The sequence below is a fragment of the Molossus molossus genome, unplaced genomic scaffold (assembly GCF_014108415.1).
Source record: "Molossus molossus isolate mMolMol1 unplaced genomic scaffold, mMolMol1.p scaffold_m16_p_10, whole genome shotgun sequence".
Classification (NCBI taxonomy): domain Eukaryota; kingdom Metazoa; phylum Chordata; class Mammalia; order Chiroptera; family Molossidae; genus Molossus; species Molossus molossus.
The window spans coordinates 50,098,769-50,229,967 of record NW_023425345.1 but is presented as its reverse complement, the minus strand read 5'-3'; the positions used below and the strand labels follow the sequence as shown (position 1 = coordinate 50,229,967).

The following is a 131,199-nucleotide window of genomic DNA, read 5'->3' as shown; positions in this document are numbered from 1 at the left end:
TTTTTTTTTTTTTTGCATTTATCTTCAGATAGAGCAGGAGGGAGAAAAGGAGGCAGAGAAAGAGAGAAAAACATCAATGTGAAAGAGACACATCAACTGGTTGTCACCCACACAACCCCAACTGAGGCGGGGGACAAACTGCAACGGAGGCATGCGCCCCCAGCGGGAACCGAACCCAGGTTCCTCTGGTCTGCGGGCCCACGCTCTAACCGCTGAGCCAAACTGGCCAGGGCTAAAAAATTTTTTTAATCCTCACCTGAGGACATTTTTGCATTCATCTTCCGATAGAGCAGGAGGGAGAGATGGGGAAGAGAGAGAGAAAAAAAAACATCAATGTGAGAGAGACATATTGACTGGCTGCCACCCCCACGACCCCAACCGGGGCCGAGGACAAACTGCAACCAAGGCACTTGCTCCTAGCAGGAACCAAACCTGGGACTCTCTGGTCCACGGGCCAATGCTCTAACCGCTGAGCCAACCTGGCCAGGGCTATTATAACTTTTTTAAAATGATTTTTTATTGATTTTTAGAGATAAAAACATTGATGTGAGAGTGAAACATTGATTGACTGCCTCCTGCACGCTCCCTACTGGGAATGGAGCCTGAAACCCAGGCATGTGCCCTGACCAGGAATCAAACCAGCAATCTTTCAGTTTACCACTCTTGTCAAGCCACCCTCACCTTTCACTTGGACTACAAGTAACAGTCTCTAGCTGATTTCCCTGCTTCTCCATTTGCTCCTGTCCCCCTCAAACCTCAGTGCATTCTCCACAGTGAGGGAGATTTTTAGAAACAAAATAAAGATTTTGTCTTGTCCTAACTTAAACATCAACAACTTTCTAGATACTAGAATTAGCCCAAATTCTGTTACATGGCCTGGTTCCTGCCATCCTCTAAGGTTAACTGCCCCTCTCCCCCCTTTTCCTGGAATTGAAAAAGTGTATTCCCATTTTAGTGCCAGAGCGCTGAGGGAATCAGAGCTCTTCTGTGGGAATCTTGTGGTAGCTGGCTCTTTGTTGTCATTCAGACCTGAGTTTAAACAGGGCTTTCTTTGAGAGGAAGTATCACTAGTCTTAAATGGCCTTTTCTTATTACATCGCCTTTTACAGTACTTAATACTACCTAATATTTCCTTGTTTATATGTTTGTCTCTTCCCAACTAGATTTTTTTAAAATAGTTTTTTCTTTATTGATTTTAGAGGGAGAGGGAGAGAGAGAGAGAAACATCAAAGAGAGAGAACATCCATTGGCCGCTTCCTACATGCCCCCACTGGGGGTTTGCCCCACAACCTGGGCATATGCCCTGACAGGGAGTCCAACCAGCAACCTCTTGGTGCATGGGTTCACGCTTAACCAGTGAGCCACACAACCCCGGTGGGGGGCATGCAGGAGGCGGCCAACTAGATTTGTTATTTTTATCCTCACTCCAGAATATTTTTCCATTACTTTTATTTTTTAATTTTTTTTTAGATAGAGTGGAAGGGAGAGAGGAAGACGGAAACACCGATGTGAGAAACATACGTGGATTGGTTGCCTCCTGAATGACTCCAACCTGGGCGGGGGATCGAACTGCAACCGAGGCTCCTGCCCTTGACCAGGAATTGAACCTGCGACACCCTTGGTCCGCAGGCGGATGCTCCAACCGCTGAACCCAACTACAAAGCAGAAACCTTGTTTGTCATGTTCATCACTCTATCCCCAAAGCAAGAGCAATGCCTGAAACATAGTATACACCTAATAACTATTTGTTGAAGAAATAATTGTTGATTATGATGATGATGACAACAAAACCTCAAACTGGCCACAAATTCAAACAATTTCCCAAGAATAATAATTGCAGATCCGAAGTTAGATCCTGGAAGGCTATGGAAAACTGACAATAAAAGATCTGGGGCTGAAGGCTGAGGGAAGCGAGGGGGAATATATTAAAACTTTGGCCTTTTTGTCCCTATCCAAGGACCCCAGAGACCTTGCAAAAGGGAGGCCTAGAATCTTTTGACCAGAAATTCCAGGCCAGCCACAATGGGTATTTTCTATCCATGATTCTTCGCAGCCACTCCTGCTAGGTTGCAAATGCAAAAACACCTCTAGGACCCCAGATTCCTTTCTGTTTCTTTATGAATGAACCGGCTCTAGTCTGCGCACGCGCAACTCCTGGTTCTCCCGCTACACGTGAGGCCCACCCTTTCCTCCTCGCTGGTGGCCCCGCCCCAATTCTTTCTAATAGACCAATGGCGAGCGGTTTGGGGGGCGGAGTGCGGAGCGGCGCGGCACTGTAGTTCCCCCCGCGCGCCGCTCCCTCGCTTTAGTCTTGCTGTGTTGTGATCACGTGGCGAGCTCCGGGCGCGGCGCTTGTTTTGGTTTCTCTCTGGCTTGTCCCTGGCACCTTCGGGTGAGCGCTTTTCGGTGTCAGTTGCTACACCTATCTACACTGTGACCTCCTCTTTTTAGGGCTTTCTCAGCCCGCAGTTCTGCAAGCCCTTCGGGGCCGGCTCCTGCCATGCCTCTAGTCCGCTATAGGAAGGTGGTCATCCTCGGGTACCGCTCTGTAGGTGAGTCTCCACCCTAGGGAGAGCCTGGACGCACCGCGTCTTTGTGGCCAGAGGGGGCGCGCTGCCGCGGGAACGCGACCCAGGGAGGAATGGTGGCATCGTTAGAATGGAGATATAGAGCGATGATTGAAAGGATGTTGGAGGAAAACCTGGGGTGGTGGTATATGGAGGGCTGCAAGAAGCGGAATATGCAAGGCTTACTGTGGACTTGGCAATAAGTACACCACGGTGGTCTCCAGCGTTAGTCTTGGGGGTAGGGGTGGGGTCAGCGTTTGATGATAGGGCGCGGTCTGTGTTGGGCAAGTCGCAGGTGTTCGGCTGCGGGGCAGACTTGATTCTAGGGAATCTCGGATCTTCCCGGGGTAGAGTAGGAAAGAGGGCAGTAAAGGCTTCCTGCGGGGCTACCAAATACATCCGGTGGCCAGGGTGTAGAGACCCAGGGTGAAAAGAGGGTGAGGGTAGGCTAAGGGAAAGTATTGCATGGGGCACTCACAGTCTAGGTGCTAATTTAGGATCCCCTTTACTCCTGGGCCACAGCCCAAAAGGACAGAAGGTGTGAATGTGGATAACTGATTTGGATACAACTATCACTGCTTTCCACAGGGAAGACATCTTTGGCACATCAGTTTGTGGAGGGCGAATTCTTGGAAGGCTATGATCCTACAGTGGAGAATAGTGAGTGGACTTCTCCCTAGGGATGGGTCAGGGAGGGCTTGGGTGCTCCACCCAGCTCCATAATGTAGGATTTTCCTGGTGCCAAGGAATGATTTAATCAGACGATTTAATTAGACATTAAATCTAATCTCCTCTCTATCAATCCTGTTCAATGAATGGAGCTAGAGTGTGGATTTTGCAAGATACTGAGTCCAGGATGGTGTAGATGTAGACAATAAGAACCTTAACATTGTCTCTCCAGTTTCCTGGAGAGCTCCCTGGACTTAGCCCATCTGTGTCTCCCCCAGAGTTAAGAATGTATCAGGGCACATGTCGCTAGCCCCACAAAGCACCTCACAGTCAAGTTTTCTTTTCTTTACAGCTTACAGCAAGATAGTGACTCTTGGCAAAGATGAGTTTCACCTACACCTGGTGGACACAGCAGGGCAGGTACTAGTTTGGGGTAGGGTATCTAAACATGGTATTTCAGTCCTGGGAGATGAAATCTGGTAACCTCTGTGGCTCATCTGTAAAGTACTATTAAAAGAAAAGCATTTTATCATCTAGTAGTGTGTAGCACTCATTGGAGCTACTCTATAAATACTTGTTGAATAAAATGACTGGAATAGGGAGTGTCCCAGGAGGGAACCCTGGATGCAGTCCACCAACCTTTGCCATCTGAGTATTATGGATCTAGGTACTGATGTTTCTATTTCTTGTCAGGATGAGTACAGCATTCTGCCCTATTCATTCATCATTGGGGTCCATGGTTATGTGCTTGTGTATTCTGTCACCTCTCTGCATAGGTAAGTGACCAAGGTTGTGAGTGGGGGACTTTCGAGTATCTGAGGGCTGTCCCATAATAAGGTTATAGCTCCATTTCTTGTGTTTAAAGCTTCCAAGTCATTGAAAGTCTGTACCAAAAGCTACATGAAGGCCATGGGAAAACCCGGTAAGTGGGCCCAGGGGATAGAGACATAGTCAGGACACTACAGTATGAGAAAGAGCAGAAGGGAATACTGGTTTAAGTTAGGGAGGAGGTTGGGGTCCATAGGCAGTTGGAGGGGATCCTGTAGTAACTGCTGTTTCTTCACAGGCTGCCAGTGGTGCTAGTGGGGAACAAGGCAGATCTTTCTCCAGACAGGTATGAAAATCTCCGTAGCTCAAGAGAAGAAAGTGAGCTGGGCTAGGATAGGAATCAGTCAGAACTGGCTCTGCCACTGACTCGAACAAGTCATTTCACCTCTTTTCATTTCTAACTTGAAGGTTAAAACAACATAACCATTCTGTTCCAAAAGTTATAATTTCATATTTCAAGCCTCAGTTCTAGGCTTTTTTCTTTTACTTGTATTTTCTCCTTCCCCAACCCTCCTTCTAAACCTTGGAAGTGGGATGGGTTAGAAGAAATGTAGTTCTATAAAGATTTTGCAGAGAACATGGACCATTGATATCCTCCATCTTCATGTCCCAAATTTGCTTCCAGGGAGGTCCAGGCAATTGAAGGGAAGAAGCTGGCAGAGTCCTGGGGTGCAACATTCATAGAGTCATCTGCTCGAGAGAATCAGGTGCTGGGCCTGAAAATTAGGAAGATGGTGGGGGTGGCAGTGTTTTTCTTATGGAAGTGCTTGGTGGTGGGGATGGTAGGGGAGTGGGGTATTCACCTCAGAGCTGAGTGGTATTATTGGTAGTGAACTGACTTTTTGCCCTGAATCTCTATCCTGTGCAGCTGACTCAAAGCATCTTCACCAAAGTCATCCAGGAGATTGCCCGTGTGGAGAATTCCTATGGGCAAGAGCGCCGCTGCAGTCTCATGTGAGCCCTCAAGCATGGGGTAGCTGCCTTGACTCTTCCGCTGGCACTTGTCAGGCTCCAGTGGGGGCAGGTCCTCAGTACTTCACGGGTATAGTTGCCAGCTGTGTCCCTGTCCCTCTGGTCACACAGTGTGGTACCCTCACATTTGCACACTTTCCCCAGGCTCCAGTGGCCTGGTTGTCAATGTTTACAAAGGGGCAAGGATGTCTCACGGGCATTGGCCTCTGTTTTTGCTAAATGAATTATTATAACCTGCAGGGTTGCGATATGAGTCCTGGAGATTGTTTATTCGGGATTCAGTCTCCTATGTAGGTTTTGGATGTTGGCTAGTTGAAGGGAGCTGGGGACTCCAGAAGTGGAGCTGGCTCCCTGGGGTAACAATGTATATATGCAAATAAACTGATAAATCTTTTTGTTGTTGACTTCTCTGTATACCAGGAGAGCTCAGGGCCAATATGTCCTTTTCCAAGGATTGATGACTATGGTCTTTGGTGAGGAATCAGGGCCAATGTCTTTTCTCCTACCTTGTTCTTATTCCTTACTCCTCACTCATTCAGGAGCATTACCCTAAGACTTTCTGGTTCTCCCCATACAGGTACCAGTTGGCTGCCACTCCCATCCAAATTTGTAAGCTCTTAGGAGCCCCTTAACTACAGAAATACTACCCTCTAGTGGCCAGCTGCCACAAGCTGACCTAGCTTCTCTCCTGGGCTTTGGCATTTGCTGGAACTCAGAGAGAAGGTAGGATTTGGGAAAGAGGAAGGAAGCCCCTCATTCCTAATGACGTAAGAATTGAGAATGAGTATAGAGGCAGGGACTAAACTGTTGTGAAGATTTTGTCTTAGAGAATTGAGTAAAGTAAGAAACAATGTCTTTAGCGTGTATCAATTCCCCTGTGCCCCGTCCACAGTGCCTTAATTTTTTTAAAAATATTTTTTCTTTATTGATTTAAGAGAGAGAGGAAGGGAGAGGGAGAAACAGAAACATCGATGAGAGAGAACATCAATTGGCCACCCCCTGCATGGCCCCCACTGGGGTTCAGGCCCACAACATAGGCATGTGCCTTGACTGGGAATCGAACTGGTGACCTTTTGGTGCATGGGTTGACGTTCAACCAGTGAGCCACACCAGCCAGGGTACAGTGCCTTTCTATTAAAGTAGATTTTCTTTGCTCTTTTCATACCTTTGATGACCTTTTGATACCTTTCACACCTTTGGAGTTATGCTCTCTTTTTTAGGTGTCAAACCTATTGCTTCTGCCCTTATTGGTCCACCACGTCAGTCAGAGGATGGATATATTTCAGCTAGAAAGGTTTGGTCCTCTGTACTTCTAGTTTTCGTGCTCACTCCCCCAGGATTCCCCACCAATCCTAGGGCCTAATTGGCTGAATAGCTCCTCCAAGGAGTTTACCTAAATGATATCCTTCACAGGAGGTCATAAACTTCTCCTGCCAACTGGGGAAGACTGAGTTTTCTTAGAAGGGGGGATAGACAAAATCCAGGTGTGATTTTTAGCTGTGATCTTGCTAGGGCATGGCTCCAGGCTAGTTGGGCTTGCAGTTGGGGACAATGGTTTGTGATGCTGGTTTTCTTTCTTCTTCTTTTTTTTTTTTTATCCTCACCCGAGGACATTTTTCCATTTTTTGTTCAGACAGTGGGAGGGAGAGAGGAAGAGAGAGAGAGAAACATCGACGTGAAAGGGACACATTGAGTGGCTGCCACCCGCACGACCAACCAGGGCCGGGGACAAACTGCAACTGAGGTATGTGCCCTTAGCGGGAACCGAACCCGGGTCTTTCTGGACTGCAGGCCAATGCTGTAACCGCTGAGCCAAACCGGCCAGGGCATGATGCTGGTTTTCAAAAGTCCTGCCAACTGCTTTTGCATCTCTGATCCAGAATCTAAAAAGAAATAAGGGCTGCTGGAAGACGCATACTGCAAAGAATAATCTTAGTGGCTACGGAGTCTCTTTAAGGTCATCATACTCTTCCTTACATTAAATTAGGTCCTTTTGCACATCTCACTTGGAATACTCATTATAAGTACCTACTTTTCTGCTACTATTTTCATGAGGTTTGGTATAGACTTACAAATGCCTGAGGTTTTCTAGATGTGTATCAAGCAATCTCAAGACCTGATAGCAGTAAAGAATAGTGGTGAATGGCTGGGTTGGAACAGTTACTCTTCACTTAGCTGTGTAATCTTGTGCTGTCACTTAACCTTCTGAGCCTCAGATTTTCATTTATGTAGTCAAATCTTCATAGGATTGAGGTGAGAATTTTTTTTTTTGGTGGTACGTGCCCCTAGTGGGAACTGAACCCGGGAATCTCTGGTCCGCAGGCTGACGCTCAGCCACTGAGCCAAACTGGCCAGGGCTGAGGTGAGAATTAAACTGAGGTGATATAGGAAATGCTTAGCAGTTTCCCATGAATAATAAACCTTCAAGAAAATGGTAGCTATTGTGTTACTGGAGGTCTTTCTGGTAGAATCTGCCCCCCTGCCTTTGGGTGCAGAGAGTAGGGAGGGGCTTTCCATTTTCCAACTTGTCTCTTGATTTATTTATTTCACTATAGCTGGGAAATTGTGGGATCACTACTGGAATGTTTTGCTGAAATAGACCTGAATGATCAGTGCAGGGCACATGATGTCAGTGTGTGGCTAACACAGAACACTCCTAGTCCTGATCCTTCCTATGACTCTGGCCAGTAGCGATTTAGGTCTCCTGCACTGTCCAATATGGAAGCCACAAGTCACACATGGCTATTTAAGTTTAACTTACTATTAAAATAAAATAAAAAGTTCCTTAGTTGCACCACCTACATTTCAATGTACTCAATAGCTACATGTGGCCAAGTGATATTAGATAGTGTAGCTATAGTGCATATTAGATAGTGTAGCTATAGTGCATTTCCATTACTGCAGAAAGATTGGATAGCACTGTAATCTTTCTCCCACAGAACTGGCCCTGCACCTGATTTGACTGAAAATTAAAACTCTCTTTCTCTCATACACACACACACACACACACATATAATCAATCCTAGGGGGAAAAAATATGGCCATTGGTTTAATCATGGCTCTATTTCTCACTAGATGTGGTTTGTTGGACAATTTTACCTCAATCTCAACGTCTGTAATACAGACATAATCCATGTAATGCATCACTAAGAATATATAAAGTATCTAGTACATAGTTAATTTGTCTCTTCTTGACCATCGCTTGGGTACAGCTAAGACGGAAAAGGTACTCCATTCCTCATCCAGACTTATGGGGGGAGGGGGTCTGCAAGTAGTGTTTGGGATCTTGTCTACAGTAACTACTCCAGCCAGGTAGCAGCCAAGATCCAAGGTACGGCACTTCTGTTTACTAAAGCCCTGAAGATCCGGAAAGACTGGGGGTGGGGGCACCCGGGAAAGGAAGGGAAACTACATTTATGTTTTGATGGGGGAGGTGTGTGTGGTGATGGGGGTAGGGTTACTGACAGTCTATTTTCCTCACGAGAGGGTTTGAGAGTTAGAAGCAACAACTCGTTTCGCTTTTCTTCGGGCCCCGAACGTGGCAAGAACCCACCCTATGCAGCGCCAGGCGCCGTGCCTCACTTTCTCCATTTGCGGACTCCAGTTCCCAGGATGCAGAGCAGCGGCCAATCTCCTGGCTCTTCTTCCATCCCCCTCCCAAGAAAGATTGTCTGTGGTCAAGTCAAGGGGTCAGTTAGAGTTTCAGGTACCTATAACTCCAAGGGAACGGAATTAGAAAGTGGCTGAAGTCCTAGTTTCACGAGCCAGGTGGTAAAGAAGGCAGTTCCAGGGCCGGGGCGAAAAGGAAGGGGGCTTCGTTCCCACGTGTCTGCCCAGCGGCCGGCCCGGCGCCGCCGGGGTTAACGCGTGGCGGAGGGATCCCGTAGCGTGTGCGTAGAACTGCAAAGTCACAGCCTTTCCTCCGAGAGGGCCGTAATCCTCCGCCGCTCCGCTCCAACACAAAATAGGGCCAATCTTCTCCTTTCTCCCCTTCTCGAGTGGGGTTCCCCAAGCAAAAGCCCCCCACTTGGGTCTCGCACGGGAGGCTTTCTGAATCTCCACAACCGCTGCCGAGATCTTGGGCCAGGAAATAGCCCCTTCGCAGGAACCACCCTACCGGCCGAACAGGAGGCGGAGGGGGGGAGGCGGAGCGGCGCCGCGCTGCACTACTTTCCTCTCCGGTTGCAAATGGCTGCCTCGTTCCCCACTTTCCGCTCAGTTTCCTGACCCCCCGGCGCCGGGAGCCGGGGTTGGGCCATGCACCTCTAGGCCCCCCGCGATCAGAGCCAGTCGGGGGTCGAGGGAGTGCCGCCGATCAGAGCCCGCCAGGCCGGGGGCGGGGCAGCTCCGGAGGCCAGAGGGGAAGGGAGGCGAGCGCAGGGCCTGGAGCGGCCGGAGGAGAGCGGGCAGAGGGCTCGCACCGCCCGCCCCTTCCTCTTCCTCGCCCACCTACCCTCCTCCCTTCCCCGGGGGGAGCCGAAGGTGGGGGGCTTGAAGCCGCCGAGGGCGAGCGCTCGGGGTCGAGGAGCCCAGCGCTGGGTGTGTGTCAGGTTCAGCCCGGCGGCCCCGCCGTCTCCGCGTCGCCGTAGCTCGCGCGGCCCCGGGGCGCCGGCCCGGGCGGGGAGAGGGGCTCGGCGCTCCTGCAAGGGTCTCACGTTCCATCCGGGCCCGGCGCGGGGCGGCGCGGCTTTCCTTCCGGGCTGCTGGGGAGGCGCCTAGACGTTCCATCTGGAGAGCCTCGACGTTCTGCCCGAGCCCGGCGCGGGCGGCCGGGGCGCTGGCCCGGCCCTAGGACTGAGAGGCCGCCCGACGACGCGGATGCGGAGCCTGCTCGCCCAAGATCAAAGCCACCGGTGCTCTCTTTGTGTCCGCTCGGGATTCGCCGCCCTCGGGCTGTCCATGGAAACCTAAACTGCTGGAACCTGAAGCATAGAACCCCTCTTTGGCTTCTTGCTTTTTTTTGGAGGGGAGGGTGGCCACTTCGACCTGGATTTACCGTTCTTGGCCACCCTAAGCCCCCCCGTGCGGGGGGCGGCTGTGATCGCTCTGGCGGTTGGAGGTCGGGGAGCGGCCCGGGCTCTGGCCATGTTCTCGGATGAGGATTTCTGGATCGCCCTGTGAAGAGGTGAGTGAAGTCCGCCCGGCCAAGGCCCAGAAAGGGTTGGACTGGGGGCATAGCCAGATGGACTATCTTGGCCGGAGCTGGCCTTTAGGTTGGAGAAAGGGGTGCGAGGGCAGAGGAGGGTTCTTTTGGCAGGGTCTGTCAGGGGAACCTGAGCCAGTGGCTGGGGCAGAACTGAGGCCTGGTGTCTTGGGGTGTGCCTCTTTAAAAACTGGGGGTTCAGGGAACCACGGGAGTTTGGGAACCTGGCCAAATCGCCTCTCTGCCTGTTTATTTTTGTGTTGGGGGGAGCTCTACCAAAGGAGGACCCAGGCCCTGATGCCAGCACCAATTCCCACCAGCTGCTTCTCCCTCAGGGTTCCTTGTGGGCCTTGGGAGCCGAACAACTTGGGAGGGTGAGTAGGGTGCCACTGCCAGGTCAGACTTACTGCCAGGCTGGACTTAAAGGTTGTTCTTGTTCATCGAGGCACTCAAAGCAGTCTCTGGGAGACTCAAGGAACCTTAGATCCTTCACCAGGCCTTATTTCACTGTGGACAGGGGAGAGTATGTGGAAACTGACTAGTGTGGTGAAGGGGGTGGCTGGTGCAAGAAGGAGGTGGGGCTGGGGGCAGTCTGGCCTTGCTGTTCAACTTTAAACTACCCCTGCCTGGCAAAGTGACCGCAGCAGGGCCTACTGCTGTCTTAGCCTGGTTTGCCTCCCCACCTTTCGGGATGGACATAATCTCTAGGGGATTACAGAGGAAGCAGTTGAGATTTGCTCCCTGCGAATGTGGATTGCAAAAAAATGGCTTTTGTCTCCCGCTTTCTCTGGGCCTGGTGTGGTGAGCTGGTTGCTCATAAGTCCTTGGCCAATCCTGCAGGCCCCTTCCGACCTCTCCAACCCATTTTGATCAGGGAATATTAACTGGCCCTCTGATTCTGTCCCAATCCTACAGAATAGGGTAGCTTGTACCTCTGTGGAGGAGAAATGACCTGATGAGAGCAGTTTCTGCAGAAGCTAGTGTTTCCAGCTCTGGCTGGAGGTGCTAGGGAGAAGGGGTGTGCATGTGAGTGTACGAAGGGTGAGCATGAGCCTCAGGCCTCTGGGCCCTGGGCTGGGACAGCCCCTCTCCCAGCTGTCATGCTGCCCAGCAGGGATTTGGCTGGTGTGTTCTACTCCCTCACTCCACCCCTCGCACATACAAATACATGGGCTAGATCTCTTTGAGCCTGATCTTGGGAAGGAGAAAATAGGGATTTTGCCCTTGAAAGATTTCTGGGTAGTAACCCCTAGGAGGGAGCTGGCACAGGGGTGGTAGAGTGAGGCTAGCTGTCACCCATGCTCTCTGCCCCTGCCTCCTATGGAAGGCCCCTCCTGTTTTCTGTCCTCAAAGAACTTTCTTAACAGGGACCTCTCCCTTTAAGCTGTGGCTTACCTCAGGTTGACCCCAGGACAATCTAGAGGGTCTACAGGACCAGTGTTACCATTTGGATTCTTCCTAGAGGGCCAACCCAAAATAGGGGTGGGTAGAGGTATGGTTTGATTCTCAGGTTGGGAACCAGGAAGTCCTGAGTCCTGCAAAAGAGCTGTTCACTCAAGAGCCTGCTTCAGTCTTTCAACTTTCCAAGCCTCCATTTCCCCTTTGGCTGGGAAAATGGAGTTAAAGCTGTTGGTCTGGGATAGAGGCAGGGAGCAAAGTGTGCCACCCTGCATTCTTTCTTGCTGTTTTGGGCTTCTTAGGCCTAGGACTAAGGCGAGCCAGCACAGTTTTACTCCCTAGATCTATACTTCTTTGGGATCTGTAGTTACCCAGAGGAAGGCTGGCCAGGCATTTAGCTCAGTTTAGAACTAGGGGGAAAAAACCTTTGTTGTATATACAGGGTGTCCCCCCAAAAAATGTATACAGGGTGTCTGTAGATTCTATTACCTTTTGAAAATGAAATGTATTTTGATAAACACTGACTATAATTATTCAAAGTTGTGTATATATTTTTTGGGACACCCTATATGTGTGTGTGGTTTCTGGCTATGAATGATAGGACAGGGAACCTGTGATATTTATTTGTTTAGCTCTGTTCAGGGGCCTGATAACTGGGACTCAGTATTAGGGTGCAGGTGCTAGACTGCAGGGATGGGGAAATGGGGCTCAGGATTCTTGGAAGTGCCCCTACATTCCTTTTAGTACAGCTTGGAGGACGTTCTCCTCTTCACTTCTTGATTTCATCTTCCATGGTTCCATGAGTGAGGTTTTAGCTTTGGAGGATGTTGGTACTGTCTCCCAAGGCTGGATGAAGGTGGTTTCTGTACCTCCTAGAGCTTACCAGCTTGAGAGGGCTGTGCTCGGGGGAGGCCAGAGGAATTTGTCCCTCTGGCCTTGTGTGAGGCAGTCCTCCTCCCACCCACTGTATAATCACTGTTGCTTTTTATTTCTTGCTGTTTGTGACTCCTTTGGCCTCAACTCAGAGCAGAACGGGTGGAAGATCTTTGGGGGCATATAGTAAAAATGTACACATTTAGGAAACTTTGAAGCCTTCTGGGTGTGGTCAAGCCTTGAATGATTGGGTAGGAGGAAGGGCCTGGTTGGTGCCCTGATCTCCAGCCCCTGCTTACCATAGGTGGCTTCTAAGCGCCCCTTGAAGTTCCAGAGCAGCTTTTCCGTGGGCCAGCCAGATGACCACCCTGCTTTCCTTTTGGGTGTGGTTGTATGGTAGGTTTTGGAAAGAGATGATCTGGGAATGCAGGTAACAGGTATCAAGTAATATTTCACTTACCTAATCTAGTGGACTCTGATAGTGTGTATGTATATGTAAAATAGAATTTCTTTTCCCGTGACATGTCACAAGAAGCTCATTACTAATCTCTGGAAATGGAGTGTGAGTTCAGGGAAGGAGGACTAATATTGTGGTTCTTAAGTAATTAACTTATTGATCCTGGGCACCTTTGAGGGTTCCCCCTTGTCTCATCTGCTCCAGTCACTCAACCCCAAGTGGCTGACAAGGTTGTATGGTAGTTGGTTTGGGAAGAGGGGCTTGTCCTTGCTAAGGTTTGTGTGTAGTTCCTCTGGTTAAACAAAAGGGGTGGGAAAGGTGAGAGATAAACTTCTCAAATTTTATTTAGAGTTCTGTTTTAGGGATTTCCCTACCCTCTCCCTTCTCTGGGAACACTATACTTTTCTCTGCTTAAGCCACTACCCTTCCTTCCCTCTAAGAGCTGCAGGCACCTATCCCTTTCTCCCTTCTGTAGGATCCCTTTTCTCTTCCTCACCTCTGTTAATTTTCTTATTTTTTACTTCTCTCTTTCTTTGGACTATGCTTAGTTCCCTCTGAGGTTTAAGAAAATATGCCCAAAGGTGTGGGTCTCAACCTTCTTGTGTATAACTTTAGTGTATTTCATTTGGCTCAGGTATAGGCAGGCATATTTTAGAAAAGGGGACCGTTACCCACCCCCCCACCCCCCCATTGTGCGTGTGGAAACCCTGCTTGACGGAAGAGGAAGGAAGCTTCTCTGCTAGGCTGTGTCCTGTCCTGTTTAGAACTCCTCCAAGTGGCAGTGTGCTTCCTGAGACTACAACTCCCAGCATGCCTAGCTTCAGGCCTGGCTACACATGCTCAGTAACTCTTAAGGCCCACTTCTATTAACTACTAGGGATATCTGAGGAGGAAGGGCAGTTGGCGTTGTTAAGGGCAACGACCTGAGGACTTAAGGCTGGGGGAGATCCTAAGTTCAGTCACTGCAGGGGCCAGGGGGGTGGGCCTGAGCTGAATTTGGATAGGCAGTGGATAGAAATTGGGGAGTTTCTTATGTTGTGATCGGGATGTCCTGGTTGGAACCAGTGGAGATTGGGGAGATCCATCCATACCTGGGCTTTAGTTTCAATAACGTGTTCTATATCCTGCAAGACCCCAGACTCTATATCTGGGAGAGGGATTTCAGCTGTACTCAGACTTCTTGGGTTATGATTACCCATGAGTTGGCACTGACAGACCTCTAGGATGATAGCTGACTTGAGACTTGAGGGAAAAGGACAGGCAAAGGGCCCACCAGAAGCCCAGAACTCAGACGTGAGGCAAAGGACAGTACTAGATGTAGAGTGGATTGCTTCTAGTTGGATGCTGTTGCCCTGGGAACTCTAAGACAGAAGTAAGGAAGTGGGAAATGGGAGGAGATTCTCTGAGAATCTAGAGTTGAAAAGGGTATGTGTTTATCTGGGGAGCAAGTAGGCAGTGGGGTAAAGGTTAGGCAGAAGGATTTTTTTTTGTCAGTACAGGAGTTTGTAGATTTGACTTTGCTCTGATTTTTGTAGGGTCTAGATACCATTAGCTGCATTTCTCCTAGGATTCTGGGGAAAGTATTTAGTGGAGAGACTTACTAGGCATATAGATATCTTTTTTGGCTCTGACAGGTCTCCCCGAGAGGGCCCTGCCCAGTCGGAGAGAGGGATGGACAGCCAGAAGCCGCCTGGTGAGGATAAAGATTCAGAACCAGCAGGTGAGTAAGTCAAATTCTGGGTTTGTTGGCAGCTTTCTGCTCATCCCAGGCAACCTTAGATTTCTAGTCCTGGCATAAGGACAGGAGCTAAGTCTGTCTAATAGACAGGTAATTGGAGGACTTTGTTCTTTGGGACAAAAGTCAAAATGCCATCAGTGTGATACACCAACAGGTTTAGATAATCTCATATGTCTGATGCATGGACTAATATTAAATAGTGGATGATGGCTGATGCATGCTTCTCTGTTTGTTCATTCAGCTGATGGACTTGCAACCTCTGAGGAGTCAGGTGCCACTGAGGCAGACCTTCCCAACCCACATGTGGTGGAGGTCTCTGTGCCCAGTTCTGGGGGTCCCAGGCTTCAGGAGCCTCCCCAGGACTGCAGGTAAATAATTTGGGGGAAATGAGGATATAAGGGCACATGAGGATTTGATTTGAGAGTGTAGGGCTTTTAAGGAGGAATATTTAGGGAAATAAGTGTTTGGGAAGCTCAGGCATGTTAAATTGTGGGGTTGTCGGGTGCCTGTGGGCAGGCGCCTGGTGTGGTGCTGATGCTTGTGTGTCCACAGTGGGGGTCCAGTGCGGCGTTGTGCTCTCTGTAACTGCGGGGAGCCCAGTCTGCATGGGCAGCGGGAGCTACGGCGCTTTGAGTTGCCATTTGACTGGCCCCGGTGTCCAGTGGTGTCTCCTGGGGGGAACCCAGGGCCCAATGAGGCAGCACTGCCCAGTGAGGACCTATCACAGATTGGTTTCCCTGAGGGCCTGACACCTGCCCACCTAGGAGAACCTGGAGGTAAGTGAGGGAACGTGGAGTAACTGGCCTGGGCAGGAAAGAGGGTAGGGGCTGGATGGTCCACAGCCAGCGATTACCTCTTTGTTAATTCGTTCCTTTCTGTTTGCCTTTTCCCTCCTATACAGGGTCCTGCTGGGCTCACCATTGGTGTGCCGTGTGGTCAGCTGGCGTTTGGGGGCAGGAGGGCCCAGAACTATGTGGTGTGGACAAGGCCATCTTCTCAGGGATCTCACAGGTGGGGCTGGGGCCAGGAAATCGCATAGGCAAAGGGCAAGGTGAATAGGGATGGTGGCCTTCTGAGAGTTGGGGTAGAATGAGAAGGGCATTGGGCATAATGGGGCAGAGCTAGTGCCTGACCTGTTGCTCTGGAGTAAGCTGGCTGACACTGAGGCTTAATCTGCACCTTGGCAGCGCTGCTCCCACTGCACCAGGCTCGGTGCCTCCATCCCTTGCCGCTCGCCCGGATGTCCACAGCTTTACCACTTCCCCTGTGCGACTGCCAGCGGTTCCTTCTTATCCATGAAAACACTGCAGCTGCTATGCCCGGAGCACAGTGAGGGTGCCGCACAACTAGGTGAGAAATCCTGCCCTTTGGACATGGGGCAAATGAGGGGCCAAGTGTGCCTGGGGTTTTGTATTCTGCAGAGCACTCATCGAAGTCGATAATTTTATACTATTAGTGTGCCTCACTAAAATAGGTGTGAACTTTGACATTTTTTTTTTTATCCTCACCCTGAGACATTTTTTTTTTATATATATTTTGTTCAGATAGAGTGGGAGGGAGAGAGAGAGAGAGAGATAGAGTAGGAGGGAGAGAGAGAGAGAGAGAGAAACATCGACGTGAAAGGGACACATCGAGTGGTTATGACCCAACCAGGGCCGGGGACAAACTGCAACCGAGGTACGTGCCCTTAGTGGGAACCGAACCCAGGTCTCTCCAGACAGCAGGCCAACACTCTTTTTTTTTTTTTTATCCTCACCCGAGGACATTTTTCCATTTTTTGTTCAGGTAGAGTGGGAGGGAGAGAGAGAGAGAGAAACATCGACGTGAAAGGAACACATCGAGTGGTTGCCACCCGCACAACCGACCAGGGCCGGGGACAAACTGCAACCAAGGTACGCGCCCTTAGCGCGAACCGAACCCGGGTCTCTCAGGACCGCAGGCCGACGCTCTAACCGCTGAGCCAAACCGGCCAGGGCTGCAGGCCAACACTCTAACTGCTGAGCCAAACCAGCCAGGGGGTAGGTGTGAACTTTGAGAGTGCAGGGATTTTGCCTATCTTGTTTTCCATGGTGTCTGGCATATAGTAGGCAGAAACTTAGTAACTGTTTATTTCTTCATTCTGGTCTATGGAATGCCTGTTGTATAGACAGCACTGTGCTGAGTCCTGCAAGAAATCGATAGCTGACCTGTGTTCTCTGTCCCTTTTGACTGTAGAGGAGGCTCGTTGTGCGGTATGTGAGGGGCCAGGGGAATTGTGCGACCTGTTCTTCTGTACCAGCTGTGGGCATCACTATCACGGGGCCTGCCTGGACACTGCTCTGACTGCCCGCAAGCGTGCTGGCTGGCAGTGCCCTGAATGCAAAGTGTGCCAAGCCTGCAGGTAAGAATGGGAGGGTAGGAGGGAAGCCTTAGGCAAAGCACAGTTTAGAGTTAAAAACACGAGCAGGGAGGACCCTGTTATGTGCCCTGTCTCTGCAGGAAACCTGGGAATGACTCTAAGATGTTGGTCTGTGAGACGTGTGACAAAGGATACCATACCTTCTGCCTGAAACCACCTATGGAGGAACTTCCTTCTCACTCTTGGAAGTGCAAGGTAAGGGTCCTTGATCCTGCCTTACTCTCACTTATTCTGCCTCCTACAACATCTGGAGTTTCTCTGTTGTGACAAGTTCCATGCTCCCCTCCAGTCTCTGCTGTCTGACCGATACCTGTTTTGCCTTCTCCCTTCTAGGCATGCCGGGTATGCCGGGCCTGTGGGTCAGGCTCAGCAGAGCTAAATCCCAACTCTGAGTGGTTTGAGAACTACTCACTCTGTTACCGCTGTCACAAAACCCAGGGAGGACAGCCTATCAGTTCTGTTGCTGAGCAGCATCCTGCTGTCTGTAGCAGGTAAGTTGTGTGGATTGGAAGAGACGGGGCTGCGGGATCAGAAGCTGAGACTGGCATGTTAAAGCAAGTTGACTTTGAGAGGGGAGCCCTAAGGTGGGCGGTACAATCCATAGAATTCATGCCTTGCCCCAGTGCATTCTCTAGGAGTTGATAGCTGATGAGAGCCACAATGCCTGCTCCCCTGTACCTTCTGCAGATTCTCACCCCCAGAGCCTGGCGATTCCCTTTCTGATGAGCCCGATGCTCTGTACGTTGCATGCCAAGGGCAGCCAAAGGGTGGGCACGTGACCTCTATGCAACCCAAGGAACCGGGGCCCCTGCAATGTGAAGCCAAACCACTAGGTGAGTAGGGTTTGAGGGTCCCTGAAAGTAATCCCCTTCTGTTCTGTGACAAGGGACAGTTTCTGCTCTGCCCCAGATTCTGAACTTTCTGTGGAGTGGAGTGGAATTGAGCTAGGTAGGAGCATAGTATGTTATGTCTGCAGGGAGAGCAGGGGCCCAACTTGAACCACAGTTGGAGGCCCCCCTAAATGAGGAGATGCCACTGCTGCCCCCATCTGAGGAGTCGCCCCTGTCCCCACCGCCTGAGGAATCACCCACATCCCCGCCACCTGAGGCATCGCGTCTGTCCCCACCACCTGAGGAATCACCCCTTTCTCCACCGCCTGAGGAGTCTCCTCTGTCTCCCCAACCTGAAACATCACCTTTTTCTCCACTGGAGGAGTCACCCTTTTCTCCACCAGAGGAGTCACCCCCATCTCCTCCACTTGAGACACCCCTGTCCCCACCGCCTGAAGCATCACCCCTGTCCCCACCATTTGGGGAGTCTCCCCTGTCCCCCCCACCTGAGGAATTGCCCACTTCCCCACCACCTGAAGCATCTCGCCTGTCTCCACCACCTGAAGAGTCACCCATGTCCCCTCCACCTGAAGAGTCACCCATGTCTCCACCACCTGAGGCATCACGTCTGTTTCCACCATTTGAAGAATCACCTTTGTCCCCTCCACCAGAGGAGTCTCCCCTCTCCCCCCCACCTGAAGCATCACGCCTTTCCCCACCACCTGAGGACTCACCCATGTCCCCACCACCTGAAGACTCACCTATGTCCCCCCCGCCTGAGGTATCACGCCTATCCCCCCTGCCTGAGCTGTCACGCCTGTCCCCACCGCCTGAGGAATCTCCCCTGTCCCCACCACCTGAGGAGTCTCCCACATCCCCTCCACCTGAGGCTTCACGAGTGTCCCCACCACCTGAGGATTCACCCACATCCCCGCCACCTGAAGACATAACTGCTTCCCCAGCACCGGAGGACTTGCTCGTGTCCCTACCACCGGAGGAGTCACCCCTGTCGCCACTGCCTGAGGAGCCACGACTCTGCCCCAGGCTTGAGGAGCCGCACCTGTCCCCTGCGCCTGAGGAGCCGCACCTGTCCCCTGCACCTGAGGAGTCCTGCCTACCCCCCGAATCTGAGGAGCCACGCCTTTCCCCCCACCCTAAAGAACCATGCCTGTCTCCTCGGCCTGAGGAGCCACACCTGTCCTCCCGGCCTGAGGAGCCGTGCCTGTCCCCCCGGCCTGAGGAGCCGCTGTCCTCAGCGCCTGAAGAGCCGCGCCTGTCCCCTGCGCCTGAGGAGCCACACCTGTCCCCCAGGCCTGAGGTGCTGCACCTGTCCCCCTGGCCTGAGGAGCCATGCCTGTCCCCTGCACCCAAGGAACTGCTATCCCCCCAGCCTGAGGAGCTGTGCCTATCCCCTGCACCCGAGGAGTTACGCCTACCTCCCCAGCCTGAGGAACCACGCCTGTCCCCTATGCCTGAGGAGCCACAGCCATCTCCTGTGCCTGAGGAGCTGCGCCTGTCCCCCCAGCCTAAGGAGCTATGCCTGTCCCCCCGACCTGAGGAGCTACGCCTATCTCCCCACCCTAAGAAACCACACCTGTCCCCTCGACCTGAAGAGCACCTTGGGGAGCCAGGCCTATGCTCTGCACCTGAGGAATTGCCCTTGTTCCTCCCACCTGGGGAGCCACCCTTATCCCCCTTGCTTGGAGAGCCGGCCCTGTCTGAGCCTGGGGAACCACCTTTGTCCCCTCTGCCTGAGGAGCTGCCGTTGTCCCCATCTGGGGAGCCATCTTCACCTCAGCTGATGCCACCAGGTAAGGGGATGTTAGTACTCTCAAACTCTGGGACAGTCTTAATTCTTTATGGAACATCTAATCAAAGAGCCTCCTTTTTTCTCTTTTCTTCCAGATCCTCTTCCTCCTCCACTCTCACCTATGATCACAGCTGTAGCCCCACCGGCCCTCTCTCCTTTGGGGGAGTTAGAGTACCCCTTTGGTGCCAAAGGGGACAGTGACCCTGAGTCACCATTGGCTGCCCCCATCCTAGAGACACCCATCAGCCCTCCACCAGAAGCCAACTGCACTGACCCTGAGCCTGTACCCCCTATGATCCTTCCCCCATCTCCAGGTTCCCCAATGGGGCTGGCCTCTCCCATCCTGATGGAGCCCCTTCCCCCTCAGTGTTCTCCACTCCTCCAGCATTCCCTGCCTCCCCAGAACTCCCCTCCTTCTCAGTGCTCTCCTCCCGCTCTGCCACTGTCCATTCCCTCCCCACTGAGTCCCATGGAGAAGGCAGTGGAGGTCTCAGATGAGGCTGAGCCACCTGAGATGGAGACTGAGAAAGTCCCTGAACCTGAGTGCCCAGCCTTGGAGCCCAGCCCTACTAGTCCTCTCCCCTCCCCAATGGAAAACCTTTCCTGCCCTGCACCCAGCCCTGCCCCAGCCCTGGATGACTTCTCTGGCCTGGGAGAAGACACAGCCCCTCTGGATGGGACTGACACTCCTGATTCCCAGCCAGAGGCTGGACAGACCCCTGGCAGTTTGGCTAGTGAACTTAAGGGTTCCCCTGTGCTCCTGGACCCCGAGGAGCTGGCCCCTGTGACCCCTATGGAGGTCTATGGCCCAGAATGCAAGCAGACAGGGCAGGGCTCACCCTGTGAAGAGCAAGAGGAGTCACATGCACCAGTGGCCCCTACCCCACCCACTCTCATCAAATCTGACATCGTTAATGAGATCTCCAATCTGAGCCAGGGCGATACCAGTGCCAGTTTTCCTGGCTCAGAACCCCTGCTGGGCTCTCCTGATCCCGAGGGGGGCGGCTCCTTATCTATGGAGTTGGGGGTATCTACAGATGTTAGTCCAGCTCGAGATGAAGGCTCCCTTCGGCTCTGTACTGATTCTCTGCCAGAGACTGATGACTCGCTGTTGTGCGATACTGGGACAGCTGTCAGTGGAGGCAAAGCCGAGGGAGACAAGGGGAGGCGACGCAGTTCCCCAGCTCGTTCCCGCATCAAACAGGTGAGGGCCTATCCAGTCACTGGATGTGGTCAACTTCATGCTAATGTCAGAGGTACAGTCCTGTGTCACTCTTATTTTATTAAGGAGAAGACTGATACGTAGAATGGGAAGTGACTTGCCCAGCTTCATGGTTACTCAATAATAGAATCGACTAGAAACTCAGGTCTTTAATGCCAGAATTTTTTGTCATTGTACCACTTGGCCACTTCTTGGGAAAAGAGCTACCTATCCATTGCTATCTGAGAGCTAACTTTTCCCCTGCCCTGCCTGGGACTCCTAGCCTTTATTACCTGTTATGCTCTATCCATTAGTCTCTTCTCTTCCCTCCAAACCTGTAGACCCACCACAGTAGTCCTCAACTTCTCCCTCTAATCATCCACTTCCTTCACTCAGGGTCGGAGCAGTAGTTTTCCAGGAAGACGCCGGCCACGCGGAGGAGCGCATGGAGGACGTGGGAGAGGACGGGCCCGGCTAAAATCAACCACTTCTTCCATTGAGACTCTGGTAGTAAGGAGAGGCCTCTCATCCCCCAAACATGCTTCAGCTGGCCCCTTCAAGATTAAACACCCTTTAGTCCTGTCAGTCCCCTGCACGCTCACTTGCTTGCCTGCTAGCCTAGGGCCTATCCGGCTCTTTCTGTTCCTTCTGTCCACTTGACCTCCAGGCTTCTCTGAAATCTCTGCTGTCGGGCTGAGGCCCAGTTTGGGAGCTGGGGTGTTCTTCTGCTTCTTAGTCTGGCTCCTGGCCTTTATTTAGCCAGGGGTTCACAACTCCTTCCCCCAACACCAAAGAGGAAAGCAACCTAGTTGGGGCAGATTTAGCTGCCTCACTTTCCACAACTCTCTGCCTATAAGGTTGCTGATATCGATAGCTCTCCCAGCAAGGAGGAAGAAGACGATGATGATGACACCATGCAGAATACTGTGGTTCTCTTCTCCAGTACAGACAAGTTTGTCCTAATGCAGGTACCATACATGACTGGTGTAGTCCCATCTTCAGTAGTGAGACCTAGCAGGTTGACATTGGGTATATGTGTTTAGGTGGGAGAGCAGATGCAGAAAGTGAAGGACCTACTTCTCTAACCAGCTAATTAGAAAATAGTGAATCAGAATCACATTGTTCATTTGTTTGTCTGTTCATCAAATTTCTCTTCAGTGTCTCCTCTGAGCTTGGCACTGAGCTTGGAGCTAGGGATATAGCGATAAAAAGGCAGAACTTGTTTCTGTCCTGTTTAAGGGAGCTTATATATGTTCTCACCTGAATAATCTCAAAGCTGATCGAATGCTAGCACATAGGTTACTCTCATAGCCCAATCAGTCTTGACCCATCTTCTCTTCCTTTTACTTCTTATGTTTACCCATATCAGGCTATTTCAATTCAAATTACCTGATCAGATGAACAAGAAATGCCAGGAAGGAACAGGGTCCCATGATGGCTCACAGTGTCCGGATGCCAGGGAATGGGCTTTGGTTCCTTGACTCCCTCCTCAATTAGAGATGTAGTCAGTTGCCAGAATTGAGTTGGGAGAGGAGACCTAGTTGGACATTGGGGTTTCTGTGTGTCTCCCTAGGACATGTGTGTAGTATGTGGCAGCTTTGGCCGGGGGACAGAGGGCCACCTCCTTGCCTGTTCCCAGTGTTCGCAGTGCTATCACCCATATTGTGTCAACAGCAAGGTGAGTTCAGAGCCCAAGAGGCCTGGGATGGGGAATAGGGTCACTTATCCTAGACCTCCCACACTACTTAAAGTGGCCATTGGTCATGAAAGTCATTCATCAGTCACCAGTGATTATCAGACTCATCTTGGAGAAAAATACTTTGGAATTGGTGGTGGCCTTTTACTTTCTTAGTGGTAGACCATTACTTGCTGGTATAATTCAGTCCATCATAGAAACTGTGAGAACTTTGCTAGTAGAAAACATAATATAGTCTGGAGGTAATGTGTAAAATGAAAATCATAAGCAAATGTCCGCAAAGAGAAAGCAGGTTTTTTGACCCAAGCATAATTAGTCAGTTTGGTGTTTTCATTAATGTTAGTTTAGAACTTGTCTACTGCTAACATTCCCTAACTTTCAGCAATAGCATGTTTTAAACGTTCAAGAAAAATTTGGGGAAATACAACCTAATTCTGTCCACAATCTTGTCGGGGACTTGGCTAGTGAAAGATTGCCATTCTGCTCTCATAATGAGGCAGTGGCCAGGTGAGGCTGTTCTCTGAACAGCAGAGATCCCTCAGAGCCTAAGTATAGAGTCACTACAGGGTGGGGCAAAAGTAGGTTTACAGTTGTTTGTATGGAAAATAATTATTAAATAATACAAGAATAAACTGTTTCCCGTACTCACAACTGTAAACCTGTTTTTGCCCCACCCTGTATTTTTGGAGTGAGGGTGCTCTGCATAGCCTCTCTGTGTTCAGATGGAGGTCTGGCCCGGGCCCTGAGGTCCTCTAGCCCCACCCATATAAGTCCTATCCTCCCCTGAGAAGTTTGCCCTCTCCTCTGCATCACACCCTGAGTAATTGCCATCTTCTGTACCAGATCACCAAGGTGATGCTGTTAAAGGGCTGGCGTTGTGTGGAGTGCATCGTGTGTGAGGTGTGCGGCCAGGCCTCAGACCCCTCACGCCTGCTGCTCTGTGATGACTGTGACATTAGCTACCATACCTACTGCCTGGACCCCCCACTGCTCACCGTGCCCAAGGGCGGCTGGAAGTGCAAGTGGTAAGGAGACCCAGGATCTTCACAGGGGCCTGGGCCTGAGATGTCAGAGTGGATGTGATGTTGAACACATAACAGAGGCTGGGTTTAGAAGGCCAGGATGGTCACATGTTTCTCAGTGAAGGCACCTCTGGGTACCATGGGTAGGTTAGGTGCTGAGGGTGTGTCTTTCTGCTCCCACCAGGTGTGTGTCTTGTATGCAGTGTGGGGCCGCTTCCCCTGGCTTCCACTGTGAATGGCAGAATAGTTACACACACTGTGGGCCCTGTGCCAGCCTGGTGACCTGCCCTATCTGTCATGCCCCATATGTGGAAGAGGACCTACTGATCCAGTGCCGCCATTGTGAACGGTGAGGGCACCCCTTTCCCCTTGTTTGACTCCCTTGCCCCTGTTCTCAGCTTTGCATTGTCTGGGTCTATCTCCTCCTGTCTTCCTTCCCAGGTGGATGCATGCCAGCTGCGAGAGCCTCTTCACCGAGGATGATGTGGAGCAGGCAGCTGATGAGGGCTTTGACTGTGTCTCTTGCCAGCCTTACGTGGTAAAGCCTGCTGGTGAGTACCAGGTGCTGGGGGAGGGGAGGAGTCAGGGCTGAGAGGCCTTGCTTTGGAACAGGGCCTCAAACTGCCTTGGTTTGTCTTTCTCTCCACAGCGCCTGTTGCACCTCCAGAGTTGGTGCCTATGAAGGTGAAAGAGCCTGGTGAGTCACAGATTCTGAATGCCACAGCCAGAGGAGGACTTGGACACTGTCTGGTCCAGGTTTATCTCATTTTAAGAGGAGGAAACTAAGACCCAGGGAGATCGAATAGCCTACCCAAGGTCACCCAGTAGGTTAGTGGCAAAGTTATGACTACAACCAAGGCCTCTAGTTTCCCAGGCAGAGTTCCTCCCAGCAGGAGACATGGCCTCTGGACTGCCAGAGTGCCATCTTTAGAGAGCACAGGACACTGCTCTGTTTCCTCAGTAAAGGGGCTGAGGCCATTTCCTTCTCCATCATGATGTAGGCATTGCTCCTGTCATCTGGGGCACTGTGTGTTGGCATTCAGCAAGTAGGGGCACTCCTAGCCCTAGACAGAGAATATGTTTGGTGAACCCAGGGTTAATCATGAGGAAAGTCGGGCTTCTCCAGTAGCAGTCTGAATCCTGGGTCACTGGTGGAGAATTAGGACCTCAGCTAGCATGCAGTGGTGGCCTGTCCTCTCCACCCTTCAGGTCCCAGGCTGGACTTTGGTCTGTTTCTTACTGCTTTTGTCCCAACTGGGGACTGAGGCCGAAACTTGGAATTCTGGTTTCCCTGGGGTCACATGCTCTTCCCCTTTGTGCAGAGCCCCAGTACTTTCGCTTCGAGGGTGTGTGGCTGACAGAAACTGGTATGGCTGTGCTGCGTAACCTTACCATGTCACCCCTACACAAGCGGCGCCAGCGGCGAGGACGGCTTGGCCTCCCAGGCGAGGCTGGGCTGGAAGGTTCCGAGCCCTCAGATGCCCTTGGCTCTGATGACAAGAAGGATGGGGACCTGGACACCGATGAGCTGCTCAAGGGTGAAGGTTAGGCTGGGGAATCTCAGGGAGTGCCAAAGTAGTGGGAACATGCCTGTGACAGTTGGATGTGGGTTGGGAGCAGGATTGCCACTCCCAGTTACCCTCAAGCCACTGTTGGTCTTGTCCAAAAGGCACACGGCTCTGTTCTAGGGTGGCAGGATGACAAAGTTAAAAGGGCTCACAACTCTACCCTGCCTCCATCTCCTCTGTCCAAATACACAGGTGGTGTGGAGCACATGGAGTGTGAAATTAAACTGGAGGGCCCCGTCAGCCCTGATGTAGAGCCTGGCAAGGAGGAGACTGAGGAGAGCAAAAAACGCAAACGCAAACCCTATCGGCCTGGTGAGTTCTTGGGGAGGGGAATGGGATAGTCAAGGGTGGTTCACTGGGTCCCCAGCAGCTTCTCAACCTCAGCTCTGCCTCCTCATAGGCATTGGTGGTTTCATGGTGCGGCAGCGGAAATCCCACACACGTGTGAAAAAGGGGCCTGCTGCACAGGCGGAGGTGTTGAGTGGGGATGGGCAGCCCGACGAGGGTGAGACGGGTGAGGGCTCCAGTGGGGCCTGGGAGAAGGTGGGGATCAGGACCTGCAGGGCACTGCCAGGGAGGCATGGGGAGGACGGCTCACTCAAGTGGCTGAGAGGGTGGTGGGACCACTTGGTGTTGGGGCATAGAGTAGGCAGAAAGCATCCTCAGGCTAAGTTGGGAGTAGCATGCTCAGTGTCCCCAGAGAAGATGACACGTCCCATTCGTCCCCAGCGATGCCTGCCGACCTGCCTGCAGAGGGCTCTGTGGACCAGAGTTTAGCTGATGCAGACGAGAAGAAGAAGCAACAGCGGCGAGGGCGCAAGAAGAGCAAACTAGAGGACATGTTTCCTGCTTACCTGCAGGTGGGCCTTAGGCTCTGAAGGGTTCTGGGGTGTCTGCCCTGCAGGACATGAAGAAACCTATTTCTCCTTTCCTCCTCCCACAGGAGGCCTTCTTTGGGAAGGAGCTGCTGGACCTGAGCCGGAAGGCCCTTTTTGCAGTTGGGGTGGGTCGGCCAACCTTTGCACTAGGAACCCCAAAAGCCAAGGGGGATGGAGGCTCAGATAGAAAGGAGCTCCCCACCTTACAGAAAGGTCAGTCATGTGGGAGTGAGGTGTTCTGAAGGGACCCAACTTTTCTCTGCTTAGGAGCTGGGAAGGGAGGATTGTGGGGAATGGGCTAATCTCCTCGAACTGAGGGCAGGCCAAGGGTCCTGGCCTATTGAGTCTGGGATCCATTCTGGATGTCAGATGTAGGGTATCTCTGATTGGAGTGGTGACTATTGCTTATAGGAGATGATGGTGCAGAGATTGCAGATGAAGAATCCCGTGGCCCTGAGGGCAAGGCTGATACACCAGGTGAGGGCTGCTGGGAGGACTTTGTCCTAGGTTGGTTTTGCCACTGGAAACTGTTCCATGCTTTCTGTGGTTCAGTTTGGTCAGTGTGGTACCTCCATACTGGCCTTGGCTGATGGGTTTCTCCTGGCCATTGTAGGACCTGAGGATGGGGGCATAAAGGCATCCCCAGTGCCCAGTGACCCTGAGAAGCCAGGAACCCCGGGAGAAGGAATGCTTAGCTCTGACTTAGACAGGATTCCCACAGAAGGTGAGGCTGTAACTCACTGTCTTCATGTATAAGGGTCCTCTGGGAGAAGGAGAAGGTCCTGCTTGTGAAATTTTCATCTGTGCAGTGGGGAGTCCTGGGCACCTTCCCCAGCCATAACTATGTGTAGACATGTGTACTCAGTCTGCCTCAGCAGTATTCTCCATCAATCCCTCACAGAACTGCCCAAGATGGAATCCAAGGACCTACAGCAACTCTTCAAGGATGTTCTGGGTTCTGAACGAGAGCAGCACCTGGGTTGCGGAACCCCTGGCTTAGATGGCAGCCGTACACCGCTGCAGAGGCCTTTTCTTCAAGGTGACATGGGTGGTTTGAAGACTGGTGGGCAGTTATGGCCAAAATTGCCCCCAGGATGGGCCACTTTCTCCCTTTCTCTGATCTTGTGCCTCTTGTAGGTGGACTTCCTTTGGGCAATCTCCCCTCCAGCAGCCCAATGGACTCCTACCCAGGCCTCTGCCAGTCCCCATTCTTGGATTCTAGGTTGGTATCTATGCTTAATCTTTGTGGGCCATCCCCGTTGTCTCTTCCCTCCAGTTGGGCCCATGCCAAGGGAGGGAACCTTGTACTCCTGGATGCTGCTGTAGCAATACTTTCCCTTTCTCCTCTCCACCTCCTTGTTAGTGGCCCTCCTCTATTGGGGCAGGGGGTTGACCTAGGGCCTCTGGGCAGTTTGTCTGGGGTGGGGTGTGGCATCCCTAACCCCTGTGACTTTCTGCCCCTGCGCCCCAGGGAGCGCGGGGGCTTCTTCAGCCCGGAACCCGGTGAACCAGACAGCCCCTGGACAGGCTCAGGGGGCACTACGCCCTCCACCCCCACTACCCCCACCACGGAGGGTGAGGGCGACGGGCTCTCCTATAACCAGCGGAGTCTTCAGCGATGGGAGAAGGATGAAGAGTTGGGCCAGCTCTCTACTATCTCACCTGTGCTCTATGCCAACATTAACTTTCCCAATCTCAAGCAAGATTACCCAGGTACCTGTGGGACGAGGGCAAGGGGGACAACAACCTGGTAACATGGCAGGTGCAGGAGTCACCTCCAATGTCTCCTAATGCAATCCCTCTGCCATCCAGATTGGTCTAGCCGTTGCAAACAAATCATGAAGCTCTGGAGAAAAGTTCCAGCAGCTGACAAAGCCCCTTACCTGGTGAGACAGAAGGAAGCCTGCTCAGCGTGGGAACTGAGGGTGGGAGATGTTTTGGGGAAATTCACATGTTCTTTCCCTTCCCCAACTCCTAAAGCAACTGGGCCAGAAGGGATCAGCTTTGGGATTGGGAGTGTGAGTGACATGAGGGATGGGGGCTGGGCATGAGACTGAGCCCTAGGCCTAAGGCTGTGTCCTCTATCCTCCAGCAAAAGGCCAAAGATAACCGGGCGGCTCACCGCATCAACAAGGTGCAAAAGGTGAGTGGGGACCCACCAAGCTGTGCCATTGAAGTCCTGTAGTGGGTGGCCTCTGTGAGGAGTAGGGGAATGAATGTAGGGCCTGCCCACAGCAGCCTGACTGCTCTGTGCCTGGTCTCCTCCGTAGCAGGCTGAGAGCCAGATCAACAAGCAGACCAAGGTGGGCGACATGGCCCGTAAGACTGATCGACCGGCCCTACATCTCCGCATTCCCCCCCAGCCAGGGGCACTGGGCAGTCCGCCCCCTGCTGCGGCCCCCACCATTTTCATTGGCAGCCCCACTACCCCCTCCGGCTTGTCTACCTCTGTGGACGGGTTCCTGAAGCCGCCGGCGGGCACGGTGCCCGGCCCCGACTCACCTGGTGAGCTCTTCCTCAAGCTCCCACCCCAGGTGCCCGCCCAAGTGCCTTCGCAGGACCCCTTTGGACTGGCCCCTGCCTACACTCTGGAGCCCCGCTTCCCCACGGCACCATCTGCCTATCCCTATCCTAGTCCGACTGGGGCCCCTGCGCAGCCCCCTACGCTGGGCACCTCATCTCGTCCTGGGACTGGCCAGCCAGGGGAATTCCACACTACCCCACCTGGCACCCCCCGACACCAGCCCTCCACACCTGACCCTTTCCTCAAGCCCCGCTGCCCCTCACTGGACAATCTGGCTGTACCTGAGAGCCCAGGGGTAGGGAGTGGCAAGGCCTCTGAGCCCCTGCTGTCACCCCCACCTTTTGGGGAGTCTCGGAAAGCCCTAGAGGTGAAGAAGGAAGAGCTTGGGGCATCTTCTCCTAGTTATGGGCCTGCAAACCTGGGCTTTGTTGACTCACCCTCCTCAGGCCCCCACCTGGGCAGCCTGGAGTTAAAGGCACCTGATGTCTTCAAAGCCCCCCTGACCCCTCGGGCATCTCAGGTAGAGCCCCAGAGCCCAGGCTTGGGTCTAAGGCCCCAGGAGCCATCCCCTGCCCAGGCGTTGGCCCCTTCTCCCCCCAGCCACTCGGATATCTTTCGCCCTGGCCCCTACCCAGACCCTTATGCTCAGCCCCCATTGACTCCTCGGCCCCAACCCCCACCCCCTGAGAGCTGCTGTGCCCTACCCCCTCGATCACTGCCCTCTGACCCTTTCTCCCGAGTGCCCGCCAGTCCCCAGTCCCAGTCTAGCTCCCAGTCCCCATTGACACCCCGTCCTCTGTCTGCTGAGGCTTTTTGCCCATCCCCTGTGACCCCTCGCTTTCAGTCTCCTGACCCTTATTCCCGCCCCCCTTCTCGCCCTCAGTCCCGTGACCCATTTGCCCCATTGCATAAGCCACCTCGACCCCAGCCCCCTGAAGTTGCCTTTAAGTCTGGGCCTCTAGCCCACACTCCACTAGGGGCTGGGGGCTTCCCAGCAGCCCTACCCTCAGGGCCAGCAGGTGAGCTTCATGCCAAGGTTCCAAGTGGGCAGCCCCCCAATTTTGCCCGATCCCCTGGAACAGGTGCATTTGTGGGCACCCCCTCTCCCATGCGTTTCACTTTCCCTCAGGCAGTAGGGGAGCCTTCTTCCCTAAAGCCCTCTGTCCCTCAGCCTGGTCTCCCTCCACCCCACGGGATCAACAGCCATTTTGGGCCCGGCCCTAATTTGGGCAAGCCTCAAAGCACAAACTACTCAGTAGCCACAGGAAACTTCCACCCATCGGGTAGCCCTCTGGGACCCAGCAGCGGGTCCACAGGAGAGAGCTATGGGCTGTCCCCACTACGCCCCCCATCAGTCCTACCACCACCTGCACCCGATGGATCCCTCCCCTACCCACCCCATGGAGCCTCACAGCGGGCTGGCATCACCTCTCCAGTCGATAAGCGAGAAGATCCAGGGTCTGGAATGGCTGGCTCTTTGGCGGGACCTGAACTTCCAGGTACCCAGGACCCAGGCATCTCCAGTCTCAGCCAGACAGAGCTGGAGAAGCAACGGCAGGTGAGTTGATATCCTGGAGCTGAGTTCCCCATGCCCCCCTGTCCCTGTGCCAGCCCTGTGATTGGAGTAGTATAGACTTACCCCTCTTTTCTGTTCTCTGCACAGCGCCAGCGACTGCGAGAGCTGCTGATTCGGCAACAGATCCAGCGCAACACCCTGCGGCAGGAGAAGGAAACAGCTGCAGCAGCTGCAGGAGCAGTGGGGCCTCCAGGCAGCTGGGGTGCTGAGCCCAACAGCCCTGCCTTTGAGCAGCTGAGTCGAGGCCAGACCCCCTTCACTGGGACCCAGGTAGGTTGGGTGGCAAGGTGTGGTGGGCCCAAGGTACTGAATGTGGCCTCATCTTCATCTGTCTCTCTCTCTCCTAGGATAAGAGCAGCCTTGTGGGGCTGCCCCCAAGCAAGTTGGGTGGCCCCATCCTAGGGCCAGCGGTTTTCCCCAGTGATGACCGACTCTCCCGGCCACCTCCACCAGCCACCCCTTCCTCTATGGATGTGAATAATCGGTAGGTCTCCAAGGGGTTACCACCTTTGTGTACGGCCTCTGATTTACCTCTCTGTAATACTTCTTTAATCCTGTATCACTTACTCTTCTTCCCTGTTCTATTCCCCTTGCCACATTAATTCTCCCCTTCCCTACTGCCCTAGGCCCATGTTCTAGTTCTTCTTCATCTTTATGTCATCTTACTGACTACTGCATATTCTTCTAGGCAACTGGTGGGAGGTTCTCAAGCCTTCTATCAGCGAGCACCCTATCCTGGGTCCCTGCCCTTACAGCAGCAGCAGCAACACCTGTGGCAGCAGCAGCAGCAAGCAACAGCAGCAAACTCCATGAGACTTGCCATGTCTACTCGCTTTCCATCAACTCCTGGGCCTGAACTTGGCCGCCAAGCCCTAGGTTCCCCCTTGACGGGACTTCCCACCCGCCTGCCTGGCCCTGGTGAGCCAGTGCCTGGTCCAGCTGGTCCTGCCCAGTTCATTGAGTTGCGGCACAATATACAGAAAGGATTAGGACCTGGGGGGGCTTCATTTCCTGGTCAGGGTCCCCCTCAGAGACCCCGTTTTTACCCTGTAAATGAGGACTCCCACCGACTGGCTCCTGAAGGGCTTCGTGGCCTAGCGATATCAGGCCTTCCCCCACAGAAACCCTCAGCTCCGCCAGCCCCTGAACTGAACAATAGCCTCCATCCAGCGCCCCACACCAAGGGTCCCACCCTGCCCACTGGCTTGGAACTGGTCAGCCGGCCCCCCTCAAGCACTGAGCTTGGCCGCCCCCCTTCTCTGGCCTTGGAAGCTGGAAAGTTGCCCTGTGAGGACCCTGAGCTGGATGATGACTTTGATGCCCACAAAGCCCTAGAGGATGATGAGGAACTTGCTCACCTGGGCTTGGGTGTGGATGTGGCTAAGGGAGATGATGAGCTGGGCACCCTGGAAAACCTGGAGACTAACGATCCCCACCTAGATGACCTGCTTAATGGGGACGAGTTTGACCTACTGGCCTATACTGACCCTGAATTGGATACTGGGGACAAGAAGGACATATTCAATGAACATCTGAGGCTGGTGGAATCAGCCAATGAAAAGGCTGAGCGGGAGGCACTGATGCGGGGGGTGGAGCCAGGACCCTTGGGCCCAGAGGAGCGCCCTCCCCCTGCTGCTGATGCTTCAGAGTCCCGTCTGGCACCGGTGCTCCCTGAGGTGAAGCCTAAGGTGGAGGAGGGTGGGCGCCACCCTTCCCCTTGCCAGTTCACCATCACCACCCCCAAGGTAGAGCCAGCCACCACATCCCTAGGTCTGGGGCTGAAACCAGGACAGAGTGTAATGGGTGGCCGGGACACACGGATGGGCACAGGACCCTTTTCCAGCAGTGGACACACAGCTGAAAAGGGCTCCTTTGGAGCTACAGGAGGACCACCAGCTCACCTGCTGACCCCTAGCCCACTGAGTGGCCCTGGGGGGTCCACCCTGCTGGAAAAGTTTGAGTTAGAGAGTGGGGCCCTCACCTTGCCTGGTGGACATGCAGCATCTGGCGATGAGCTGGACAAGATGGAGAGTTCACTGGTAGCCAGTGAGTTACCCCTGCTTATTGAAGACCTGTTGGAGCATGAGAAGAAGGAGCTTCAGAAGAAGCAGCAGCTTTCAGCACAGCTACAGCCTGCCCAGCAGCAGCAACAGCAGCATTCTCTACTGTCTACACCAGGCCCTACTCAGGCCATGTCTTTGTCACATGAGGGCTCCTCTAATTTGGCTGGGCCCCAACAACAGCTTGCCCTGGGACTTGGAGGTTCCCGACAGCCAGGCCTGGCCCAACCAATGGTGCCCACCCAGCCACCAGCTCATGCCCTTCAGCAGCGCCTGGCCCCATCCATGGCCATGGTATCCAACCAAGGGCATATGCTAAGTGGGCAGCATGGGGGGCAGACAGGTTTGGTGCCCCAGCAGAGCCCACAGCCAGTGCTGGCACAGAAGCCCATGGGTACCATGCCACCCTCCATGTGCATGAAACCCCAGCAGCTGGCGATGCAGCAGCAGCTGGCTAACAGCTTCTTTCCAGATACAGGTAACCTCAGCTGGGGGTACTTGTTTGGTTACTCGGGGGTGATCACTGTCACCAAAAAAATGGGCACTCAGGCTGTAGACCTAAGATAATTCATAGTTAAGGGAGATGGGACACAAAACTTTGACTAAATACCATACTAGTGGTATAGGCAGAAGCACTGTAGCTTTTTAAGAAGAGAACAGTGCTTGGCATATAGCAGGCATTCAGATGTTTGAGTGAATGGGATGAATACATGAAGCCTGATTAGCAAAGGCTTTGAGGCTGTAGTGAGACCAAAGGATTAGGACTTGGAGAGAGGGGCAAGAGAAAGCACTTCAGGTAAATGAAAAGACTTGAGCACAGTTGACCCTGGAACAACAGGAACCATGTTGGCAGGGAAGCCAATGGAGGGTATTTGGAGACTGGGTGAGTGGCTAGGCTAGAGTAGACTTTGCATAGAGGGTAGTGAATTGGTACTACCATAATTCAACAGAGTTAAGGAAGGGGGCCAGATTGAAGAAGACCTCAAGTTATAATAGCATTTATTGAGTAATTACTATTTGCAATGAATGCGCTGAGTGCTTTACATTCATTATCTAATCATCACAACAAACTCATTAAACAGGTACTATTACTCAATTACAGAAAGTGAAACTGAGGCATGGATGTTAAGTAACTTGCTCAAGATCACACATTTAACAGAGCTAGAGTTTGAACCCTGACACTCTGATCCTCTTAACTGTGTTACTCCCTGAAAAGACCCAAGATCTGAGGGAGTTTGGTTAGTTCTTTAAAAAGTGGGGAGTCAGTAACGTTTTCTGAGTGGTGGAGAAATATACAATGTGTGTAATTTTAGGAAGATTGAAGTTTTTGTGGTTGCTTATTTTTCCTTTTCTACCCAGCATCCTGGACAGACAGTTGAGTGGGCTGTAGGTGGTCCATGTCGGGCCCACAACAGCTCTGGCATCTAGGGTTTTGCCACAGGGCACATCTTGAGTTCTTGGGCTACACTAGTTGTTCTAAGAACACTACTTTTAAAAAATGCTTTCTAGGTCATAAAATGTACAGTTAACCCTTGAACAACGTGGACTTAGGGGTGCTGACCCCCACATAGTCAGATCTGCATGTAACTAGATTCCCCAAAGAAACTTAACCATTAGTAACAGCCTACTGTTGCCCTGGCCTGTTTTACTCAGCAGTTAGAGCATCAGCCCATGGACCAGAGAGTCCCGGGTTCAGTTCCCACTAATGGCACGTACCTCGGTTGCAGTTTGTCCCCGGCCCCATGGGGTCGTGTGGGTGGCAGCCAGTCAATGTGTCTCTCTCACATCGATGTTTCTCTCTCCCTCCCTCTCTCCTTCCTGCTCTATCTGAAGATAAATGCAAAAATGTCCTTGGGTGAGGATTAAAAAAAAATAGCCTTCTGTTGACCGGATGCCTTACCAATAACATAAATAGTTGATTAATACATAATTTGTATGTTTTATATATTATATGTTGTAATCTTACAATAAAGTAAGCTAGAGAAAAAAATGCTGAGAAAATCATAAGGAAGAGAAAATATATTTACAGTATTTAATGGAAAAAATCTGCATATAATCAGAGCCCTGCAGTTCAAACCCATATTGTTCAAGGGTTAACTGTACTCATATTCTTATCATATGTGATCCTCTCAGTAGCTCTACGAGGTGGGCAGAGTAGGGAGTCATAATCTCTACCAAATAGAGGAGTAAACTGAGGCTCAGAGAGGTGAAATAACATTGATATATTGGTTTAACAAGTATTGACTGAGTACCTTTTCCTAGCACTGTGCAAGTAAAACAGGGCCACATGTCCTGTGAGTAATAGAGTTGAGTTACCCAGGCTGCCTACCTTCTAGTCCACTGGTCTTTCTATCCTGCCGTGTCATTGTTTTGCTTGGCTTGGTAGAAGTCAAGGTGTTAGAAGGATTAGCAAACATAGAATAGAGCATTGGCCCAAATGTCCAGCTCTCTTGGTTCTTCCCTCTCCAGACCTGGACAAATTTGCTGCAGAAGATATCATTGATCCCATTGCAAAGGCCAAGATGGTAGCTTTGAAAGGCATCAAGAAGGTGATGGCTCAGGGCAGCATTGGAGTGGCACCTGGTATGAACAGGTAAGACTTGGGTGAGGGTTGGAGCTTTCCTTTCCTAGTCCTTCCCCTCATCTTCCTGATCTCCTTCCCTACTTGTTCCACCTCTTTGCCTTTCAACTTTCCCCATTACCAACACATCCTCTTTGCTTTGGCGAACTCTAGGCAGCAAGTGTCCTTGCTAGCCCAGAGGCTCTCAGGGGGGACTGGCAGTGATCTGCAGAACCACGTGGCAGCTGGGAGTGGCCAGGTAAGTGGTTAGGTGGGAGTAGGAACTTGTGTCACATGCCATCAGGCCACACTTTTTAGGGCTAGAATGGAACAATGACCCTTTAGCAGTGTCTCTCATTGCAGGAGAGGAATGCTGGTGACCCTTCCCAGGCTCGTCCCAATCCACCCACTTTTGCCCAGGGAGTGATTAGTGAGTATGGAGATGTGGAGGAGCCTACAAGAAAGTAGCTTGGGCATGTGGAGAAAGAGGACTTGGGATCACCATTTTGCAGGTCCTGACACCAGCTTTCTTTTCCAGATGATGCTGACCAGCGACAGTATGAGGAGTGGTTGTTCCATACCCAACAGCTCCTACAGATGCAGCTGAAGGTGCTAGAGGAGCAGATTGGTGTGCACCGCAAGTCCCGGAAGGCTCTGTGTGCCAAGCAGCGTACTGCCAAAAAAGCTGGCCGGGAGTTCCCAGAGGCTGATGCTGAGAAGCTCAAGCTGGTTACAGAGCAGCAGAGTAAGATCCAGAAACAACTGGATCAGGTGAGGAAAGCAGGCTTCCACCTAGCAACCAGAAGCTGGGAAAAGGGATGGCATGGATGTGCAGGCTTGAGACTGACACTCCCAATCCTCCCATTAGGTCCGGAAGCAACAGAAGGAGCACACAAATCTCATGGCAGAATATCGGAATAAGCAGCAGCAGCAGCAGCAACAGCAGCAGCAGCAGCAGCAGCAGCAGCAGCAACAACAACACTCAGCGGTGCTGGCCCTTAGCCCTTCCCAGAGTCCTCGGCTACTCACCAAGCTCCCTGGTCAGCTGCTTCCTGGCCATGCTCTGCAGCCACCACAGGGGCCCCCTGGTGGGCAAGCTGCTGGTCTTCGTCTGCCCCCAGGGGGCATGGCACTACCTCGACAGCCTGGTGGCCCCTTCCTCAACACAACCCTGGCCCAACAACAACAACAGCAACATTCTGCTGGGGCTGGGGCCCTGGCTGGCCCCTCAGGGGGCTTTTTTCCTGGCAACCTTGCTCTTAGAGGCCTGGGACCTGATTCGAGGCTTTTGCAGGAAAGGCAGATGCAACTACAGCAGCAACGTATGCAGCTTGCCCAGAAACTGCAACAGCAGCAGCAACAGCAGCACCTCCTAGGACAGGTGGCAGTCCAGCAGCAACAGCAGCAGGGTTCTGGGGTACAGGCGAACCAGGCTCTGGGTCCCAAACCCCAGGGGCTTCTGCCTTCCAGCAGCCATCAGGGCCTCTTGGTCCAGCAGTTGTCCCCTCAACCACCCCAGGGTCCCCAGGGCATGCTGGGCCCTGCCCAGGTGGCAGTGTTGCAGCAGCAACAGCACCCTGGAGCTTTGGGCCCCCAGGGCCCTCACAGACAGGTGCTTCTGACCCAGTCTCGGGTGCCAAGTTCACCTCAGCTGGCACAGCATAGTCAGGGCCTTATGGGACACCGACTGGTCACAGCCCAACAGCAGCAGCAGCAGCAGCAGCAGCAGCAGCAGCAGCGGCGGCGGCAGCAGCAGCAACACCAACACCAACAGCAAGGATCCATGGCAGGGCTTTCTCATCTTCAGCAGGGTCTAATGCCACATAATGGACAGCCCAAAGTTAGCACTCAGCCAATGGCCTCCTTACAGCAACAGCAGCTGCAGCAGCAGCAGCTTCAACAGCAGCAGCAGCTTCAGCAGCAGCAGTTACAACAGCAGCAGCTGCAGCTACAGCAGCAACAGCTACAGCAGCAGCAACAGCAGCTACAACAACAGCAACAACTACAACAACAGCAGCAGCTACAGCAGCAGCAACAGCTACAGCAGCAGCAACAGCTACAACAACAACAACAGCTACAACAGCAGCAGCAGATAGGCCTCTTAAACCAGAGTCGAACTCTATTGTCTCCGCAGCAGCAGCAGCAACAGCAGCAGCAGCAGCAGCAGCAGCAGGTGACTCTTGGTCCTGGAATGTCAGCCAAGCCTCTGCAACACTTTTCTAGCCCTGGAGCCTTAGGCCCAACCCTCCTTCTAACGGGCAAGGAACAAAGCATTATAGAGACCACTCTTCCTCCAGAGGCCACTGAGGGGCCCTCCACACATCAGGGAGGTGTAACAATAGGGACTGTACCCGAGACAGTGCCTACTGAACCAGGGGAAGTAAAGCCCTCACTTTCTGGGGACTCACAGCTCCTTCTTGTCCAACCCCAGACTCAGCCTCAACCCAACTCTCTTCCACTGCAGCCACCTCTGAGGCTCCCAACACAACAGCAGCAGCAAGTTAACTTGCTCCACACAGCAGGTGTGGGAAGCCATGGGCAGTCAAACAGTGGATCATCTTCAGAGGCCTCTTCTATGCCACATCTGCTGGCCCAATCCTCTCTTTCTTTAGGGGAGCAGCCTGGGCCCATAACTCAGAACCTTCTGGGCTCCCAACAGCCCCTTGGACTAGAGCGGCCCTTGCAAAATAATACAGGGCCACAGCCTGCCAAACCAGGATCTGTCCCCCAATCTGGGCAGGGCCTGCCCGGATCTGGAGTCATGCCTACAGTGGGTCAGCTTCGAGCACAGCTCCAAGGAGTTTTGGCCAAAAACCCCCAGTTGCGGCACTTGAGTCCTCAGCAGCAGCAGCAGCTACAGGCACTCCTTATGCAGCGGCAGCTACAACAGAGTCAGGCAGTACGCCAGACCCCACCCTATCAGGAGCCTGGGACCCAGCCCTCTCCCCTCCAGGGCCTCCTAGGCCGCCAGCCCCAACTTGGGGGCTTCCCTGGATCCCAGACAGCCCACCTCCAGGAGCTAGGGGCAGGGCTTAGACCTCAGGGCCCACCCCGGGTTCCTGCCCCACAAGGAGCCTTATCAACTGGACCAGTCCTTGGTCCTGTCCATCTCACACATCCACCATCTAGCCCACAAGAGCCAAAGAGACCTTCTTCACAATTACCATCCCCTAGCTCCCAGCTCCCCTCTGAGGCCCAGCTCCCTTCTACCCAGCCAGGGACCCCAAAACCCCAAGGGCCACCCTTGGAGCTGCCTCCTGGGAGGGTCTCACCTGCTGCTGCCCAGCTTGCAGATACCTTCTTTGGCAAGGGTCTGGGACCTTGGGATCCTCCAGAGAACCCAGCAGAAGCCCAGAAGCTGGAGCAGAACAGCCTAGTACCTGGGCATCTGGAGCAGGTGAATGGCCAGGCGGTGCCCGAGCCAGCCCATCTCAGCATCAAGCAGGAGCCTCGGGAAGAGCCATGTGCCCTGGTGGTGAAGAGGGAGGCCAATGGGGAGCCAATAGGGACACCAGGTACCAGCAACCACCTCCTGCTGGCAGGCCCCCGCTCAGAGGCCGGGCATCTGCTCTTGCAGAAGCTTCTACGGGCAAAGAATGTGCAACTCAGCACTGGGCGGGGGCCCGAGGGGCTGCGAGCAGAGATCAACGGGCACATTGACAGCAAGTTGGCTGGGCTGGAGCAGAAACTACAGGGTACCCCCAGCAATAAGGAGGTGAGTACTCCAGCCAGAGTGGAGCAGGTAGTGTGGGACCTGAAACCTGGGGCAGAGTGAGCAGGTTTTGGTCAAACAAAAGAGGTGAGGGCTCTCAGGAGGACAGCAGCCTTCACTGTGGGTTTATCCGGCTTAGGATACAGCAGCCAGGAAGCCTTTGACACCGAAGCCCAAGCGGGTACAGAAGGCAAGCGACAGGTTGGTGAGCTCCCGAAAGAAGCTGCGGAAGGAGGACGGGGTCAGGGCCAGCGAGGCCTTGCTGAAACAGCTAAAACAGGTGACCCCCAGGAGCCAGTCCCCTGGTCCCAACCCAGGATAAGGGGGCCCCCTGGCCCCCAGTTGTGCAGTGGCAGAGATGTATGCACTGCAGGTTTCCAACCTTGTCATCTTGCCCCTCCTAGGAGCTGTCCCTGCTGCCCCTAACGGAGCCTACCATCACTGCCAATTTTAGCCTCTTTGCTCCCTTTGGCAGTGGCTGCCCAATCAATGGGCAGTGCCAGCTGAGAGGGACCTTTGGAAGTGGGGCACTGCCCACTGGCCCTGACTACTATTCTCAGCTGCTTACCAAGGTTAGAAAATGACAATACCTTTTGGGGATGATGAGATTCTTGGGGAGGTGGGTGTGGGAGACTTGAGGAAATTGCTGATATATGTGGGGCCAGGAGATTATGTCAGTCTCCCTATGCCATCTTGCACACAACACCCCACCCACCCTCAGAATAACCTGAGTAACCCGCCGACACCACCCTCGTCGCTGCCCCCCACCCCACCCCCATCGGTGCAGCAGAAGATGGTGAATGGCGTCACTCCATCTGAAGAGCTGGGGGAGCACCCCAAGGATGCCGCCTCTGCCCGGGATACTGAAGGGACATTGAGGGGTAAGTCAAGAATAGAGCAGGCCTTTCCTCTAGAAGGATTTGGTGGCTATGGTTCAAGCCAGTCAGTGTGCCCTGTCATACAGTTTGAGATAGGATGGTTGCATGTTTCCCTGTGTATATATACAACTGGTAGCTGAGATAGGAAGGGCCTCTTCAGGATTGATTTGTTGAAGACAAGGATAGACATCTGGAGTCTAGAGCAAAGGCAGTGAGGGAGGTGGATGGCAGGGAGAGTGTTAATGAAATTTGTTTATAATGAACAGATAGCCTTAGTGGGTATGAAACTTATGTCAGATCTAGGTATGAATCCTGGTTCCTGTGTTTGTTTAGCCAGGTTACTGTAGCCCAGTAACTTGATTAACTTGTGTGAGCCTGAGTTTTCTCACTGTAAAATAGCTATTATAATACTCACCTAATGAAGTTGTTAAAATATTATGAGAGTACCTAAAACCCAGGGCCTGGCACATTGGAAATGATCAAATATAACTCGTCTGCTCCAAACTGGGAGGGTGGATGGGTAGACAGTGGTCATGATAGCTAAGCTAGATCTTGTATTAGTTAGGCCTGAAATGTGGTAGAGAAAGCACCATCAGCTCTGGCCACCCTAGGCTGACTTTTCTTCTCCCTACCTACCCCTTAGATGCTTCAGAGGTGAAGAGTCTAGACCTGCTGGCTGCGTTGCCTACACCCCCTCACAATCAGACTGAGGATGTCAGGTGGGGGTTGGGCCGGAAGTGGGGGTGAGGAATGAGGGTAGGGGACAGGTTGTTTCATTTTTCCTTTGGCCCATGGTATATATTAAGTAAGGCTGTGATATCTACTGATGTCTATATTTGGGGGCAGGGCTGTAGCAACAAAAGTCTACTTTTGGCCCACAGGATGGAGAGTGACGAAGATAGTGATTCTCCTGACAGTATTGTGCCAGCTTCATCCCCCGAGAGCATCCTGGGGGAGGAGGCACCTCGTTTCCCTCAGCTGGGTTCAGGCCAGTGGGAGCAAGAAGACCGGGCTCTCTCTCCTGTCATCCCCATCATTCCTCGGGCCAGCATTCCAGGTAGGGGCTGCCCTGAGCATGGGCCAGGCCAGGCTCGGGTATTAGCGGAGGGAGAGGAGCAACTGGGGCTTATACAGGTTCCTCTTTCTCATTTAGTCTTCCCAGATACCAAACCTTATGGGGCTCTGGACCTGGAGGCCCCTGGAAAGCTGCCTGCCACAACTTGGGAAAAGGGCAAAGGAAGTGAGGTGTCAGTCATGCTGACAGTCTCTGCTGCTGCAGCCAAGGTGTGTCCTGGAGGATACTTCAGGGGCTAAGGAGATGCTGATTAAAGGGCAGTCCCTGGAGCTTGTCTGGATAAATTCGTTCATACAAAACTATGTACTGAGGATCTACTGTGTGACAGCCTGGGCTAGTGGGTGTGGGGTTAGAGTAAATGAAGCATGAGGGGTCCCTGCCTTCACAGGGCTCACAGTCCTGTGGTAAAGACACAGCTCAACAAATAAGGAGAATGTATATAATGCAACATATGCTACAAGACAGCATGTCCCTCTTAATTTGGTGAAACTTTTTTTTTTTTAACGTTAGCAGGGTTTTGTTGTCAAAGAAAATGTGAAATCCCGGTTAAAACCACAAAACAGGTTCCTTACTACAAGACTCCTCAGCTTCTCTAATTTGCTAATGTGTTTTATGGATCTCTCAAGTTGTGGATATAATATGTATCATTTCCTAAACTTAGTTGACACAGGCCACTTTTTTGTGGGGCTCCTATTAATGCCCACAGCAGTTTGGGCAAGTCCACCATAAGGCCAAATACATGGGAAGAGCTAGGTGGCACAGGGGCTGGACTGACCGGCTGCTTGGGCAGTTGTGTTCTAGGTGTCCTTGTCCCCACCAAGCTGGTGGTAGTACTCACTGTACACAACCCACTGACACAGCTCTCCCCTCCCTTCCCTGCTCTGGCAGAACCTGAATGGTGTGATGGTGGCAGTGGCAGAGCTACTAAGCATGAAGATCCCCAACTCCTATGAGGTGCTGTTCCCAGAGAACCCCGCCCAGGCGGGCATTGAGCCTAAGAAGGGGGAAGTTGAGGGCCCTGGTGAGTATTACAGGAAAACACCTAGGGACCTAAGGGGAAGTATTCTGGTGGGAGGCACTGACCCCCTCTTTCCTGCAGGTGGAAAAGAAAAGGGTTTGGGAGGCAAGAGCCCAGAAGCTGGCCCTGACTGGCTGAAGCAGTTTGATGCAGTGTTGCCTGGCTACACTCTCAAGAGCCAGCTAGACATCTTGAGCCTCCTGAAACAGGTGGGTCTGGGGGAGAAAAAGGGGTGAGTCTCTGGCTAGGGCAGAGATAGCAGAGAAGGCTTTTGGGAGAGTGGGATCTGGGTGGGGGGAGGGAGGGGACTAGTTATGTGAGGAACTTGCGCTAACCATACAGGGCTCATGCCCCCTCCCATAGGAGAGCCCTGCTCCAGAGCCACCCACCCAACACAGCTACACCTACAATGTCTCCAATCTGGATGTTCGACAGCTCTCGGCCCCACCTCCTGAAGAACCGTCCCCACCCCCATCCCCCTTGGCACCCTCTCCTGCCAGTCCCCCTGCTGAACCCCTGGTTGAACTCCCAGCCGAACCCTCAATTGAGCCACCAGTCCCTTCGCCTCTGCCCCTGGCTTCATCCCCTGAATCTACCCGACCCAAGCCCCGAGCCCGGCCCCCAGAAGAAGGTGAAGATTCCCGGCCCCCTCGGCTCAAGAAGTGGAAAGGGGTACGCTGGAAGCGCCTGCGGCTGCTGCTGACCATCCAGAAGGGTAGTGGGCAGCAGGAGGATGAGCGGGAAGTGGCAGAGTTTATGGAACAGCTTGGCACAGCCCTGCGACCTGACAAGGTGCCTCGAGACATGCGGCGCTGCTGCTTCTGTCATGAAGAGGGTGATGGGGCCACTGATGGGCCTGCCCGCTTGCTGAACCTGGACTTGGACCTGTGGGTGCACCTCAACTGTGCCCTGTGGTCCACCGAGGTCTATGAGACCCAGGGTGGGGCACTGATGAATGTGGAAGTGGCCCTCCACCGAGGACTGCTAACTAAGTGTTCCTTGTGCCAGCGCACTGGTGCCACCAGCAGCTGTAATCGCATGCGTTGTCCCAATGTCTACCATTTTGCCTGTGCCATCCGCGCCAAGTGCATGTTCTTCAAGGACAAGACCATGCTGTGTCCAATGCATAAGATCAAAGGGCCTTGTGAGCAAGAGCTGAGCTCTTTTGCCGTCTTCCGGCGGGTCTACATTGAGCGGGATGAGGTGAAGCAAATCGCCAGCATCATCCAGCGGGGAGAACGGCTGCACATGTTCCGGGTGGGGGGTCTTGTGTTCCACGCCATCGGACAGCTGCTCCCTCACCAGATGGCTGACTTCCACAGTGCCACTGCCCTCTATCCCGTGGGCTACGAGGCCACGCGCATCTATTGGAGCCTCCGCACCAACAACCGCCGCTGCTGCTACCGCTGCTCTATTGGTGAGAACAACGGGCGGCCGGAGTTTGTAATCAAAGTCATCGAGCAGGGCCTGGAGGACATGGTCTTCATCGACGCTTCTCCCCAGGGTGAGCACTGGGCCCTAGAAATGGTAAAGTGGAATTGGGCAAGTTTCTCCTAGAGTCACCTTTACGATGTCAAAAAGGGATCTGCAGGGTCCTTGTGAGTGATCTTCTACCCTCTATGCCCTCTACCTCTGGTAGGCAGAGAGGTCTCTTGAAAATCCCAAGTGAAAATTGTTTAGCTTCTCTTACTCACCTTAAGTTTCCTTGCATTTGAAGATGTTTTGCTTGTCTAACTTCATTCTGGCTCCTTTTCTTATCCTCAGTGGAACAAAAGAATACAGTTCTGAGACCTTATCATCTGGCTCACCCAACCTGATCCTAACCATTAGTTTCCTTTGGTTGTTTTCCTCTGGAAAAAAATTTTTTTATCTTAGTTTTAGTGTTAACAATAAAAATAACAACAAGGGCAGTTACCTTTTAGTGAACATGTACAATGTGCCACAAACTAAGTTAAGTGATTTATATAGGTTATTTTGTTTACACAACCCTCTGAGGTAAGTACTATTTTTATTCCCAGGTTATACGTAAAGAAACTGAGTCTTCAATTTAGGTATTTGGCTTAAGGTCCTATGGCCAGTACTAGAACCTGAAACCCAAATCTTCCCAATGCCAGAGCATGCCTGTTGTTCTGGATCTCAGCAAGGCCTGTGACCTGTGCTGGATCTTCTGGACTTTGGGTTCATGTTTCTGTGTCACAAGACACCTTGATGCCCCTCTGGAGTGGGAAGTGTGGCTTATTGATAGAGAGTGGGACTGGGAGGCCATTGCGGGGGGCGCCTGAAGAAAGCCACACAACTTCATGACAGGGAGATATGCAGGTACAGGGAACAACTATAACTCTAGATCAGGGTTAGGGCTGGGCTCACTGAGCAGAAGTTTCCTCTGAGGGTTGCTCTCTTTCCTTGCCTCTTAGCTGTGTGGAATCGCATCATTGAGCCTGTGGCTGCCATGAGAAAAGAGGCTGACATGCTGCGGCTCTTCCCTGAGTACCTGAAAGGCGAGGAGCTCTTTGGGCTGACGGTGCATGCTGTGCTGCGCATAGCTGAATCAGTAAGAAGGGGCCAGGGGCTAGGGGCCAGGTGGGCACTGAGAACTCGGGTCCTGCCCCAGAAGTGCTCAGGCTAAGGTGAACATGACCTGTGCCTACAGCTGCCTGGAGTGGAGAGCTGTCAAAACTATTTATTCCGCTATGGACGCCACCCCCTAATGGAGCTACCACTCATGATCAACCCCACTGGTTGTGCCCGATCAGAGCCTAAAATCCTCACACACTACAAACGGTGAGCTTGTGGGGCTGGGGCCAAGGGATATGTGTGTGGGGGTTGGTAGGAATCGTCTGGCCAATTGAGGGTTTGGGGTTAGAGATTAGAGTTCCCTTGGAGAGATGGGGGTTCACTCTAGGCCTCCTGAGTAGAGGGTATGCAGGTATCACTGGGGTATCCCTTTCCTCCGCCCCTCAACCTGCTCAGGTGTGCTGGGTTAACCTGGGGTCTGGAACAGACTTATCTTGGGCATCTTGGGAATCTGTTGGGGAGTTTCTGGGTAGACAGTGGTAAAATTTTATGAACTATATAATGGACCCAGTCACTTCTTTTCCTGTTTTGCTCCCAGGGGGCCTGTGACTGTCCCAAATCTCAGATGCCCCTTGAGTGCTAGGGTCACCTTCCCTTCCCCAGGCTGAGTTGGTTTCAAAAGTAAATAATTAGAAATATAATAGAAAAATAATTAAACCTTAAATTTGTATAGCACTTTATACTTTTTTTTTCAAAGCGTTTTCACATCCATTATCTCATTTGATCCTCACAACAACCTTATGAGGTAGGTAGGGCAGGTGGTATTACCCCCATTTTACAGCTGAGAAAACTGAGACCCAGAAAGGTTGAGTGACTAGACAATGGTCACAGCTGGGACAACAACTTTACCTGTTGACTTTTGGCTTCCTGTTCCTTCTGTGTACCACAGTAACCGACCTTGATCCCTGGGTAGAGGGAGGCAGAATTCACGGTAGCAGGGCTTTTGTGAAGTCCTTCAGTTGCTCCTCAGGCTGTTGTAGAGTGTCTGACTCTACCCCAGTCAGCCCTAGTCCTTGATACTCTATAACAGTGGTTTTCAAACTGTGTGTGTTCCAAAAAGCCCTGAAACACACAAACTAAGCGGGCAGAACTTGGCCCTCTTCATGTGTAACTCCCCCTTCTCAAATTGAATTCAACCAGTAGAGTTTTGTTTTCACCTAGTGTATGTATTGTAGTTCCAATAACATTTATTAAGAAAAAAAAAGATTTCTGCTAAATAAAGAAGAATAAAAGAACGTTTGAAAACCACTGCTCTGGGATGGGGAAGAATTTGGCTGGTGCCCTAGGGTGGTGAAACGGCATCCTGCCAGCAGCAGTCATTCCCCTGCACTGAGCCATCTGCACAGAGCCCGATGTTACGTCAGAGAAGGGGACAGTTTGAAGAAAGGAAAGGATACCACCTTTCGGCCATGATTCATAGCCAGTTTTAATTCAAGTCCAGTCCAATGTGGTAGACATGGCCCCCATTTTCAGGGCTTCCAGTATGTGCAGGAGGTAGGACTCAGACATTTGAGCAAATGGAGAGCTTAAATTCCAGGCCTGGGCTGCTTGGGGAATTCCTCCCAGAAGAGCATGGCCTTGAGTATGGTTGGACAGGAGGGTGGCAGAAAACGGAGATGGGAGAGTGGGCTCAGTGTAGGGGAATTGGTGCCTCCCTTCCCTCCACTCCCCACCCCCTATCCTGGGCTCTCTGTACCACCCAGGGTGTCGGAAGGGTCCCCATAGCTAGTTATTGCCTCACTAAAGCCAAAACCTATATGTCTTCACTCCACTCCCAAGGCAACACATGCCCCTAACTGGCATGTTGCACATCCCAGGGAGGAGGTGGGTGGTGTGTGCTTGGTCTGAGGGAGAGCTGTCTTGTCATGCACTGTATTACCTCCCAGGCCCCACACCCTGAACAGCACCAGCATGTCCAAGGCATATCAGAGCACCTTCACAGGCGAGACTAACACCCCGTACAGCAAGCAGTTTGTGCACTCCAAGTCATCTCAGTATCGGAGGCTGCGCACTGAGTGGAAGAACAATGTGTATCTGGCTCGCTCCCGCATTCAGGGCCTGGGGCTCTATGCAGCCAAGGACTTAGAAAAGCACACAATGGTCATTGAGTACATCGGCACCATTATTCGCAACGAGGTGGCCAACCGTCGGGAGAAAATCTATGAGGAGCAGGTATGGGCTGACAAGGGCCATCATCGTGTATGCTCCACACTCAACCAAGGAGCAAGAAGCAGGGTGGGGGCCAGAGGAGCAGTGGAAAGCTGTGGGAGGAGGAGGTGAGAGGTGGGAGAAAGGAAAAATAAGAAATGAAGCCCACTGCCTGAGTTTTACTACCTGATCCCACCACCATACCATGGCTGTTCTCTGATACTCTTGCCCCTTCTTCTGCAACTTTTGCCTTTCTAGAATCGAGGCATCTACATGTTCCGGATAAACAATGAACATGTGATTGATGCTACGTTGACCGGAGGCCCTGCCAGGTGAGAGGAATTAGGAAGGAGGGATTTTTAGGGGTCCCTTAGGGTGATATGCTAGGGGTGGGCCGACAAGGAACCAAAATCATTCCAACTCAATCACCTGGGCATCTCTGACTCTCCCACTGCCTAGGTACATTAACCATTCCTGTGCCCCTAACTGTGTGGCGGAAGTTGTGACATTTGACAAAGAGGATAAAATCATCATCATCTCCAGCCGGCGAATCCCCAAAGGAGAGGAGGTGAGAGGAAGCATCCTGAATGAGGGACAAAGCATCTCTCTCTTCTCTGCCATTTCCCAGAGCCAAGTTCCAAGGCCACTGCCCCTCAGATGAGATCATCTCTGCCCTCCCCAGTTCTTCTGAGGGCTGGTACTGATTCTGCCCTCTTCTCTTAACAGCTGACCTATGACTATCAGTTTGACTTTGAGGACGATCAGCACAAGATCCCCTGCCACTGTGGAGCCTGGAATTGTCGGAAATGGATGAACTAAAAAGCTTTGAGGCTACCAGGCAGGGGACTCCCTCCACACCCAACCTCTTCCCTGAAAGGGATGAGAGGGAAGAGAGGTAGCGGCCAGAGCCAGGACCCAGGGCTGGGGCTGCCGGCTGACCGGAGCCCCTGGAGCAGGAGGCTGGGGCAGAGGGCCCTAGGCCAAGCCCACCCTGGGCACCAGGGACAACCCTCTTCCCCGCCACTGGCCCCCAGGCTGGAATCTCTGCCCCCAGCTCCAGGAGGAGCCAGACAGAAGCAGCCATTGGGCATCTCAGGTTTGAGGGGGATATGGGCCGGGAACTACCCAGAAGCATCTGGGAGGCAGCAGGGAGGGGGGAGGAGGATTTGTGGCCGGGCCTCACAGCCCTGCTGCTCCCACCGACCTCTCCGGCCCAACTCAAGGCTGCAAAGAGACTTGACTAAGCTTGACAATCCCAAAGGCCGGGTCCTACACCTGGCCCTGCCTGCCGGGTCCTGCCCCCACCCTTACCCCCATCCCCTTCCCTCTCAATCTGTCTCTGTCTCCCTCTTCTCCTCTGTGTTTCTCTCTATGGGTTTTGTTTCCTTGTTTTCCACTCTGACAAATGCAACATGAATGGGAAAGAGGCGCCCGGCTGCCCAGGAGGGCAAGCCAGGCAAGCCGGGCAAGGAGACCCCACACCCACACCTACCTCATTTAATTGTTGGATTTTTTGCTGTTTTGAAATGTGAGACCCTCTCCAAGCCCCCTACTGCCCCAAACCTCTCCCCCACTTCACTGCCCTCTTCTGAGTGGGTGGAAGGGGGGTAGGAGGAGGAAGAAAAAACAACAACAAAAAAATCCATCTTTGTTTTAAATTCTGGGCATGGGATGGCGGTTGAGGCTAATGATGATGAAGATTGGGGATGACTGGCCCCTAGTTGCTCTAGGACTTCCTTCTCCATCTGGACATGGGGGCAGGAGGGATGTGCTAAACCTAGGACCAGGATATCTCCCTCCTGTTTTCCCAACCCCATCATGAGCCCATTTGCCCTCCAGCCCCTGGATGGGGTGGGTGGGTGGTAGGGTGAGGGCTATCCCTGAGTGGCATGCCCATACCCAGTGAGGCAGGGTGTGGCCCAGAGCTCCCACTTTCCCTCAGTCACCAAACTGCTGCTGGTCTGGTGGGAAGGGGTGGGGATGTGGGGGTGGGGAGCTTAGTGTCAGCGCGGGGAGGGTGGGGGGTATTTATCTATTTATACATGGGATTGTACATAGTCTTGTGGGGCATGGGGGAGCCGGCTGGAGGTGAGAACCCTCCCCTCTCCCCCCACCCCCGGGGAGAGCAAATGTAAAACTACTAATTTTTGTGCTTTATATATTCTATATAAATATATCTATTTTCTTTTTACAAAACCAGTTTATAAATGGTAGGGGGGCGTGGGGCGGACACATGGAGCTCCCCTTGTGGGGGGGCCCCCTCCAATACCCAACCTACCGCCCTTTTCCTCACCTCCTCCTCCCTACCCCCTGGCTATGACTGCTGTAAGGTGGGGGTATAGAGGCTGGGCGATTCTCACCCCCTATTGTATAGTTGGACTATGTTATAACGCACAAAAGTGAGCTGGCCCCAGGGGGAGCCAGAGGGTGATGGGTTCCCTGCCTCCCTTTTCCTTCCCCTTTCTGCCCAAGCTTGTGCTGCAGTTGAACCTCTTCCTGGGGTAGGGGTAGATCAGGGGGTGGGTGAGCCCCAGACCCCTGTGTGGTAGGGAGCCATGGGGATAAAGATGAAGCTTATATGCAGTTCTCTCCTAGGGGCTGTGGGCAAAGGGCATTTTGTAATTAATATTTTCAAGAATCAAATGTATGGAGTGTAGGGATGGGCTTGGTGGTTGGTGGTGGATGGGCGGGCCTGCTGGAGGGGGAGCACGGTCGCTGTTGTGATTTTAGGTTTGTTTTTGTTTTGTTTTTAAATTGGGGGGTTGTGGATTGATGGGGGTAGGGAGATTTTTTTTTTTTTAAGCTGCTTCCTCAGCTGTTTCAAGCTGCAAATGTTTTAAGAGAATAACATCCCTCCACCCTCACAGAAACCACTGTAATTAAATCAGACAGTGGGGAGATTGGACTGCTACTCCCAAAGCCATTGGATCATTGGATGTTTCTTTTCCAAGAGCAAAAGCTCTGGGCTACAGGGAGAGAGAGATTGGCACCTATGAGTCAGGCTCTGGTTAGGGCCTGGGCCCTGGGACTAGGAAAAGGGGAGGGGGCAGACTTTGTAAGCATATGCTAGGTATCTGATAGTCCTGTAGAATTTAGTGAAGAAACCTTATACAGTTTTTAATTTTTATATAAACTAACTCAGACCCAAGCTACAAGGTTGGAATTTTGGTTGTTGTTTTTTTTTTGTTTGTTTTTTTTTTTTTTTTTGTTTTGGTTTTTTGTTTTGTTTTGTTTTTTAAGTACCCTGCCTGTATAATTGCATCAGAATTCCCTCCTCCCCCCTTGTTTGTATTTTGGGTTGGTTTACACTTGCACATATTCAATTTTCAGTTTTTCCCCTTTACAGTCTTCTCCCATCACCTCCAGGACCCTCCCCCTTTTTAAAAAATAAATCGCTGACAAGTGTGAATCCCGTGAAGACTTTATTTTGTGTTGTGTGTATCCTGTACAGCAAGGTTGGTCCTTTGTAACAGCGGATGAAATGATTCCCCTTTTTAAAGAGCCCTCTCTCCCTCCACCCTCAGCGCCCCTGTCCTTGGCATGTTTTGTATCAGCGATCATTCTGAACTGTACATAATTTATGTTGCAAGAGGCAAAGGGCAAATTTTGGATTTTGCTTCTTCCAAGTTTGTTTTTAAACGACAAATAAAAAGAGAACATTTTAAATACAAGCGGCTCCGTCCCGTCACCCTCGCCGTCTGCGGGTCTGCGGGATCCGTAAGGTCCAGGGGATGGGGAGGGCGGTTACCAGGCCAGGCCGCAGCGGAACAGTGAGCTGCGCGCCTTCCGCCCTTGGCTGGCAGTGGTCTTGACGCAAGCGGAAGTGAAGTGGCGTCCTGGTACCGGATGTGGGGCGGGACCTGCCCCTTCCCCAGCGAGCTTCCTAAAGCGAACGCAGCCTGCGGGTACCTCCTGCTATGGAGACGGTGAGGGGCGCGGAAGGGCGGGGGGCTCTGGAGCCTGAGCCCGTTTAGGGACCTGGGAGGTCTGGGCAGGGGCAGGTGCTGGTGCCCAGCAAACAAAAAGCCAGGTGCCTGTTCTGTTTGTGACCCTGCTCCTCTGGGCTATTCTCCTGGGATTGGGCCGCGCTGTGCCTGCCTTCCGCCCGCCGTACTCAGCCCTAACCGGCAAGTGACACCAGGCTTCCTCTTTAAATCCCTCGCACACCCTGGCGATCTCCGGACACCTTTCGTCTTAGCGTCTCAGGCCCCTCAGAGGTTGTGATTCGACTTTCATGAGAGAGGCGGGAGAGGGGGAGTCCGAGGGACCCCCATTTGCAGGTATTACCTGGCCCTGATTGTCTGAGTATGATAGTTCCTGCAATGCCTGGCTGGAGGGACATCTGAAAGACTTTTATACTGCCTCAAGATGTCCAATGGGGTCACATTCCTTTAATACGACTGAAAAGTGGGGGTTCCCTGAAGGAGGGATTGTTCCGTGGTAGAGGCTGCCGTGTCCCTGGACAGTGTTAGGTCATGCCCAGCTCTGCAATTCTAAGCAAGCGGTTTGGCATAACTCATTCTTGGCGAGCAGGCATTGACCAGTTGTGGCAGGTCCCTATCATCCTCCCTGAGATGCTGCAGACTGACTGCTACAGTGACCCACCCTGACACTCAGGAGCTTTTTCTAGCACTCTGGAACCCTTCCCATTAACTTAACTCTAAGCGTTTTTAACCATGTATCCACTGTCAGGCAGAGTAATTCTTCCTATCTTGGTTTTTATCCTCTGCTACTATAGTTGTGTACAGGCTGCAGGTTCACCTTTCTTTGGGTCAGTTACCTGCCTAGAGTAATTATTTTGCTGCATACTTTCTCTACCTGCAGAGAGGTCATGTCCCTCAGGTTATAAAGAAGAAAATAGACCAAAGTGGTAAAGTGATTTGCAATTGGTCACCTAAGCAAGAGAGTTGGTTCTTACAGACTGAAAGAATTTTGAGCATGAATAAGAGGTCTGCTTCCATAAATTCAAAATGACACACCAGTTTTTACTTATAAATGTATCACAGTTTATAAAGTATTTTTATATAGATTTTCTAATGTAACCCTCACACTATTACACACTGGATTAGATTCTTGGGATATAAATTGTTTTTTTGTTTTTAAAAAAAAAAAAGAGGAAACCCCTGCTTTGAAAATGCTCAGCCTAACTGGAGTGGGGGTGAAGGCAAGCCAGTGACAGCTGTTATTTAAGGTAGACTATAATAAATGCTATAATCAGGATTCAAACAAAGGACTGTGGAAGCACAGGGAAGGGAAAGATTACTGTGAACCTGAGAGAGGGCATTGCAGGCTGAGAGAACAGTGTAAGCAAGGACATAGAAATTGGGGTATGTAGAGAGTAATTGGGGATGAGCCAGTTGCTTAATGTTGCAGGAGTTTTGGATTTTGGGGGGTGGAAAGGCTGGAAAAGTAGACTGAGGTCAGGTTGAAGGTAGTGCGTACCTAAGTTTGATCTTTATTTTGTAATAAGAGAACCCATGAAGACTTATGAGGAAAGCAGTGGGTGTGCTCTAAGAATGTTCTTAACAGCTTTCTGTAAATGGATGGATCTTCAAAAAGTAGTGAGCCCTGGCTGTTTTGGCTCAGCGGTTGGAGCGTCAGCCTACAGACCAGAGAGTCCTGGGTTCAGTTCCCGCTAGGGGCGCGTACCAAAAAAAAATAGTGAGTTCCTGGTTGCTTGAAATGATAGTCCCTCCCAATCATGAGATGCTTGGCAAAAGAACTTGATGACAGCATGAAATAATTGAAGAAGAGATAGATTTAGGACAGGGAGACCAATGTAGAGAATATTGTAGAAGTGAAAGGTGAAAGCTTAAGTTAAAGCTGTGAAAGTTTAAAGGAGAGAAATGGATTTGAGGCATTTCTGACATATCAATTTAGCTGATAGATGTTAAGGACAAGTTTAGGTCATGTCTGCTCTGTGGTTCTAAGAGACATGTTGGCATAGCTCATTCTTGGAGGAATCAAGACTGCAGTTTTTAAGTATCAAACTTAAAAAGTATCAAAAACAAAGACGGGAAGAATTGCAGTAAGGATAATAGGATTGGAGGGACATTTACTGTTCTATATTTTATTTTTTATTTATTGTTTTTTCTTTAGAGAGAGAGAAAGGGAGAGGGAGAGAGAAATAGAAACATCGATGAGAGAGAACATCGATTGGCCGCCTCTTGCATGCCTCCCACTGGGGATTGGGCCCACAACCTGGGCATGTGCCCCGACTGGGAATCAAACCAGCAATCTCGGTGCATGGGTCAATGCTCAAACACTGAGCCACACCGGCCAGGCTGTTCTATTTTGTATTGAGGCATGTGAGGAGTCTCTGTGACATCTGTGGTTGTCCAGCACACAATTGGAAATGTGGATCGGGAGATGGAATGAATTGTGAGTCTATGTCTCAGATCTAGCCTGTGCCTCTGTACTAATAGTACAGTAGTACATAGTACAGTAGTACTTTCTCAGGCCCCCTCTGTTATTAAAAGTAGAGGAGAATGAACATACCCTACTCCTGTGCGGAGAAATAGGCAAAAAGATAAAGTCATATTCAGTTGTGTCTACTCTCTTCTGTAGGTATCTGTATCTCTATTTAGCTGGATGTCTCTTTTTTCTCTCTGTAACTTAGTCTTAGGTCTTTTTCTTTTTGTTAATCCTCACCCGAGGATATTTTTACATCGATTTTTAGAGAGAGTGGAAGGGAGGGAGAGAGAGAGAAACATTGACATGAGAGAGAGACATCAATCAGTTGCCTCCCACACAACTCCAGCCAGGGCTGGGGATCAAACCTGCAAGCCAAGTACATGCCCTTGACTGGGAATCGAACCCGAGACCCTTCGGTCCACAGGCCAACGCTCTAACCATTGAGTCACACTGGCCAGGGCTAGTCTTAGGTCTTTGTTCATGTTAGTGTGCATCATTATCAATTTGAAAGTTTAAAAAAAAAACAATATTTAGAACCCCATGTGAGATGGTATAGGGGATACAGATAAGTATAAGATAGTTCCAGGATTCCAGGAATTTATCATCTGTTTGGATAGATAATGAACAAAATAACTGTAGCACAGTGCAGTATGTAAATATTATATGATGGATACAATAATTTCTACAAGTAGCTGTTTCTATGTATAGAGATCTTTGTGAGACTGTTATATACCATGTGTGCATCTTTGTGTTTTTAATTGATTTGAGAGAGAGATTTGTTGTCCCATTTATTTATGCATTTATTGGTTAATTCTTGTATATGCCCTGACTGGGGATTGAACCCGTAACCTTGGTGTATCAGGACGATGCTCTAACCAACTAGCTACCCGGCCAGAGCCCCCATGTGTGTATCTTTAGCACTGAACAGCCAGCCCTCTCTCCCACTTATAAGTGATGAGGCTGCTATTCCAATAGCCTTGCCAAAATGCCAGGCCAAATTGATGGTCCTATGCAGCCCAGAGAAGGAGATTATCCTCCTCCCCCCCCTTCCCCCTACTCTGGCCCATTGGGACAGGGAAGTTTAGGGCTGTCCTGCCAACTTGACCCTGATGACCAGTCAGCTTCCCAGATTCAAGCCAAGGCCTTTAACTTCATATTACTATAGCAGCTTTGTAGATGAAGTATGACTTTAAGTTAGTTTGGGGATATTACCCAAAGCAAATAGAGTCAAATTGTTTATTCCAGTGGATGAAAATTATGACCCCTCCTGCGTTCTAAATGTTCCCACTTGAGGGAACATAGAAATGGTTCTTAAGTTTTCTCTGTATTCAAAGCACTCTCTAATCTCAGACTGTCATGGGCAAGGAAACTTGGAAAACCAGCATCCTCAGGGCTGTGGCTGCCTTCCACTCACAAGGGTGCTGAGAGAACTCAGGTCCCTCATTTCAGAATATTTGTGCTGCTCTTCTGCCCCTCAGTCATTCAAGTTTTGACTCTCTGACAGTCAGCTGCTGGAATCCTTCCCAGACTAGCCCTCTCAATGGGAAAGTGTATGTCTATGATTTCAGTGCCCACAGTTTTGCTTAGTGAGTGTTTGGGGGAAAAGCAGTATTGTCTCTGGCTTCTGTGTTTTTATAAGGTAGACCTGTGAGAATCTTGTGGGGCCAGCCCTAAACTCAGATTTTTTTAGTCTAAGCTTTTAAGACCTGATGTTTCATTGGGCAATGTAGTATGTAAGGACATGAGCTTTGGAACCACATAGGTCTGTGTTCAAATCACTGTACCACCCTTACCAGCCGTGTGACCTTGGACAGGTTGCTTAATATTTCTTGGATCTCAGTTTCCTAATCTGTGAAAATAAGGCTAACAGTAGTATTTACCTCAGGGTTGTTAAGAAGATTAAATGAGATAATATAGCATGTTAAGGGAAGTTGTCAGTTCACCAGCCCTTCTCCTAATGCTAGGATAAGATGAATGGAGCCTAGGATTGCCTGAATCTTTGTTTTTCTTGTCTCTCCAGGTCACTTCTTCAGATAGCTCCCCAGCTCTAGAAAATGAGTATCCTCAAGGTAAGTGTACTGAAGAAATAAACTGGGTATGAAAGCAATAGCCCAACCCTAACTTCAACAGTTTTTTTGAACCTCTCCCAGAGTCCCCCTGGGAAAACAAAGCTGGGCCAGATAATGTACGAAACCATACAAACCAGGAACAATAAGTTGGTAAGATCACCAAGGAATAAATTTTGGGGAGGGTATGAATAATTAATATCTGCAGTATTAAAACTAAAACCATCTGAGAAATTTTTGAGGTACAGGGAAACTTCCACAGGCAACTCTAGGCTGGCTAACCAGGTTTTAGAAGTCCTTGGTATTTTATGAGTAGCCCAGAAATTATGCCACTAGGATTTTATCATCTAGCAAGCTCAGTAAAGCCACTGAGCGGACACAGAAATTATAGAAAGGCCTTGAAAGCTCTTAGAACTAATCTAGAAATAGAGGTACTAAGTCCTAAAATCCAGGCAATTCCAGCACCTGCCCATATACTTGGTTAGAAAGGAATGGCCCAACTCTAGGTCATCTAGAAAGAGGTAGAATTTACAGGCACCTCTGGTAAAGGATTTTCTTTTTCTTTTTTTTTTTAATCCTCATCCATGGACATTTTTTTGTACTTATCGTCAGACAGAGTGGGAGGGAGAGAGGGAGGAAGAGAGAGAGAAAGAGAAACATCGACTGGTTGCCACCTGCACAACCCCAACTGGGGACGAACCGCAACCGAGGTATGTACCCTTAGCAGAAACCAAACCCGGGACTCTCTGGTCAGTGGGCCGACGCTCGAACCGCTGAACCAAACCAGCCAGGGCTGGTAAAGGATTTTGCCCAGAATACTCTTAAGTCTTCTAAGGACACGTTTGTGGCGTTAGTACACATTTTCCCAGAGGATTGAAATATGGCCTAAGATCCTAGGACATATTATTAAGAGTCTATTAGTTCTCCACAATGATTTTTTTTAACGTTCTGATTTCATTTTGTTGGTATACAAAAAAGTTAATACATTTAGTAATATTTTGAATTATCTGGATAGCTCTTAATAATTGATTACTGCCACATGGTATCAGTGCCTATTTTACGTTTCTGAGTATATTTGCATTAACACCAAGGCCGGGGTCAAAAACTCAGACTGTCTACATAGACCAAGCAGTAATGGGTATATATGACTACAACAACCTGTAGATCTTGCCACATCTAAAAGGAGGCAGCAACTATCCAGATCTGGCCAATTGTTACTATTCCAGAATTCAGGACCTAGTTTTGTCAAATCTTATGATTTTGAAAAGAAACTAAGAATTTGGATTTCTATGTAAATCTCTAGATTTTTAAAATCTGGCAACTGAGTTATTTTTCAAACACTTGGGAAAGTCCAATCAGATGTTTGTAGGCCTATAGCCTAAGATGATAGTATTTAACTGTCAGTGTAGTGTGTTTAAGTTGATGTCAAAGACCTGTTCTTGGAGTCTGTGGGTTTTAAAATTTGAGAGACAATGGTGAGCTTTTAGTTAAAGATAATGAGTTGGATATATGCATCTACTTTCATTCCTTCACAAAAAGCCACTAAAACAAAACCACCAAAATAGGAAGACAAGAGAGGAAAGCAGACGGGTGAGTGGTAAATGACTTAGCAGACCTGAGAAAACTGAATTATAATCTAGCAGTGGGAAAAGCCAAGAAGCACTGAAGTTCTGAGACCCCCTCCTTCATTGAGTGCAGCTGGGCAACTCCCCTTTCAAACTCGGGCAAAGATTGGAGGTCTAGAGAGAGGCTCAGGCCCAGTTGAGGACTGAGCTACTGTTCTAAACACAGGAGAAATGAACGATACTTAATGCCAAGATCCCAGTCCTTTCCCTCTTCCAGTTTTCAGAATGTTGACAGAAAAGACTTCATCCTTCAAGCGTGGCATTGAATGAATAATCCTTCTCTCCAGAAGCCCCTTGAGGGGAAAGCCCTACAAACATAAGTCTTGAGTGTTCCCTATCTGAATGGCTCCCAGTCAACAACCTCACTGCCACACTTAGGGCTTCCAGTCAGCTTTAAAGACCCCGCTCTTAAAATATGGTTTGAAGTGCCCTCGGTGGTCCCTTGAATCTGTCTCTTGCTTCAACAGTGTTTGGACGCAACAGACCCCGGGTTGCCCTTTCTTCCAGCCTCTGATCACCCTCCAGCCTCTTTTCCAGTTAAAATCTTCGGAACCACCTCAGCCATCCTCAGCCTCCAAGACAAGCCAATACCTTTTTTTTTAAACCTTAACTCCTATTCCCAAATAATCATGAGCTTCCAAATTCATCAGAATTATTCCACTGAGGTGGAGGCTGCCCTCCACTGCTTGACCAACGTGTCTTTAGGCCTCTTATACCTACCTGTCTCTGGGCTTCTATTTCGACCTCAGCGATGTGGCTCTGGAGAGAGTGGGCCACTTCTTCCAAGAGTTGGCAGAGAAGAAGTAAGTTGGTGGAGAAGAAGCATGAGGGCACTGAGCATCTCTTAAAGGGGCAAAACTAGTGCAGTGGCTGTGTTCTCTTCCAGGACATGCTGAAGCCTTCCCAGGATGAGTGAGTCAAAACTTAGGATGCCATGGAAGCCACCATGGCCTCGGAGAAAACTAGAACCAGGCCCTTTTGGGTCTGCATGTCCTGGGTTCTGTCAGAGCAGACCCTCATCTCTGTGTCTTTCTGGAGAACCACTTCCTCGATAAGGAGGTGAAACTCATCAAGAAGATGGGCAACACTTGACTCATCTCCACAGGCTGGCCAGCCCCATGCTATGCTGGGCAAGTATGCCTTTGAAAAGCTCTCTCTCAAGCACAACCAGGAGCATTTGGAGCCCAGAGGCCTTTGAGGGACCCTCTGCATTCCCTTGGTGTCTGACTTTTACCTGAGCCTCTCCCTGAAACCACTAGCCATTCTTTTAACCACCCTGGTGCTCTCTCTCCCATGCATTAGACCAAATGGAAACAGTGTTTTTGCAGGGGGGGGGGAAAGTGTGTGTGTGTGTGTGTGTGTGTGTGTGTGTGTATGGTTTGAATTCTCTTTTAAACCAAGAATTACCAGACATCTAAAGATTAAAAAACATTAATCTTTGCTCCAACATTAAAAAAAAAAAAAAAAAAAGGGTAATCCAAACTGCGCCCCCATGAGAAGAAATAAAGAAAAAGCAACAGATGGAAAAAGTCAATGCATAAAGAAGAAAACTTTTAAAATTAACAATATATGCTCAGATAAAGAATATAACACCATGGCCCTGAAGACCCTGGCTGGTTTGACTCAGTGGTTGAAGCGTTGGCCTGCAGACCAGAGTCACAAGTTCAATTCCGGTCAAGAGCATGTACGTTGGTTGCGGTTCGTCCCTGGCCCTGGTCGAGGTCGTGGGGAAGGCAGCCAGTCCATGTGTCTTTCTCCCATCAATCTTTCTCTCTCCCTCTCTCTTCCCTCCTCCCTCCTCCCTCCCACTCTGTCTGAAGACGAATGGAAAAATATTCTCAGGTGAGGATTAAAAACAAAAAACAAAAAGAATATAACACCATGAAACAAATACAGGATACATTTTTTATTTTTAACTTTCAGAAAACAAAAAGGAGCTCTTGGACATTAAAAATATAGCAGCCCTGGCAGTTTTGGCTCAGTGGTTAGAGCGTCAGCCTGCGGTCCAGAGAGACCCAGGTTCGGTTCCCGATAAGGGCACATACCTTCGGTTGCAGTTTGTCCCCGGCCCTGGTTGGGTCGAGCGGGTGGCAATCACTTGATGTGTCCCTTTCACATCAATGTTTCTCTCTCTCTCTCTCTTCCTCGCTCTCCCTCCCACTCTATCTGAACAACAACAACAAAAAATGTCCTCAGGTGAGGATAAAAAAATATATAATAGCAAAATTTTTTTGATTACCTAGGAGGTTTAGAAATCAAGTTGAGGAAATCTACCAGAAGTAGAATTAAAAATCAAAGAAATGGGGAAAAAAAATCAAAGGACAGAAAGGTATATTTTTCCATTTATCATCAGATAGAGTGGGAGGGAGGGAGAGAGAGAGAGAAAAACTTCAGTGTGAGAGAGACACATAGACTGGTTTTCTCCCACATGACCTGACCAGGGCCAGGGACCGAACTACAACTGATGTCCATTCCCTTGACTGGAATCGAACTGGTGACTCACTGGTCCTCAGGCTGATGCTCTAACCACTGAGCCAAGCTGGCCAGGGCGAAAAAGATATTTTTTTTTTGTAACTTATTTTTTTTATAGATGTTTCTCATCTTACCCTCATTGACACCCTCCTCCCCTCCCCCTCACCCCATCCCCAGCTTTGTTGTCTATGTTCATTGGTCATGCATACATGCATGTCAGTTCTGTGGTTTATCTCTTCCCCCACAAACCCACCTCCTCTGAGGCTTGTCAGTCTGTACCCCACCTCTATGTCTCTGGGTTAATTTTGTTCAGCAGTTTGTTTAGTTCATTATATTCCACAAATAAGTGAGATCATGTGATACTTGTCTTTCTCTGCTTGGCTTGTTTTACTTAGCATAATACTCTCCAGGTCCTTCCATGCCATCTCAAAGGATAAGAGATCTTTCTTTCTTACAACTGCATAGTATTCCATTATGTACATGTACCACAGCTCTTTAATCTGCTCATCTACTGATGGACACTTGGGTTGTTTCCAGATCTTAGCTATTGTAAATAGTGCTGCTACGAACATAGGGGTACATATATTCTTTCTGATTAGTATTTCAGGTTTCTTAGGGTGTATTCCTAGAAGTGGGATCACTAGGTCAAATGGCAGTTCAGTTTTTCAATTTTTAACTTTTTGAGGTAATACCATAGCGTTTTCCAGAGTGGCTGCACCAGTCTGCATTCCTACCAGCAGTGTACTAGACTCCCCTTTTCTCCACACCCTCACCAACACTTGTTTGATGATTTGTTGATGGCAGCCATTCTGACAGGTGTGAGGTGATACCTCATAATTGTTTTAATTTGCATCTCTCTGATGATTAGTGATGTTGAGCATTTCTTCATATGTCTCTTGGCCATTTGTATGTCCTTTTTGGTGAGGTGTCTATTTAGGTCCTCTGCCCATTTTTTTAATTGGGTTCTTTGTCTTCCTTTTGTTGAGTTGTATGAGCACTCTATATATTTTGGAAATTAACCCCTTATCTGATGCATCATTGGCAGTTATGGTCTCCCATATAGTGGGATCCCTTTCCATTGTTTTGGGTTTTTTTTTTGGTACGTGCCCCTAGTGGGAACCGAACCCAGGACTCTGGTCCACAGGTCGACGCTCAACCTGAGCCAAACTGGCCAGGGCATCCCTTTTTGTTTTGATGGTTGTTTCTTTTGCTGTACAGAAGCTTTTTAGTTTGATGTAATTTTATGTGTTCATTTTTTTCCTTTGTTTCTCTTGCCTTAAGTATTGAGAAAGATTTTTTTTCTTATCCTCACCTGAGGAATTTTTTTTTTTTTCATTTATCTTCAGATAGAGCGGGAGGGAGAGAGGGAGAAAGAGAGAGAAACATCGATGTGAGAGAGCCACATTGACTGGTTGCCACCCACACAACCCCAACCGGGGCCAGGGATAAACTGCAACCGAGGTACGTGCCTCTAGCGGGAACTGAACCCAACACTCTTTGGTCCACAGACCAATGCTCTAACCGCTGAGCCACACTGGCCAGGGCGAGAAAGATATTTTTAAGATAACAATAGCACGGCCAGTGTGGCTCAGTGGATTGAGAGTTGTCCCGTGCACCAAGAGGTTGCTGGTTCAATTCTGGATCAGGGCACATGCCCAGATTGCAGGCTCAGTCTCTGGTAGGGGGTGTGCAGAAGGCATCCAATCAATATTTCTCTCTCACAATGTTTCTATCTTTTTGTCTCTCTCCCTCTCTCTCTAAAAAAGTCAATAAAAACATTTTTTTTTAAAGGAAACCAAATTTAAAAAAACACAAAAACGCATGAAAGAAAACCCTAAAAAGCAAAACCTTAAAGGGTCAGTCTAGGAAGTCCAATATCTAAATAACAGGAGTTACAGAAAGAGAAAAATGGCAACACTGAGCAAAGGAAATTATGAAGGAAAATCTCAAGAGCATTCCCTGAAACTGAAGGATATAACCAGTTTTTTACTGGTGGGACTCATTGAATATTCTGCACAATGGATGAAATTGACCCACCCAAATCACAATCATGAGATTTCAAAGCGTTGGAAACAAAGAGAAGATCCTGAGTCTCCAGAGTGGAAAAAACAAGTCACATACAAAGAATCAGAGTTGCCTCAGACTCTCAGCACGCCGGAAGCTAGAAGGCAATGGAGAATACCTTCAACATCTTGCAGGAAAATAAATTCTAACCTAGAATTCTGTATCCATCCAAATTCTAAATCAGAGATGAGTGTAAAATAAAAATATCTGCAGGCTGCAAGGTCTCAAAATATTACCTCTCCTTCAACCTTTCTCAGGAAGCTACTGGAAGATATGCTCCACCAAAATAAAGGAGTAGTCAAAAAGATGAATGCATGGCATACAAGTCACAGGGAGCCCTGGCTGGTTTGGCTTAGCAGTTAGAGTATCAGTTGCCCACCGAAGGCTCATGGGTTTGACTCTCTGTCAAGGGCAGGTACCTGGAGCCCAGCTTTTGTGGCTCAGTGGTTGAGCATGGACCCATGCACCAAGAGGTCGCTGGTTCAATTCCTGGTCAGGGCACATGCCCAGGTTGTGGGCCAAATCCCTAGTAGTGGGCATGCAGAAGGCAGCCAATCGATGTTCTCTCTCATCGATGTCTCTCTCTCTCTCCCTCTCTCCCTTCCTCTATCTCTAAGAAAAAAAGGGCAGGTACCTGGGTTGCAGGTTCGATCCCTGGCCACAGTCGGGGTCATACGGGAAGCAACCAATTGATCTCTCTCTCCCTCCCTCCCTCCCTTCCACTCTATCTAAAAATCAATGGAAAAATATTTTTGGGTGAAGACTAATAACAACAAAAAGAGACACAGGGAGAGCCAATACAGGAGGTCGTGAAAGGGGTTTCCTTGATGACGGTGAAGGAAGATCTCAGGATGACAGCAGTGCACACCAGGCAAACCAAACCAGATTTGAGCAGATCAGAAGGCCCAAGAGAGACTTCTCTGTAGTGTTTTTGTTCATTTGTTTGTTTGTTTGATTTTTGTTAATCCTCACCCGCGGATATTTTTCCATTTATTTTTTTTTTAGAGAGAGTGGGAGGGAGGGAGGAGAGAAGGGGAGAGAGAGAAACGTAGATGTGAGAGAGATGCATCATTGGTTGCCTCCTGCACACACTCCTACCGGGGCCAGGCATCAAACCTGCAACCCAGGTATGTGTCCTTGACCGGGAATGGAACACAAGAACCTCTAGTCCATAGGCTGACACTCTGACCACTGAGCCAAACCAGCCAGGGCGCTTCTGAACTTCTTAAAAGGAGATTTAAAGAATTAGTAGAGAGTTTGGGGGTTGAATTCACTAAAAATGCTATACATAGAGAAGTAAGCAAATGAAGGAACAGTAGTTATTAACTGGAAGGAAAATAAAGTTGTGAAAGAAAGGAAAAACAGACTTTACTGTTTGGCTTAGCTCTGAATAACGAATATTCAGTCAAAATTATTTAAATATTGATGTAACCAACACTATATTTTAACTTCTAGAAGAATGAAGGGATGGGTGGTGCATGTTTGTAATGGGGTCCTGGTAGAAAAGGGAACTAAAAATTTTCATCTTCCTCCCTGGCTGGTTTTGCTCAGTGGTTAGAGCATCAGCCTGCGGTCCAGAGAGACCCGGGTTCGGTTCTAAGGGCACGTACGTTGGTTGCAGTTTGTCCCCAGCCCTGGTTGGTCGTGTGGGTGGCAACCACTCAATGTGTCCCTTTCACATCTATATTTCTCTCTCTCTCTTCCTCTTTCTCCCTTCCACTCTATCTGAACAAAAAATGGAAAAATGGCCCTGGCCGGTTTGGCTCAGCGGTTGGAGCGTCGGCCTGTGGTCCAGAGAGACCCGGGTTCAGTTCCTGCTAAGGGCACGTACCTCAGTTGCAGTTTGTCCCCGGCCCTGGTTGGGTTGTGCGGGTGGTGGCCACTCGACGTGTCCCTTTCACATCGATGTTTCTCTCTCTCTCTCTCTCCCTCCCACTCTATCTGAACAAAAAATGGAAAAATGTCCTCGGGTGAGGATTAAAAAAAAAAAAAGGGAAAATGTCCTTGGGTAAGGATAAAATAAATAAATAAAAATTCTCATCTTCCTTGGATGACAAAAGATAAATCCCAAATGTGAAAAAACGAAAAAGGAACAAAAAAGTACCAAAATAGTCAACTAAAAGAGGTCTCTTCTCTGGGTAGGGGTTATGATAGGGAAGTGGGTATCAGAGATGGCAGTTTTTCTTGACAAAATTTGTAGAACGATTTGACTCTTTAAACTGTGCACTTGTATAACTTTGATATTAAAGACAAACAAGTGGCATAGGATTAAGTGCATGAACTTTGGAATCAGGTACCTCTGTGTTTGAGTCTTGTCACTTCACTTACTAATGGTGTGAACTTGAGCATTTTATTTAACTGTTTCCACCTTTCTCATCTGAAAAATGAGGACAGTATTTGCCTTACAAATTTATTGTCAGGATTAAATGATGTAATATTTTTAAGTACACATAGCATAGTAGGGAGTGTATTTTGGGCTATTATTTTGAGGATTACTTCTCTAGTTTAGAGCAAGCAATTAAAATTAGAAGATTGGAAAGGTAAACACAGCCCTGGCCGGTTTGGCTCAGCGGTTAGAGCGTCAGCCTGCGGTCCACAGAGACCCGGGTTCGGTTCCCGCTAAGGGCATGTACCTTGGCTGCAGTTTGTCCCCGGCCCTGGTTGGGTCGTGTGGGTGGCGGCCACTCGATGTGTCCCTTTCACATCGATGTTTCTCTCTCTTCCTCTCTCTCCTTCCCACTCTATCTGAGTAAAAACTGGAAAAATGTCCTCGGATGAGGATAAAAAAAAAAAAAAAAAGAAAGGTAAACACAGCCAGAGTCTCCTAATTTTCTGGAATAGGTGGGATGATTTCTCATTCACAGGGTCATCCCAAGATGGATTCTCAGGGTGTTTTGGGCTGAGTTGCTTGAGCACTGGGCTCTAACTTCATGTTGATCTGAAATGGCCCAACTTGGACCATGATGTTCTCATCTGTGGGTCTTAGAAGAAGAATTTTAAAAAGCTTACTTTAAAAAAAATAAAAGAAGCTTACTTGCAATTTAATAAGCTTAATTACATCTTAATTGAGAAAAGATAATTTAGAATGTGCTAAATAGCCCTGGTCGGTTTGGCTCGGCGGTTAGAGCGCTGACCTGCGGTCAGAGAGACCCGGGTTCGGTTCCCGCTAAAGGCATGTACCTCGGTTGCAGTTTGTCCCCGGCCCTGGTTGGTCGTGCGGGTGGCAACCGCTCGATGTGTCCCTTTCACATCGATGTTTCTCTCTCTCTCTCTCTTTCTTTCTCTCCCTCCTACTCTACCTGAACAAAAAAATGGGAAAATGTCCTCAGGTGAGGATTAAAAAAAAATGTGCTAAATAGCCCTGGCTGGTTTGGCTCAGCGGTTAGAGCATTGGCCTATGGACCAGAGAGGCCCGGGTTCGGTTCCCGCTAAGGGCAGCACATACCTTGGTTACAGTTTGTCCCCGGCCCCTATTGAGGTTGTGTGAGTGGCAGCCACTCGATGTGTCTCTCTCACATTGATGTTTCTCTCTCTCCCTCCTTCCCTCCTGCTCTATCTGTAATAAATGCTAAAAAATAAAAATAAAATGTGCTAAATATATGAAAGGGAAAATGAGTTAAAGTGAGAAAAAAACTTCTAGACTAGAAGAGGTTAACAAAAAAGATTACAGACTTTGTGTTTTAGTCAGCCATCTTTTGCCTAAGGAACCAATAGATATAGTCTTACCTGGAAATGGAAGTCCGATGAAACTAAGGGGTTTATTCCTAATGGAACAGTAGGAACAAAACAGATAAAACAGGAAGCCTTATTTTTTTAAAAAATCATGCTCTAAATATTTGAGCAACTACAACACTTGTATTTTCTGCCTTTTTTGATTGTGTGTTTTGCTTGGAAGGAAGCTACTAATTATCCCACCCTATGCAGAGACCCCAGAATCCAACAATAGTGTGTATACTTCCTTCATGAAGTCGCATCGCTGCTATGACCTGATTCCCACAAGCTCCAAATTGGTTGTATTTGATACTTCCCTGCAGGTGAGTGAAATTCTTTTTCCTTCCCCCTTCCCTGGAGCCTCTGGTTCAATACCTCTGATCCTGTCTCATCCCAAGGGTAATATCCTTGTCCTTCTATAGGGTTGGTCTTGTGTTTTCCCCAACATACCCAACCCCTGTTCTTTTAAAGTCCTGCCCATGAATTTCCGTTTGTGAATGTATCTCTTTTGGCTACAGGTGAAAAAAGCTTTTTTCGCTTTGGTGACTAATGGTGTTCGAGCTGCCCCTTTGTGGGACAGTAAGAAGCAAAGTTTTGTGGGTAAGCAAAGTTTCTGGAACACAGTATTATTGGCATCCTGTGCTGGGCATGGAGAAAAGCTTTGAGCAATGCTGAGCACTCTTGTCTTGGCCTCTAGGCATGCTGACCATCACCGATTTTATCAATATCCTGCACCGCTACTATAAATCGGCCTTGGTAAGGAACCTTAGCCCGGTGACCAAAACCATTTTCCCTGCCCAAAGCCCATCATTCTCATTTCCTTTCTTCCAAGCAAACCACAAGGGGTTTATGAAGCAGGGAGGGCAGGTCTCAAGTTCTGTTGCTTCTGCTTCCAGGTACAGATCTATGAGCTGGAAGAACACAAGATAGAAACTTGGAGAGGTATGCAGAGAAGTGGGGGGTATGAAAGGGTAAAGGGATGGAAAGTTTCATAGGAAATGGTTTTCCATGGTGGTATTTTGTGACCTCCTTTTCCTTTCAGAGGTGTACCTACAGGACTCTTTTAAACCACTTGTCTGCATTTCTCCTAATGCCAGGTGAGTTCCAGCTACCCAGTTGTCCAGAAGAGGAACAGCCTTGCCATCAATCTAGCTAAAGCACTAGATACCCAAAGATTCAGGAGTAGAAAAGAGAAGACACTCCTCCCAAACACACACGTGTACGCACACACACAGCTCCCCTCCCCTCTCCCAATGACCAGTTTTCATTTATGAACACACTCTAAGGAGCTACTTAACCACCTTCAGGCCCAGCACTGTGGAACTTACCGTTATCCCTCACCTTCTCACAGCTTGTTTGATGCTGTCTCTTCATTAATTCGAAACAAGATTCACAGGCTGCCAGTTATTGACCCAGAATCGGGCAACACCTTGTACATCCTCACCCACAAGCGCATCCTCAAGTTCCTCAAATTGTTTGTAAGTGCTCCCCAGCCATTTTTACTTCTTATATACTCGGTTGGAAGGGTTTCCACGGGTGATATTGGGAGGAAGAGGGCTTGAAAATCAAGGTGATGGTTCCTTCCTCAGATCACTGAATTCCCCAAGCCAGAGTTCATGTCTAAGTCTCTGGAAAAGCTACAGATTGGCACCTATGCCAACATTGCTATGGTCCGCACTACCACCCCCGTCTACGTGGCTCTGGGCATCTTTGTACAGCACCGAGTCTCAGCCCTGCCTGTGGTGGATGAAAAAGGTGAGAGGTTGGGCAGAAGGAGAAGGAGGGCTCCAGGGAAGTCAGGGTGGCTCTGGGAAAATCTACCCCATAAACTCAGCCAGGAGGGTGATTCGGTGGGCAGGGGGAGTCTTAGATACCAGACCTTCCTTGCTGAGCTGCCTCTGTCCCCCTAGGGCGTGTGGTGGACATCTACTCCAAGTTTGATGTTATCGTGAGTGATTATGGAGGGACTGGGAGGTAGGGAAGGGGTGGAATGTTGAATGTGGAAAGGGAAAAGAAGAGAGTCTTTTGGGGACATAAGGGTTTTAAGAAGCTTCCAAGCTTTCAAATCTTATTTGAAAAGGAATCAACTGAGCTGGATGTGGCCTTTGGGCATGGCTGACAACAGCCTTAAATCCCTCTGGTGTTGGTGGGCTCAAGTTTGGGGGCTGGCTCCCTTGCTTCTCTGCAAGCACCTTCCCCTTTCCCTCAAGAATCTGGCAGCAGAAAAGACCTACAACAACCTAGATGTGTCTGTGACCAAAGCCCTGCAACATCGATCACATTACTTTGAGGGTGTCCTCAAATGCTACCTGCACGAAACTCTGGAGACCATCATCAACAGGCTAGTGGAAGCAGAGGTAGGGAGACCAGCGACCCAAAAGGAGCTGAGGTTTGGCAAGGAGGGGAGTGCTTGAAGGACTCCCTGTGAAGTTGGTACTAAACATCCCTTCCTCCCTTGTTGCTCTCTGCAGGTTCACCGACTTGTAGTGGTGGATGAGAATGATGTGGTCAAGGGAATTGTCTCCCTGTCAGACATCCTGCAGGCCCTGGTGCTCACAGGTGGAGAAAAGCCCTGAGCTAGGGGAAGGGGTCAGGCAGCAACAAGGGTTATCCCACTCACTGCCTGCACAAAGCTCTGGGAACCACAGATGAAACCTTGAGAGAATTGTGACCATTCCCTGCCCAGGAAACCCCTACCCTTCTACCTGGGAGCCAGGAAAGGTGAGGGAAGGAAGGAGAATGGATTTCTAGCTGTCCTTTCCTCACGTGCACTTGAGGAAAACTTTCAGCCTAGCCCATTGTAGCCCCTGTCCTCTTAGACATAACCCCCATTCTGGGTGAACTATGAGCTCTGTGCCCCTCGGACAAATTCTGATCTCTAAGAGATCCCATACCTCACCCAGCCTTTATCTCTGCCTCTGACTGCCTCCACCCTAGGATAATAGCACAACTCTTCATAAAAATATTTTTATTCATCTTGTTTCATGCTGTATGGAGGAGGCTGAGTCCATTTAGTAACATTTCTTCCTATCATGGGAGTGGGGAGGAGCATAGGGAGGAAGGCCTTTGGGTTCCTGTGCTATATTCATGTGAAGAGAGGTGGGCTAGGTGGGGGAGGGTGGCAAAGTGGTTGGCTGAGGTTATTGCTTTTCGTGGCAAGCCTAATTAAAATTACAGGAACCTCTTTGTGGTATTGCAGTGTTTGTTTTTGTAGTTGATAAACAGTTACTGCTCCAACCTTCCTACTTCATATGGCTTCTTCAATTCAATAACAACAATAATAACATACACTTGATAGAAAACTGTCAGTCACCATTCTCAGTGCTTGACATATATTAATTCATTTGCTCCTCAGAACAATAATAGATATTATTCCAGTTTTATAGATTTAAAAGATATGAAGGCACTGAAAAGCTAAGAAACTAGCCCAAGGCCACATAGCTAGTAAAAAGTAGAGCTAGGATTTGAACCCAGTCTGGCTCCAGAGCTCATGTTCTCTATTACTGTATTAGACTTAACTACCTTTCTAAATCTCTGTTTATAACCATTCCCACCCTATTCCCTGTAGTCCTCCTATTACCCCCATTTTCTCCTCTGCCTGGACCATAACTGATACCACAGGTAAATCACATAACTGTGTTAGTTCTCCAGAAAGTAGACTATCTCCTTTAGGCAGAGAAACATGCCACCATCAGAAGGTTCGACTCTGTATTTGGATTTTGCTGAACTAACACTATCTTTGAACCTGCAAATCCTGTGTGATTCTTCAAGATGAGAATGAGCAGGAGGGTATGCAGTGGGGGAGCCGCAGGACTATGGTTATCCCATCAGACCCTTTCCCTGTGCTGAAACCATAGGGTCCAAGACAGTAGTCAACACCAAATAGTATAAGGACATCTAGACTGTTGGGTACGAGCAAATTCTGGATACCATCTCACCACTGTGGCTAGCACGATACCATTTCCGCCTTGGGTACTAAGACCACGAGCAGTTTCAGAGGAACACTTTGCCCCTACCTGCACTGTGCCTAAGAATCCTAATGAACCCAGCCATACCATACAGGTCCCTCCAAACTAGGCTTCCTGATGGAACATAGGGAAAGCATCAAGGCAGCTTTCAGTGCTACATCATGGCTTTGAAGAAGCCCCTGCTTCTGCATTCTCCTCTTCCCAGCTCTCACAGCACATTCCGAGACTTGAAGGAGGGAGGCATTCCAAGTTATTAGAATTAGGGTATGTTTATATGTGTGGGGGCGAGTGCATGGAGGAAAGGACAGATGCCTCCTTGTGTCACATTCCATCACGAAGTGGGGTTTGTCTAGGGAGGAGGCAAGGGCTTTAAAAAGCCTTGGGACTCTGGTGGGACCTGGGTGGAAGGAAGCACCTTCAAGCAAAGAGCCATCAATTAGGGCAGCTGGTAGGTGTAAAGCGGGGACGGGTCAATGGATGGGATAGGGGATGTATGGGTTCTCTTTATTTTCTTTATTGATTTTAGAGAGAGGACGGGAGAGGAAGATGGAAACATTGATGAGAGAGAACACCGATTGGCCACTGCCTGCATGCCCCCGCCCCCCACTGGGGATCAGGCCCACAACCTGGGCATGTGCCCTGACCTGGAATCGAACCCGCGACCTCTTAGTGTATGGGTTGATGCTCAACCACTGAGCCGTAACGGCCCGGCTATGGGTTCTCTTTAAAAGTCCATGTTAGGGAATAGGAGGCCTGTGTTCTGTTGCTGTGGTTCTCAATTATGTCAGTCTGCCCCACAACAACCCTCCTGGGCAAGGATCTGTACCCAAACGGCTGCAGGTATGTTAGTGGAAAACAAATTGGGATCTCTTGCTTCTCCCATTCCCTACTAAAACTCAACCAGTCTCAGAGTCTGAGGATGGAGCAGAAGGAAAGACAACAAAATTTGGGAGCCTCATAGCCTTCTATTCTTACCGATGCCTCTCAAGGGAGGCAAATTATCCCTTCTTCCTCAGGAACCATTGCCATACACACTCTTTTCCTCACCTCCCCACACCCCGCCCCTTCACTGGCGCTGCTGCCATGGTTGCCAGGCATGGTTGCTAAGTCTGCATAGAAGGGTTGGCGTGGGCTGTGCTGCCACTAACATTACCATGGTGAATCAGGGGACACCTGGTACAGGCTTGTGGGGGGGGGGGGGTCATGTGGATGTAAGCAACAACTCCCCAGGGCAGAATGGGCCTAAAAGGTGAGCATCTTGAGCACCACTTCAGGTGGGGGGCTGAGTGAGCTAGGCATTGTGGTGGTTGGTGGTGGTGGTGGGGAACTCTATACTAGAAAATAGGCCACTTTTATTATCTCAGTTGCTAGGGAATTGGTTTTGCCAAGGGAGCACACCGTTCCTCCTCCATCCCCTCTGAAAGGGTGCAAATGCATAAGCATCCTAGTCTGTCCTCCATAAGGCTAAGCAGAGCTGTGTGGGCACAGAACAATATGACCCCAAATTTCTGGCTTCTGGATTGTGGGAGAGAGCATGCTGCAGGGAGAGGGCTCCATGGGTGCTCAAGGACAGACATCTAGAATGGGAGTGTGGGGCATTTTCTATGGCCAAGACAGATTCCTTTGTCCTGTTGTACCTGGGCTGCAGTTAAGGGGATGGGGGTCATGCTTTTTGAGCTTAGGGAAGGTAGCCTCCCCCCCCCCAGTCACACAAAAGCTGCATGAAAGCCACCGCCTCCTCCCTCCACACGGAAGCTGGTTACTCATCTCCTCTCTGCACCCGAATGCCACTGCTGCTAAAAATAGCCCCCCAGCCTGGGCCAGCCCCTCCTGCACCCCAACCCCATGGAAACCAGCAAGAGTGGCAGACAGAGACCTTGAGTTCCATTTCCATCACCTCCCTGTCGGAGAAACTGAAGTCGGAGGCAGGAAGTCAAGGGCAGAACTCTGGTGGTCAAGCACCCTGACAAGCAGGGGAGTGAAGGGTTAAAATGGCAGGAAGGTTGAAGAAATGGAAACAGGGAGGGGTCACTGTCAGCTTGGCAAGAATAAGAAGTCCCCTGCCCACTCCTGCAGGTTCCATCAGGCTTGGGGGACATGAGCCGTGGGAAGGGGCTCCCAATCCCGGGCCCAAGGGGGCGGTCTTGCACATGGGGGAGGTAGCAGCGCAGAGCCGTCCCCGCCATGTCACATGCGCTCACACACACACAGACAGGCACACACGTGTACCAGGGTATATATAGTCCCCAGTTGCTGGGCCCGCCGCTCTGCAGTGGGCGCCGGCTTCCTGGGCTGGGAGGGGGCTTTCGGGGTGGGTGGGAGGGTGGGGGGCCAGGGTGGGGTGGGGCAGGATGCTGGATGGCCATCTATTCTCCGAGGGGCCGGACAGCCCCCAGGAGCTCCAGGATGAGGAGTCTGGAAGCTGCCTCTGGGTGCAAAAATCCAAGCTGCTGGTGATCCAAGTGAAGACTATTTCCTGTCATTATAGTCGCCGCGCCCCTCCTCGACAGTCCATGGACTTCCAAGCCAGCCACTGGGTCGGCGGGCCCCAGAGCCGCACGTGAGTGAAGGAGGGGTGAGGGGAAGAGAGTGGTAGGGCGGTTATGCGGTTACGGACTGCCCCCAGGCACCAGCCAGCGCTGCTGGACCCCCTTCTCTTTCCACGCATCCCCCACCCAACCCAAGAGCTAGGACCTGGCCCACCCCAAGGGTTGTTTGGGGAAACAGGAAAGGATGTGAGTAGGGCTGGAGGTAGATGGGGCAGTCTCTGTTAAAGTGTGGATGGAGAGATGGTGAAGAATCCCGCTTCGACTTCAGCCCCAACATGTGTGCACGTGCACACACACTCATACACACACCTCCACACCGCTGTCCAAAGTGGTCTGCAGTGCTCCTAGCTCCCCAGACCTCGGCTCCCTTCCCCCACAAACTGCTCACCTGGGTTCCTGCTCATTGTCCCAGGTGTGGGCTGCGCCCGGGATCCCCTGAGCCGCCTCCCCGCCGGCCCTGGACCTCCAGGGTGTTACAGGAGGCGACCAACTGGCGATTGGGGCCCCCAGCCGAGGCCCGAGCCCGGGAGCAAGAGAAAAGGAAAGCGGCATCGCAAGAGCGGGAGGCCAAGGAGACCGAGAGAAAAAGGCGCAAAGCTGGTGGGGCCCGAAGGAGCCCCCCTGGTCGTCCCCGCCCGGAGCCTCGAAACGCCCCTCGGGTGGCACAGCCTGCAGGGCTCCCAGCTCCATCACGGCCTGACCGCCTGGGGCCGGTGGGGCGACCACCCCGTCCATCTGGTCAGCCGCAGAACGACCCAAGGGTGGCATGGGCAGGGCCCTGGGGAGGTCGCAGGCCAGGCCCCCCCAGCTATGAGGCTCACCTGCTGCTGAGAGCTGGGACGGCCCCACGACGCCGTTGGGACCGCCCGCCACCCTATGTGGCTCCACCTTCTTATGAAGGCCCCCACAGGACTTTGGGGACTAAAAGAGGTCCTGAACCTTCCCAGGCGCCCATCTCATCAGCCCCTGCTCAGACTCCAGCCAGGACAGAGGGAGGGTGTACAAAGAAAAGGCTGGATCCTCGGATCTACCGGGACGTCCTAGGGGCTTGGGGTCTCCGGCAGGAGCGGGGTCTCTTGGGGGGATCCCCGGGCTGTGGAACAGCCAGGCCTAAGCTGGAGCCCCGCAAGGGAGCTGCGGAGAAGAGTCTGGGGCTGGCTGCTGCTGGCCGGAACAGTGGTCACTCCCAAACCGAAGTGGCTGGGAGGCCAGGCACAGCGACAGCTCCTGTGGGGTCTGCAACTGCGGCTCCCAGCCCCCCGCGTCCGGTTCCCAGATCCAGGTCCTATCTCAAGGGCTCTGGGGAAGGGAAGGAAGGTAGAGAACAGAGCTGGCTCCCCAAATCCTGGATTCCCTCCCTTAAAAAGCAGCCACCACGGCATAGCCAGACCCTCCCCAGACCCTGGGCTCCAGGAGGCACGGGATGGAGAGAGTCCCTGGGTCATAGAGAGGGGGCCGGACCCGAAATCTTGGAGGGTTGGAAGACGACCCGCCACGCCCACACCCTGCCCCGCAGTTCCCGCGGCCCAGCTCGCGGAGAAGGTGTCTTTGTCATTGACGCCACGTGCGTGGTGATAAGGTCCCAGTATGTCACGACCCCTCGAACCCAGCATGTGCAGCTTTTGCCGGCTGGGGTACCACGCATTGTGGGGGGTGCCCCCAGCCAACCGAAGTCCAACAGGGAGGAAGGCGAGGGGGTCGCTGGTTTTCCTTCCCCTTGCCAAAAGCTGCTGTTGAGCAGTCGCCTTTCACACCAGCCATATGGGGGGCGCGGGTTCGAAGCTAAGGGCAGGAACCCCTCGGATTCCTCATTGGAGGAGCGAGCCTCCCGCATCTTGGGGCTCCCGGTGGGCGAAGTAAACCTGCAGGACGCCCCCACGCTGCCAGGTAGCCCAGAGCACTCAGCCTTAGGCACAGAGACTTCGGGAGGCGCCAGTAGTGCTGAGGGTTCGAGGGAAGTGTCGGGGGTCCCACGGCACGCGGGCCGGAGCTGGGCGCGGATCCCGGGGCCCTACGCGGGGGCCCTGCGGGAAGCCGTGTCCCGCATCCGCCGCCACACCGCTCCAGACTCGGACTCAGACGAAGCTGCGGAGCTCAGCGTCCACAGCAGCTCTTCTGATGGAAGCGACACAGAAGCCTCGGGCGCCTCCTGGCGGAATGAGCGGACCGGGTCCCGGGAAGGCGGGAAGACAGCACAGCCAAGCGATGGTATCCGAGAGATTCTAGATGCCATCAGCCGAACCGAGGAGGTCCTCTTTAGGGAGAGGGATCCTAAGAGGACCCCACAGGAAAATAGGGAGAGACAGTAAGAGGCCCATTGTATTTGTGTGCCCCAACCCACTCGTCCTTGGGCCCACTGGTTCCCTTTTTCCTCGTAGACTTCCTTGTACCCCTTACTTATATTGGTTCCAATACCCCAAATACAAGCCGCCCAAATGAAAGGAAAGGGAACACATGCTGATTGGTGATTTAAACACACACACACACACACACACACACACACACACACACACACACACACAACAGGAGAGGTGAGAGTGAGCAGTAGACTTTAATGTCTGCTCCTTTCAGGTCACACCGCTTTCAGGGGTGGCTGCACTGGGTGTAGAGTTAAGCATAGAAACCTGGCCTAGAGGCCAGGAAGGTAGGGATAATATAGTCATGGGAGGGCAACTTCAGGGTAGGGTCCCTGAGCAGGAGGGAGAAAGTGATGGAGAGGCTTTGGACTGAGGTGAACGGGTGACAGTGAAGTCCTTAGCAGAAGAGGAAGGGGTCCAGAAGCAACCAGCAAAGCAAGATGGCTCACTTTGATGTCACAAGTCTTGGGTTCCAATCCCATCTCTGACACTATGTACTGGGGCACCTTAGGCAAGTCACTCTCCCTTTCCAGTCCTCCTATTAGGTAAAATGAGGGAATTCTAAGGTCCATTCCTGCCTTTGGGAAAGCTTTTGTCTCATCTTCCCTTTCTTAAGTCAAGAAAGAGTTAGGAATAGCTGAACAGAGTCTGAAGGTCCCTGGGTGGCTTCATTGTCACCTGCACTCATCCTTAATTCAAGAGACTTTCCAGGGTTTACAGAAGAGCTCAGTTAATAGGCAAGGGCTCCTATCCCAGTCTCTCAGATTTAGGTGAGGGCTACCTACCTTGTCACTGTCCCTGGCCCGTGGTGGTCCAAGCAGGAGAGTAAAGACAGACAATGAATCCACTTGGGACCTTCACAGACCTTCCCCTTTCCTCTTCCCCAATGTGTCTTAGTGATGCTCTGAATCATTGCCACGATTTCCCACCCAGGTGGTATCACCCATCTGAAAGAATCCTGAGAATTTCTTGCATCTCTGCCTCTTCCAGAAACCGGTCTCGTAAGGGAGAGGCTGGTCCCAAAAAGCCTGTAGGTTTAGAGTGTGATACTCGCTGTAGCCACTACGGGGCGCGCGCAGGTCGCGGATTTCCCCTGTAGGTTGTCCGCGAGTCCCTCCTACCCTGGTACTGTCACTTAATCGATTGATCCCTAGTGACCGCGCGGGGCTCCCCAGCCTTGCCGCCTGCAGGCGTGCAAGGTCGGGAGCAGGCCTCTGGCCATCCAGACCTTTGGAGCGCGCCGAGCCCCTCTTTGTACTTATCCACGCCAAATGGCTTGGGACCCAGACGCGGACATCTTTTTTCTCTATGGTCTTGGACACCTCCTTTCTCTCTATTTACTAGCCATGTAAACTTGGCCAAATCACTTCACCTCCCTGAGCCTCAGTTTCCTCATCTGTCAAATGGGGGTATATAAACACCTACCTCGCAGGGTTGTTGTGAGGATTTAATGCGATAATGTATGTAAAGCGCCTGCACCGTGCCCGGCACACAGTAGGCGCTCAATAAATCTAAGCTTCCCTTTGTCCAACTTTGGCATCTTCTTCCTTTCACCGACCCTTTCTCCACAGTGTTCCTCCCCCAAGGCTCCACTCTTTCCTGCTCGGTAGGCGGGGGAAGGCACTCCTTTCTTTGATGGAAACTCCCGGCCCACTCCTGTCTCCCCCAGTCCGGACTCTTCCCTTCTTGCCCCCCACCTCCCGCTGGCCCTTCCCACTGCCCCGGCGCACTCCCCCCACCCTCCATTCCGGGCAAGGGCTGAGTCAGCCTGGGTAAATTTAGTCGCCGACTCGGCGGGCGCGGGGGCTTCGCCCAGACTCAGTCTCGAAGTCCTGGCCCTGCCTTCCGCTCCGCCTCTACCCCCACCCTCACCGAGTCCCGCCAACTCCAACTTCGGCTCAGCGTTCAGATCCCCAACCAGTCCCGCTCTCAAACCACTTATGGTTTTGGTCTCCAATTATATCCATGTTACTCTCCACCCGCACCTGGAGAGACTGGGCAGGGTAGGGAGAGGGCTGGGTGGCCTGGGAGGCCGTGGGACTGGACCCTAAGCTGGCTGCCTGGCCTTGGTTCTTTGGAGCGGGAGGGAGGTCCTCTTTGTACTTCTGAACCTGAAGGGAGAATGTTGCTCAGTTACCCAGGGAAGGTCTATCCCAGAACCTGCCTGAAACCCACACTGCCAGGTTTCCACTTAGCTCCTGGATGAGGAAGTAAGGAAGTGGGGGTCACCTTGAGAGGAGATCAAAGGTTCCTGAGGTGTGCCTCCCTTCCACCTAAAATTCTATCTACTACAGGTTCTAACTATTGAGCATTTACTGAGCACCTGAGAGGGACCAGGAATTGGGCTGGGCTCCAGGAAAGAGATGAGTAAGGCCTGCCTGACAGTGGGGTGAAGGTGAAAACACACAAATAATGATAGTATTGAGCAGTGAGTGTTAAGTACTTTAAGGAGTCAAACAAAAAAAGACTGAATTTGGGGAAAGGGGTTTCAAGTAGAGGGAACAGCAAAAATAAGAGGCATAGATGTGGGGGAAATGGTCTGGTTTGAGTGAAGTCGAGGGTATACACAGGGGAGTTGTGGAAGATAGAGGAAGGAATGAAAACTGAGGCCATGTTGAGGTGAGCCTGGTCCAGCTGAGGAGCTTGTGCCTTTGACCTCTAGGCTTGAGGAGAGGATGGACTTCAGGCTAGGAGCAAAATAGAGGAAGGCCAAGGCAGGGGCGACAGCATCTGCCTGGATTGTGCTATAGCCCAGGGGCTCCAGAGCTCTGAGGCTGGTAGAAGAGGTGAGCCGGTGCAGGGGCTGGCCCTGTGGAAGTGGGCTCCATGATGCTGCCCAAGCCTCTTTGAAGCTGAACACCCAGGAAGCCCGTTACTAAGAGCTTACCCACACTGGATCTGACCTCTGCTGCCTCTTCCTCCTCTTCCCCTATATAATTCTCTCTACCATTGTTAGAGAACTAGGGTAGTCTTGTGTTTAGGACATGAACTCAGGGGCCTGGCTTTAAATCTTGTCTCTACCTCAAACTAGCTATGTGACTTTGGCAAATTACTCAACCTCTCTGTGTATTGTTGTCAGTTATAAAACTGGGTTATTAATAATGTTGTTTTCATAGGCTTGTTGGGAGGATTAAATGATTCAATATATAAAACATTGAGAACAATGCCTGGTACCTAAAAGGTGATATATAAATATTAAGTTCTGATTATTAGTTCTCTCTAGGGCTATTTCATTAGTATTGGGGGTATAGGAACATGAGGATGGGAAAGAGAGAGGTAGAGGTAGGGGAAGAAGAGAAAAAGGCAGCAGAGACCAGATTCAGAGGAGAGGGGATCCCTGGGGTGCAGAAAAGCCTCTTGAATGGGTAAATGGTATACTGGGAGCACCTGGATGGTTAGGGTGTCAATGTAACATGCTCCCACCCCCCAGGACTTTCTTCATCTTCGACTAAGAATGGAGTCAGCACCAGCTGCTGGAGATCTGGGGGGAGGAGCAACTGCAGGTCTGGGGGCAGCCCTTGATGAGCCATATCTCAGACTGGCTCTGCTGGGCCCTGTGGGTGGCAGGCTGGAGGCTCCCTGCTGCGAAAATGACTTCTAAATCTGGCTGTCTCTGCCAGCCAGCCAGCCTCAAGGCCACAACCACCCCCCACCTTGGGACAGCGTCACAAGTCAGGAGTAGGGACAGCAGCCAAAGGAGGGCACGGTCAGGTTGGGGCAGCAGCCCTCAGGTTACCACAGGACCCTACTACCCTCCCCACAGCCAGGTTCTTCCCAGGGAAGCCCTTTTCTGTTCCAAATAGGTCCCAGTTAATATGGCTTTCGAGGAGAGGAGCTAAGAGCCTCCTCCTCTTTCAGACTCTCAGGAGAACCCTGGTACTTCCCTAGATCAGCCACAAATTAGTAAAGTAAACAATCAGGCCAAAACTCTGGGGCTTTAGGAGATTCAGGGTCAGGAGTATGTGCATGTGTATAAGGAGGAGAGGACCAGGAGAGATGACTGAACATGAATACATGGGAAGTGTGCAAAGTATGCTTATAGGAAAAGAGTCAGCATTCACTCAGTTACTCATTTGTTCACTTACCCATGAAACACATATACCAGGCCCTAAGGACACACAATAGATTCAGACATGGTTCCTATATTCTGGGAGCTCAAAATCTAGGGTGTGTGTGAGATAGGGGAAGGGACGTGAAAGAGGAAACCCACAGAATCATTATAGTGCAGGCAGTGCAAAATAACATGTTAACAAAGGCATCCCAGAGGGTCCAGGAGAGCAAGAAGGAAGGAGCAGCTCAGACTGTGACTTCAGGGAATAGGGAATATACCCAGGCCTCCGGGAGACAAGTCACTGAGGATGTATATATTAGTAAAGGAAGGCTCAGTCTGGATACTGTGCCCTCCTCTGCATGTCCTGGCATGGGGTGGGCTCCCTCCCTGGAAGCCCCTGATACTACATAGCCTTTTGTGAGTCCTTTTAGAGAATGGTTGCTCCATCCAACCACCCATCCATCCAACCATCTATGCATACATCCATCCATCTTTACCTCCCACCCATTCATTTATTCATCCATCCACCAACCCATCTGTCATCCATCCTTTGATTTATTCATTTATCCACCCATCCATCTATTCCTTTATTCTGTTAGCAAGTGCATATGATGTGCCTAGCTCAGTTCTGCAAGGAATGCTAAGATGAATACAACACAGAGCTCATGTCCTTAAGAAGTTAGAAGCCTAGCCCTGGCCGGTTTGGCTCAGCGGTCAGAGCATTGGGCTGTGGTCCGGAGAGACCCAGGTTCGGTTTCCGCTAAGGGCACGTACCTCGGTTGCAGTTTGTCCCTAGCCCTGGTTGAGTTGTGTGGGTGGCAGCCACTCGATGTGTCCCTTTCACATTGATGTTTCTCTCTCTCTCTCCCCCCCCCTCTCTATCTGAACAAAACATGGAAAAATGTCCTTGGGTGAGGATTAAAAAGAGAGAGAGAGAAGCTAGAAGCCTAGTAGGAGGATGAGTAACAGATAACCACCCATAGGACAGCCAGTTTGTGCTGTTAATGAAAACACCACCAGGAAGGTGCTTCAGGAGGCAAGGCAACTTGGCAAAAAAAAAATTAGAAGAGCTTCATGGAGGAAGGAAAAGTCAAGATGAGTTTTAACAAGGGGAGATTGAAAAGAGGTGCATTCCAGGGTGTGGGCAAAGGTAGAGAGGTGGGAGAGCACATAGCTTTTGCGGGGAAGAGAGGCACTGGGGAATGCAGAGGTGCAGAAGGATGAGACCCTTGAATAATGCGTGGGAGCCAAATCATGAAGTGCCCCAAATCATGAAATCAAGGATACAACATTTGAGCTTTAGTGAGAGGAGCTAAGGGAGTGGTGAAGGGCAGAGAACATTTGAGCTGCAAATGTCCTTCTGAATGCCTATAACATTGTTTGCTCTGCTGCATGATTATGACCTTTGTTGGTCTTGTTACCTTGTGAAATTCCCCACTGGACCATGAGCTACTTAAGGGTAGTGCTTTGATTTATCTGGATCTGTACCCCTTACAAGCTTGGCCTGGAGCAGGCTCTCAGCAAATGCTTGCAGAGGAAGGAACAGATGATAAAACTGCCACAGGAACATTGGAATATCAATTTAGCAATAGATATATAGGAAGAAGGGTGGCTGCTGCCTGGTATGACCCCCATTCCCCACCCCTTCAGAAGAGATTACCCTGCTTTCTTTGCTGGGGGGTCTCTCCAGGAGCTCTCCCAAGAGACACCACAAGGTGGCGCTGTTCCAACTATAGCTCTGAATTCTGCAAAAGTCTTTAAGGTTTGCAACTGATGAAGTGCCCCTCCAAGTCCCGGTATGATCTAGACATTTCCTTCCATCAAGTCCTGAGACAGAATGAAGAGCCTGCGTGCATTTATGGAAGAGAAGAGCGACAGACCCTCAACCCCAATGCAAGTATTATAGACCTCATCTACTCATCCATTCATTTGACTGTATCTAATATGTGCCAGGTACAATGTTAGCTTTTGGGAAAATAACAGTGACCAAAAAGAGTCCCTGCCTTCAAGGAGCTCACCATCCAGGCCTGACCAAAATCTTCCTTTGCTATCTCCCCCCCACACACACACACACACACACACAAACTCACACCTGTTCCCTTGACCTGGGAAACTATCTCCATGTGAAATTTACTCTTTGGCACTGCTCACCCCTCCAAATCCACATCAGTCCCTAAGATTGCTATATTAGTGTGGCCATATTAGTGTGACCCCTGGGTGCTCCTTCCTCAAGTAGCTTTTCTTGCCCTCCCCCTAAGTTTCCTGATGAACCCTTTCCTCTTCTTTTTTCCAATCTCCCCTGTCATACTCACAGCCATTATGCCAGCTCTGGTAGCTTTAGGGACCTCGCCAGAGTACACCTGGTCTGGGTTGGGATCTCCCCAAACCCTAGAGCTCTGGAGGCTAGAGGACATGAGGGTGAATCCAGAGAAGGGCTTTGTGAGACCTTGGCACCACCAGCCCAGAGATGAAGGGTTGGAGAGTCCAGAAAACCAAAGACCTCAGAAACATGCCCTTCTGGGGCCTGAGGGCTCTTCCAGCCAAACCTGCTCCCTGACAGGCTGCCTTCTTTTCTCACCTACTTTGGGCGAGTGGTGGGAGGAATGTAGGCCTCACCCTAGCTGCAGCTCCATAGTGGTGGCTGTGGGAGAACTGGTTGGGAGGTGAAGCATTGTGGGACATTGTCCACTTTCCCAACATGCTCCAGGGCCCAACTTAGCCCTTGGTGGGTTTGATAGAGGAGGGAGGGTTGGTGCTGAGAGTGGGAGCCAGGCCCATCGAGGTCCCGGGAGTGAATGCTGCATTGTTGGCCAGGCCAGAGTCACAGATAATTACCTCAATTAGTGACAATGGGAGAGTAATAAATACAGGCTTAGTGTCTCCTACCCCACCAGGGCTCCGAAGATTAATCCAGGCTGACGGGCGGGCCCTGAAAGGCGTGATGGACAATTCATTAAACTCCCCAAATGCCGCACAACCTGGGCGTGAAGGCTGAGTTAGCCCCCTGGGGGCTGCGCCTTTGTGCTGATTGTGTGTCTCCGCCACAGCAGAGCCGTGCAGCCTCCAGAGAGCGGGGAGGTGAGTGGGGCTCCCCCAGCCCGGCCAGGCGGCGGGGGGGATTAGGTCTTGGTCCAGCCCTGGTTGCCCTGGCACAGCAGCCCAGCCGGGCTGGAATGTCCGTGGGGGGGAGCAGGCGGAGCGGAGGGGCGGGGCCGACAAGGTGGGGTAAGGGGGGCACACAAAACCGGGGGCAGAAGGAGTTAATTAGACGCCAGCCAAGGAGGGCGAGGGGCCACAATAGGGGCCTCACTTCCGAGGATTAATAGGGAAGAGGGAGAGGGAGGGGTTCAGCCCTGAGGAAGGAGAGCTGGAAGCTTCCCAGGGTGGCACTGCCCCTCTTGCCCAGCTTGGCACCTACTTGGCAAGTGGATGGGAGGCAAGAGGCTCTAGTTAACCTGGGCAGGTGCCCTCCAGCATCCCACAGAGTGGTTCTTTCTTCCTAGAATGGTACTTACATTGATTGGGAAGATGATTGGGCAGGGTGGAGAGAAAGGACCCTCTCATTTATCAGGGAAATAGTGGAAGCAGGAATGTTTAGGGGTCCTCTTCTCAACCCCCTAACCCTACCCCTTCCTTTGAGGTAGAACCAGGAGCCTGAAGCCTTACCCTTCCGGATGAGGCGACCAAGTTAGAGCCAAGAAGACCATAACGGGGGTTGGAACAGGTGTGAACACATGGGAATGAGGCTGCTGTGTGTGCGTGCACGCCTGTGCATGCAGATGTGCTTCTGCACAGGGCCTGGCCTCAGGAAAGGCCTGTTGAATGATTGAATGGACTTCAGTTTTGCTGAGAGTAAGTGGGTGTGTGGAAGAGAAATGGCACTGAGCTGTACCATGATACAAAGTGTATGGCCTTGGGCCCTTTCATTCTGAGCTCCCAGCCATGGCCCAGGAAGAATGGGGACCCCACCTCTGAGCCGATGAGCAAATGTCCAGGAAAAACAAAATGGCAGAATTTCCTTCCTTTCAAAAGGAGGGAGAAAAAAAAGCAGTAGCCTCTTGGAAGCCCCACTTCCTCCTGGGCCCCAGGGAGCAGGGCAGCCCTGGCTCCTCCTTAGGAACCACCCCACCCTATCCCCTCCCAGGGGATGACACGGGAGCGAGTTGGCCACAGTTCCCTGGGCATATTTATAACTTGCTGCTCGCTCACCAGCGTCTGCTTTTAGCCCAGACGGGGGAGGGGCAGAGGGGTGGTCTGTCTCATGCTGGGCGCCCCGCTGGGTGTGGAAAGAGTGAGTAAGGGTGAGTGGTGGGCAGCTCTGCATGGATATTCCTGCTCACGCCACAGCCAAACAGCTTATTTTCTCCTCGTTTTGTTATTTTTCTCCCTCTGGCCTGGAGAGGAGGACTGAACCAGCCTGAGGTGTGTGGGGGGGTACTAGACCCTGGGGTATTTGCAGCCCCACTGACAGGGTTTTTCCAGGGTGCATGTGGCAGGGTGTGTGTGGTGCCGGCCTGCTGACCCCCTGGGGACTGTGCAGGCCTGCCATCTCTGTCCTCTCAGGTTTTCCTCCCCATCTCCTGGATATTTCAAGACCAGCACCTCCCTCACTTGCTAAAGCCAACCATGTGTCTGGGGTCCCTGGCAGCCTTAGATTCCCCTGGGTGGTGACATCTGGTACCTGAAGATCAGAGCTGAGCAGGAGGATAGCCTGGGTGGAGAGAGCAGAGCTGAGGCTTCAGGCCCATTCCTGATAGCACTATCCTATGGCAACCCTCTGAGCTGCCCTGAGCCCTGAGACCTTAGTGAGGCCTCTCTCCAGACACAGCTGCTTTTTCCCCTGGGATTTACCTGCTCAAGTTGTGCATGAGGATGGCACCGAGAATCATAATCACAAAATAATTAGCTCCTACTTAGTGCTTTGCACATCCTACAACCCCTTCACTGCTTTTTCCCTTTGATTTGTGCATGTCCCCTTGAGGACCAGTCCTCATTCTGTACTCCCTACCTCGCCTTCAAAGTCCCAGCCCCTGGAAGTGAAGGACCTCCATGCTGAGGGCTTGAGTGTGGGAGTCTGTCCTTAAACCTCATGCATGGGCAGAGGGTGTTGTACTTCCCTGAGCCTTCATTGTACTCTCCCCATTACACTGACAATATATATTGATGTGCTTGGCTCCCCGGCCAGACTGTAAACTCCTCCAAGGAAGCACTAAGGCTATATCCCCAGCATTGGGCATATGCCTGGCACACAACAGGTATCATCAGGTGCTCAAATGACCCAAGTTTTCACCTACATGATCTCCTCTAAACCTCATCACCTTCCTGAAGAAGACTAAGTACACATAACCGTCTTTGTTTAATAGTTCAGGCCAGAACAGGATGCATTGCTTTCTCTTGCTCTTCTTCCAGTTCCTATGTGTCAGCTTAGTGCAGAGCCTCCCAGCATCTGGGCCTAAAGCAGATACTGATCTAGCTCTTGGAGTCAGGAGTTAGGTGAGAGTGGTCATGGTCGGGGGCCAGCTGCCAACACTTCTACCCCCCCACCGCACCCTGCTGCTTCTCCCCAACTCTGGGCATTGTCCAGCAGGGGCCCAATCCCCCTCTCCTGCCTCTGGCAGCCCATTAACTTCTTGCTTTAGGAGCTGGGGGACCCAACATCTAATTGGATTATAGGCTGGGCGTTCTCTGCAGGGGGTTCATTACTGGAAACCCAAGTCATGTCAGGTGCCTCCTACCCCAGATCAATAAGGTTTCGATTCTTTACCCTGGCTGCCCATCGGAGCTGAGCTGGTGCTGGTTTGGCAGACGGAAAGAAAGGGAAAGGATGACATTGCTGCGTTGAGCAGCTCCTGGCTCCACTCCTCTACCCCCACACATCCCAAAGGCCAACGGGGTCAAAGTTCACACATCCAGGGAGGAGTGGGAGGCAGCAACAACAGCAAAAGAATCCTGGGGAGAGGGGGAAATTCTCCATTTGGCTGGGATCAGTTGTTGCTCTTGGGGGTGGAGTGCTTCATAGCTCCCCCTGTCTTTGGGGTCCTCCCCTGGGGGGAAGTATTCGGATTAGGTACAGGCATTACAGTTTAGGAAGGGGTTAGTGTTTGAAGTTAGGGTTAAGGCTAAGGTTACATTTAGACCTAGGGACAGGGAAAGGATTAGAGCTAGAGATAGGTTTAGGGCTGTGGGCAAGATTAGTACTTCTGCCAAATGGTGAATGGACACACAGAGGTATCAGTGTTGTTAGTGACAGATTCCTCAGTGGGCTTTTTATGGGAATAGCTAGCTTCATGGTTTTGTTATGGGCCACACTTGGGTTTCTTTTTTATTATGTTGCTTTAAGTCCACACTGCCCACTGCCCTGACCACAGCTGAAGCAGACAGACTTCAGGGACCAGGAGCTTCACACCAAGGGCAGCAGCACCCTTTCTTGGGTGTCTCTTTCTTTGGTTTCTTTTCAGAATGCAGTCATGGCTATCACTAAATTGTAGCTATCTTCACACCAACTCTTCCAGATAGGAAAGACAGGCTCAGCATTTGTTTAATCTCCATTCAGCAAGGGAAGAAACTGAGGCAGCCATCACTTGCCCAATATCACACAGCCAGTTGGTGTTTGAATAAGAAAAAGAAACTTGCAGAGAGTTTGGACTTCTGACCAGGTTCTTCTGGAAACCTGGATCCCCAGGGGCTTCATTAGGGTCAACGAGGGTCAGAATCTCAGGGTCCTCTTGCATGGCCAGGGAACCAGTCCCCCAACAATGTACCCTATTTGTTTAAGAGAGGTAAACAATGGTGTGTTCTGGATTCAAGGATAAGCCACCAAGACATTGATAAAAATAGAGATTTTTATTCTGCAGAGGAAGATACTACATTGGTGGGGGCGAGGAGCCACTAATAGCTACAGTGGAAGGAAATACTGATTCCGGTAGTCAAAGGCATCTTTGAAAAATTTGGGGAGAGGAGAAGGATCAGAAAAGGTTGGAGGGCAAAAAAAAAAAAAAAGAGAAAAATGGAAAGGGACTGGGTTAGGATGGAAGTAGTCTCTGCAAACCAGGCTGGAACCCAGCACAATAAATAGTTTTATTTACAACAACCAAACTCGTGGCTTTGTATCCACGTTTCAGTGCAAATTATTTACACACTGATGAGGAGGCAGGACAGGAAAGGGTAGGAGGTGGCCAAGGGAGGCATGGCTCACAGTTGTTCAATGGCTCCACGACACAGGCTGGGAGAATGGAGGGTATTTCTGCTGGGTCCCCCAACCTCATTTTCCACATCACCACAGCTGCAGCTGCCCTTTCACCTTGGCACTTCCCGCTTCAGCTGTAGGTGGGGAGAAAGGCCCTGATGCCCAGATGTGTGTTCAGGGTCTGCACCCTCGGTAGGGGTCTGTGGGGACCTGGAGAAAACTGAGTTAAAAGGGGAGGGAGAGAGTCAGGGAGGTCGATGGCGGGGTGTCAGAGGCAAAGCAACACCGTCTGGAGCTGACCCGCCAAGGGGAGGGGACGAATCCTTCTCTCACCTCCTGGCCAAGCAGGGGGCAGTGCAACGGGGTCTCCCGCGGAGAGGGAGGGAGGTAGGTCGGGGCAGGTCCATCAGGATGGCAAGAGGGTTCCTGCCGCCCCAGGCAAGTGGTTTCAGGAGTCCCCAGGTAGGAGGAGGTGGGAGAAGCGATCAGATACGTATGAATCCCGGGGAGCGTGGCTGGACAGACTGGGTAGGCGCATATCAGGGTCTTAGGGGCCAGCGAATCTGCCTGGGGGTGGGGTGGGCTTGAGGAGAATGCTCCTGGGGCGAGTCCGCGCAGCGCCTCACAGACACTCGTGCAGGACGCGCGTGTGCGTGCAGTTGCGGCAGCTGACGTGGCAGCACCAGTGGAAGGTGCAGTTGCAGCGCTCAGTGACGCGCTGCGTCCGTGTGCGGTGGCCCCGGCCACAGCAGAGCAGCTCACAGCCGTCCAGCGCCGGCGACGAGCTGTTGCAGGCGCGCCCCGCCGTGCCCGCTGTACCCAGGCGTCCGCTGTATGTGCAGAAGTTGGGCGATTTCTCGAAGTAGACGAGGTCGTGGGGTGAAGGCGGCTTGTGAGCGGGGTCTTCCGGCTCTAGGCGGAGCAGTTCCGCCCGAGAGGCGCGGTTGCTGCCGCGGTTTCCGTAGAGCACGCGCGAGGCGCCGTCGAAGCGGTCGCGCAGCACGTCACCCACGGCGCGCAGCGTGGGCAGCCGCATCCAGCACGTGCGCACCGTGCACGAGCCCGACATCCCGTGGCACTTGCACTCCTGGCGCATTTCGGAGAACACAGTCTGGGGAAAGGAAGGAAAAAAGGCTGTCTAGAATCAGAGCCACCACCCCAGATACCGCCCCCTCCCGGGCGCCGCCGGAAGCTCAGCACAGGACCAGGCCTAGCCATGCCCAGGGGAAGGGAGGCAGGAAAAGTCCCGCGGAAATTTGGACATCACTCCAGAGGCTCTGTCTCGGCCTCTCAGCCTTATTTTTTTTTGAATCTGTACAATGAAGAGGCTGTAGGCAATAAGTTCTATGGGTTACATGATTTCTAACCTCTTCGGTACTCTCTGTCCTCAGCCCCAAGCATCCCTTTGGCCCCGGCCATTTAACCCTTCCATTCTCTGGCTTCCTTTCAAGCCTCCTGCTCCTTCAGGATGCTCTATTCTGGTTCCCTACCCTAAGCCCTGGCCTTATCACCAACCGTTACTTCCCAAGCACTAGATTAGCCCCTGCTCAGATCCCTGTCATTCCACTTCGGGTGCAGAACTCCTTAAACCAGCTTACCGTTCGGCCCGCCTCGTTGTTGTGAAGGTTCATGAGGAAGCGCAGGTCCCGCCCCTTCTCCCCGGAATCCACAAACTCCCGGCCGAAGAGGCGGCCGAAGTCAATGTTGTCGCTGCAGCCTCCCCAGTGCCAATCGGGACCCCCAGGGCCTCGCCGGCGATAGTCGCACGTGCAGGACTCGATGGAGCCCTCGGAGCAGGAGCGAGCCACGGAATGGGTAACACCGGCGGAGGTGATGGCGAAGATAAAAGCTGTTTCCCGACAGCCTGTGGGGGAAGGGATCAGGGATCAGCGAGGGGGCACGCGGTGTGCGTCCAGCACCCTCAGTGGAGGGGTTGGGACCCTTGAGTCCTACGTTTCGCTTCCGCCCTTGGAGTCTTGAGAGCCAGGCGGTGGGCTGTGTTGGGAAGCTGGTGTCACAAGGAAAGCACGTGTGTGGGTACGCAACCACGTCCCCACTTGTAATCGCGCTGAGACTCAGCACAGTGGAAGTGGGGCAACCCCAGAAAGAAAAACTGAAGAGAGGGGAGCGGAATAACTCTGCACCGCCAAGACCTCTCCTCAGCCCAAACTCGGCCCCTGTGAGCAAAGCAAGCCTTACTGGGCTGGAGGCAAGACGCGCCACTGCAGACAGCAGCTTCCCAGACAGGAGCCTCTGAGAGGAGCGGGGGTAGGGGCTGGGGGGAGCGGTGGCCGGCCAGCGTCCACAATTCAGAACTCCCTTTCTCTGAGACAGCGGCTCAGAAAAGTTAAGCTTCCTGCCGGAGATGCACGGCTTGAAAGCGTCTGGTAGACCGAAAGTTTGGTCCAGAGCTAGCGCTGGGCATAAAGCTCATGGAGAGTTGATCTTGTGACTGCAGGAGCCCGGGACATCTTCCCTGCATTCGCCCACCCATGCCCTGGGGGTGACCCCGAGTTCCCCTAGTCCCGGAGGCGTCGCCTTCCTGGGTACCCACCTCGGTTGACGATCTTGCCGAAGAGGTGGGGCCCCGAAGCCGTGGGGCAGTTCCAGCGGCGGTTCCGGAACTGCCACTTGCACTCTCGCACAGCGCTCTGCAGTCCCCCACTCACACTGTGCAGGATCCCCGGGTTCTGGCGGATCAGCCGACGTTGTTTGCGGCTCAGCAGCTGCAGACTGGGCTCCAGCACCAGTTGCAGACTCTTGGAGTCTGTTAGTAGGTTCGTGGAGGAGGCTACATTCACGATGCCCCTGGTGAGACGCATGATAGTTCAGGCTCTGGAAGGAGGACCTTTTACCCTAACAAAAAAGGTTGTGCCCACTCTGATCTCTTTCTGGAGCTATTTGCCTGGAAAGAGCGGGGGAGATCAATATCAAGGTAATGACTCCGCTCTCTTGGGCTCACTAGATTGAAAGAATTGGGGTTCCAGACTTTTGTGTGGCCAGGAATCCTAGGGTTGCTAGGGGCCCTGGGTCTGGGGAATGGACAAGGGAAGCATGGGGAATCCCCGGAGAATAGACGTCCACCTTCGCTTTCAAAGCGTGTTTCTGGGAAGCCTGGGGAAGAAATCCGGGCCTGCAGTCCATGCCCACCCAAGGCGTGAAATGCTTAGGAGTCCCATCCTCTTCTTGTCTCCTTTCTAAGCACACTCCTGGCCCTTCGCTTCCCGAAGCAGGGAAACCTGTGATGTGGCTACCACAGTGAGGCTGGGTTTGGGGCTCAAGGAAAGGGCGGTGCTAGATGGGAGTGGGCTCCTGCCTGGAGTATAGTGGGCCGCTGCGGCGGGACCATTCACCCCACTAAAGCAGAGCTGGATTCTCTGGAGCAACTCCGCTCCAGAGCGCCCCTCGGTGTCTCAGAGGGAAGTCCGAGCGCTGGATGGAGCCTGTCTGCGGACGGATCCCGGAGCGTGGGAGCTGGATAGGGCTGGCCCCTGGCTCTGCGCCCCGGGACAAGTGGCGACCCCGCACCAGCTCACTTACCACCATCGGCCACTGCTGTTGGCGGCCAGAGCTGCAGGCAGAGCGGCCAGCGCCAGCAACAACGTAGCAGAAACCCAGCCGGGCAGCAGCGCCCAGTGCCCCATGGCCTGCCTGGCCTTGCCCACTCTGTGTTGCAGTTGGGGCGGCTTTGGCTGCTGCCCGCGACGGTGGGACGGGATGCGGCGGTGGCGGCAGTGGTGAGAGTTCGCAGTCTGGCTCTAACAGCCCTGGGGGCGGGCGGCGGGCAGCATGGCTCGCGGTCCCAGCTGGTGGGCTGAGGCAGCCACCGGCGGGCGGCACCGCCTCTTATAGTTGCGGCGGTGGCTGAAGTGACGATAGGAGGCTGCCCCGCCGGGCCGCACTGTGGCACCGGTCAGGGGCACAGACAATGGGCAGCGAGCGGGGCCGTGGCTCCCGCCCGTCTGAGCCTAACGCTGACGGGCTGGCCGTCGGGGTTCACCCCCGCCCCCTGCCCGGTGGCTCCCGCCTCCGGGCCTGCACTGGCCGCCGACCCCTCCCCTTAGGGCGCCCTCCCACGCGCGCCCGCCCGCCTCACTCCTGTTGGCGTCGGGAGCCCGTCGGGGGCGAGCGTCCGCCAGGGGGCGCAGCGACAATGTGTTCTCTGAATTTTCCGTGAAAATCCACCGGAGCCCAGCCGCTTTGCCGCCTGCCCTAGGGCTGTCCCCTCGACGCCACCCCGGGCCTCGCCGGTGTCCCCTCTCTCTCCCATCCTGAGTGAAGGAAGGAAAGCTGTGGTTCTGGACAGTGACTCTGGGAACACTCGATGGCTGGGTAGGGAAGGAAAAGGGGGAGACTGGGAGTGGAGGTGGGGATGTGGTCAGTAAAATCCCGGGGGTGGGTTGGGGGGTGAGGTGACTAAACAGAGCCTGGCCATGAAAAGAAACCGGAGGAAGCGCCATTTTGTGCTTATGGGCCAGAAGGTGCACACCAGTGGCTGTGTCTGTGTGGTGTGTGTAAGTGGGACAATGCAAATGTGGGTGCATGTCAGAATGCTCCAAAATGTGTTCTGAGTGTACACACTCATGTGTGTTCTCATGTGCAGAAACTCCATAGTTTAAGGAAAGATGTTAGAAGCCTTTCTAAAGAATCTTGGTATCTGACTCAGGTCAGAGGGGATCATAAAGTCATCATGTTACAGCCACCACCTGGGGCAGTGCACATCTCCTATGTGTCAGAAAGGAGGTAGCAGTTACTGTCAGGAGAGACCCAGTTGACTGAAAAATACAGAATGTCTGGGACTGTGTGTGGATGAGTGGATGAATGTGTGCATAGGGAGATTAAATATGCATATATGTGTCACTCTTGCCCTGTGTACTTTGTGTCATTCTGTGTGGTGTGTCACCCTGTGGTATGTGTCAACCTGAGCATGTCACTGGGGGAAGAAAGCTAAGCCAGCAACCAAGGTGGTGTCAAGATGAACAAGGCCTGGAGTGTCTGAGTCTCTGAGGACTTGGCTCAGAAAGGAAGGGCAATGAAGTAGATGTCAGGTGTGTGTATGGTGGGGGAGGACTGGGAAGAGAAGGGCCACTGGCTAAACTGCACCCAGAATAGGGAACTTGTGCTTCCATGTGTTTGATTCTTTTTGGATTTTTTTTTTTACCAAGTTTCTGTCTTACCCCCAAACTCTGGTTCTCTTCCACTGTCACTGTGCTGGGAGACGCAGCGCACCTGCAACCATCCCCTCTGTTGTACACTTTTCTCTACCCTCCCAGGGACTCCAACTCAGATTCAAGACCATCTTGGTCTCCTATTGAAGAAGTGTTGTTGCCCCTACAGGGCTTGGGGGCACTGCCAGCCTGGTTATCATGCCCCACCAGCACACACAGATGGCCCCTGGAAGGAGGGAGGATCTCCTCCTTTACACCTCTTTTCCCATTTTGCAGAGGAAAAATTAGATTAGGTAATTGTCCATGGTTCACACGGGTGATAAACGAATAAATAATAGAGCCAGGCTAAAACTCAGACCATTTTGACTCAAAGCACATGCCCTTTTCACCTGACCAGATGCTTGTGATTGTGCAGCAGCAGCAGGCTGTGGGTCCTTCTCACAATTGACAGGTAAATAAAAATGATCTTAAGGAGCTTCCTGCCTCCCTTTTGGATTCTCTCTTTTTCATGTATTTTGCCCTTAGGATGCTTTCTCACACAGGAATATACCCAGGCCTTATTCTAAAAGTTCCAAGTCCTAGAAATGACCAGGACACCCCTTCAAAGCAGGGGAATCACTCTAAGGAATAAATGCCTGATAAGTTTAATTGATCTTCCTGGGACACTTGCATTTTTTTCACAGTAGCCATTCTAATTTCTCTGAATTTCTGCTTACTCGTGTTACATGTTTCCTGCCATTTTGAAAGCATAAGCTTTAATTTTAATAATATTAATTTCTGCTAAGAGGCAGTCCTTAGCAGTGGAAAGGTGGGCATGGCACAAGTCCTGGGTTCTGACACAATTATGTCTCTAGGAAACCCTACGCAGGCCAGGACATTCTCCAAGCATCAGATTCCTTATCCTCTGGAGGGGAAGTCAGCATGACAATCCGCCATGTTCCAAACCCTTAGCTGAAACAGGCCTGGATACTTTTTGTTGTTGTTAATGGAAGGGAGGAAGAGAGAGAGAGAGAGATTGATTGGTTGCCTCCTGCACCTGCCCCAACTGGGGCCAGGGATCAAACCTGCAACCCAGGTACAAGCCCTTGACCATGAATCAAACCTGAGACCCTTTGATCCTGGGCCTGTGCACTAACCACTGAATCACACTGGCCAGGGCAGGCACTTGCATTTTATTCATTTATTTATTTACTTATTTATTTTTGTTAATCCTCACTCCAGGATATTTTTTCATTGGTGTTTAGATAGAATGGAAGGGAGGGCGGGAGGGAGAGAGAGAGAGAGAAACATTGATGTGAGAGACACATCAATTGGTTGCTCCTCACCCACACACAACCCTGACTGGGACCAGGGATTGAACCTGCAACCCAGGTAAGTGCCTTCGACTAGGGATCAAACCCACAACCCTTTGGTCTGAGGGCCGAAGCTCTAACTTCCAACCATTGAGCCAAACCTGCCAGGCAGCACTTGCATTTTAAATGAGATGTGTGTTAACCCAAATGAAGCCTAATGGAGGTTATTATTATTTTTTATCCTCAACCTGAGGACATTTTTCCATTTTTTTGTTCAGATAGAGTAGGAGAGAGAGAGGGGAAGAGAGAGAGAAACATCGACGTGAAAGGAACACATCGAGTGGCCACCACCTGCACCACCAACCAGGGCCAGGGACAAACTGCAACCGAGGCATGCACCCTTAGCGGGAACTGAACCCGGGTCTGGGTCTCTCTGGACCACAGGCTGACGCTCTAACCACTGAGCCAAACTGGCCAGGGCAATGGAGGTTATTTTTTAGGGCACTGTCCTTCCCAGGCCCTTTGCCCAGGCCAGTATACCTGGCTCCTCTAAGAATTCAACCCTGAGGGACAGTGTACTGATCTAGCATCCTCTGAAGTTCTAGAAGCCAGTAGTCTCTGCAGAGGGTACCCAGCACAGATGGCTCAAGTAAATAGACAATGTACCATGGGCAGCTTGTCCTATATCCCTCAGGAGTTTCTCCTCACCTGGGCCTGGGTCAAGTCTTTTGGCATGGTGAATTGATACCCCATGGAGGTGGGAAGTTGGCCAAAAGAAAGAGAAGCCTCCTCTGTGACCACTGGTGACAAACAAGTAGAGGTAGGAAGACAGGAAAGAAGGAGCCAGTATTCTACCCACCAGGAGTTGTAGGGAAGGGCTCTAGGTCTGGGTCACATTATTTATGACCTGGCCCAAATTTTTATTTGGATCAAATCATTACTGTGTCCAGTGTTCTCTGTTTCTTTCCTGCATCATCAGCTTATCTCTGTACTGGATCATACCCATCAGTACATAAATATGCTGTAATCTCATATCTAAGAACCCCAAAACTTCATTTGACTCCCCACTACCATCCAAGATTGCCCCATTTGTCTGTTTTCTTTCTTTTTAAAAATGTATTTATTGATTTGAGAGAGAGAGAAAGGGAGAGGGAGAAAGAGATAGAAACATCAATGAGAGAGAACATGGATTGGCTGCCTCCTGCATGCCCCCTACTGGAGATTTGGCCCAAAACCTGGACATGTGCCCTGACCAGGAATCAATTGGCAACCTTTGGTGCGTGGGTTGATGCTCAACCACTGAACCACACTGGCCCGGGCTGTCTGTTTTCTTTTACTGCAACTCAAAGGGTTTGCTTTAATCACTAACACCAATTTCTTTTCTTTATTCTCTCTTTCCATGCTAATCATACCTTTGAACCCACTCCTCCTCCTATCAAAATCATGACTTCTGAGTTGCTCTACAGTCAACTCTCAGGGCTCAACCTGATCTACCTTCTAGGAACAGCACACAGAATCGAACACTTCCTCCTTCCTGAAATTGTCTCACGTGTTTTCTGGAACACTGTTCCTACCTCCCAGGTTGCTCATCTTCTCAGTCTCCTTATCTGGTTCCATCTTGTGTACCCACTTTCTAAACTGAATTGGGACTGCACCCCAATTCAATCTGGAGTTTCTTTTCAGTCTACACTCACTTCTTTGGTGAACTATCCAGTCTCATGCTCCCTAATTTATATCTCTGACCCCCTGAACTCTGAACTTGCACATCTAACACTTGAATAAGCATCTCAAAATACACATGCCCAAAACTTGAACTTGTGATTCCTCCCTCACCCTAACCTGCTCTGTCATCAGTCATCCGCATCTCAGTAAATGGCAACTCCGTCCTTCCTGTAGTTTAATTGCTCAGGAAAATAATTTTAAAGTCATCCTTGACTCATCTGTTTTCTTAGACAGCACCTCAAATCAATCAACAGATGCTGTCCTTCTGTCTTCAAAATCTGATGCATTCTTACCATCCTATTGCTACAACACTGGTCAGAGCCACCATCAACTCTCTTCTATATTTATTGCAATAGCCTCCGGCCTCTACCCTTGCCCCCTCTCCACATACACGTTTATTATCCATACAGCAACCAGAGCCATTCTTTCTAAAACAAAAGTCACATTATTTTATTCCCCTGCTCAGAATTTTCCAGTGATTTTCCACCTTACTCAAAGGAAAGGGCAAAATCTTTACAGTGGCCTACAAGGCCCTTTATGATCTGACTCTGCTCCTTCCTGGTCCTCTAACTTCATTGCCTACCACTCTCTGCCAGGTGGATTTCTCTCTCTCTCTCTCTCTCTCTCTCTCTTTTTATTTTATTTTATTTTTTATCCTCACTCGAGGACATTTTTCCATTTTTTGTTCAGGTAGAGTGGGAGGGAGAGAGAGGAAGAGAGAGAGAGAGAGAGAGAGAGAGAAACATCGATGTGAAAGGAACACATCGAGTGGCTGCCATCCGCACGACCCACCAGGGCCGGGGACAAACTGCAACCTAGGTTCGGTTCCTTAGCGGGAACCGAACCCGGGTCTCTCTGGACCGCAGGCCAATGCTCTAACCACTGAGCCAAAGCAGCCAGGGCAGGTTTCTCTCTCTCTTGACACACTGGCTTCCTTGCTAATTCCTTGAACATACCAAACAAGCTCCTATCTCAGGATCTTTGCATTTGCTTTTCTGTCTTCTGAAATGCCCTTCCTCAGATCTCTCCATAGGTTTGTTGTCTCACTCCCTTTTCCCTCCCCCTATATAAAATCCTATAACCTATTTCCTTTACCCTGCTTTATTTTTTTCCTGTATCACTTGATCACGGAGACCTTTAAAGGCTTGAAGTGTAAAATCAGTAGCAAATCACCCCCTCTGGAATTAGAACAGGGAAGAGAGATGCTGGAGGGGAGAGGGGCTTTACCTTGATCTTGGGATCTGGGGAGAAAGTGGAGACCAGGGCTGAGTTTGTGGGCAGAAGATCCTACCTTCCTTTGAAGCACCAGCGGGCAGCACTACCTCCTTGATCTGAGAAGCTATCAGCCTCTGGTAGAGAAGGGGCCAAATTCTGTCTAGGGCAGTGGTTCTTAACCTGTGGGTCGTGACCCCTTTGGGGATAGAACGACCCTTTCACAGGGGTCACCTAAGACATAACAGTAGCAAAATTACAGTTATGAAGTAGCAATAAAAATAATTTTATGGTTGGGGGTCACCACAACATGAGGAACTGTATTAAAGGGTCGTGGCATAAGGAAGGTTGAGAACCACCGGTCTAGGGGAATCCCACAGACTCTTAAGGCTAACTGCTGAATGTGAGGGGCTTCCTGAGAGTCCAGCGCACTTGGGCTTCGGACCCTTTGGTGCCTCCAGGTGGTGGCCTACGGTGCTGCAGCAGAAGGCGTGAGAGGAAGAGGGTGGGCAACGCAGCTGAGCTCACCACTGCGGGCGCATCCATCCCTCCTGGGCCTATAATTTGGGTTCCCCCAGCCTGGCCGCCCCTATCAGCGGCTCAGCAATAGATGACTCACTCGGGACCCTGGGCCAAGGCAAACACAGCGGGAGGAGGAGAAGGAGGTTTCCGAGGCTGCTCTTGGCTTTAGCCACCGCCTCAGTTGCTTGATCCCCCAATCTCCAGAGGCCCCTACTCTTTTTTGACCCCCGCCCTCCAGGGCCCCAGTGTTCTTCCCAGATAGCTCCTGCTACACCCTCTATCCCTATGATAGGAAAGCAGCCCCATCAAGGGGAATGGGGACCAGCTTTTTCCCACTCCCTCCCTGAAGTAATGCCAGCCCCTCACTTTCCCCTCTTGTCATGGCCCCAATCCTTGTCAAGGTCTCTCTGGTTCCCGCCCCTCCCCTTTCCTGGAGCTGGCCGCGTGCTTGGGATATTAGGCAATGGGTGTGTACCCACAGCCCTCTCCAGGCCCCGCCTGCCCCACCACCCTCCAGCGGCCTGCCTGCGGGTCAGTGTTCAGGCCAGCCGGTCGTGCTGAGGGCACTGGGGGCCAGTTCAGGCCACCCAGTCTGCCTGCCTGTGGCCTCCGCTATCAGAGCTGGGCTTCTGCAGGAAGAGGGACCAGCAGTATGAGTTTTTTGGATTTGGGACAGGCTAACTTGGGGAGCCCTGGGGTCACTGAGAAGTTGGAATCTGTGGTTCTGACCCTGGCTCTTCCTTAGCACCTGACTATACTGCAACCTGACAAGGATAGAATCAGAAGAAACAATCCAAAACCTGAGAGAGACTCAGAGACACATGGAGACATACAAATGCCCAAGTGATCCCTATGAGAAAAGAGGGAAATAGGAAACCTCATTCCCCTCTTCCAGGGACCTGGGTGGATTTACAGGCTCACATGCAGGAAGAAGGACAAGGAAACTGACAAGAATCACCAAATCCAGGTGTAAGGATGAAAGCTGCTGAGATAGGTCTTGTGGATTCTGGTGGCTTCAAAAGCCACACATAGTTTGGTTCTTGGCCCCTAATCAGGAAGAAGAGGCAAGAGCTCTAGGGCACCTTCTCTCCCACCTTCTCCCAGGCGAGAAAGCAGGAAAGAGCAGCCCTCTGTGGTCACAACTGTCCATTGTCAGGAACCATAGCACTTATACCTCCCCAGCCTGCTCAAGGCCTGGCACATAAAGATAATCAATAAATATCACAACAGACAGAAATCACTGATCTCTCCAGACCACTCTGCCCCCTAGACAGCAGTATCCTCTGCAGCACAGGGCAGGACTCCAGCAGCGAATGCTAGAGGCTGCCCAGCAGAGCTGCATGGCCACCACCAAGGAAGAGATGACTGTGGCTGTGGGTTTCAGCCCCGTGGCTCTGCTTCCCTGGGGGGCCTGTCTCTGAGTCAACTTGCCAGCCTTGGGATCGCAGGGCCAGCCGTACCTTGGGCTGCGGTCTGGCAGGGGCAGAGGGGTGGCTGGGAAGCCTGGGGCCCCTCTCTGGCAAAAATAGCCCACAGTGGTTAGAGCTGGGAGGGTGAGTCAGGCAAGAGTGCAGTGGCATCTAACCCCTTCACTGCCACTGGAACTCCTTAAGGTGGTTTGCCTTAGCTGTGCACCCCAAGATCAGGCTCTTTCCCTTACTGTCCTAGGTCTGGGCTCAGTTTGGGATCCCGAGGTCCTCCTCATTTCATGTGAAGCAAGTCTGGGAGTCTGAAGCAGAAATATGGGCCACCCAAAGTGCAGACCCAGGATTCTGGGAAGGGCTGAAGACCTCTTCGGGCAATGGTGCCTGCAAACCAAGGGAAGCATGAGGCAGGCTGAAGGTTTTGGGGACTAACAGAGTCTCTGCTAGGGTCAAACTCTGAGGCCAAAGCTGACCCCTCCCAAGAGGCAGGCACAGGTCTGGGAGGTAAGTGGAAGCCAAGCCACCCAGAAGGAAGCTTCTCCCGCAGGTGCGCTCTTGCTGACAGCTTTACCCGAAACTGTCTAAGAAGGGGAGTCAGTTCTCAGCTCTGTCTTCGTTTTGTCAAAAGCATTCTCCAGCCATCCGGTGCTCCGTGGGGAAACTGAGGCAAAGAGAAATGACCACTTGGGACCAAAGTCTTGGCTCTCTAGTCTGGGTCAGAGCACCCTTCGTGCAGCCTTGGGGAATCCAGAGCAGGTGAGAGGAACTCTGGCCACCTCCCCCTTCAGTGGGGCCAAGCCTGCCGGGCGCGTCGGGGGAGAGGGTGTGTGTACGTTGGGAGGAGGGGGAGCGACTGCGCTCCCCGGGTCAAGGCGGGGGGTGCGAGGAGCGGGGTGGGGATGCCCGGGGCTCAGGGAGGGGCCGCAGCTCTGTCAGCCGTGGCAGAGCCGCCTGTGAGCTCCGCGCGAGTAGAGCCAGAGTCCCTGTTCTTTGCTCGCCCTCTCGCTAGTTTTCTCGATCACTCCCTCCCTTCCTCCCTCCCTTCTTCCCGGCGGCCGCGGCGGCGCTGGGAAAGCGGCGAAGAGGAGTGGCCCTGCCCTGGAAGAATGCGGCTCTGCTGAGGGGGCAGAACCCGACGCATTCTCCCCACGGTTTGAGCAGCCCGAGTCAAGGCGACCCGACCTCGCTGGTGGCGGACCCTGCACCAGAGCAGCTGGAGGTAATCGGAACCGGGAAAGCGGGCAGGGCAGGGACGCGCACACTGGGATGAGACAGGCACACGGGTAGTCAGACAGACACGCATCCGCCCACAGGAGCACAGAGATGCATAGGGAGCCAGAGATATTGCCAGAGATAAAGACCCAGCAAATAAAGGAGTGCCCCCCCAGATTTGAACACGAGAGAAAGGGGTGGGGACTGAGGTTGGGACCTGTGAGGACCAGATGGGCGACTCGCGGAGGCGGGGAACGTGTAGTTAGGAACGGTGGCAGACGAGGAAGAGGACTCAGCCTGAGTCGCAAGATCGCTTTCAGGTGGGAACCAGGTCCCCTCCCCGCCCGCCTTTGCCGCACCTGGAGCCTCCCCTCTTTCCTTACTGCGGAGGAAGGGAGTAGAGCCGGTGGGGAGCCCATTCCTCCACCATTCTCATGGAGGCTGCCTGCCCTCGACGGCACCTGGAGGTGACACTCTCCCCACCCCCACCCCACCGGCTGTAGGTGGTGGGGAACCCCCTCCCAATCCCGCCCCGTAGCCTTGTGAGGGCGTGAAGCTGTGCTGGGCGGGGGAAGCGAGTCGTGGGGCCCTTGAAGAGGGAACGGTGGGCGAGGTGGTGGAGCGGGGTTTGTGAGTCTGTATGTCTGAATTTGAATGTGTCTGTGTGCCTGGCATTGTGTATTGGGTGGGTCCGCTCCAGGGGCGCTCGATAAGTCCCAGCTGAGAGGCAGAGCCCAGAGACTCTGAGAATCAAGGGGGTGATTCTTACAGTTTCTTTTGGGGAGAGGTGAGCAGGGTCAGTGTACTGACGCTGGTGAATTAGGAGCCCGAAGTTGGGCATCCTTCGGTTGGCCAGGCGAGCCACTCTATTCTTCGAACCCTCCTTAAGTCTCCCTGTCCCGCAGGCCCTGATCGATCTGCCCACCGGGGCCTTCGGGCCCGGGCTTCGACATGCCTGAGGAGCCCCGGCCTCGGCCTCGGCCTCCGCCCTGGGGCCTCGCGGGTCTTCTGTTCCTGGCGTTGTGCAGTCGGTGAGCAGTTCCCCCTGTCACTCAGCCGCACCCCACCCCCAAAGCCTGAGCTAGAAGCACCGCCCCAGGGCGGGAGGATTCCGAGGGGGCGCGAGGCCTGGACCACAGACCCAGAAACGCCTTCTCGGTTCCCAGGGCCCTAAGCAATGAGATTTTGGGCCTTAAGCTGCCCGGTGAGCCGCCGCTGACCGCCAACACCGTGTGCTTGACGCTGTCGGGCCTGAGCAAGCGGCAGCTAGGCCTGTGCCTGCGCAGCCCCGACGTGACCGCGTCCGCGCTTCAGGGCCTGCACATCGCGGTCCACGAGTGTCAGCACCAGCTGCGCGATCAGCGCTGGAACTGCTCCGCGCTCGAGGGCGGCGGCCGCTTGCCGCACCACAGCGCCATCCTCAAGCGCGGTGAGCCTGGAGGGGCGGATTTGCGCCGCCGCCCGGGGCTGGGGGTGGGGGACAGGCCAAGGCGAGCGGAGGAGGGAAGGGACAGGTTCAGGACGACTTGGGGAGGGGCTTCTCTGGGAATTCCCCCTGGGAGCCTCGAGGAGCTGGGTCTGGCCACCCGTCTGGGCCTCTGCACTTCTGACTTCCACCTGCTCGCTGCCGGCAAGGCAGCTGGGTCCTTGCTCCCCTACCCTAAGCCCCCGCCTTTCCTGCTTCTACACAGCTGGATCTGGGTTGCACCTGTGAGCAAGAGATGCCCCCAGCCCTGAAAGCTTCAAACGCCCCCCCATTCACTCCCCCAATTTTCACCCCCCCTCCCTCTCGGAGGGACAAGCCCAGGCTGGTGTCACCAGAACCTCAGTGGAGGTGGGGTGCCGCCCCCAACCGTTTAAGGGTTAAACCTACTCTCCTAATTGCTGGGGTTCCCAGGACTGAGACAGGCAACAAAGACCTTGATGGCTTTGAAGCAGGGGAGCAGCCCCCTCTTCCGTGCTGTGGGGGCCCCAGGTGGCTCTCACCTGAGCAGGTGAGGAATGGGCTGGAGGTGTGGAGAACAGGTCACTGCTGGCCTGGTCTGGGAGGCACTGATGCCTCTTGCCAGGCCATGCTGGAGTTTACTCCTAGGAGGAGGTAAGATCCATCCTGGGCTCAGCTCAAGGGTGGGGGCAGTACTTTGGGGACTACAGGGTTAACAGGCAGCTGCCATCTGCGGGGGAATTCCCAAGACGTGTGCAAACAGCTTCACCCCTGGAGGGTTGAGGTTGGGGGGGATCAGGAGGTTGGGCTAGGAGCCCTGCATCCTGGGGTGGAAAAGGCCAGGCCCCTACCCCTAAGGAGCTTCTATCTCTCATCCTCTCAGGGCTCCTGGGAGCCCCTGCCTAAAAGGAAGTGAGGGATCCCCTCTTTCTCTACAGGACATGCCATAGAGGAAGGCTTTGATGCCCAAATGAGAAGCACATCTACTTGAGGCTGGGAAAGCTTGTCATCCTGAGCCTCTGTGACCCCAAAAACAAAACAAAGGAGCCAATATTTTAAGCAGGCCTTAGGGAAGATCACCTCCACCTCTATCCCCGTCCCAGCATTTTATTTATTTATTTATTTATTTATTTATTTATTTATTTATTTATTTAATTGGTACATGCCCCTAGCGGGAACCGAACCCGGGACTCTCTGGTCCGCAGGCTGATGCTCCAACTGCTGAGCCAAACTGGCCAGGGCTCCTTCCCAGCATTTTATAGAGTAACAGCAGGTTAGGATAAACATAAAGAACAGTCTTAAGAAAAAAATATAAAACTAGAAACTGGAAAGGTGAAGGACAGCTCCACAGCTTTGAGGGTTTGGAGGTGGTGGAGGGTAGGTTGGTTAAAAGACTGATTAAAATAACCCTGAAGAAGAAGAAGAAAAAAATGAATCCCAATTGCCTCAGCTTCCACCCCACCCAAGCTCCCTGAAGGGCTGGGGAATTTCTAAGGCTTTCAGATGTGGAACTCAGTGAACACATCTTCAAAGACCACAGGGACTCCCTTTTAGTCATCTCCCAACCCCTGGGGTCTTTCCCTCTAGGCTAGCTCTTTCATCCACACCTGAAAATCCCAGATTTACAGAGCAAGAATGGGCCTCAGAGATCATCTCAACCCATCCTCTTGCTTTATAGATGAGGAAACTGAGGCTCTGCACTTTTAGTTCCCTTTATACTTCCACAACTTTCTCCCAAATTACTAGTAATAGTAATGATAATGTCAGGATTCAGTTAGGAATTTCTAGAATTAAAGGTGGCTGTTTATTTCCCTCAGTTGCCTGTCAACCTTACCCCCACTGTCACACCCTTTCATCCCCAGGTTTTCGTGAGAGTGCCTTTTCCTTCTCCATGCTGGCTGCTGGGGTCATGCATGCGGTAGCCACAGCCTGCAGCCTGGGCAAGCTGGTGAGCTGCGGCTGTGGCTGGAAGGGCAGTGGTGAGCAGGATCGGCTGAGGGCCAAACTGCTGCAGCTGCAGGCACTATCCCGCGGCAAGACTTTCCCCCACTCCCTGCCCAGCCCGGGCCCTGGCTCAGGCCCCAGCCCTAGCCCCCAGGACACATGGGAATGGGGTGGCTGTAACCATGACATGGACTTTGGAGAGAAGTTCTCCCGGGATTTCTTGGATTCCAGGGAAGCTCCCCGGGACATCCAGGCACGAATGCGAATCCACAACAACAGAGTGGGGCGACAGGTATGTGTGTGCAAATTGTCCTGGGTCTCCCTAGCTTTCCAGGCCTGGCTAGAGTTTGAGAGGTACAGCAGAGTAAGAGGATGAGATATGATGGGTGATTGTCACCATCTGGGTGGCCTCGAGCAAGTCACTTAACCTCAGTTTTGCATACATAAAGAAAGTCTAAGGATACCTACCTTACAATGTCATTAAGAGTGAGCTAGTAAATAGAGCACCCAGTAAAGTCCCTCATCCTTGACAGGTGCTTATTACTTGGTAGCTATTATTACAGCTTCTTCCCTATGGAATTCAGGAGTACTCTGGGCCCAGACTCCCCATTTTAGCAGTGCTCACTCTGGAAAGAGCACTGGGCTAGAAGTCAGGACAACTGGAGTTGAGTACTGTTACCAGCTAGTTATCACCTGAGTCTGTTACCAGCTAGTGATTAAAGATGGGCAAATCCCTCTGCTCTGGCTTCAGAGAAGTAAAATGGAGGAGTTGGGCTATCAGCCAGCCTCTTTTTATTCTAATATTCCACAATCATTTGGTCATTCTTGCCTCTGTTTGTCCCTCTGTGTCTCCCTTTTCCCTCCCCTCTTCTGTGCCTCTGTGCTCTATCCATTTCCTGCCCTTTCCTTCACCTCTTACCCCTCTGGTGTTCTAGGTGGTAACTGAAAACCTAAAGCGGAAATGCAAGTGCCATGGCACATCAGGCAGCTGCCAGTTCAAGACCTGCTGGAGGGCGGCCCCAGAGTTCCGGGCAGTGGGGGCGGCGTTAAGGGAACGACTGGGCAGGGCCATCTTCATTGATACCCACAACCGAAACTCCGGAGCCTTCCAGCCCCGCCTCCGTCCCCGACGCCTCTCAGGAGAGCTGGTTTACTTTGAGAAGTCTCCTGATTTCTGTGAGCGAGACCCCACCGTGGGCTCCCCAGGCACCCGGGGCCGGGCCTGCAACAAGACCAGCCGCCTGCTGGACGGCTGTGGCAGCCTGTGTTGTGGCCGTGGCCACAACATGCTCCGGCAGACAAGAGTTGAGCGCTGTCATTGCCGCTTTCACTGGTGCTGCTACGTGCTGTGTGATGAGTGCAAGGTCACAGAGTGGGTCAATGTGTGTAAGTGAAGGTCAGCTTCACAGTAGGCTGGGGAAAGGAGGTACACCTTTTCAGTCTTTTGTTCTAATTTCAGTTCAAGGTCAATCTTGGCCCCTGAAAACTCAAAGTATGTACCTAGAAACAGCTTTGGGGATGGTGGGGGTCAGGTGATATGTGGCCTTCTCCCTCACAGTTGAAGGGCCATGAGGGGAAGATGTCACCCCTCTTCTGCTCCTTAAACACCTAGATGGACTAAGATGAAATGCACTGTATTGTCCCCCTCTCCCCAACCCTGGGGTCCCTTTAACTCTGATTCACACTCCTTTTGGCTGGGGAGTCCCTATAGTTTGACCACTCTTCTCCTTTGAGGGCTAGCCCGAGGCATTGTGTGGAGCCATGAGACCTATATCCAGAAAGAAACTACTCATTCCCTTTGCTGTTCCTGAACTGCTCTACTGCAGCCTGAGTGCCTCTTGTGGGGTAATGGGAGACAGTGGCAGAGAGGTTTTTCTTAGGGGTGGGACATAGTGCCAGGGCACTCTCTCCTGAGTCCTCAGAGTCATTTGTCCAGGCCCTAAGGGAAGTTGTCTGCCCTTCCATTCAGATGTTAAAGGGGACCCTCCAAAGGAAGAGTTTTGCCTAAACTTTCTGAGCCTCTCTTTCTTTAGCAGAAGGGATGAGAATGGATAATTTATTGTACTGAGACTTGTTCTTGGTTCCTGTTTGTAACTAAAATAAATTAAGTTACTGGACCGGTGGATGCAGATGGTGATATTTCTGCTCACACTTGGGATCCCAGTCCATGGCTTCTTTTCCAGGTGAATTCTCCTACCCTCCTATACTCAATGACTTTATTTATGTGTATCCTGCTGGTTCCACAAAGGATTTTAAATGGGCCTCAGTGACTTAGTTGGCAACTCTTCACGTGAAAAACCAGGGGGTATTTCTAGGTGTGAGAGGCTAGAGATCCAAATATAGGCTATATTTACTCTCCGTGTGCCTCAACTCCAGATTTTGCCTCAGTCACTGCCCTAGAACAAGGCTTGGCTTTACCTCACCATGTAAAGGTCTTGATAGTAAATATATTAAGTTTGTGGGTTTTGTCACAAGTATTCAACCCTTCAATAATTACTCAATTCTATCTTTATAGATCAAAAACAGCCATAGACCATACATAAATAAAAGGATGTCCAATAAAATTTAATTCACACAGACTGCCAGACCAGATTTGGACCTCTGGCTATGGCTTGTTGACCCCTACCCCAACTTTGAGGTCACCTCTGTTCTAGAGTTTTCAAGTCCTGAAAATATCTCAATGTTGAAGGTGGACCTAAAAGAGCAGGTGCTTCTCTCTCTAGCTTCAAATCAGAGAACTTCGGGGGTAGATATCAAGACTAATAGGAAACATTTAAAAGGGATTCTTGTGCTCAAAAAGGAAGGTTTTTTTGCTCTGGAAACTAGCAAAACCAACATGCTCTCCCAATGAATTATTTGCATATGTATTTTGTCCTTCTTTATTTAGAGCTCTTCTGTATTTAATCTTAGTGAAATTATTTATCTTTTACAAGAAACCATAACTAGAGAAAAGACAATGTCTTTTATTCCAATCTTTCTATTCCTAGTCTGGTATCTTTGAAAACAAACCTTACCTTTCACTTGGAAAAAGGATATGCACCATACATTTAGAACTTTACAAGTGACTGTTTATGGCGTTGCAAGATGCTGACTCTAACAGGTCATCTCCTTGACTAAGGAATGTACTACCAGAATGTAGAATGTAGAGGAGTAGTTCTTTCTACTCCTCTAGACCAGTGATTTCAACTGGTGTGCTGCAAAAATTTTTTGAAATTGATTTTTATTTTAAAGAGGGGAAGGAAGAGAGAAGAGAAACATCAATGTGGGAAACATCGATCAGTTGCCTCCCATACACACCTCAACTGGGTATCAAACCCACAACCTAGGTATGTGTCCTGACTGAGAACTGAATCCACAACCTTTTGGTGTATAGGGTGGTGCTCCAACCAACTGAGCCACCCGGCCAGAGCCACAATAATTTTTTTCTTTTTTCTTTTATTGAGTTTTAGAGAGAGAGGAAGAGAGAGGGAGAGAGAGCTAGAAACATTGATGAGAAAGAAAGAACATCGGTTGGCCGTTTCCTGCATGCTCCCCACTGGGAATCAGGCCCACAACCTGGACATGTGCCCTATCCAGAAATTGAATTGGCGTCCTCTTGGTGCATGGGTCAACTGCTCAACCACTGAGCCACACTGGCCGGGTGAGCTGCAAAAAATTTTAAAACATGCAATACTTGCCCTGGCTAGTTTGGCACAGTGGTTAGAGTCAGCCCAGCCCCTGGTCCAAAGAGTCTCGAGTTCAATTCCAGTCAAGGGCATATACCTCAGTTGTGGTTTGGTCCCCGGCCCTGGTTGGGGTTATGCAGGAGGCAACCAATCGATATGTTTCTCTCACATCGATGTTTCTCTTTAAAAAGAAGAAAAAAAAAACATGCAATACTTGACTATTTAGTCAGGGGCACTGACCTCTTTTCCCTTAGACTGTCAAATAAAAAACAACAATAGCCAATACAACAATAACCGTACAGTGTGAATGAATTAAAATTATACCTATTTTTGTCATATTGGCAAAAAATATATTTTTTAGTGTGCCACAGAATTTTAGTAATTAGTTTATGTGTGCCATGAGATGAAAAAAATTGAAAATCTATGGCTCTGATCTAGACAATAGATATGTCTGCTGCCCAAATTACTCTCCAAGTCAGGTAAAATGATGGTAGCACCAGGGTAGTAAGAAAATTTTGAGGAGTGTTGGGTTAGGGCAGTACTTTATGGCAAAATTTTATGTCCTAAATTTCCACTTGAGCACTGATAATTCTAGGTTTGGAAATTTGATGGAGGCAGGAAGCTATCTCATCCTTACTTCAGGCACTGACTGAGTCTGGTGAGTATATGGGGGGAGTTAGGGAGAAAGGGATGCAACTAGAATGGACATAGAATATGAGAGAGAATAATGATAAGGAATACTCAGAATGGGAATCTTGCACACTCGGGAAGAACAAGGAGTATCTCCAATGGAGTCACAGCAAGAATATTTTAGCTTTTTCTGGTTTCCTTCCTCTGTAATCCTTTTGACTCCTTCTTTCTTTCTAGCTCTCTTTAGTCAGACATACTCTGTGGCAAATTTAAGCCCCAAACCACAACCTTGAGAAATTCCAAATGGATTTTGTCAACAAGGCCAACACCCCTCCCCCCACCCTTGCTCCCAGCACACGAGCTGGACTCAGGCCCAGGCCTGGGGTCAGTGGCAAGAGTGGGAGTGTGCAACCCACAGAACGGGTGGCTACAATTTTAGCTTTTACTTAGCTCCATTGGAAGCCAGAAGGAGGGAGAAAGACCAGTGAACTGTAAGTCAGGTCTCTTTGCCTCCCTCAGCTCTAGATGAGCTCTTTTCCCTTAGCCTTTCAAGTGGTTAGGAAACTGGGGAGTGGCAGTGTTTGGCTAGTTGCCAACTGGGTAGCACCCATCCTATCTTTGCTTTTGTTTGCTCCATGGGGAGCATCCAGTAATGCTGCAACAGACACTTTCCTCTGAAGACTCCAAAGGGGTGAAGGTTGGAAGGGCTAGGAGGTTCTCCAGTCCCATTCATCAGTTCTGACTCAAATACCACGATTCTTGCTCTGGACCGCAAGCCGATGCTCTAACCACTGAGATAAACCAGCCAGGGTGGTACTTGCTGCTTACCATGTTAGGCTGACACCATTTCCATCTTTCTGTTACACCTGGGACCCAACCTTGAAAGAATCTGAAGTCTTGGGCAGTAACATTCACAGGTTCCACCTCCTGTAAGAATGCCACAAGTCATGTTGGTGTGGTTGGGTACTAGGGAAGGGGGGTTGTAAGGTATAATGTGCATGATCAGTGTGGGGGCATAACCTGCCACAGTGTTCCTAGACATTTTTAAGAAAATAAATGAAAGAGTAAAGTAATCATGTGGAGGTATCACAGGGCCCACTCTACGTGTCTGTAATAACATTGGAGGAGTGTTCTACCACTTAAAATTCAAAGCTTAGCAGGGTAAAGGACATTAATGGCAACAGCCCAGGACAGATACAACTCTCTTTGCTATAAACATGCTCCTTGTTAGCCATCTCATCCCTCACCATCTTAAATTAGGGTTCTCTTGGCTTCACATTATTCTAGGGTCATGTTATTCTCCAGGTTAAAATATGAAAGAAAGCAGATTGGGAAAAGAGGAAGAGACTGGTGAATGCATACACCAGGGATTGGGGGGGAATAAGAGGTAGACATAGTGGCTATATACCAGCCTTCTTCTTCTTGGAAGGAGACAAGAAACAGGGCAAAAAAATCCAGAAAAGCATCAGTTTTGGCTCAGGGCTTAGGGAAGAGCCATGTGTTCCCCTAGACTGCAATAAATGTAGACAGAGGGCACCCAGAGAACCGTCTTTTGTTCTTAGCATTGCTAGTGCCTGTCTTCTATGACAGCCTTGAGTGTTCCAACACAGCTTTGCAGGTCTTGACCAGAAATGAGTGTGAGGAAAGTGAGGGTGAGCAGGAATAGAGGAACGTGGATGCACAGTCTTTCACTTTCCTTGGGGTACTGAAATTCATAATCATTTAGGTACACTTCTTCAAACCACATCTCTCAATTAGGCTTCAACCTTCAACGTTCCAACTTCCCAAATGGCCCAGAGTTCAGTCGTTTCCTTCAGTTTCTTAAATTTATCCCTCTCCCTTCTCTTCCCTATAGGAAAGGATATCTTGATTCACACTCCTGAGTAACCTAGTGGCGAGTAGTAACACCGGTGTTAAGGGAGCTCTCAGAGGGATGCTGCCAGCCCTGGTTAAGAAATAGGATGAGTTCTGGAGGAGTTAGGCGGGCCACATCAAGGCCTATTCACTCACACCGTGCTTCTGGCTTTGCCCAAGGTGCCTGGGCCTCTCAGCTCAACCCGTCTCCAGCGTGGCCTGCACGCAGCCCCAGTCCTTAAATTTCAGGCATGGCTCTGGAGCTTTGTACTGTCACTTCAGTCCCCAGTGCTTCATCCTCATTCCCCGGCTCCCGCCTCCACTGCCCACCAGCCTTCAGCCCCCACATCGGCCCCCGCCCGGGCTTCAGCTCTAGCACCTGGATACCTCTGCTGCAGCCGCTGCTATGGTGATGGCTCTCGCGAGAACTGCCACTCGCTGCCGCGCAGCTCTCGCGCGATCGAGGAGGTGGGAAGTATCCCAGTCTGGGGGTGGGGGTGCGCCGCACAGCTCTTGTCGCTGTCGCGGCTTCCGGTGCTAGGTAGAGGGAAGGCAGGAGGGAGTAGGAGAGCGGGGCCAGGGGAGCAGCCGCTTTGAAATCGGCTGGGAGAGCCAAGCGGAACCTGCTGGGGCGGAGGCGGCGGCTGCAGCGGCGGAGCTTGGAAGCAGGAACAGGTGAGAGGCTGGGGAGGGAAGGCGGGTCGCGGTAGAGAGGCTCGGGGTGGGGGCTGAGGACATAGAGCCTCCTGCCGGGCACTGCCTGGCTTGGGGCGGTGTGGTTCTTCCCACCCGAGAGCTCGGAAAGGGGGCGCTGGGCCAGCTTTACTCCTGCTCCCGCATTTGAAGGACGCGGAGCTGGAGTGGGGGTGGGGGGCGCATACGGATTTGTCCTCGGCCTTGAACAAGGGGGCAGCCTGGGCTGTCGTTAGGTTCTCCTCGCCTGCAGAAGGTGGGCTTTGGAGGGGTCGGGATTGAAGAGGAGAAAAGCAGAACAGGGAGAGGTGATGCGGGGGTGGTGATAGATGTTTTGTATCCTTTTCTTGTTAAAGGGCTAGGGAATGCTGCTTTTTTTCTACCCTCTCTTCCCCTCCACCTTAGTAATGGGAGACCAGAGAGAGGCCTTGCCCCTCCCTTTATGGGACAGGAGTGCATAGGGGGTTTAGGGAGTAGCCGGCAGGACAGGCTAGAGGATCACCCCAGGGGCACTCTTTTCTTGGAGGTTGTGCTCTCGGGTCTTGGGAACAGCACGTTGGAAGAGGGCTGCAGGTGGGGAACGGAAGGAGAGGAGGCAGAAGGGGGAGGGGGAATCTGTTCCTGCTTGGAGAAGAGAGGTGGTGCCTTCCTCCCCCTGGCTAAGCGGGGGCGGTCTCACTGGAGGAAGGAGCGTCTAGTTGCTGGCTCTGAGTTTGTGTCTTCCAATCCGCTTGCTTTCTTTAGGAAGTACCAGGATTCCCGGAACAGAAAATGGAGCCATTGCTTACACCAATGTTTGAGGAAAGGAGGGGGAGGTGGAGTTCCCTGTTAAAACAGACTTCTTGATTAGCAAAGTGGTAGCTCTTCTTTTGGGGGAGTTCCCTTCTTTCTGAGTTGTATTACTGCCAGTCTCCCTCTGGCCTGGCCAGGAAGAATGTGGTATGTGGTCAAGAGTGAGAAGAAATAGTGAGGTCATCCGGGTGAGGGAGAAGTGAAACTTAAAACCTTTCTCTACCACTGTTGGATTGGGTCACCCTGGTCTATGGCATGAAAGTTTTATTGGTAGGCGATCTGCTGCTGGAGTCTGATTGCTTGGGTCAGTGCAAACAGGACAGAATCTAGTCTCTGCACACTTCCTTCCTTGTCCCTAATTTGCTGCCATTTTGTCTCTAGCTTGTTGTGGGAGTGTCTCCACTTGCTATGACTGGAGTGGGGCAGTGAATTGGTCATTGCACATTAGACTTGAGTTTGAATAATGTCTCTCTAAAAGCTCATTCTAAGAAAGAAGCTGATCCATTAGGTTCACCTTTTCACAGAATGTATCATTGGCCTTGGATTTATCACACATTCACATGCCTCCTGCCTCCCAGCATAGAATTATTACTTTGCATAGTCAAAATGTTTATGTGCATGCCTTGCTTTTCTAAAGAGACTACGCTCTTTTTTTTTTTTTAAATCTCAACCGAGGATATTTGATCCATTGATTTTTGGAGGAAGGAGAGAGAGATGTGAAATACACTCGAATGGTTGCCTCCCGCAGCCAACCAGGGCCATCTAGGAAGAACCTGAAACCTAGGTAAGTGCCCTTGACTGGGAATTGAATGTGCTCTGACCCTTCTGTGCACAGGCTGACACTAACCACTGAACCACACTGACCAGATCTTACGAGACTAAGCTTTTTTTTTAAATCCTCATCTGAGGACATTTTTCCATTTTTTATTCAGGTAGAGTGGGAGGGAAAGAGAGGAACAGAGAGAGACAGAGAGAAAGAAACATTGACGTGAAAGGGACACATCGAGTGGCTGCCACCCGCACAACCCAACCAGGGCCAGGGACAAACTGCATCCGAGGTACGTTCCCTTAGCGGAAACCGATCCCGGGTCTCTCTGGACTGCAGGCCGACGCTCTAATTGCTGAACCAAACTGGCCAGGGCTAGACTAAGCTTTTTGGGTGCAGGAATTAGAGCTCATCTTGTGTCTCCCACAAGGTCTTTGCACACAGAGGGCACTCATGATTAATACAGGATGTGAATGGATAGAACTCAACAAGCTTTTTGAGTTTAAGGAGAAAGATGACTTGGCTGTCGAGAGTGCCTGGAGATAGCTGAGTGAAGGTACAGAGGCCTTTGTAATAAAAAGTTTTGGTCTCTCCACCTTCCTAAGAGGCACAAAAGAGGCATGGATAATGGAAACTAAGACCCCAAAAGAAAAATATTACTAGAACACAGTAATTATTTATCTGAAATCTCAGATCTGCTCCCCATTTTGGGCAAAGAGGTCTCTCCATTAGCTGTAAGTCCTTCAAAGTATTGTTTGCAAATTGGGATCCTGGAGATTATGGAGAAGGGAGCCAGTGTATGTATGTGGTGCCTGGCACAGGATTGGTGCCAGTGAATCGTAGATGCTATTATTAAACTAAATGCAAGTATAAAGGCAGGCAGACAGCAGCCTGGAAAGAGTGGAAGTGAAGTCTTATGTGCACAGAGGGTCATATTGTGTGTGTTCATCTCTGCTACTCTCTTCCACTGGAGTCATAAGAGGAAATGGACTCAGGACAGTAGGCGGCATTTGTTGGTTAGAAGAAGGAACTTTTTTAAAATCAGGTTTGTTAAAGCTAAGTAAATAACAGGGAAATTGTGGAATCTGCTTCCCTATATACCTTTAGACATGAATGCCAAGAGGCCTGAGACTCAAAGTATATCGCTGTGTTTGGCTCTCATCATAATTTTTTAAAAAATTAATTAATTTTTCTTACAGATGTTTCTCCTTTTCCCCCCACTGATTCCCCCCTCCTCCTCCCTCCCCACCCTGCCTCCAGCTTTGTTGTCCATGTCCATTGTTCATGCATACAAGTTCTGTGGTTTATCTCTTTCCCCCAATCCCCTCTTCTGGGGATTGTCAGTCTATACACTTCCACGTCTCTGGGACTACCCCATTCCTCATACTTTTATGTTCATTGTATTCCACAAATAAGTGAGATCATATGATACTTGTCTTTCTCTGTTTGGCTTGTTTTCCTTAGGATAATACTTTCTAGGTCCCTCCATGTCATCTCAAAGGATAAGAGATCTTTCTTTCTTACAGCTGCATAGTACTCCATTGTGTATATGTACCACACCTTTTTTATCTATTCGTCTACTGATGGACATTTGGGCTGTTTCCAGATCTTAGCTATTGTAAATAGTGCTGCTACAAACATGGGGGTACATATATTCTTTCTGATTGGTGTTTCAGGCTTCTTAGGGTATATTCCTAGAAGTGGATCACTGGGTCATATGGCAGTTCAATTTTTAATTTTTTGAGGTAACACCATATTTTCCATAGTGGTTGCACCAGTCTGCATTCCCACCAGCAGTGCACTAGAGTCCCCTTTTCTCCACACCCTTGCCAACACTTATTGTTTGATGATTTGTTGATGGCGGCCATTCTGACAGGTGTGAGGTGATACCTGATTGTTGTTTTAATTTGCATCTCTCTGATGATTAGTGATGTTGAGCATTTCTTCATATGTCTCTTAGCCATTTGTATGTCCTGTTTGGAGAGGTATCTATTTAGTTCCTCTGCCCTTTTTTTTAAATCCTTACTCGAGGACATTTTTGCATTTATCTTCAGTTAGAGAGGAGGGGAGAAAGAGAGAGAGAAACATTGATGTGAGAGAGACACATCGACTGGTTGCCACCCACACGACTGCAACCGGAGCTGGGGACAAACTGCAATCGAGGTACTTGCCCTTAGCGGGAACCGAACCTGGGACTCTCTGGTCTGTGGGCTGATGCTCTAACCGCTGAGCCAAACTGGCCAGGTCCTCTGCTCATTTTTTAATTGGGTTCTTTGTCTTCCCTTTTGTTGAGTTGTATGAGCACTCTATATATTTTGGAAATTAACCCCTTATCTGATATATTGTTGGCAATTATGCTCTCCCATAGAGTGGGTTGCCTTTCCATTTTGGTGGTTGTTTCTTTTGCTGTGCAGAAGCTTTTGAGTTGATGTCCTGTGGGTTCATTTTCTCCTTTGTTTCTGTGGCCTTCGGTGATATATCAGTGAAAATTCTGCTGCGTATGATGTCTGAAATTTTGTTGCCTACATTTTCTTCTAGGATTTTTATGGATTCATGAGTCACATTTAAGTCTTTTATCCATTTTGAGTTTATTCTTGTGTATGGTGTAAGTTGATGGTCTAGTTTCATTTTTTTGCATGTAGCTGTCCAATTTCTCCAACACCATTTATTAAAGAGGCTGTCTTTACTCCACTGTATGCTCTTGCCACCTTTGTCAAATATTAATTGAGCGTATTGTCTTGGGTCCATTTCTGGGTTCTCTATTCTGTTCCATTGATCTATCTGCCTGTTCTTGTGCCAGTACCAGGCTGTTTTGATTACAGTGGCTTTGTAGTATAACTTGAAATCTGGTAATGTTCTCATAATAATTTTTGTTGCAAAGTGAATTTAGAGGCAAAATAGTACAGTAATTAAGAGTGTAGCCCTGGCTGATTTTGCTCAGCGGTTAGAGCATCGGCCCGTGGACCAGAAAAAGCATGGACCTTGGAATCAAACAAAATTGGGTTCAAATCCTGCCTCTGCTATTACTAGTTGTGTGATTTGGGTGAAATTACTTGTCCTCTCTTAGCTTCGTTTTCCTCACCTGTAAAGAGTATGATAATGAGCCCAGCCAGTGTGGAGCATCGACCCATGCACCAAGAGGTCACGGGTTTGGTTCCCAGTCAGGGCACATGCCCAGGTTGTGGGCCAAATCCCCAGTGGGGGGCATGCAGGAGGCGATCAGTTGATGTTCTCTCTCTCTTTTTTTTTTTTATTAATTAATTTTTGTTACAGATGTTTCTCCTTTTCCTCCCCCTCCCTCCCTGCCCTTTTGATGTTCTCTCTTATTGATGTTTCTATCTCTCTCTTCCTCTCTCTCTAAAATCAATAAGAAAAAAAAGTATGATAATGATAGTACTTACTTTGTAGAGTTGACATGAGAATTAAATCAGATAATACACATAAAGCACTTAGTATTGTATAATAGTAAGCCCCAAATAGATGTTAACTGCTATTAGTAATCATCATCACAATGGTAATAATAATATGAGCACTTGGGACTGCCTTAAAGATTTACAGAAGAATAATTTACCACCTGAGGTGCCTGTAGAGGGGTGATTATTACCATGACTTTCTGTGCTGGTTGTAGGCTTAAGAGCAGTAAAATGTTTTTTCAGCGTCAGCTTCACAGAGGCAGTTCCTGCTGCCTGAGTGGGAGGTGAAGCTGGAGCAACGCAGGGGCCCTGAGCCATCAACTTGGGTGAGGATGTGGGACTCAAGAATAGTGTTTATGGCCCTAGCCGGTTTTGCTCAGTGGTTAGAGCATCAGCCTGTGGTCCGGGTAGACGCGGGTTCGGTTCCTGCTAGGGGCATGTACCTTGGTTGCAGTTTGTGCCCGGCCCTGGTTGGGTCGTGCGGGAGGCAGCCACTCGACATGTCCCGTTCATGTTGATGTTTCTCTCTCTCTCTCTCTCTCTCTCTCTCCCCCCTTCCCACTCTATCTGAACAAAAAGTGGGAAAATGTCCTTCGGTGAGGATTAAAATTAAAAAAAAAAAAAAAAAAGAATAGTGTTTATGTTAAAAAAAATCAGCATGACTGAGTGAATGGTTGACTGTTCACTAAAGGTGCACCCTCATTAACTTGGGTCAGGGTTTAGCTTCCTGGATCCCATTATTTTAGATCTTGATGAGCATTTCAGCATTCTCCCATTTTCTTTTTTTTTTATCCTCACCTGAGGACATTTTTCATATAGAGTGGGAGGGAGGGAGAGAGAGAGAGAGAAACATTGAAGTGAAAGAGATACATCGAGTGGTCGCCACCCGCACGACCCAACCAGGGCCAGGGACAAACTGCAACTGAGGTTCGTGCCCTTAGTGGGAACCGAACCCAGGTCTCTGGACTGCAGATTGACACTCTAACCGCCGAGCCAAACTGGGCAGGGCAACATTCTCCCATTTTCTGGGGCACTTTTCATTTAGTTCTATCTTTTTTGAATGTCTGCCTCTCAGTATGTTTCAGAATGTACTGTATTAAGGTCCAGTGTTATGATATCTGTGTAATTCTGTCTACCAAAACTTTTCCAACATTTGTCACAAATATAGGTAGTTGCCAATAAAGCTTTTTGATAATGAAAAGACATGGGGAGCGTTCAAATAGAGTTCCACAAAAGTTTGAAGACTTTGTATTGTAGTCTGGGAAAGAGCTGAGGTAGGGATTCCAGAACTTTGTTATGGACTTCTGCAAAAAATCTGCTGTACAATATGGATCAAAAAGGAAATGGCTGAGATTTCAGGGATCCACCATTATCACCATATTCCTCAAGAAAGGTGAGGTGACTGGATATCACAGATCTCATGGTGCCTTTTAGCTCTCCTATTACTGGTGAGGCATAACTCTTCCTTTATGAGCTTATACACAATAGTGTCCAGCATGAATGTTTAAACTTGAACATGATTTAGGATATAGAAGAACATTTGCTCTCTGTTGCAGTGTTGTTGTTTTTTTCCTTCCCCCACCCATATATTAATTGGAAAAAAAAACTTTTTCAATTGATTTTTTTTTAGAAAGAGAAATGTGTTATTCCACTTACTTATGCATTCATTGGTTGATTCTTGTATGTGCCCTGACCAGGGATCGAACCCACAACTTTGGTGTATGAGGACCATGTTCTAACTATCCTACCTGGGCAGGGCCCTCCTGCATTTTTTTTTTTTTTTTTTTAATTCTCACCCGAGGACATTTTTGCATTTATCTTCAGATAGAGCAGGAGGAAAAGAGAGAGAGAAACATTGATGTGAAAGAGACACGTTGAGTGGCTGCCACCCACACGACCCCAACTGGGGCCAGGGACAAACTGCAACCGAGGTACGAGCCCTTAGCGGGAACCGAACCCAGGACTCTCTGGTCCGTGGGCAGACTTTCTAATTGCTGAGCCAAACAGGCCTGGCCCTACAGTTTTTTTGTTTTTTTTTCCTTTATTGATTTTAGAGAGATAGGGAGAGGGAGAGAGAGATAGAAACATCGATGAGAGAGAACATCGACTGGCCACCTCCTGCATGTCCCCCACTGGGGATTGGGCCCACAACCTGGGCATGTGCCCTGACTGAGAAGCGAACCGGTGACCTCTTGGTGCATGTGTCAACATTCAACCACTGAGCCACACCAGCCGGGCTGGCCCTACAGTTTTTTAAAACAGTAGAACTTACCTTATGTAAAATCTTATTTGAAGTCTAATACATGTAATGGGTAAAAGTGGAGCTGCTCTGGTGGTGATGGAGAGTTGGAGAGCATAATTAGAGCCTCTTATATGGTGTCTTCCTTCAGGCAGCCTGTGAATTCCATCTATGGAACCCTAGGGCTCTGAGAAGAAAGATACCACTTCTTCACTTTGTCAGATACAGGAAAAGGATTGGGAATTACCTAAAGAATAATGTCTTCCTCAACCTCACAAATGTCTTGCCACCATCAGTAGTACTGTGCTTCTCAACAAGCATATCAAATCGCTAGCTATAGGTTGTAGTGCTGGATGCTGGGGACATGAAACATGAGTAAGGCATGGTCCCTGCTGGTGAGAGGCTCATAGTCTGGTGAAGTACTTTCCAAACTTGTTCCTATCGTGGCATACACAGAAAGTGGTAATAGTGAGACAGACATAGTTGCTTGCAACCTGAGATGGCTAGCCCAAGGGCTGTAGCCACTTGAAGCCCTGACTAGCCATATAGTACTGATGGGATCAGTATCTCCAGCTGCCTTGTAATGCATTAAAGGCATATTGTTTGGGAAGTTTCAGCTCTGGAGAGTGAAACAGATAAAAATGTGAATAAAACATACTGTAGTAGTCCTAAAGTAGAAGTGTATTTGAGGTGATAAGGGATCACAAACAGCTTTTATTCCCCAAGGTAGTCAGTTCCCAGTCTTCTGTATCCTTAGGGTGCTCTATAATGGTTGGCCTTCTCCAAATCCTGTCTTCCTGTTTCATCTGTTTGCTGGCAGCTCCATCTTAACCTGAGCTGTGGGACCAGATTGGGCGGCAAAAGTTTATTAGGGCTTAGGCTGACTGCTTGTGGAATTTCTGTGATTTTGTAATTAGGAAAGTATAGTGTTCTCAGTATTCAAGGCTATAGATGTAGGCATTGGAGCAGCCATAGAATATCATGAAATGGAGCAATTGTAAGCTCATCAGATTTTAAGAATAGGACAAACTGAAAGCTTTGGTTAGAGAGCAGTACCACAGAATGTTCCAAAGAAACAAATGAGTCTGGTTTTTTTGTTTATTTGTTTTTTCAGTCTGGTCACTGTTTAATTTGGGTAGGCCATGTATTCTGAAACAGACTTGATGCTCTGTTTTGACTCACATGCTCTGTGTTGTCCATGGGAAAAACCAGAGCCTTCCCAAGGTCTCTATCAGATATAGTGATTTAGGATCCTTTTTTGCTTGTAGTGTGGCCTTCTTCAAGGTTATCCTGTACATACTGGAGTTGTCTTCTTGGACCAAAAGGTAAATGGCCTGAGCTTAAACACTGCTAACTGAGTTAAGTGGATCCTAATTTTAGCTAGATATGTTTTCATTTATAACAAGGTCATCCTTGATTGCCTAGTAGCTAAATTCAATAGGTGTCTTTCAGGCCTTATCTTAATTTGACCTTCCTTCCTTTTTTTTAGTGTTCTTTCTTCATTGATGTCTATGATGTCTTACTCTCTAGATTTTCTTTCTACCCCTCAGGTTTCTTCTTACTCTCTTTCCTGGCCTTCTTTTCTGCCCACTGCCCTAAATGTTGATGTGCCCCAGGTTTCTACCGTTAGCCTTTTCTCCTGTCCCACTGTGCATATTCTCCCTAGATATAGTAGTTGGGTTGTATCAGCTGGCAAAAGACAGAAAATATACCTGTGGCTCAAAGAGTAAGAGGTTTTATTACGTGTATAACAGGAAGTCTAGGTAAAATAAGCCAAACACAAAAGGGCACACGTTGTGTGTTACCACTTATATGAGATACCTAGAAGAGCCAAATTCATAAAGAAAGAAAGTAGAATAGTGGTTGCCAGAGATGGGGGGGGGGGGGGAGTAGAAGAGGGAATGGGAGTTACTGTTTTATAGGTGTAGAGTTTCTGTTTGAGAAGATGAAAAAATTCTGGGATGGATGGTGGTGATGATTGCACAACAATATGAATGTACTCAATTTCACTGAATTGTACACTTAACAATGGTTTAGCCCTGGCCGGTTTGGCTCAGTAGTTAGAGCATTGGCCCACAGACCAAAGAGTCTTGGATTAGATTCTGGACAAGGGCACATGCCTTGGTTGCAGTTTGATCCCTGGTCCCAGTTGGGGTTGGGTGGGAGGAAACCAATAGATATGTCTCTCTCACATCGATGTTTCTCTCCCTCCCTCCCTCCTTCCCACTCTCTGTCTGAAATCAATGGAAAAATATCCTCGGGTGAGGATTTTTTAAAAAATGGTTTAAGTGGTGCCTTGGCTGGGTGGCTCAGTTGATCGGAGCATTGTCCCACACACAGCAAAAGGTTGCAGTTTTGATTCCCTGTCTCCTAGGACACATATCTAGGTTGCAGGTTCAGTCTCCAGTTGGGGCGCATACAAGAGGCAACTGATCGATGTTTCTCTCTCTCACATTGATATTTCTCTCTCTCCCCCTCCTCCTTCCTCTCTTTCTAAAATCAATAAAAACATATCCTCAGGTGAGGATTTTTAAAAAATGGTGTAAGTGGTAAATTTTGTTATCTATATTTTTACCGCACACACAGAAAAAGTCATCTAGGGATAGAACACTTTCTTGTTTTTTGTTTGTTTTTAATGCACCAGCTTGACAATGTTTTTAAGGACCCAAGTTTTTGTCATTTTTCTCCTCTGACATTGTAGAGTTCTATTGTCTGTCCCTTCATGGTCTCAAGATTACTCCAGAATCTCTTCCTTCTATATTGACATCCAAAGGCTGAACATATGTTGCCATATGTCCTTTGATTTTTAAAATTTTTTTTGTTTATTGATTTTAGGGAGAGAGGAAGAAAGAGGGAAAGAGACATAGAAACATCGATGAGAGAGAACATCGACTGGCCACCTCCTGCATGTCCCCCACTCGGGACTTGGCCCACAACCTGGGCATGTGCCCTGACTGGGATTTGAACCGGCGACCTCTTGGTGCATGGGTCGATTCTCAACCACTGAGCCACACTGGCCAGGCCATATGTCATTTAAGGTTGTGGAAAACTTTTCCAGATGCTCCCAGCAGATTTTTCTCACATCTTACTGGCTAGAATTAGGACATGACTATTTGTAACTTGTTTACTAGCAAAGGAAATGGAATGCCTTAGGCTGATCACTTTTCATGTCCTGGGACCGGGGAAGGATATCTCATACCTGCTGCCCCAACATCTGAACAAATTAGCAGTTCTGTTAGAAGAAAGAAGGTGAAGAATGGCTGTTGGGTAGGCAGCCATCATGGATCATCAATCATTTTGGTTCCTCTGGCTTCATTTACCATCAGCACAGATGATTCCCAATTACTCAGCCCAGACTTTTCTGTTGAAATTCATACCTTAGCACCTCAAAATCAACGTTTAATCCAAAAATAAACATTTTTATTCTCAGATCTGTTCTTTTGTTATTGTCTATTTAAAGAAATGCCACTGAATCACCTAGGCTAGAAACCTGAGAACCATCTTTGACTTTTCTACTCGTTTCTTCCTGCATTTAATCAGTCATTAAATCCTGTGGATTCTACTGTTTTGATATTTCCAATCTGTCTTCTCTAGTTAAGAACTTTTGATTTCTTATCTGTATTACTGTACTTCCCCAGTGTTCTCTCTGCCTCTAGTCTTTCCCCTTTCAATTTATTCCCTAAACTGCTGCCAGAATAGGGGGGGTGTTTTTTTTTTTAAATCCTCACCAGAGGATATTTTTCCATTGATTTTTTTTTTTTTTTTTTTTTTTTTTAGATAGAGTGGGAGGGAGGAATGGAGAGAGAAAGAGAGACAAATTGACTGACTGCATCTCACACATTGCCAACCAAGGCCAGGGATCGAACCTGCAACCGAGGTATGTGCCCTTGACTGGGAATTGAACCCACAATTCTTCGGTCCACTGGCCAGTGGTCTAACCACTGATCCAAACCTGCCAGGGCCAGAATGGTGTTTCTAAAGCACATATTTGATCATGTTATTCAGTATGGCTTTTAAGTCCCTTCATGATCTAGCCTTTGCTTATCTCTCCAGCCTCATCACTTTACTCACTGTGCTGCATCCAGTGAACTACCCCCTAGTTGCACCTGGCTTTTGCTAATATAAAGTGCCGTCTCTAACTTGAGTCTTTTTTATTTTTATTTTTCAAGATTTTTAAATTGATTTTTAGAGAGAGAGGAAGGGAGAGGCAAAGAGAGAAACATCAGTGGGAGGGTGGAACATTAATTAGCTGTCTCCTACACACCCCCTACTGAAGATCAATCCCACAACCCGGGCATGTGCCCTTACCAGGAATCCAGCCAGCAACCTTTTGGTGCATGGGATGACACCCAGCCAACTGAGCCACACTGGCCAGGGCCTAATTCAAGTTTGTATAAAAGTCTTTGCAAATGCTGTTCGTTCTACCCCATTCCCTTCTCTTAAATGTCTGATTATTTCCTATTTTTTAAATTACTTTTATTTATTTTTTGTTATAGATGTTTCTCCTTTTTCCCCCATTGACACACTCCTCCCAGTCCCCCACCACCACCCTGTCCCCAACTTTGTTGTCTGTGTCCACTGGTTATGTATACATGCATATAAGTTCTGTGGTTTATCTTCCCCCCTCACCCCCTCTTCTGAGGTTTGTCACTCTGTACTCTACTTCTATGTCTCTGGGTCTATTTAATTCATCCGTTTGTTTTGTTTATTATATTCCACAAATAAGTGAGATCATGTGATAGTTGTCTTTCTCTGCTAGGCTTGTTTCGCTTAGGATAATATTCTCCAGGTCCCTCCATGTCGTCTCAAAGGATAACAGATCTTTCTTTCTTGCTTTATTTTTTTTTATCCTCACCCGAGGACATTTTTCCATTTTTTGTTCAGATAGAGTGGGAGGGAGAGAGAGAGAGAGAGAGAGAGAGAGAGAGAGAGAGAGAAACATCGACGTGAAAGGACACATCAAGTGGCTGCCACCTGCACGACCAACCAGGGCCGGGGACAAACTGCAACCGAGGTACATGCCCTTAGTGAGAACCGAACCCGGGTCTCTCTGGACTGCAGGCTGACGCTCTGACCGCTGAGCCAAACCAGCCAGGGCCAGATCTTTCTTTCTTATAGCTGCATGCATAGTATTCCATTGTGTATATGTACCACAGTTTTTTTATCCACTCATCTATTGATGGACACTTGGGTTGTTTCCAGAGCTTAGTGACTGTAAATAGTGCTGCTATGAACATAGGGATACATATATTCTTTCTAACTGGTGTTTCAGGCTTCTTAGGGTATTTTCCTATTTTTCTTTCAGGAGTCAACCTTCGGTGTGACCTGAGCATCATGTCTGGGAATTGTCCTTTACCCCCCAGTCTTTTTGTTGTTAATTCTCACCAGAGGATATTTTATCCATTGATTTTCAGAGAGAGTGGAAGGGAGGCAGGGAGGGGGAGAGAGAAAAACATAGATATGAGAGTGACACATCGATTGGTTGCCTCCCGCCTGCACCCCAGCTGACCTGGGATGAGGATCAATCTGCAACCCAAGTACATGTCCTTGACCGGGAATTGAAACCATGACTCTTTGGTGTGTAGGCCGACACTCTAACCACTGAGAACACTGGCCAGGGCTACCCCTCAGTCTTGATTAACTGCTCCAACTTTCTGTCCCCATAATACTATGTGCTTACCCCACTCTTATCCTCCAACTGTTTTGTAATCCTCTGTTCACGTTTTTTTTCTCTCCATTGACTGAGTTTCATGAAGGCAGAAACTGTCTTCCTCTTTGTATCCCTAGTTCTCAGTAACTATTTAATTGAGAATACAGAATTCTCAATAAATGTTTAATGAATGGATGGAAGCTGACATCAGAAGCTATTTCTTGGCTTTGGGAAATCTTGGAGTCCAGTAGAAGTCATTGAGATACTAATCTAAGAGTTCTATGTGCTGATTACAGTGCTCTTGAGACAAAGACTTGGAAAGTTTACAGAGGTCAGTCACAAGCCAGCTGCGCTAAGGAAACTAAATACGGGCAGACCCTGCTTTTGTTTATTTAAATTTTATTGGTCTGCTCCATTGGCTGTACTAAAAATAGCATCTCTATTAGTGATATCTCAATTCAGAAAATATCGCGTTGGCCAGTTTTGCTTAGTGGTTAGAGCATCGACCCATGGACCAAAGGGTTGTAGGTTCACTTCCCTGTCGAGGGCATGTACCTGAGTTGCAGGTTCTGTCCCCAGCCCTGGTTGGGGTCATGTGGGAGGCAACTAATTGATGTGTCTTTCTCTCATTGATTTTTCTCTCTCTCTCTCCCTCCTTTCCATTCTCTCTAAAAATCAATGGGAAAATATCCTTGAGTGAGGATTAACACCCCCCCCCCCCAATAGATTATCTGGAAACAAAGCTGCTTTTTAGTGTACCCTGCTTGCCAGCAAAGAGTTTGGGAGAGTCTGGTCTTCCTTTCCCTGAACTCATGCAGCCTGAAGAGCAGGAGGTAGTGCCAGATCAGGAATTTCCTCAGAGGTGTCTTAACACACATGCCTGAGCCAGTTATTGGAGTCAGGCAAGGGGAGTGTGCATGGCAGGCTGAGCTATGAGTCTCACAATCACCTGGAGAGTGAGGCAGGCATGTTCCTGCAACACATATAACTGACTGAGCAGCCAGTTATAGCAACAACCTACCTCTCCTGGTGGGGATGGGGTGGGAATTGTGGACAGTGAGTGGTCCTCAGGACATCCTCAGATGTAGCTTAAATCTGACAGTGCTCTTGATTAAATTGCAATGCCCCACAAAGATTGTATTGGAACACATTTTTAGAGCTCCTCTTGTTATTTTTACTACTGACAACAAAGTTTGTGATTGTAAAATAGAATATTGAGACAGCCCCTTTGTTACTAGAGATATTATTATATCCCATTTTTTATTTTCAGCCACTCACCTTCAGTTTAAACTGCTGATTCCTGGTTTCTGTCAGCCCCTAGAACCCTGGCATTTTTCCCTATCCACACAGGAGTACCATCTGTAGTAAAAGAGAGTAACTATAGGCTATACAGTACACAGGGAAACAGTCCAGGATTTGTTTGTGTTTTTTTGTCATTCTGCTTCCCAGAGCTTTTTCTAGCAGTGCTTTATGATGAAAATGAGAATTGGCTACATAGCCAAAGATTCGTGTTCATAGCATAAAGTTGAAAGTTACTACCATCCTAGTGGTAGGGGTAACATGCTTTTTGGTAATAGGCAGGAACAGAAAAAAAAAAACAAGATAAGAAAGTCAACACCCACTTTGGAATGCTTGTTTGAATCAAGCTTCTGATTATATTAAACCAGAGTCATACTGTCCATTAATTTCAAGGCCCTGGGCTGCCCCAGGGGACACATACTTAAATATTTCATCAGTTATCCATCAGCCCCATTGCATATTAAATAGCAAGGGAAAAGTCCATCAGTTTTAGTCTTCTAGTCCTCTCAAACCAATCCCCAGGTCAGATATGTGTGGAAAATGGCCAAGAATCAACAGGACATCTAAGAAACCATCTGTGTATTTCCTAGAGATATTAAGTGCTGCTATGATAGAAGAAATGATATAAGGACATCCTCAGATGAGACTTAAATCAGCCAGTGTGCTTCATTGAACTCCTGAAATGCTTTTGGCACTAGGAGTGAGAACAGATACAAAGTAAGTAAAAGGTATAGTCCTTGCCCATGGAGAGTTCACTGTTAAATTGGGGAAACTGTCAATGTACAGACTTGTAAAAGAAGAAAAAATCTCCACAAGGAGGTAAATGCCACATGAGTGGTTCAGAAATTCAGGGGTCTCGTGGTGTGCTAGCAACAGAAGTAAGTGTAACACTGGGATCAAGTTTAACCAAGACTTTAGCATGATAGCTTAACAAAGAAATAAACCAAAGGACAGTGTATGCATGTTGTGAAGCAACATATTTTTCAGCCACTGCTGTACTCACGGGTGGTAATCATTTAATCAGCAATAGTTCCAGCAAGATAAATGTACAGTATAAATTAAGTTCAGAAATTGGGCCAGCCCTGACCGGTTTGGCTCAGTGGTTAGAGCGTCGGCCTGTGGACCAGAGAAGCCCGGATTCGGTTCCCACTAAGGGCACGTACCTTGGTTGCAGTTTGTCCCCAGCCCCGGTGGAGTCGTGTGGGTGGCAACCACTCAATGTGTCTCTCTCACATGGATGTTTCTTTATCTTTCTTCCTTCCTCCCTCCTCCCCCCCCCCCCCCCCCCCGCCAAAAAAGGAAAGAAATTGGGCCAGACTCTATTACCTAACCTTTAAAGCTAAGTAGTATTTGGAGCTGAAGGAAAGGCTCCCTGAGCAGGAGACAAGATGAAAACTAGGAAGATGTGGGGAAGGTTTAAATTTCTGGAGGTGATGGAAGCAAAACCAGCAGTCTGACTACCACTGATTGCCAGGGTTGATGGGATCTGATCATTTTAAGCTGGGCAGGTGTCCCCACCTGCCTCAGGAATCCTCAGGAATCTGGTCTGCCTGGGTGAGTTGAAGCAGGATGGGCAGGGAGGATGGCTAGTGGGCGACTTGGCTAAAGTTGAGCCCTAAAATTGAGCCAGGTCCTCTCCCAGGGGTATGAGCCCTCTGGGTCAGGGGCAGGGCTCATCTGGGGAACCTACCAGGAGCAGCACGCCTGGCTCACTCATTAGTGGATGTCTGAGAAGGCCTTTGAAGATGAAACATTCCATAAGCATTCATTATTTCTGTGTTTTGGACAAACTAGTACTTTGGTCTCCAGGGGCTGTTGATCTGGCCCCTTTGTACTAGTCTGGAATTTGCTGAAAACTAAGAGGAATAGGGAAAAAAAAACACACAAACAAACCTGAAATAGTTTTTAAAAAAAACACAACTAAACTCCCACCAAACCCCCAGGCTTTAGCTTGTAAATAGGATTCCTCCTCATCCATGTTTCACATTCTTGGGTTTGGGTGCACTGTCTTGACCTGTTCTTTCGCCTGCTGGGTTTGGGGTGTGTGTGTGTCTCTGGTTCCCAGACTCTAACAGAGCATGCCAGCAGCCGCCATATGGTGATTGCTGAATAAGCTGCCCGCTGACGCTGACGCATGTCTCCCGCAGGCACAGAGAACTGGCTGGCAGGCGTGATTCTGAACCCGTTTCGTTGTTTTTTTAAAGATGCATTTCTGTGGCTGTCCTGTGTCATAGAGAAGGGAGGAAGGATGAGAGGGAATAAATAACCCTATGAGCCTGTTGGGAGCAATGATTGGGGTGGGCATTTTATACCTTTATAGTGGTTCTTATTGCTCCCTTCATTTTTTTAGCAGTGTTTGTTAAGGGCCTACTATGTACCAGGCATAAACATCTGATCTGAGTGAGCTGTAGAGAGGTCAGTATAGACCCTAGAAGTTAGTTACAGTTATTCAACTGCTGTGTGCCAGGTGCTATTCAAGGTACTAGGAACACAGCAGTGAATAAATTAGGTAAGGAGCTGACATTGTAGTAGGAGGAGAAAAACAGTACAGCAAGAAACAAGTATGTGATGTGTCAGATGATGATAAATGCTGCGAAGAAAAGTGGGATAAATGGGGGTGAGAGAGTGTGTGTTAGAGATGGTTATGGAAAGCCTCTTTGATAAGGTGACATTTGAACAGACACCTGCAGGAAGTGAGGGTGTACTCCATGAAATTGTCTAGGAGAGGAAGCATTTCAGGCAGAGTGAAGAGCAGTTGCAAAAGCTTTGAGGTAGGAAAGTGTTGGGGAATTGAGGTGGAGTAAGCGAAAGGAAGAGGAGTAGGAGATTTGATGAGAGATGCAGGGGGAATGCAGATTGTGCAGGACCCTGTAGGCCACAGTATGGCTTTCGGTTTTACTAAAAGGGAGATATGAAATCAAGACAGGGTTTTGAACAGAGGAGCAACATGACCTGATTTTGGCTTTAAAATAGACTGAAGGGAGTTAGGGAAGAAAGCCTCATTTCAGGTGACCATGTGGAGCATCTACCCTTGGATGGGCGATGGCACGCCTAGGAGTGACCTGGCTGAGGAATGGGGGGTAGTCTCTTCACACCCCACTTCCCAACTCTCAGCCCACCATTGTGTGAACAGGGTACCACTCTAGCAGCCAGCATTTCACAGAACAGAAAGGATGAGACTCTTCTAGGTGTGCTGCTTTCTTATTTTTTCCTCATTAATTTTGGTGTGTAGAAGGAAGGTGGAATTGCAGAAATGTGAAGACAGAAGCAGTCTCTTGATTAGCACAGAGCATGAACCTTGGGAACCTGGCAAGCCTGAGCCTTGTCAGGAGTCACAAAGAGCCACTCCTCATTCCACTCCCTCCTCTCTCACCCTTTCCAGAAGTTTCAGGGTAATGTTGGAGGGAGGGGCATTAATGATCTTGCAACACCTTGGGGTATATTATAGATTGTCAGAACAGAAGGGACTTTATTTATATTTTTTAAAGATATTTTTATATTTACAGTGGGGAAGGGAGAAGGAGAGAGAAACATCAGTGTGAGAGCTGAGAGCAGAACACCTGTCTGCTCGCCTCCTGCCGGCTCCTACTAGGGGTCAAGTATGTGCCCTGACCATGAATCAAACCAGCAACCTTTGGGTGCACAGGACAACACCCAGCCAACTGAGCCACACTGGCCCATTTGAAAAGGACTTTAGAAATCATCTATTTCAACACCCCTCCATTTACAGGTGCAGATGTAGACAGGTGGAATAAGTCACATGTAAATTGCTGGCAGAGCATAGGTCCTGAGTGGTCACTGCTTTGTCTCTGCTCCCAAAGGCTCAGAATGTGTCTCAGTGGGCCTTAACCATCACAGTCCCCTCAGGCTCTCAGTTTGTCGTGAATGGAGTCTAGCCTTGACTTTAACAAATCCCATTTATGTGAAATCCTGACGAGCAAATGGTGGTAATGAGTTTACATTTCTTTGCCTAGGATCGAGTCCTCCATACCAGGGCCCAGGCCAAAACCAGATTGCCACTGCCCCAGTTTGGGCCCTACTGTCCTCAGAAAGCAGCTGCTGTGATCATGGGTAATATCTTTGGAAACCTTCTCAAGAGCCTGATTGGGAAGAAGGAGATGCGCATCCTGATGGTAGGCCTGGATGCGGCAGGAAAGACCACCATCCTGTATAAGCTGAAACTGGGGGAGATCGTCACCACCATCCCCACCATTGGTAAGGGCACAGCCTGGATGTAGGCTTTCATGCCAACAGTTGAGCCAGGCAGGGGGCCTATTCTTAGATTCCCCCACCTGGCCACCAGGCAAGTCCATGCAATTTGTGCGGTTCAGAGAAGGGTGGTTATTTAGCTTGCTAGCAGGTGCTGGTCTGCTGTTTGCCCACCTACCCTGGCCTTCTCTGATGGGAGAACTTCTGCAGCTTGGCACTCAACAATTGCCCTCAGGTACTGAGCTGGTTCTCTATGTTGTTTGGAAAGCAGGTAAAGGGCTTTGATGTTCTGGCCAGAGGCCTGGAATTGCTTCAGTTTAGATTCTCGGTGGCCCTGATCCTGGTTAAGACCTGTGTGTGGGAGGGAGAACATTTGGCTTGTGGATGGGACTCCATCTGTGGGTGGTTCTGCATTTGAGGCTCCAGGACTATAGCTCAGTTCTTTTTCTTCACTCTGCCTCGCAGGCCCCAGTTCTTAGCTGAGAAAGACTCTGGTGGCCAATGTACTGGAGTAGGGCTGAGTCATTTCTTTGTAGGAGGGAGAGCCAAAGACTGAGAATGAGTGGGGAAGGTTGGCTCACATTACCCATGCAGTCATGAACCTCCTGATTGGCCCTCCTCATCCTCTTCCACTTCTTCCCTTAGTTTTTTTTTTGGCCTTTAGGCTACAAGGTCAAGGAGCACTAGGTCTGAGGAAGCCCTAGCTCTCTTTCCCTTGCTGGGATCATGGCCAAGGCTAGGGGAAACAAATGAAACCATTGGGGCATCATTTACAGACCTGGTGTTTGAGGGCCACTGGCCATTGCCTGTTTTTTCCCAAAGGGTTCAATGTGGAGACAGTGGAGTACAAGAACATCAGCTTCACAGTTTGGGATGTGGGTGGCCAGGACAAGATTCGGCCTCTGTGGAGACATTATTTCCAGAACACCCAAGGTATGGCGTATGACTTGCCCAGGGACTGGCCTGGGTTGGTTGGGTGTGAACTGAGGGTGTGGTTGTCGTTTTGGTTATGGGCAGCCAACTCTGGGTCTGCTATAGCTCCTATGAGTGGGAGAAGAAGAGAAAATGTTGCAAATATTTGGAAGCTACGAGGAGGGTATTGTCTTTTGGTGGTGGGGGAAGGGAGTTCATCTGTCGTCTGTGTGCAGCCCATGCTCTGCCTCCCTAGGGTTGATATTTGTGGTCGACAGCAATGATCGGGAGCGAGTAAATGAGGCCCGGGAGGAACTGATGAGGATGCTGGCAGAGGATGAGCTTCGGGATGCTGTTCTCCTTGTCTTTGCAAACAAACAGGTGAGATTCCTCCCCACCCTTGGATTTGAGAGAGTGTACCCTGGCCTCAGAAGTCAAGGGCCTTGGAGCTCATTGTATAGGAAACCCTCTGGCTATGCTCTCAATTTCGGAAGTGTGGGAAATAGGATTAGTTGGCTTTTTATGCTTTTCTTGTCCCCCACCCCTGCTTTAATTAGCAATTTTGTATCCTCAGGGATTGGTGTGGTAGATTTATCACCTTAAATCTCTCTTTCATCTTCCCTGTTGTCTACCTCAGTGGAACTGCCCTCACTCCTGTGGTCAAACAGACCTGCTTTCTTTCTTTTTTTTTTTTTTATCCTCACCGGAGGACATTTTTCCATTTTTTGTTCAGATAGAGTGGGAGGGAGAGAGAAACATCAATGTGAAAGGGACACATCGAGTGGTTGCCACCCGTATGACCCAACCAGGGCCGGGGACAAACTGCAACCCAGGTACATGCCCTTAGCGACAACTGAACCCGGGTCTCTCTGGACCGCAGGCCGACGCTCTAACCGCTGAGCCAAACCAGCCAGGGCACAGACCTGCTTTCTTTGCCCAGTCTGAAGCACTCCTACACTTCCCTACCATTCCCATATTTGGTTTCCACCAATCCAATGACCTCTGATGTCTTAGGTATGGGGCCTGGGATGACTAAATCCAAAGCAGCTCCTTAGGATCTTGTTCTGGGTCCCTAAAGTGGAAGAGGAGGAAAGGATACTGGTATACATCATATTGGTAATGGGTGCTCTAGAAGCCTTTGAAAGATTCTGAGTCTCCTTTTTGTGTGTCTCCCTCGGGCTCCAGGATTTACCTAATGCTATGAATGCTGCTGAGATCACAGACAAGTTGGGCCTGCATTCCCTGCGTCATCGCAACTGGTACATTCAGGCCACCTGTGCCACCAGCGGGGACGGGCTGTACGAAGGCCTGGACTGGCTGGCCAATCAGCTCAAAAACAAGAAGTGAGAGCCAGGCAGCCCTATCCGACCACCCCCACCACCCCTAACACACCTACTGTCTCCCTGCCCAGCCCTACCCCTTCCTTCCCATTGCCAGTGTGGCCAGGGCCCTGGGTATTAAGGTCCGCATGCCCAATAAGAGCCTTGTCTCTCCTACCTCCCCTTCTTTCCCCTGTCCTTGACCAGTCCCCAATTGCTGTCCTGATGATGAATCATTCCAATTTATCAGATTTAAAACAAAAACAAGGTTGTTATGGTTTCATGGGGTGCCTCCCCCATCCTCTGAGGTTCGGGAAATGGGGTGGGGTAGTCTCTCTGTTTGCTTCATTTGGCTCTGGTTGCTGTGTTCTTGGCATCAGTCCCTTCCCTCTCCCTACAAGCCCCTCTCCTACTATTTTTTCCCCTTCATCACCCTCTCCCTGTTCTACGTGGAAATTGCACGGGCCTCTCTTTGTGTGCGTGCATGTGTGCGCGTGTATATACATGTATAGAGAAATATATAAGTAGGGGCCGGGGAGAAGGGTGGAGGGGGTGGAGTGGGTGGAGTGCAGCTCAGGGCTTGGAGCCAGGACACTGCCCACTCTAGCCTATCACGTGCGCCTCCCAAGTTGGTGAGATCAAGGGAATAAAGTGGAGGGAAGGCTGACACAGTCTTACACTGGTTCCTCTCTTCTCTGCAGGTAGGTTTTCCAGGATGATAGGACAGATGATGGATTTTCCGCCACCATCTTCCTTGTTACCACTCTCTTCACCCTGCTTAGGGCACAGGGTGGCATTTATCTCTAAATGACTGTTTCCAAGGAGATGCCATTTTGCCCTGTCTTGTTAGTGGGAAGGAGAGAGGAACCCACTCACTCTCATCAGCCCAGAGTGTTCAGTTGATCCCTGCGTCCCCCCCCTTAGATCTATTCCTTAGGAGCTTGAAGGGGAGGTGGACACACAAGAACATGTATGTTTGGGACCCAGGGAAGTGTCTCGGGTTTTCCATCTTCATCCTCTTGGTTTTAGGAGAAAGTTATGCATGGATCGGTCCTATCCCAGCCTTCTCCTTCTCGATCCCCCTTGCCCCCCAATCTTCTAATCTTAGGCACTGGGTGGCTCATCTGTCCTTTGTCCCAGGCTGGCTAGGTGGCTGATTGGGGAGTGAGGGAGTGAAGGTGGCACAGCAGACCTCAATTATCAGTCCCCCTTTTCTCCAGTTCTCTTTCTAGTCCAGGATGTGCTGAAGGATGGAAAGTTTCTGTTCTGTTTCCAGACCCTCAGACCATCCTGCTGTCCCTCCCACCTCTATCCCAACAGCTCTCCTTGCCCTCTTCACTCACTCACGTAAAAGGGTCTGTGAGATGGAACGGAGGAACTAGAACTCTGAAGTGGTTGATGGTGCTGCTGTAATGCAGTGGTCTTCAGGGTCCTCCCCCTATTACTATGTAGTTCAGAAGCTGCTGCTACTGAGTCTCTCTGTCTACAGGGGGTGCTCATCCCTGAGGTCCTGACTTCTGCGGTGTCTGTGAAGCTGTGGCTTTTCTGTGGGCTCCTGTGTGTGCTGGCTGCGCCCTGAGCTCCAAGACAGCCGCCCATACCTTTCTGCTAAGCTCAGGGCCCAGGAACCCCTACGGCATGACTGAGGGACCCCTTCCCAGAAGGACTGCCCCAAGCCCCACCCCATGGAGCCAGGCTTCTTGCCACTTTTGTCTACAACAGGCAGATTAATAGCCCTTACCCTACCCCAGATTGGAACTGTGAAAGAGGTTCCAGAGTTGTCTCCCTCAGTGCCAGTTCCTTAGTGATGTTTTACTTACCCAAGACACAGTGGGTGTGTGCAGGTCTCTTGCTCTCTAGGCCTTTGTGTGTATGTATGTGTGTATATTTGGTGGTGGGGGAAAGTGGGTGCTGGAGTTTCTATTTCATTTTAACTGTCTTCACTCCCCTAACCCCACAGATGCTTCCCACACTATTTTTTTTTTTTTTTGCCTCTCTCTCTTTCTTCCTCAATTTTTTTTGCTCCTGCTGCCTCTCTCCCTGAACTCTTCCCTTTGCCTTCTAACTCATTCAGTGCTGTTGCCTGTTTGTCTCCCCTTTCCTTGTTTCTTTCCTACTTAGGCTTCCCCACTCTATATCTTTGTGGTTGGTGAGAACTTTACCACTTTTCCCAACTCACTCCCTCTCTGGCCTTCCCTAGTTAGATACCTGTCCCAAATAGGGTTTCCTCATTTCAGGCCTATCCCACCTCGTTTTGGGGGGCTCTAGGGACCAGTGGGGCTAAGGGTGTTAGGAAGCAGCCTTGGTGGTTGCCTTGGTGTTGCTTGAGATCTGTCCAGCAGGGGGCAGTAAGTGATCTTGATAGTATCCCTGTTTGCTAGGCCCTTGCCAGGGGTGGACCTTTCTACATTCCCATTCACCTAAAAATTCTTTTGAGATTGGGTGTTTCATTCCATTTCTGCCCACTCCCTCCCCGCCTCTCCTCTGGTAGGTTTAATTTTATGCTTTCCTTGTTCCAGCCTTTCTTTTCCCTGGGGAGTCCCCCATTTCACCCCCAAAGTTTGTTTGTGGTATTATAGTGGTAACTGCAGTTCTGAACTGGTTTTCTCTTCTTTTTTCCTCCTCTGGAATGTAGACTATATATGTTTAATAACTCACCTTCTCTCTCCTTGCTCAAAATGTGGGGTACGCGATGACTGTGACCATGGTTGGAAATTAAACTTATGTTTTATGCAGCTTTGAGCAGACCTTCATCCTTGACGTGCAGCAGCCCTGGGACAGTGGTTTAATGGTGAGGGTAGTTCTGTCTCTGGTCCCTGTATCCAGACTGATCCTTCAGTAGAGGGGTAAAGGGCACTTGATGGGGGGAGAGTGAGATTATTGGGGAACTCAGGCTCATTTCCACACTGCTTACTTCTTCCCATCATACCCCAGAGGGGGGCTTAAATGAATTGGGCACTGGAGTATGAGGGTGTTGTGACTTTGTTCCTCTAGTTATAAAGTGTTTAACCCTGAACTTAGCCATATTTATCACCTGTTGGTAGATTTTAGTGGCTAGCAGGCCCTGATCTTTGAGAGTGCCCTATATTACTTCCATTCTCAGACCTCCCTAGCCCTGTGCATCAGATGTTTCTAGTTGGAACAGGGTTCCCTCATCCATAGATAGGAGTCCCCTCACCCAT

The 131,199-nt window shown here is 50.3% G+C and overlaps 7 protein-coding genes across 13 annotated transcripts; 6 read left to right on the top strand and 1 right to left on the bottom strand.

Moving 5' to 3' along the window:
• Positions 1 to 2,258: 2,258 nt before the first annotated feature.
• RHEBL1 (RHEB like 1) lies at positions 2,259 to 5,430 on the top strand. Its single transcript, XM_036252462.1, has 8 exons — positions 2,259 to 2,552; positions 3,156 to 3,227; positions 3,589 to 3,656; positions 3,930 to 4,012; positions 4,102 to 4,158; positions 4,303 to 4,350; positions 4,690 to 4,771; positions 4,933 to 5,430. Exons 1-8 carry the CDS (start codon positions 2,501 to 2,503, stop codon positions 5,020 to 5,022), a joined length of 552 nt encoding a protein of 183 aa, XP_036108355.1. The 5' UTR covers positions 2,259 to 2,500; the 3' UTR covers positions 5,023 to 5,430.
• A 4,737-nt stretch (positions 5,431 to 10,167) lies between these two features.
• KMT2D (lysine methyltransferase 2D) lies at positions 10,168 to 48,128 on the top strand. The gene is made up of 56 exons (XM_036252190.1): positions 10,168 to 10,553; positions 14,542 to 14,627; positions 14,887 to 15,013; positions 15,198 to 15,421; positions 15,547 to 15,656; positions 15,833 to 15,995; positions 16,860 to 17,025; positions 17,124 to 17,238; positions 17,377 to 17,534; positions 17,731 to 17,876; positions 18,020 to 19,191; positions 19,297 to 19,684; positions 19,779 to 20,887; positions 21,281 to 21,394; positions 21,742 to 21,852; positions 22,458 to 22,562; positions 23,424 to 23,605; positions 23,787 to 23,951; positions 24,044 to 24,153; positions 24,252 to 24,299; positions 24,925 to 25,146; positions 25,363 to 25,482; positions 25,571 to 25,675; positions 25,900 to 26,030; positions 26,114 to 26,261; positions 26,460 to 26,525; positions 26,662 to 26,772; positions 26,950 to 27,087; positions 27,186 to 27,270; positions 27,520 to 27,761; positions 27,861 to 27,934; positions 28,141 to 28,191; positions 28,319 to 30,130; positions 30,236 to 30,418; positions 30,496 to 30,632; positions 30,837 to 32,686; positions 34,678 to 34,801; positions 34,943 to 35,027; positions 35,132 to 35,198; positions 35,307 to 35,539; positions 35,637 to 38,483; positions 38,620 to 38,760; positions 38,885 to 39,052; positions 39,202 to 39,361; positions 40,002 to 40,077; positions 40,240 to 40,415; positions 40,512 to 40,642; positions 41,322 to 41,454; positions 41,533 to 41,660; positions 41,815 to 42,955; positions 43,866 to 44,002; positions 44,102 to 44,232; positions 45,912 to 46,197; positions 46,432 to 46,505; positions 46,633 to 46,741; positions 46,900 to 48,128. Exons 1-56 carry the CDS (start codon positions 10,219 to 10,221, stop codon positions 46,990 to 46,992), a joined length of 17,049 nt encoding a protein of 5,682 aa, XP_036108083.1. The 5' UTR covers positions 10,168 to 10,218; the 3' UTR covers positions 46,993 to 48,128.
• Positions 48,129 to 50,032: 1,904 nt separating this feature from the next.
• Positions 50,033 to 67,709, top strand: PRKAG1 (protein kinase AMP-activated non-catalytic subunit gamma 1). 5 transcript variants are annotated; one of them, XM_036252184.1, is made up of 12 exons: positions 50,033 to 50,099; positions 54,608 to 54,656; positions 64,739 to 64,848; positions 65,044 to 65,125; positions 65,223 to 65,281; positions 65,422 to 65,467; positions 65,568 to 65,622; positions 65,877 to 66,003; positions 66,115 to 66,280; positions 66,436 to 66,473; positions 66,736 to 66,882; positions 66,997 to 67,709. In XM_036252184.1, the coding sequence occupies exons 1-12, from the start codon at positions 50,091 to 50,093 to the stop codon at positions 67,099 to 67,101; spliced, it is 993 nt and encodes a 330-aa protein (XP_036108077.1). In that variant the 5' UTR covers positions 50,033 to 50,090; the 3' UTR covers positions 67,102 to 67,709. The 5 variants fall into 5 exon arrangements, with proteins under 5 accessions (XP_036108077.1, XP_036108078.1, XP_036108079.1 ...); XM_036252185.1 differs by having other exon boundaries at positions 50,045 to 50,099; positions 64,714 to 64,848; positions 66,997 to 67,658; XM_036252186.1 differs by having other exon boundaries at positions 50,049 to 50,099; positions 64,710 to 64,848; positions 66,997 to 67,658.
• Positions 67,710 to 70,844: 3,135 nt separating this feature from the next.
• Positions 70,845 to 73,351, top strand: DDN (dendrin). The gene is made up of 2 exons (XM_036250684.1): positions 70,845 to 71,053; positions 71,455 to 73,351. The coding sequence occupies exons 1-2, from the start codon at positions 70,845 to 70,847 to the stop codon at positions 73,349 to 73,351; spliced, it is 2,106 nt and encodes a 701-aa protein (XP_036106577.1).
• A 10,921-nt stretch (positions 73,352 to 84,272) lies between these two features.
• On the bottom strand, positions 84,273 to 88,600 carry WNT1 (Wnt family member 1). The gene is made up of 4 exons (XM_036252964.1): positions 88,177 to 88,600; positions 87,191 to 87,444; positions 86,235 to 86,500; positions 84,273 to 85,747 (listed from the first exon to the last, which is right to left on the bottom strand). The coding sequence occupies exons 1-4, from the start codon at positions 88,278 to 88,280 to the stop codon at positions 85,259 to 85,261; spliced, it is 1,113 nt and encodes a 370-aa protein (XP_036108857.1). The 5' UTR covers positions 88,281 to 88,600; the 3' UTR covers positions 84,273 to 85,258.
• Positions 88,601 to 96,809: 8,209 nt separating this feature from the next.
• Positions 96,810 to 102,693, top strand: WNT10B (Wnt family member 10B). Its single transcript, XM_036252353.1, has 5 exons — positions 96,810 to 97,195; positions 98,094 to 98,219; positions 98,355 to 98,617; positions 100,495 to 100,868; positions 101,512 to 102,693. Exons 2-5 carry the CDS (start codon positions 98,140 to 98,142, stop codon positions 101,968 to 101,970), a joined length of 1,176 nt encoding a protein of 391 aa, XP_036108246.1. The 5' UTR covers positions 96,810 to 97,195; positions 98,094 to 98,139; the 3' UTR covers positions 101,971 to 102,693.
• Positions 102,694 to 107,221: 4,528 nt separating this feature from the next.
• Positions 107,222 to 130,798, top strand: ARF3 (ADP ribosylation factor 3). Of its 3 annotated transcripts, none has more exons than XM_036251815.1 (5): positions 107,222 to 107,400; positions 125,552 to 125,792; positions 126,609 to 126,719; positions 126,955 to 127,079; positions 127,884 to 128,281. In XM_036251815.1, exons 2-5 carry the CDS (start codon positions 125,645 to 125,647, stop codon positions 128,043 to 128,045), a joined length of 546 nt encoding a protein of 181 aa, XP_036107708.1. In that variant the 5' UTR covers positions 107,222 to 107,400; positions 125,552 to 125,644; the 3' UTR covers positions 128,046 to 128,281. The 3 variants fall into 3 exon arrangements, with proteins under 3 accessions (XP_036107708.1, XP_036107709.1, XP_036107710.1); XM_036251816.1 differs by lacking the exon at positions 107,222 to 107,400 and adding an exon at positions 118,404 to 118,505 and having other exon boundaries at positions 127,884 to 130,798; XM_036251817.1 differs by lacking the exon at positions 107,222 to 107,400 and adding an exon at positions 122,183 to 122,294 and having other exon boundaries at positions 127,884 to 130,798.
• The last annotated feature ends 401 nt before the right edge of the window (positions 130,799 to 131,199 follow it).

What these genes read in the sequence shown, in the direction of transcription:
- RHEBL1 (XM_036252462.1), top strand. Translation starts at nt 2,501, where the DNA reads ATGCCTCTAGTCCGCTATAGGAAGGTGGTCATCCTCGGGTACCGCTCT. An exon ending in TGATCCTACAGTGGAGAATA is followed by an intron (nt 3,228 to 3,588) that starts GTGAGTGGACTT and finishes TTTTCTTTACAG; the next exon opens with CTTACAGCAAGATAGTGACT. An exon ending in TGGTGGACACAGCAGGGCAG is followed by an intron (nt 3,657 to 3,929) that starts GTACTAGTTTGG and finishes ATTTCTTGTCAG; the next exon opens with GATGAGTACAGCATTCTGCC.
- KMT2D (XM_036252190.1), top strand. Translation starts at nt 10,219, where the DNA reads ATGGACTATCTTGGCCGGAGCTGGCCTTTAGGTTGGAGAAAGGGGTGC. An exon ending in AGACAGGATTCCCACAGAAG is followed by an intron (nt 26,773 to 26,949) that starts GTGAGGCTGTAA and finishes AATCCCTCACAG; the next exon opens with AACTGCCCAAGATGGAATCC. An exon ending in CATCGACGCTTCTCCCCAGG is followed by an intron (nt 42,956 to 43,865) that starts GTGAGCACTGGG and finishes CTTGCCTCTTAG; the next exon opens with CTGTGTGGAATCGCATCATT.
- PRKAG1 (XM_036252184.1), top strand. An exon ending in TCAAGTTCCTCAAATTGTTT is followed by an intron (nt 66,004 to 66,114) that starts GTAAGTGCTCCC and finishes TTCCTTCCTCAG; the next exon opens with ATCACTGAATTCCCCAAGCC. An exon ending in ACTCCAAGTTTGATGTTATC is followed by an intron (nt 66,474 to 66,735) that starts GTGAGTGATTAT and finishes CTTTCCCTCAAG; the next exon opens with AATCTGGCAGCAGAAAAGAC.
- DDN (XM_036250684.1), top strand. Translation starts at nt 70,845, where the DNA reads ATGCTGGATGGCCATCTATTCTCCGAGGGGCCGGACAGCCCCCAGGAG. An exon ending in GGCGGGCCCCAGAGCCGCAC is followed by an intron (nt 71,054 to 71,454) that starts GTGAGTGAAGGA and finishes TCATTGTCCCAG; the next exon opens with GTGTGGGCTGCGCCCGGGAT.
- WNT1 (XM_036252964.1), bottom strand. Translation starts at nt 88,280, where the DNA reads ATGGGGCACTGGGCGCTGCTGCCCGGCTGGGTTTCTGCTACGTTGTTG. An exon ending in AACAGCAGTGGCCGATGGTG is followed by an intron (nt 87,445 to 88,176) that starts GTAAGTGAGCTG and finishes GCGTCTCACCAG; the next exon opens with GGGCATCGTGAATGTAGCCT. An exon ending in ACAACGAGGCGGGCCGAACG is followed by an intron (nt 85,748 to 86,234) that starts GTAAGCTGGTTT and finishes TCCTTTCCCCAG; the next exon opens with ACTGTGTTCTCCGAAATGCG.
- WNT10B (XM_036252353.1), top strand. Translation starts at nt 98,140, where the DNA reads ATGCCTGAGGAGCCCCGGCCTCGGCCTCGGCCTCCGCCCTGGGGCCTC. An exon ending in TTCCTGGCGTTGTGCAGTCG is followed by an intron (nt 98,220 to 98,354) that starts GTGAGCAGTTCC and finishes CTCGGTTCCCAG; the next exon opens with GGCCCTAAGCAATGAGATTT. An exon ending in ACAACAGAGTGGGGCGACAG is followed by an intron (nt 100,869 to 101,511) that starts GTATGTGTGTGC and finishes CTGGTGTTCTAG; the next exon opens with GTGGTAACTGAAAACCTAAA.
- ARF3 (XM_036251816.1), top strand. Translation starts at nt 125,645, where the DNA reads ATGGGTAATATCTTTGGAAACCTTCTCAAGAGCCTGATTGGGAAGAAG. An exon ending in CACCACCATCCCCACCATTG is followed by an intron (nt 125,793 to 126,608) that starts GTAAGGGCACAG and finishes TTTTTCCCAAAG; the next exon opens with GGTTCAATGTGGAGACAGTG. An exon ending in TTATTTCCAGAACACCCAAG is followed by an intron (nt 126,720 to 126,954) that starts GTATGGCGTATG and finishes CTGCCTCCCTAG; the next exon opens with GGTTGATATTTGTGGTCGAC.